Here is a 144,179-nt window from a genome sequence, read left to right on the forward strand (position 1 = left end):
ACCAAAGGCAACAATTGGTGCCACTTCAATCCTCTCTGTCCAAACCATTTAGTGTCCACATTTTGTAAACCTAGGTCTAAGTCAATACGTCTCTGTTCTGCATGCCTCTTGCACCAGAAAACATAGCTATGTCCTACGATCCACACTAGCATTTTGAAGGTATGGCTGGATGGTATGGAAAGATGTCTGTAGCTCATGCAGTCCCTTCGTAGAATAAGAGATATGTTTAAAGATGGGGAACTAGTTTCTTTTCGCATACAAAACGGTACCTGATTGGGAGATGAAAAGCATTGTTTTTTAAAAGTAGGGTGCACATTCGTTTTGTGGAAAAGTATGTTTGTGATTGGTTAAGAAAAAGCATTTTGCACATACATATTATAGTACATATTATAGGATAACATTTGCTCAACTCAACCACACCTGCTACTTGCATTTGGAAGGCACTGTTCGAACATAAAACAATCGTGAACTTTTAACCTGCACGTGCCGTTAAATGTTCGAGAAAATGTTGCAAAAAAATGTCGTTAGGTTTAAAAAAAATTATGAACTTTTAACCTTCATGTGTTGTAGAATGTTCTAGAAAGTGTGTTGATAGAATACGTTGCATTTCTGACTTCGATGTGTACTTGAATATTAAAAAACTATTTATTTATATGGAAAAGTAGAAAGACAGTAATAGAGAGAATTTTTTAAAGCTAAAAGAATCAAGGAACTATTGTAATTTGTTCTGGATTACCTACTGGCGGTCGACAGTAGGTAGTTATCACTGTTAACGGTCTGAAAGTGCGGTGTTGCTCAGAGTGGCATGGTGGTGATATGATATGGTGCTACACTCGGGTATGAAACCGAGAGTCTAAACCCTGAGGTCATTGCTGTAAAGTGATGTGGTCTGGTGTTTGTAGCATACGTGTGTTAGTAGGCGTTTACACCATACAGGGAGTGGGAAGCGAACTACTGACCGCTACTGTGTGTTGATAGTATACGGGAAGCGGGAAGCGAAGTAGTTACGCCTACCGGTGTGAAGACTTGGGGATGAAACCGAGCTGATTGCTATAAAGTGATGGGCTCTGGGCGGTGTAGGATACTAGCCGCTGTAGTATAAGTGTGTAAGTAGTGTTAGTATGTGTTTATAGTATATAGGGAGTGGCAAGCGAACTACTCATCCCTACTGGTGTGAAGACTCGGGGATTAAACCATGAGCCTAAATTGTGAGCTCATTGCTGTAAAGTGATGTGCTCAGGGCGCTGTAGAATATTTGTGGAAGAAGTGTTAGTTTACGTTTATACAATATAGGGAGTGAGAAGCGAAAGTCTTACCCCTACCAGTGTCAAGACTCATGGATGAAACTATGAGCTCATTGCTGTAAAGTCATGTGCTCTGTGTAGTATTCCATTGTAAGTCATAGTAGAATGTTAGTATGTAATTCTACTAGAATCTAAGGGGCATATTATCAAGGAACGGCGTTAAAATTATCGCTGCTTTAGCGGCAGGAAACTGCCGCTAAAACGGCGATAATGGGCTTGATAATATGTCGTAGAGAATTCCAATAGAAGCCCATGTTAACACGAGAACATGGGCTTCTATTGGAATTCTCTACGGCATATTATCAAGCCCATTATCGCCGTTTTAGCGGCAGTTTCTTACCGCTAAAGCGGCGATCATTTTAATGCCGTTCCTTGATAATATGGCCCTCAGTATGTAATGTTAGTATGTAGGGCTGTCATGAGGGGAACCTTGCGGAGTTTGTACATGGTGCTGGATTAGACGGTTGCTTTGCTGTCTGCTCCTGTTGATGGTTGTTTCAGGTGTCTTGTTTTCTTGTAATAAATCTACTTATTGGATTCACTGCTGTCTGCCTCTTCACTACATAAATTTGGCGACGAGTGGGAGAAGGCAAAAAGAAGGCATCACTCAGCAATATTTCAAAATTGCTTGCGTTGTGCTGAAGACCCGTTTTGTTCGTTTAGCTGTTTCTACTCATGCCAGGGTCGTCGGCTCATTGAACTATGTCATCTGACTTCTGGTAGGATTTATATTTTTAGATTTTGCGCTTCCTCTGCTTCTTCACTACATTCTGGTCGCTGTACTACACGCGTGTAAGTAGTGCTAGTATGCGTTTATACTAACAAATGCATCATGGTAGTAGGGAGGGCGACCTCTCAGGCGCAGCTCATACTATGTCCCGGGGTGTGCATTCGCTGGACATTTGTGTTTGCTATTAGAGGGTGGTGCATGGCTTCCACCCTGTGATAGCAAATACTTGTTCGACTACATGAAGCGAGAGGAGGAAAACCTCGTATTGCTGTAATAGAGGGGATGCGGATGGTAAAAATGGAGAGAAAAGAACAACAAAAAAAGCGGGGTCTCACCCGTTCTTTTGCACGAGGCCCCTGGTGGGTGGGTACTGTTCCATGGCCAATCCAATTATTATATTGCGGGGTCTCTGTAGGACTGGGGATCTTAATGTCACATGTAAATTAGGCGCGGAAGGGCACAGAGACGTTTTGCAGCCTAGGGAAGCAGCACCTTCCCAGGTATTATTTACTAATTGTTCGGGCGGTTCGAGGCCAACTGAAGTCCGGAGATCGCCACAGTCCGGGTCTTTATTTAAATATGCAGGGTGGGCCTCGGCAGTCCCTGAAGCCTCGGTGGTCCTAGGCAGTGCCTTATTTGTTCTGTAATCACACGGACAGTACTTATGGTGTTATAGAACTCTTGCAGTTGTACAATTACCCAGGCTTCATTTGTCTAATAGTCAGTTTATGTTTGGTAGGTGCACTCTAATATTAAATAATGTTGTCCTTAAAATCTCCTATAAACAGATGATTTTCACAATAAACAATAGACAAGTGTCGTCAGAAAAAGAAGACCTATACACTCAGTTATTTATTTGAAAAAATAAGTAACCTTTATTAAAACAGAAATAAATAGAAATGTAACTTTAATAGAACAGTATAATAAAAAGAAACGTGGGTTGGACTCCAGTGGAAGCAGCGCAGGAAACCTGCAAGACAAAAATGAAACATAAGTATGTGTGCTATGTGGAAGAGGTAAAGAAAGGTAGTCCGAATGAAAGGACCATAGAGAGAATGGAAGGGAGGGGGAGTGGGTGGAAGGGGAGGGAGAGTCAAAAGAAGAGAGGGAGGAGGAGACAGAGCGTCGGCCTATTGCACCCAGCCCTTAGTGTTTACACCCCATCACCCGTTTGTCTAGGACGCTGGGGTCTGCGAGAAAGAGTGTGGTTCAGCAAGTCCTTAAAATTAAATACACGAGGCCAGAGATTATGGGCCATATTATGAAGGAAGGGAGATAACATTATCGCCGCTTTAGCTGCAGGAAACTGCCGCTAAAGCGGCAATAAGGGGTTGATAATATGCCCTAGTGAATTACCTTAGAAGCCCAGGTTCTGGTGTGAACCTGGGCTTCTATGGGAATTTACAAGGGCATATTATCAACCCCTTATCGTCCCTTTAGTGGAAGTTTCCTGTTGCTAAAGTGGTGATAATGTTATCGCCGTTGTTTGATAATATAGTCCTACATTATTAGCTACGGGAAAATCGCTTGCATGCACCTGTGCACCCAGGGTGCTGCACCCCAACCCCTTCCCCCGCACTGTGCTCAATTGTAGGTCTTGCACACCGAGGCTTCACTGCTCACCTGCCACCACTGGTGTGTCCCACGATGTGTTGGTGCAAGCTCCTAGTCTGGGGTATGTTTGTCCGATAGACCAGGTCTCCGGTCGGGGACGGTGTCTTGATACCACGATGGAAGGTGTCCGAATGCCAGGGCATCATTGCGGGGTCAGCTCCCGCTCCGCCCTTCTTGTGTCAATCAATGGAATGTCTGAAAAGTGAGAAATAATTTAATGGTGGAGGTAAATGGAGGTTTATTTCAAGCTTGATAGAACATTTTACAATGGGTGTATCAAAGTTCATATTAGAGTATCAGTATGTGCATCAGATTGTCACGTGGATGATGTCTTGCGTGATGTCATCAGTGATGTCATTTGAGATGTCATCAGTGATGTCATCAATGATGTCACTGACCATGTCATGAGTGATGTAATATGTGACATCATCAGCAGTGTATTGCGGGTGCGCGAGTTATAGTTAGCTCAACTAACTATAACAGGCAAATTTCTCTGGTTTTATATGAGCCAAATGTTCAACTAACTATAACGTCCCTGAAACCTATGGTTTCTTTAGTGAATTTCAAAGGTTTTTTAAATGCTAATTCCTTTATATTAACCTTAGTGGGGTCCGGAACATGGGGCATGTCCATTTAGAATATGGTTCACTGTGCTGATCAGGTATGGAATCGTTCCACTCCTCAGCCTCACATCCAATCGTGATGGTACTCCTTTTCACGAAAGGGTAGCCATGTAAAAAATATTCAAACAATCGCCCGAAAGCTTTTAAAAGAGGCACTCGAAAGTAGACCCACTCTTCGGTGCACCCTTGTGCTCGCCCCATTGTTCAGGTACGTATTTCCAATGCGACGCGTTTAGAGGCAAACTGCCTCTTCTTCATGGGCTGCTTACATTAAAACAATGGCACTGAAGGCTCGCTTTGCATTTATTTCCAACATGCTTGATTGCTTCATGCCCCCCAGGTGGGCCACGCTTAGTGCGTATATTGTCAGATGCATGATAGGACATGTAGTCCCTAAAGCGAACGTAGATATGCCTTTAGTAAGTTCAATGCACAGTGATGATTCTTTAGAAGCTTTATATTAACCTTATTAGGGTCCGCAACATGGGGAGGTTCCATTTAGCATATGGTTCACTGTGCTGATCAGGTATGAAATCGGTCCACTCCTCAGCCTCACATCCATTTGTGATGGTGCTCCTTTTCACGGATATATATATATATATATATATATATATATATATATATATATATATATATATATATATATATATATATATATATATATATATATATATATATATATATATATATATATATATATATTTGCTCCAGGGTTTCCCAGTGTTGACGCCGGCGCTCCTTTACAGGGCGGTGCAATCCTTCCACCAACAGGGAACAGTCGGTTAAATATGTGTCAAGAAGAACAAAGGCGCTGCCAGACGACAGCACCCTTCATAGTTTAGGAATGCACTCACTCGTGTGCTTTAAATTCAAAGGCGCTTTATTAACAAAATCGCTCCTTCACCCAACGTGTTTCACCTCCACCTGAGGCTTGATCACGGGATGTTGTTTGTTTCACCCAGCCTTCTTTTATTTCCACTCATTGTGCACACACCTTCTATTTGTCAAGTGGTGCATTGTGGTATTTGTAGTGTGTGCGTGAATACAGATATACATTTTTTCTTTTCTGTTTTATAGTTTTTAGTGCTCATATGCAGTGTTTTGAATAGTGTCCCAAAGAAGTGCTTTCTATCAATTGTGATTGATAAAGTTGATCAATTTACTGCAAAGCCATTGAATTGGAAATCAATATGTCCATTCATACTCTCTGGTGAGTTGTCCTTGTATTCACAGTTCCAGTTTTGATTGTCCTCATCTGTTCATCTCTCTGGTGAGTTGTTGTTGTTCTCCTAGGCTGCGATTACACTCTCTGGTGAGCTATATTAGCAGCTTTTTATCCTGTTGGTCGGTAATCTGTTATTTAGATATTGATGAGTTTATTGATGAGTTGTTATTTTCAAATGTGATTATAGATGTACATGTATTTCCTCATTTTGATTCAATCCTCTGGGGTCAAGGGTTCTGAAGGTTATGATGTGGCGGGATTCTTTCTGTCTTAAGATCTTCGTTCTGTCTCCGCCTCTTTCTGATTGTGGTATTTGTTCCAGAGCCCAGAATTTTAATGACTCCCATTTGCCATCATGATGTTGAGACATATGTTTTGCTATGGCATTTGTTGAATCTTTGTGAGTTGTGGCTCGGGTGTGCTCCAGGATTCTCTTTTTTGCTTCAAAGATTGTGCTCCCGATGTACCGTTTCTTGCAGGGGCATTCTATCATGTAAATCACATAAGTGCTTTTGCATGTTAGATGTTGCTTGATTTGCCAAGTTTTGTTTTTCCCCATGTCTACGTATTTTGTTGGTATTGCGATTTTACATACTTTGCATTGCTTGCAAGGCCAGAAGCCTATTCTTTGGAGCCAGGTTGTAATTGGGGTCTCTTGGAAGTGGCTATGTATGATTTTGTCACTTATGTTAGTTGCTCGTCGATAAGTGATATTCGGGTGGTTGCCGATGATTTTGGCTAATGTTTGGTCCAATTGGAGGATTCCCCAATGTTTCTTGATTATTGCTGATAACTTATTGTTTTCTGCACTTTGTGTAGTTATCAGTCTTATGATCGTTCCTTCTTTCTCTTTTGATATTGATTGTGGCTGTAAAGTATCTGTTCGATTCAAAGCCGATACTCTGTTCAGGCTTTTTGTCACCACATTTTTCGGGTATTTTCGTGGCATGGAATACGACTAATTATCAATTTCGACAAAAGATAGTACTATGGCTGCGCTTCATAGACGATCTTTTCATCATTTGGGATGGAACTGAACTAGAATTCGCAACCTACTTTGAGAGACTGAACAACAGTCCAATGAAGCTCAAATTCACATACAAATTCAGTGCTGAAAGAGTTGAATTCTTGGACACAGAAATCTACGTGACAAAAAACTCTCTCCAAACGACATTACATCGAAAGAAAACTGCGACAAACGCAGTCTTACATGGAGAAAGCTTCCACAGAGAAAATCTCAAATGGAGCATCCCATATGGGGAGTTTTTAAGAATGCGGAGAAACTGCTCAGAAGATTGTGAATTCCAGAAACACAGCAAACAGGCGGAAGAACGATTCCTCAAACGAAAATACCCGAAAATGCACACACTACAAATACCACAATGCACCACTTGACAAATAGAAGGTGTGTGCACAATGAGTGGAAATAAAAGAAGGCTGGGTGAAACAAACAACATCCCGTGATCAAGCCTCAGGTGGAGGTGAAACGCGTTGGATGAAGGAGCGATTTTGTTAATAAAGCGCCTTTGAATTTAAAGCACACGAGTGAGTGCATTCCTAAACTACGAAAGGTGCTGTCGTCTGGCAGCGCCTTTGTTCTTCTTGACACATATATATATATCTTCGTCTTCGTGATTCGCTGCCAAAGCAGTCTCCAGCCTGCGACGTTGGTGCCGTCGGTGGCAGCAGCAGCCACCATCTATATTTCACAATTCTTATTCCGGGTAGAAGCTTCCACAATAAGGAGACGGCACACCAGGAAACGGCACAAAAACTTTATTGTGCGCTAGCAGTTAAAGGACGAAGCGTTTCGGCGTTATTCCTTTGTCAAGTTACTTCCTGCAAGCCTACGAAACATAGAAATACCTTCCGAGGTTCATGGACATAAACAAAATACTTCGACCATTCGACAATAAATTTCATAGATATGACCCGAATCACTTACAATGAATTGCTGTGAATATAAAAAATATATATTACATGTGGAAAGCATCTAAATGCACAATATTACTTGCAATTGTATTGAAGGAAATGGTGGATTCAGGTGCATATCATTACTTGAACACTCGGACCTTGTTGGCAAATTCCAAGAGGGAACAATAAAGTTTGAAATAAACAGATAAAAACATCGACAAAATGTAAATTCCATACTGAGAATATGCCGTGTCTGTTATGAGTGCAGCATTAGTTGTAATCACGATTGCATGATATGTCACTATGTGTGAGTATTCAATCTAACTGGTGTTCACAGCCATACTACGCGTGCGGTGCTGCAGCGATATATAGAGGGGTAACATTCGTAGTCCTCATAGATAACAATCGCGCAGGATTACAATAAACTTTGTATGTCATGAATCAGGGCTAAAATAGCCAGTGAACCCTACGCAGTAGGTATATCCATTATAACTGCAAATCCCAGCACCATTGCAAGGTTTAGGCTGCATCAGAGTTAACCTTCATTAGAAAAATGATACAACGACATGATCAGCTTCATTGAATAATAACATCGATAGCAAATTTCTCAATTCTATTGTGGCTAAAATAGCCAAATAATTACACAGCATTCTATACAGTCATGAATTATGAATACATTCAAATTAATATAAACTTAAATGGTCAACATTATGTATTTCATGAGAAATCATTATATTAATATATGACTGATGAATCAACTAGGTGACTATTACAATCATCTGCCTGGATATATCTCATAAGATTATTCATACAGTGTCCCTCAAATAGTATAGTGTTTGCAGGTAGTATTCCTTATCAAGTGCTAGGTTTAAATGGGAGTGAGGGGAAAGTGCTATGCGTGAAGGAATAAAGACTAAAATTAATTCAGTGAGAAAAGAAGGGTATAGGAGAATACATGGGATGATGTACGGAAGCACCCATGATTCCAATGGGTGTTTCCGTTGATGAGGAAAATCCTACCATGATATCCCAATTGGGAAAAATCTTTCATCCAGTATGGCCCTATGTCCCTATCCTACTAAAAGTGATTTTGAAAAAATATATATATAGAACATAGATCATTAAAATCCTAATCAAGGTTAGGAATGAATATATATATATATATATATATATACACATACACATACCTAACCTGGTACCTCAGCACCAGAAAGACAGGAGTCACTCTCTGCAAGATTTCACTTTTTTATTTACGAGTACAAAACACCCAACACGTTTCGGTCTTGTCTCAGACCTTGATCCTGTGATCAAGGTCCGAGACAAGATTAAAACGCGCTGGGTGTTTGTACTCGTAAATAAATCAGCAAAGTGAACCCTTGCAGAGAGTATGTCCAATCTTTCTGGTTCTGAGGCGCCAGGTTTGGTAAATGTAAACCGGCAAGGTCCTGCTGGGGGAGACACGCACCTCCGACACGAAGAGCGCCATCCATCCAGCTGGGACTAAAACAGTTTGGAGATATATATATATATATATATATATATATATAGATATTAAAGGAATACGGAAATTAAAACTCCAAAAATTCCATCTGATTAATAAGAAACCTGACACACCACCACAAAGTGAGAGCATGACACATCATCAACCAACTTCACCTCCCTTTAACCTCACAGGATCTGACATGCCCATCCTTAGAGTTATGGAAGACCTGGCTCAAACGATCTCTCAACCAGACATGATTCCGATCATAAGTGACATTGCCAACTCTGCTGGGAATCAGCCCAAGGCAACAACACCATTCAAACCGAAATCTACTTTCACCCCAATAGCCATGAGAGATACAATTGACATCTTTAATGAACAGATTACGGTGGGCATTAAATCCCTGAATGTCAAAATACAGAAAACATCTAAATACAAAATGAGCAAATCTGATATTCAATATCATCAACTAATGAAAAAACTTAAATCTAAGTCGTATTTGATAATTCGAAATGCTGACAAAGGTGGTAACTTGGTAATTTGGGAGAAAACACATTACATCGAGGAGGCCATGAGACAACTCTCAGACCGCAGATGCTATGGTCGTAGTGACAATTTGAGTCTAAAAACAACATACAATCTGTACTACACGAAGCTCCTATCATGGAAAAGTGCGGGACTCATTTCAGCTGATAAATACAAATTCCTCAAAAATGACACACCTACGACACCAGTCATATACTTTCTACCCAAACTACACAAAGACCCAGTTCGACCTCCAGGAAGACCCATAATCTCCGCACGCAATGGTCTTATGGAAAAGACATCTCAGTACATAGACTATTTTTTGCAGGAATTTGTGCAGGGTCTACCTTCCTACCTCAGAGATACCAGTGACTTCCTCCTAAAAATCAATGACTTTGTTTGGCAAGAACAATTTTTACTCATGACAATGGACATTACGTCACTATATACCAGTATCAATCACCAAGATGGGTTAAGGGCTGTGCAATTTTACCTCAACAAAAGACCCCCAGAACAAGATCGACATAACAAGATGCTGGTTCAAATGATTGAATACTGTTTGCACAACAATATCTTTCTCTTTCAGAGTTCTTTTTTCCAACAGATTCGCGGAGTGGCTATGGGGGCCAGCTTTTCCCCCAGCTATGCCTGCTTACACATGGGCTGGTGGGAGGAGCTGGTCCTCAAGAGCCAACATGAGTCCATTTTCCGCAACAAGGTAAAACTCTGGCTGAGATATATAGATGATCTCTTTGTTGTGTGGGATGGCACAGTAACTGAAGCTGAGGAATTCATTAAGACTTTGAACATCAATGATCTTAATCTTGAATTTACGGCTGATATAAATTCTGACAAAGTCATTTTTCTTGATGTGGAAGTTTACATCAAAGAAGGGTCACTGGTAACTAAAATACACTGAAAACCGACAGTGGGAAATTCTGTACTACACGCGTCTAGTGCCCACCCCCAACACCTAATCCAAAGTATCCCTTATGGTGAGATGGTTAGGTTGCGGAGAATCTGTAGCAATCCAATTGACTTGTCAGCAGCACAGCAAGCAAGTAAAAACAGGTTCCTAGAGAGGGGTTACTCTCACAAATGCATTGAAAAAGCTATTCAGAAAAGCATGAAACACACTAGGGCACATTTGCTCCAGACCAAACCGCTATTTACTGAATCAGACCCCCTACCTCCCAACGCCACTCCCCCAAGGGGTAACTTCAGGATGATCTTGGGCTTTAGTAATCAGGAAAAAGAGATTTACCAGATTATTAGAAGGAATTGGCCTATCCTACTTAATGATCCAGTAATAGGCCACCTGTTGCCCATTAAACCATCTATTACATACAGCAAAGCTCCTTCAATGAAAGACACACTAGTTCAGAACAACCCAGTTGATAAACCAACATCTAACTGGCTCTCCAGCAGACTAGGTTTCACCAAATGCAAAACCTGTAAAGCATGTCAGAACGGTGTTAACACTACATCTTACACCACACCCTTTAAGACACAGGTAATCAAAATTGATAAAGCCCTCACATGTAAAACAGATCATGTGGTGTATGTTCTTCTGTGTCCCTGTGGTTTAAAATATGTGGGCAGCACAAAACTTCAGGGACACAAAAGAATCTTACAGCATATTCAGGCAATCAAACACGCTGATCAACCATATCCAGTGGCTTGCCACTTCAAGGATAAGCATCAATCAAACTCCAAGTTTTTAACTTTTTTTATTATTGATGCCATTCCTATTTCTAAAAGAGGTGGTGACAGGGAAAAATCTCTGCGCAGACTTGAAACCAGATACATTTTGGAACTAGATTCTAAACATCCGGGAGGTCTGAACATAACTGAAGACCTCCATACATTTCTCTAGTTCCAACAATGGCCTGTTTAACTCAATTACAAAAGTTATTATTTATTCATTTAACTATATAATTGACCATGTTAACAGGCCTTCTTGACAGCTGTTCTCCAGGATCTCAGGTTAATAAAACCATTATGGTAGTTATTTAATCATGACATGTTTTTAAATAAATCCATTTCTTTTAGCATACTATTTATTTATTTATAATAAATAGCTGCTTTGCACTCAACACATTTTTTTAAACACTCTTTTTGGGTGATCAGCAATGCCTTGGCAAGTCTACATCCACCTAAATTAACTACCAGAAGGATGACTAATCTAGACTAAATCCCGTAAAACATTCTCACGAAGCAAAAATTGTTTAGGCACAAAAAAACATCTCTTTTAATTATTTTTAAAAGCTTGTATATTAAATCTCCATTTTAACAATTTGACTATCCATTTGTGACATCCAACACCATACTAATCTGGGTTTCCATCTAGTTACTTTACATGGCATTTAAGCTATGATTGTAAGTAAAGAAACTATTTGCGGGCAATTTGTTTTTAATTTGCAATGTTTGCACAGTTCAACTTAATGTCATTTGCACTAGGATTTCATTCTGTTTGCACTGAATTGCGATTTTTGCACTGAATTGACATTTTCTGCCCCTGAAAAGGTATTCAAACCCTTGATGTTATCATGTGAGTCTTCTAAATACTGACATCTGGGGGATTGTCAGAAAGCTAACGCATTGTTGATATTGTATTAACGTGGTATAAAGCACTGTCACTTTGAAACACACTTGCACTTTAAATTACAAAAAAAAAAAAAAGGCAATAAGAAAAAAATGGTTTAAAAATCATGTGACTGATGACGAGCGCGTCATGTGATCAAGGCCCTCCGGGGCTGAAACGCGTAATGGCTGTTACATCGCTGTACTGAGGGGAAAATAAACGCATTTTATCGCCAATTTGATGTGGTCTACGCTCCTTTGTGTTCGAAGGACTGAGAAAACTTACGAGGAGTTTGTGGATATATATATATATATATACATTTTGGGGACCCGAGGACACACCGAGAAAATTACACACACAGGATATTGGCAATTGGGTATCACCTTTGCTTGCCCGGCATCCCGCGATTCCATTTGGACCCCCCTGCAGCACCTACCGGGAGTACAGAGGCATCCTGGGACCCGTAGTTCCTACGAAGGACGGATCGGTGAGCAAGCATTCGATGGGTGGAGCGGGTCACCACCAATGGTGAAGCTGCTGGACAATTATTTTCAGGTGTTCCCATGCCTCCTGGGATTTAGGCATCCGAAGAAGGCCGATCAAGGGCCGAAATGCATTATGCCGCATTTATTTCAATAAAAGGTGTTTCCGTACAGTCCCCCGTGAGGCCTCTGCTCCTTTCTTCCGGAGGAGATATTTGGGATATATATATACATATACATCCCTGCATACAGGGAGTATATGAAATCATACAAATCTTAGAATTAAGAAAATACAAATATTTATTTTTCATCAACATTCATTTTGTGCATTTGTTATGCATTCTCCACTACCAAGAACACACGCTAAACCTACCAAACTATTCCTGTCTACTGTGCGTACAGTACACTTCTGTTTGTTCCGTCAAAGGATATTGCGAAAATATATGGCTTTGTGTTTGGAACTATGCCCAGAGTCTGTGGTGAGTTTAAAAGGGTAAGTTAATCTCGGCTTGCATAACTAATTCAAGGGCAATGGAAGCTTTTATTTTATTAATAGCACAACTAATTTTAGATGGTATGAATTGTCACTATCTCATGATGCTCTCATGATGTTTTCAGCATGAGAGCAGCTCCAGGATTGGTGGGAGCAGGCTAACCCGGCACTCATTTTGAGGCTATGAGCCTGTGCCAGCAATCCCCTGGCTGTACCACAGCCCTGGTATTGCTGGGTCTACAGTGCACATGTCGGACTGGCCATAGCAAGACAGCCAGCTAACCCGACATGCGTACTGCAAGGGGCAGCAGTCATCCTGCAATCACAGGGTTCAGCTTGGTCCCCTGCTCTCATGCTCGCGCTGTACACAGCGCGAGCTGGTGGCAAAATAAAATGACATTATTATGTCATTTTATTTATTTGTGTTTACCAGTTGTGCTTGCAGAAGACTAGGTGACAGTCTCCCGCTCTTTAGGAGGAGCCACTCCTGCTATCATCATGTGGCAAGACAGTAGAAATATGAGATTGATATGTTCTCACTGTCAATATACAGTCACTGGCCAGTCCAGACTGCATTTTAGTACGTGCTGTGGTCATTCTGTCTAAAAGTCCCTGACCCTCTGCTGCTAAACCACAGGACAACTGAGCTAAAGCATGAAACTCCTGCAACAGAGAGAAAGTAAGAGAGTCAATAGAAGTGATATCTTCAGGCTGTATTTCAACCCAGTGCCTTGCGTCCTTGGCAGAGAGCTGCTCAGTGGGTTCCGTGCCTGTTTCCATTCCCACATCTTGTGGCACTACTTTAAAGTCCTGAGATCTACTTCATTGAATGACCAATCATGCTCTTTAATCATTGTTCTTATGACCTCCTTATATAAATCTGCAAACAATTTGTTCAACCCTTGTAAACTTAATTCCTCACTCGTCTCGTCTATAACCCCCTCAAATTGTTCTACTGATTTATCAGAAACATTAGAGGTGTGGGGAACTGTCTGGACAACCTGTCAGGGTGGCCTCCCACGGCATGTCCCTCGAGGGTGCAGAAGGGTGCAGATGTCACGCCAATGGCCTGGCTGGTTACAGTTGAAGCAAGTGGTCCCTGCTGGGACCTGGGGTGCTGTCTTTTGCCTCCAATTCCCCCTCTGCCCCGTCTCTTACTTTTGTACCCTGCTGGCCTTTAGTTTGGTCATTGTCAGACCACATTTTCTTTCTTTTCTTGCTATACTGGTCATATTCAATGTCCCTATTTTCCTTTCCTTATTACTCCTGTGATCTTGTGAGCAGCTTTGCGCCATGTGGACATAGCCCTTGAACAGAATATGGTCCCCTGCAAAAGAGATGCTACAGCATAGTTATTGAGACCCAAGAGGGGCGATGCCCCATCCATTGTTGAAGATACACTAGCTGTCCCTACAGCGTCAAGGACAATTTCACTCATACTGGACAAAGGATGCGGTAGGATGTCTCTGGGGCTAGTTCTTAGAGCTTATACCCATGGAGGAAGAGAGGAAACCACTTTCACAGACATATCATGTGCGTTCAGCCCAGCTTAGTGTTATTAGTAAAAAAAAAGCAAGAAAAGCTGCCAGTCAAACCACTCCCCAGGGACCGGGTCTTCACATACCTATTCACCATAAAGCGTGCATGCTTGACACAAGCGGGAAAATGTCTTTAGATGCATAGGGTGCAGTAGGTCACAGTCTCCTGGCGTCCTTGCCATCAAAGTAAATCAGACAGAAACGTGGAAAAAGTGGGGTGCCAAAACCCTATTGCATTCTGCTGTGAGGCGGGGGTGGCTGAGTTTCTTTGAAACCTCCTGAATTCAGTTGGTAAATGCATCCAAGAGCACAAGAAAATAGAGGTTAATCTCCTTTCAGTCAGATATGCATTCATGCACAGAGACGTGGGGAACTAACTATGGTCTCATAGGTGCATCGTACCCCCTCACCACAATTCCCAGGTCCCAAACCCTACCCCGGGGAGCATTAGTATGGGAAGAGGTAATAACGATAGTACCAAATATTTCAAAAACTGACCCGGTCACTGCGTGCTGACATAAAAATATACAAGCAAAGGAAAATAAGTACGCAATATATACTGTATAGTAATTCTAAAAATGCTAAAACATATGTGATATCTAAATTATGGTGAAGACAATATCAACTAATAGTAAAAATATAAATCACCCTAGTCAATCGGCTGGGATGGCCACAATGCAGACTCGAAAACACCCTCCTCTGAGGACCAGGGGCTCACACTTCTGACACAGTAATCATCCAGGCACCCAAGTGAAGGACATTCAACTATCAGGAATCATCTCAGTAGGAGATGCGTCATATAGTTTAGGCACCAAGTGACAACAAACAACCGTCAGGCACCATCTCGGTTCAAATTGTGCCATATGGTACATAGAGGTCAGTCCTTCATGGAGGTGACAAATACAACCAAAGAAACAGTATCTAAAATCTAACAAAAACAAAATCCACACAGCAAATAAATGGAACCAACAGACAACTAATGATGCATATTAGGCTCGGGACAACCATACCATATGATCCTGGCCCGTGACAACACAGGATCACTTAAAAACACTGGGACAACCCAATTAATTAATCTTCCTCCTCTTGTAGTGAAGCGAGGAGGACAGCCCCCTTGCTACAACCGGACATCCCTCAGGCGTCCGGGACCAAGGAAAGTGGCCAGTAGATAGTCACTAGGTCGACAGAGGAGAAAGGCAATGTAACAAATATCAGGAAAGAACAGAACCAAAGGATATCCTGTAAACGTTTTTTAAAACAACTGCCTATGAAATATGCAATGTCAAAATATAGTACGAGAACAAGACCAGGAAAACTGCTAGGGCGGATGGTATGCATGGGGAACATTGATGTTCACAGCCTGCAGTGGAGATGAGGAGGGACGCGACTGACAGCATATACCTCATGCCACATGGGAGTGAAAGGCAGAGTTGTTACAACAGTTCTCAGTGTTATTCGTTTACTGGCCCAAAGCGAACAGAGGGAAGCCAACCGTGACCAGTGCCCTAGCAGGGCATCACGCGTAGAATCACATCCCCCACCAAATGTAGAAGCTGAATAAAAGAGACACAGACAATTTGTCATATTTGATAGATACCTACTTTATACGTGATCATGGGGCTCCAAGCTAAAATAGCAGGATGCCCAATTTGCAGCACCTTTACAAGGGCTTTTAAACCCAAACATCACAAAAAGGCATATTAAACATGTCCAATATCCAATCATTTTACAGTAAAAGGTAATTTCTTCACTATTATGGACAAATACATGGCGTGTTGCTGTTCGGAAGATACAGTAATTACAGAAGCATTAAGAATCTAGCCAATCATAGTGAAATAACACCTCATGGTTCGTGCGTGATGCAGATGGCGACAGATAATGGTGTCTACATACCCTGGTGGCTGGGATCATCAAATGTCCAGACAGGGGTTTACACACTACCTGTGGAATCAACTTTCAACATTTGGCCTTTACTACATTTTAACAGATTTTACAGATCATTACTTTATTGAGGGCCCTATAGTTGATACATGCGCAAGGTTCCCCACTTTCCTTTGAAACAAAGAAAATAGGTGACAATAAAGAGGAAGTGGAATGTCGAATGAACCTGTAGGACAGAAGTTCGTCCAAATAATCCTTTAAATGCTGCATTTCTGGTTCTGATAAGGCATAAATGCTACTACATGGGAGAATAGCCCCCATACAACGTCAATTCTGCAGTCAAAACTGCGATGAGGTGGTAAGGTGGTAGCCTTAACTTTATCGAAGACGTCAGTAAATTGATGATGTTGGTCTGGAAGTCTCTGTGTTTTTTAAGTGATCAAGGACACGCACGTTAGAGGGGACACCCAATTTGAGGCCTCCTGGAAACAATATTGGAGACAGTGTTAAGTATCTAGGGTTACAGTTCTAGCCATCCTGTCTATCCTGGGATTCTGTTGTTGTAACCAAGGGACCCCTAGATTAGCTCCAAATGTGGGTGTATCGATTAGATCAAAGCTGACCCCCTTGGAGTGGCCATTGTCACAGATGGTTATAGGTTCCGAATGATAGGTAATCAAACCCGAAGACAATTCTGATCCGTGCACAGCACAAACTGGTTCTGGTTCTTTTTTTACAAAGGAAGGGAATCCTAGCCACCTCGCTAAGGTTATGGCCAGAAAACTTCCAGTGGCTCCTGAGTCTAAAAATCTTTGTTCCCATGTTAGAGGTTCAAAATCTCAGTATCACTGCCCTGCATGAAAGTGTGTTTCGCAAACAATTTTTTCATTTGTTCTTTGAAGGCTGCAAAATTATATAGAACACAGTCATCATTCTTGACTAGAGGTATAGACCAATTGTCTGAATTACCTGCCAAACAGAAAATTACAAATGTCGTCGTCTGGGAAAGTGGTGCGCCTACAAAGGTACTGTAGGTGACACTGATTCATAAATACCCCAAACTTACTGCTCTCTCTGTTAAACCTTTTGGGGGCAGCTAATGGCACAGGTACTGGAGTCAAAACTGAAAGATTCAACGGCTGTGTCTCACTGGAACAAGGCTTAGTATCGAGGAAACCGGCTTTCTAGGAAGAAAACATGGTTGGTCATAGGATAGGTGTCTGGGTTTTTGGGAATTGCCCTAGAAGTTCTTCCCTGGGGGTTACCTTTCGGTTTGTATCTAACTAGTTCATGTGGAAGAACAAGGAGGAGTGAGAAGCTAAATTGGGGCAACCCTCAGCCTCCCGTAAACATTGTAATCAGTACAAAAAGAGGGGAAGCCTTACAACTGATGAACTCCTAATGCTTTAAGAGGTCAAATTAACTGGTCTCAATATGTATCAAAGTGGAAAGAGATCTGCACCCAGGTGAATCGGGGCAAACCCTTGCATCCCATAGATATATTAGTAGGATCCTCACCCACTAGCGTCACCAGTGCATGCTTCATCATCGGATCCTCACCCACTGACATAGGTCAGTGCGTGGGTGGGTTCAATGCAGTTTGTAAGTGGAGCTCTTACTAAAACCTAAGTGCAAGATAAAAAAGCCTTCACAATCCTAATTCTTGTTTATTAATAAGGTTGTGTAGCTGGGTTAAAAACAGTGTGATGTTCTATGAGTGTAATGACCCCTAACATCTATAGCTCAGTAAGGTCGACATGTTTCAGCCTGTTACAAGTGCCCCTAAGGGTCAGCAGGCTTTCTTCAGGACCAACTAAATCCATATATTTTCTACAGATTGTGTTACATACCAACTCCTAATGCTAGTTTACACAGTACGCTAAACATCACAACAATTAGAAAAGGAGCGTCCACTATATTGTTTTGTTTCTGGCCCAAATTCAGGCAACCCAATGTTAACAAATATAACAATGATGAACAAAAACGTAATTCAGTTGTCAGGTGTCTTAGGAATGCGTCCAGTATCCAACTTTTATTGATTTTTCAATACATGACATTTTCCAAGACATGGCTTGGCAGTTCGGGCTGAGCTGGACTGTTCCCAAGAGGCACAGGGTCAAGACTGATTTGCATATAGCTGTGGCTGAACTGGGGTGGCGAAGTGTGCTAAAGAACGATGATGGATTCAACCCAGATCTGTGACTGGAGGTGAGTGTTTGAAAAGTTTCACAGCTCCAGATCTGTGACTGGGAGTGAGTGTTTGAAAAGTTTCAGAGCTCCGTCCATCATCTCCTTGTGTTTGCTTTGTTCGCCCTAAGTTGGCAGGGTATGCCCAGACGAGGGCCCCTTGCTCACTTTGCCACTGGATTCAAGCTAGTCTGGCTGATGAGGGCTGTTAGCCCAAAACTGGTCCCAGGATGCTTGTTACCGGTCCAGGGAAGACATGGCTTTGCAGTTCGGGCTGGACTGTTCCCATGAGGCAAAGGGTCAAGACTGATTTGCATATAGCTGTGTCTGAACTGAGGTGGCGAAGTGATCTAAAGAACGATGATGGATTCAAACCAGTTCAGTGACTGGGGGTGAGAGTTTGAAAAGTTTCAGCGCTCCGTCCATCATCTCCTTGTGTTTACTTTGTTCGCCCTAAGTTGGCAAGGTATGTCCAGACGTGGGTCCCTTGCTCACTTTGCCACTGGATTCAAGCTAGTCTGGCTGATGAGGGCTGTTAGCCCGAAACCGGTCCCAGGAAGCTTGTTTCTGGTCCAGGGAAGACATGGCTTAGCAGTTCAGGCTGGACTGTTCCCATGAGGCACAGGGTCAAGACTGATTTGCATATAGCTGTGTTTGAACTGGGGTGGCGAAGTGAGCTAAAGAACAATGATGGATTCAACCCAGATCTGTGACTGGGGGTGCGTGTTTGAAAAGTTTCAGCGCTCCGTCCATCATCTCCTTGTGTTTACTTTGTTCGCCCTAAGTTGGCAGGGTATGCCCAGACGTGGGTCCCTTGCACACTTTGCCACTGGATTCAAGCTAGTCTGGCTGATGAGGGCTGTTAGCCCGAAACCGGTCCCAGGATGCTTGTTTCTGGTCCAAGGAAGACATGGCTTAGCAGTACGGGCTGGACTGTTCCCATGAGGCACCGGGTCAAGACTGATTTGCATATAGCTGTGTGGCGAAGTGAGCTAAAGAACAATGATGGATTCAACCCAGATCTGTGACTGGGGATGTGTGTTTGAAAAGTTTCAACGCTCCATCCATCATCTCCATGTGTTTGCTTTGTTTGCCCCAAGTTGGCAGGGTATGCCCAGACAAGGGTCCCTTGCTCACTTTGCCACTGGATTCAAGCTAGTCTGGCTGATGAGGGCTGTTAGCCCGAAACCGGTCCCAGGATGCTTGTTTCTGGTCCAGTGAAGACATGGCTTAGCAGTTGGGGCTGGACTGTTCCTATGAGGCACAGGGTCAAGACTGATTTGCATATAGCTGTGTCTGAACTGGGGTGGCGAAGTGAGCTAAAGAACAATGATGGATTCAACCCAGATCTGTGACTGGGGGTGAGTGTTTGAAAAGTTTCAGTGCTCCGTCCATCATCTCCTTGTGTTTACTTTGTTCGCCCTAAGTTGGCAGGGTATGCCCAGACGTGGGTCCCTTGCTCACTTTGATATTTGATATTTGTGGGGTATTTATAGAGCGCGACGTTCGCTCCGAAGGGAGCATCTTGGCGCTAATGAGTGAGAGAAAGCTGGTCCAGGAGGGGTTTAGATAGGAGGAAATTAGATGGAAGCCTTAGAGTGTTCTTCCGGGAGTTTGAAAATCCATGTTTTCAGGAGTTTTCTGAAGGGTTTTTCCTGGGTTTGATGTCTGAGGGTATTGGGTAGTTTATTCCAAGCTTTGGTAGCAAGGAAGCTAAGGGTTTTTGCGCCTTTCGTTTTCAGGTTGTATTTAGGAAGAATGATAAGATTGTCATTGCTTGAACGAAGGTGACGGCTGGGCAAATAGTGGGGAAAGCGTCTTGTGAGGTATTTGGGGCCTGTTTTATTGTATGCACGAAAAGCCAAGATCAGGATTTTGAAAAGAATCCTTTTGTGGAGGGGGAGCCAATGAAGCGAACGGAGAGCTGCAGAAATAGAGGACCTGCGGGGGAGACCTAGGACTAGACGGGCGGCTGTGTGAAGTACGCTCTGCAGTTTAAGGATGGTGCTCTTCTTAGCTCCTGCGAGCAAGCCGTTGCAGTAATCCAGTCGCGAGATTATGAGTGCGACTGTCACCGTCTTTCTGGCATCGATGGGGAGAAGGGCGAAAAATTTCCTCAGGGATCTAATAGTTCCAAAGCATTTGCCAGCGACGATTCTGGCATGCTGATCAAAGGAAAGTTCGGAGTCAAAGATTACACCGAGATTCCTAGCTGACGACACCGTCTGGGGGGGAGCAGCAGAGTCGTCAGGCCACCAAAGTGCTGGACAGAAAGTATTATTGGTGCCGATCGGGAGGATCTCCGTTTTACTTGAGTTACATTTCAAGTGGTTATTTGTCATCCAGGAGAATACTTCGGTCAAGCAGAGTTTCAGGTTGAGTTCAGCTTTGGTAGATAGCTTGTCCAGGGGTACAATGAGTTGTGTATCATCGGCATACGAGGTGACAGGTATGCCGAATGATTCTATCAGATTAAGGAGAGGAATGAGATATATATTGAAGAGGAGAGGGCTTAGGATAGATCCCTGTGGGACACCCGAAAGGACGAGTTTGTCTTTGGAGTGGAAAGGACCAAGAGTGATGGATTGGGAACGGTCGGACAGGAAAGACGTAATCCAGGAAAGGGCGGAGTCGGAGATACCAATGTCCCTGAGTCTACCGATGAGGATGGTGTGGGAGACGGTGTCAAACGCCGCAGTGAGGTCGAGTAGGATTAGAATGGAATTTTTTCTCTGGTCTTGTAGAGTTTTTATGGTGTCCGAGAGTTCGATGAGAGCAGTTTCTGTCGAGTGTTTCGAGCGGAAACCTGATTGTTGAGGGTGAAGAAGGTTGTGATCATCCAAATAGCGTTTTAGCTCGCAGTGTACCAGGTGTTCCGTAATTTTTCCCAAAGCCGGGAGTAACGAAATGGGGCGGAGATTGGTAAGTTCCGTCGGGGGTTTGTTGGCCTTCTTCATAAGGGGCTTAACAATGCCCTTTTTCCAGTGGCTAGGTACAGTCCCTGACCTGAGCGAGGAGTTGATCAAGTGGTTAATGATAGGGTTAACCTCATCAATTAATTGGTGAAGAATCTTGGGGGGGCAGGGGTCTGAGGGGGCGCCAGATCTGCAGGCCAGGATCGCTTTTTTCGACTGCTCCAGAGTGATAAATGGAAAGCAACTGAGCGTGCAGTCTGGGGGGGCCAATGAAGGGGGCGCTGTAGAGATGGTGGGGGGAGGGAAAGTGCTTTGGATAGAGGTAATTTTTTCCTCGAAATAGTCAGAGATTTGATCACAGAGCTTCTGGGAGGGGGGGATTTCAGGCTGGAGTGCTTTAGGATGCGTAAATGATTTGACAATCGTGAACAGGGCCTTCTGTTTTTGGCCTGCATTGTTTATAGCATTGACGTAATAGTTTTTTTTTAGCAAGTTTGATTTTTGAAAGGTAGTTTTTCCTAATCGCGATGTAGGAGGTGCGGTTAATGACTTCATAGGTCGTCCGCCATTTTCTTTCTGCCTTTTTGCATAGCAGATGCGCATTTGTAAGATCTGGAGTGAACCAGGGGGCATTGATTTTGGTTTTGCCTCGGGAGGTGCGGGGGCGCGAGGGCGGGATTCTGAATTTGATTTCTTGGGTGATCCAGTTGTGAAAAAGATCAACGTCAGTCTCGACGTTGCCGGAAAGGATGGGGGCTTGAGTTTGCATTGTAGGGTTGAGGGTGATGTTGTCCTGGATCTTTTTCCAATTAATGTAATTGTCACGGTTTGAAACAGTTTTGTTGCGCCTGGATAAGTTTTCTCTTGGAATGTGAAATGGGATCAGGAAGTGGTCAGACCAGATCTGAGGTAAGGGGGGTAGGGTGATCAGAAGGGGGGAATTTGTGCAGACACCATCGAGGGTATGACCAAGGGAATGGGTAGGTGAGGAAACGAGTTGCCTAAAGTTGAACATCTCGAGAGTTTGTGTGAAGTTAATGGTGTGAGTGTCTGTTTTCGATTCTAAATGAAGGTTAAAATCGCCGAGGAGGGTGAAGAAAGGGTATCTAAGTGAGAATAGGCCTAAAGAGTCGTACAGTGAGTCAAGAAACTCAGAAGCGTTCCCAGGTGGGCGATAAATAAGTCCACCTGAGAATGAGGTGTGCTCACTCAGTTTAATAGAGAAACCTAGTCCTTCGGTCTTTTTTAGAGGCTCTAGGCTGAAAGTGTGACAAGGAAAGGAGTCTTTAATGATGATTGCCACACCTCCGCCTCGGCCCTTGGCTCTGTCAGCCCTGAAAAGGGAGTAGCCCGGGGGGAGAGCAACAGCAATATCAGGGTTGCTGTCTGTTGTTAGCCATGTCTCGGTAATCATGAGGCAGTCGACGTCGGACTCCAAGATCAGATCGTGTAGATCTTGGTTATGCCTGCACATAGAGCGTGCATTGATCAGACCACCTTTAAAAAGAGGTAAAGAAGCCAGTGGAGTGTAGGCCGCAGGGGCAGCAGAGTAGAGTTTAGTGGACCATTGGCAGAATTTGCAACTGACTGGGCCTAATATAGACGTTGGGTCAAATGAAGCAGGACAGTGCTTGGGGACTTGTAGCTGGCGGAGGTCGTTGGGGTGATAGGAGATGCGAGAGGTATGTTGGGCAGAGTGTCCTGCGCCTGTCGCGGTCTTGTCGCGGACGGGCGCAGACGGGCTTGCCTTAGGCGCGCCTTCGGCGCGCAGACGGCGCTCCCGCTGCGCTCGTCCGCTGCGCGTCCTCTGTACACACATTTATGTTGGAAGGCGGGGGCGTGGCCTGCAAAGGGGGGCGGAGCCTGCGCGCACGCCGGAGGCTATGGCGGCTGCAGGTAAATTAGCAAGAAGGGCGCGATACAGCCCAAGTGAACAACTAAGCGCTACGTTGTGCTTAGATTACATGCAGTCTTAAAGTGACATCCGACGAAGAAAAACAATGTAGGTTAAAAATACAATTTGGATTAAAAGTACAGCAGAGTACCACCAGTGCCCGGCTTCCGCCTCAGGCCTGGGACCAGTTTATCACGTTGCCGCTGTTTAACAGCGGTTTAAGTAGACGAGGATAAGGGGGCGTGGCCTGCAAAGGGGGGCGGAGCCTGCGCGCACGCCGGAGGCTATGGCGGCTGCAGGTAAATTAGCAAGAAGGGCGCGATACAGCCCAAGTGAACAACTAAGCGCTACGTTGTGCTTAGATTACATGCAGTCTTAAAGTGACATCCGACGAAGAAAAACAATGTAGGTTAAAAATACAATTTGGATTAAAAGTACAGCAGAGTACCACCAGTGCCCGGCTTCCGCCTCAGGCCTGGGACCAGTTTATCACGTTGCCGCTGTTTAACAGCGGTTTAAGTAGACGAGGATAAGGGGGCGTGGCCTGCAAAGGGGGGCGGAGCCTGCGCGCACGCCGGAGGCTATGGCGGCTGCAGGTAAATTAGCAAGAAGGGCGCGATACAGCCCAAGTGAACAACTAAGCGCTACGTTGTGCTTAGATTACATGCAGTCTTAAAGTGACATCCGACGAAGAAAAACAATGTAGGTTAAAAATACAATTTGGATTAAAAGTACAGCAGAGTACCACCAGTGCCCGGCTTCCGCCTCAGGCCTGGGACCAGTTTATCACGTTGCCGCTGTTTAACAGCGGTTTAAGTAGACGAGGATAAGGGGGCGTGGCCTGCAAAGGGGGGCGGAGCCTGCGCGCACGCCGGAGGCTATGGCGGCTGCAGGTAAATTAGCAAGAAGGGCGCGATACAGCCCAAGTGAACAACTGGATTCAAGCTAGTCTGGCTGATGAGGACTGTTAGCCCAAAACTGGTCCCAGGATGCTTGTTTCCGGTCCAGGGAAGACATGGCTTTGCAGTTCGGGCTGGACTGTTCCCATGAGGCACAGGGTCAAGACTGATGTGCATATAGCTGTGTCTGAACTGAGGTGGGGAAGTGAGCTAAAGAACGATGATGGATTCAAACCAGATCAGTGACTGGGGGTGAGTGTTTGAAAAGTTTCAGCGCTCCGTCCATCATCTCCTTGTGTTTACTTTGTTCGCCCTAAGTTGGCAGGGTATGCCCAGACGTGGGTCCCTTGCACACTTTGCCACTGGATTCAAGCTAGTCTGGCTGATGAGGGCTGTTAGCCCAAAACCGGTCCCAGGATGCTTGTTTCTGGTCCAGGGAAGACATGGCTTAGCAGTTCGGACTGGACTGCTCCCATGAGGCACAGGGTCAAGACTGATTTGCATATAGCTGTGTCTGAACTGGGGTTGCGAAGTGAGCTAAAGAACAATGATGGATTCAACCCAGATCTGTGACTGGGGGTGAGTGTTTGAAAAGTTTCAGTGCTCCGTCCATCATCTCCTTGTGTTTACTTTGTTTGCCCTAAGTTGGCAGGGTATGCCCAGACGTGGGTCCCTTGCACACTTTGCCACTGGATTCAAGCTAGTCTGGCTGATGAGGGCTGTTAGCCCGAAACCGGTCCCAGGATGCTTGTTTCTGGTCCAACGAAGACATGGCTTACCAGTGCGGGCTGGACTGTTCCCATGAGGCACCGGGTCAAGACTGATTTGCATATAGTTGTGTCTGAACTGGGGTGGCGGAGTGAGCTAAACAACAATGATGGATTCAACCCAGATCTGTGACTGGGGATGTGTGTTTGAAAGGTTTCAGCGCTCCATCCCTCATCTCCTTGTGTTTGCTTTGTTCGCCCCAAGTTGGCAGGGTATTCCCAGATGTAGGTCCCTTGCTCACTTTGCCACTGGATTCATGCTAGTCTGGCTGATGAGGGCTGTTAGCTCGAAACCGGTCCCAGGATGCTTGTTTCTGATCCAGGGAAGAAATGGCTTGGCAGTTCAGGCTGGACTGTTCTCATGAGGCACAGGGTCAATACTGATTTGCATATAGCTGTGTCTGAACTGGGGTGGCGAAGTGAGCTAAAGAGCGATGATGGATTCAACCCAGATCTTTGACTGGGGGTGAGTGTTTGAAATGTTTCAGAGCTCCGTCCTTCATCTCCTTGTGTTTGCTTCGTCAAAAAATAAACACCACTTGAAAGCAGGCATTAAAAAGGAGAAAAACTGTTTGCATGTGTACTGGACTGTACAGCAAAAATCCAAAGTAAGAAAAGTTTTAAAGTTAGACAAAGCATGGTGTCTTGTACTGGAATAGTATCCTTCCAGTACAAAACCTATGCTAAACTCATGCATACGCCATTGCACTATGGCGCAAAGGTAAGTGTGTGGTGCTCAGTAGCCTAATTGTGTGTCAGCGCTAGGGTGAGAACAAGATGGTGCCATGTCTTTGTAGATTTGGTGCTTTCCTGCTCTCTCCCTCTCACACAACACAGCAACTTTGGGTGATGTGCTGTGTAAAATCTTTGATAATCTGGGTCCTAGACTCTTTTGCCTCTATCACTCTTACTAACATTCTCTCAATTGCTCATTCTCACTCATACTCACTCCCACTAACTGTTACTCACACACAAATGTACTCATGCTCACTGATTTTCATTCTCTATTACTAACACACTTACACACACTCACTACCTATGGGCCCTGGTGCAACTGCACCTGCTGCACCGTTGATAAGCGCCATAATGTCATGCTTTAACCTTATATATTGTTAGTGAAAGGGCAGCATGGACCGCTTTTACAAAAAAAACATTGGCAACTTGACAAACAAATGCTTTTTCTTTGTAAAAGCACCCCATACCGCGCTTTCATTTTAATAGCAAAAAGAACAATTGATGGACGGAATGCAGAACAAAGTCATACATTCACCCCAGTACAGAGATCAGGTTCTAAATCCATTGTTTTTTTGCTCACCATGCCATTCCAGTTTGGACCCAGCCATATGCAAATCAGTCTTGACCCTGCGCCCAATGGGAACAGTCCAGCCCGAACAGCCAGGCCAGGTCCTCCCCTGATTTATTCAGCATTCCGTCCGTCATTTGTTTGCGTAGCACTTCATTTTAGTAGCAGCCCCACACTTTTCTTTAGATGACCCGCACCTAAAGAAAGGGGTGTGGCTGCCATTAAAGTGAAAGCACGGCATGGGGAGATTTTACAAAACAAAGCATTTGTTTGTCAACTTAACAAACAAATGCTTTTTTTTTAAAAAGTGCCCAATACCGCACTTTTACTTAAATGGCGGTTGTACACCTTCCTTTAGACACGGGTCGTCTAAAGAAAGGGGAGTGGCCACCATTAAAGTGAAATTGTGGCATGGGGCACTTTTACAAACGATTGCAATGCAATAGGTCTCGCATTCGCGAGATTTTAAGCTATTGGCATTGTAAATGACAATGCCTTTTATTTATGTTTTAAAAACCAACACATAAATAAAAGGCATTGCCAATAGCTCAAACTCTTGCAAATGCGAGACCTAATGCATTGCAAAAGCTTGTTACACTTGTTAACACTTTTTTTTGGGCATAGGTTGCACCACATTGGTACCAATTTAACACCTAAATATAGCAATAAATAGCAGAAAGGTGACCAGTCCAGCATTGCAAAGGGACTTCCGCTATGCACCAACACATGTTGCTGGATCTATAGTAACTTTTGAACCGTTTGAGCTAGAAACCAACATTTTTTTGTTAAAATCTGAAGATTATGCACCAGATGATGGATTATGTGGCAAACGTGGAAACACCATAACTATGCGAAAACGCTGCAGCCGCACAATCGCATATTTCCATTGTCCTTGTTGATAGGACTGGAAGCAAAGGCCTATTAGAAGCTGGGATAGAACTGGGGTTCCTCCCCTGCTGCACTTTGTGGCTTTTCATTGCCTGCAGGGATGTACTGATGTACGTCTTAACAGCCCCATTTTAGCAGATATACTGTGCTGCCTGAGGCATGTGCAGTATGTCTGCTGAATAAAATGGATTGTGCCTGTATTAGGGGATCATAGTTGAACTACGCCCCTTAGACATCTCACAGTCCACCTTCCAGGAGGTCATTGTGCTCCTTTTGCCCTTTTTCGTTGGTGGGCAGACATATAATAGACTAAAGAGGCGGATCAGAATGATACTGTGCATAGACAGCACCTTGCACTTCTCGCACCAAAGCTTTCTGCCACAGCAGCATGGTTTTCCCTAGATTGCTCTGCCTCGTGTGTTCTACCTCTTGATCATCCTTACCATCTCTGCAAGTGGCAGTTGGTGGTTGGAAAACCTTACGCCAAAGGGAGAACAGTGCGTGCTCCAAATCCAAGACACATTCACATCTCAAACGATCCAAACCGGTAAGTGTAGTCCCATGGGTTAACACCCCTACTTCATAGACATGGTCCACCTCACTCCCCTCTTTTCAGAATCCACCTGTTTTAAACCTCAAACTAGGTGCTCAGGGACAAGAGTTCAAATGTTATGCGTTTTCTTTAACTTTGCTTTTCTGCTCAGGCCCACTTTTTCCATCCCTTGTGTTACAGTGCAATTTAACTTCTATTGTCACCTGAACCTCAGCACTGTTCATTCTGCCTTGTGTCACTCCCTCCACATGTTGCTGCCTTCTCTACTGTTCCCTGTCATCCTCCCTTTTCTTTTTTCTCAACCTGCCCCTTTCCTCCCCAGACATTTCACCTTTGTCTAGTTTCATAATTAACATTGTCTCCTAGTCTCAGTTTGATCTTTGTTCTTTCAAAATTTCCACACTACAAATGTAGATCAAAAGAACATACCAAAATGACATAATAGCAATGAACATCAAGAAGACGTTCACAACTAAGTGCACTCTAGGAGGAAGAGGGTGTGAAATTGAGAGGGGATAAGAAAACAGGGTAAATAGAGATCAGCACCATGTATCCAAACTCTTGCAGCGCAAAGTCAATTAAAAAATCACCATTCAAAAGGGTGAAGAAGCTCATTTTGGTGCCTATTTTATTAAGGAGAGGAAGTTGGTTGTTCTTCTGTAAATAGGCTGAACACTTAGATGACATACATTTCCACAGAGAAAAGTAGATTCTTGTACATACAGAGAGGGTGGAGCTCTGCTACAAACATACCTTATAATTGTGTATAGATGAACTCACTTCTCTGTAGATAGAGCTGAGCTCGAGCACAGATGAAGCCAAGTCCCTGCATACATAGTGCTGAACCCGTGCACAGATAGAGCAGAGACCGTATAACCATAGGTCATTTATTTAATTGAACTGGAGCTGAGTTCCTGCATGCAGGATACTATTATGTAAAACCCGAGGTTCTGTGGTAACTGAGAAACCAGGACCAGCTAGTATTCTGTGAAAGTATCACACATCTCTCACCCAGGTTAATCTTCTTGATAGGAAGTGAGGTTGGAGAGAGGATAACAGTGAGAGAGAAAAGATTGAGAGAAACCATTGACGAGAGAGAGAGAGCAATAAAGACAAGGTAGAGATAGTAGTGAAAGAGAATAATACATGTGTGCGCATATGGACAGAAAGGTGAGAAAGAAAGGAGGAGAGTGTGACTGAGATGGAAAAGAACAGAGACAGAGTGTGAAACAGGAGACATCAGAATGATAGATTTATGAACACCACCACAACAATAATCCTAAGGCAAACTTTAGTTTATGTTAAGGGTGTTTGTGAAGTCCATAGCTCACCCCGGAGAGTATCCTGGTGCTGAGGAAGCACGGGTTATGTTGGCTGGGACTTGTCCAGGTGAAGAGCCATGTTTTAAGTTTCATGCAGAGCTCAAGTACTGAGAAGGCAGCTCAAGTTAGTAGGGGTATGTCATTTCAGCCCTTGAGCACGAGGTAGGGGAAAGCACGACTGCCGTCTCTGATTCTCTGTATGTAAGGAATGTGTGTGAGCAGGATTCTGGCTGAGCAGAAGTGTCTGGTGAGTGTGTTGTGTGTTGGTTAGTTAATAGGGAGACAGATGAGGTCTTTGTCAGGCAGGGTGATGTGAGCACGGGGTAAAAGCTGCAGTGTGAGTCTGTCTGCTGGGTTTTGTATGGTCTGAAGCCTTCTAGTTGTTAGATAGTGTGATTCCGACAGAGTGCGTTGCCATAGTCCAGCTTGCTGGTGATGAGGGCCTGGGTGACCCTTCTGCATGTGCTGACTAGGAGTCATTTGAAGAATACACTGAGCGTTTTGAGGGTTTGAGGGTGTAGAAGCTGGAGACAGTGACTACGTTGACAAAAGCAAACTTTACAGCATATTTCACTCATTCCTTTTGCTCTCTTCCTAAGACGTCTGCCTTTCACTGTGCCACTGGACTGTGCTGTTTGTGGATGGTGCTGATACCCATCTCCAAAGAAATATATTGGTCACCGGCACACATTGTTTTTAGCCAGTTAAGCACTGGGTTGGAGTGAAGGTGGTGCACATGTGACAGATTCACTTGGCAGCTATGTTTTGGAATTTTATAAAGTGGTCTAGTCAATTTCAACATTTTGTTTCATGTTGAACATCAAACGTAAACCCTTCACAAAGTGAAGGATTTCAGCATTTTATATGTTCACTTCCCTGGCTTGGTTGAAGCAGGCAAATCCCAAAGTGAGTGGTTGGAGGAGTAAAGCATAAAGCTTGTGATGGCAGTTCCGTTTCAAGGGTGCAATAAGAGGGATTTCTTACACGAGCCTCTGTTAGTGCATGTGCCCTAATCGTTAATGTAGTATTTGTGGCACCACAAACAAAGGCAATGACTCCAATCATGGTGCCCCCTCAGTGAAGAAAAGCTCCTCGTACTCCCCTATACTGCTAGCTGTACCTTCCATCTTCCTGCGAGAGACCACCAGGCATCTGTTCAGGTGAAGGAACATGAGCGCTGCACTGGCTGAGGGTGCAGGCATTGTACACTGGCTGGAGCAATAGGAACCATTTGAGAGTGGTGCAGCAGGGTTATGGGCAAGCACACACTTTCCCCCACACATGGGGCTACTCACAGGTCTCGTTCTAGCTACATCATTCGAATCCTGCAGAAGTCTCTTATGCTGTTGATGCTCACCATAACAAGAATAAAAGTCATTTTTCATGGCTTCAGCTCCTTCAGTAATATGGCTGCCAACACTATTTCTCATGATGAATTTCTGTTGCAGAATGCACACACTTAAATGTGTTCATCTTTGTGTAACCTTCTTTCATTTGTAGAGAAGAAAACAGTGATTGAGTGAAAGTTTGGCTTAGGTGTAAGTGTGTATTTTTATTAAATGAATTTAGAGCTAACAAATTGGGAACTGGCTGTATAGTTGTAATTTACAATGTAGCCTCATATCTCTCACAGCTGTTTCGCCATTTTAAAGAAGAATTACAGGGCCAAAAACTGAATAAAGATTCATCAACCGTTTGAACACTAACTTAGATGACAGAAAATATCACTTTAAAAATATACTGATTCCCACCACGATCTCTGATCCACACTGATGGGTACAATGGAGATTACTGAGAAGTCATTACATCTTTGAGTAAAAATGCACGTATTACATGTTTTGGTGCTTTTATGGCACCAAAAGCAGTGCTATTAAACCCACATATTTTTAAGGAGCTCTGAAATATGGAAAATATTTTATGGTTACATGTGACATACAGATTTTGTCACCACTGTGCAAAGGTTTTACATTGTCAAGGCAACTGGGATTATGCAGCTTGGAAGACCATTGTTATCATAATTATGCAACAAAAAAAAGCAACTTATGTGGCACTTTGTCTGATGGTATTATTTTCATCTGTTTGAGCTGGAATCAAACATTTTGGGGAAATCTGCATATTATGGAAATTATGTGACAAATTCAGAAAATCCATAATTAAGCTGTAAACTCTGCAGCCACAGAGGCGCACAAATCTACTGATTTCACCATTGGCTATTGTTTTATCAAGAATGTATTAATGACAGGTAAAAAAAAACTCAACATTTTAATTCCAGTCAATACCCATTGTTAGCTGCACTTTGAATAAAACAGCTTGTAATGTTAAAAATTCAGAACGGGTGCCTTGTCATTGTTATCTCAGACTTCTGGTGACATTTATAAACTGCAAGGCCAAAGATATCACCAGAACCCCTCAACGGTAATATTGGAAAAGATTACACAGTATTCCTTTATGCATGCTCTGTATGTAATTAACTTTAAACCATTGTGTATATGCAAATAGATAAACCTCAACCTTAAACAAGAGACAACTTAATTAGGTGCTACCCATGTATATAACATAAATACCAAAGTAATTTGCATGTGTTCCACTCACTATGAGTAATGCGGCCTAATGGCTATGTCAAAACATCAACAGAACATGAGTGCTCACAAGGAGTGGTGAAATTGAATGTTTGAAGCTTTTGTTTACATTTCTAGTCATCTACGAAGGAAGGAGACATGTCTAGAGGCTAAGCTGTCGATCTGAGGACCTTGATTTGACTCCAGCTTGGCATTGACTGAAAATTGAGCTATTCTGGGAAATCACGTAATCATCATGTGCCTAAGATGTGAAGTTGTGAGATACCACTGTAAGTGTGTGTGTAACAAAAAGATATAAACCACAACTTAATAAATACAATCCTGCATAATTTCCCATCACCGTCCATAATGGGCAATGCTCTGTTGCTCTCGGGTTGGGTCCATGCTATAGAAATACCAACATGTGCATGCTTTTACATTGTGAACAGGTATCTGGCTTATTATTCTTTGTGGATATCCCTTCCTTTTGAGCCGTTGGTGAGCCCACCTCATTTTGTGACAGCTATATAGAAGCTCTTATGATTTTGTTTTTCCCAGTGTATTCTTTACACCTCTAGTCCACTTCTCAGATTGGGAGATTCCACATCATCTGTTTCCCTGGAAGCATGTTACCATTAGGCAGTCCATGCTACTTTCGAGTTCGCGCTATATAAATCTGCAAAGAAAAAAAACAATTATAGTAAATCTTCAGTGCTTTCATTTCTGACATGCCCAGGATTCGCTTGGTTCCAACCATCTTGATGACCTCCGCTGCTCACAGGTCTTCTGGACACACTCTGAGGGCCCCTCCGGTACAGGCAGGTCCCTGGCCTCAGAACTGTAAACTGGGTCTGGAGCTTGCCACCCCCCGCCCCCCCCCCCCCATGTAATTTGGGGGCCCCCTCTAGTTAAATTATGCCATTTGCTCCAAGTGTGTAAAATGTTAGCCTCACCAACACTATTTAGTACTAGCCCCCCCTGATGTTTGGGAGTAGTTGCCCTCTGCTAACTTCTATTAGCATTAGGTGAGAGAGAAATACTCCTTTAGGCTGAGCCAGGATGTGGTTGACAAAGTCTCAGGCTGATGGCTGAAGGAAGCTTGTCAACAAATGCTTGTAAAAAAGGCTGAAAGGGCCAAACCCAAAGTCCACTCAAAGTATACTGTATGCAAAAGGTCAGTTTGGCAGCTCTGCAGGAAACCCAGACCTCAGAAACGTGGTACTGGGTGAACTGCTACTCCTGCCTTCCTGCTGCAATGTCTGAAACAGACCTATTAACTGGGGGTAGAACATGCCCACCTGACAGGGCAAGTATGCACATAGTCTACTCCTTAAAGGTGAATGCTGGGGCAAGCCTAGATCGTGCCCCCTTCACTAAAAGGGCCCCTGAGCTTTTGTTTGAAAAAATCATTGTAATTTAGAGATGAGGTTGTATGTCCTTCCCAGTGCTTAATTAAGTGTCAGGGCTCTCGTCAGGAGGCCACTGCAGCTTGTCCCACACACTGCCCCCATGCTACCAATGGTAGTAAAAACATAGATACTAACCATCACACTCCTACAAGTGTGATAATTCAGACTGTTCCAGGCCCCCAAAGCTATCAGAATGGCTTGAGCGGCAGGTAATAGTAATTTTTAGTGTATGTTGAATGAATAATTAACTGTTGTTGTGGTCTTCTTCTTTAAAATAGCCAGACTGTCACAAGCACCCGTGTTGGCAATAAAGTTCCGGTGCCGAGCACCAGAAATCACCGGCTCAAATTAAGTACTGGTCCTTCAAGTCAAGTAGTTGGACTACCATGCCTGATACTGAATTGTAAAAGAATTACCTAGCACTGGATGCATAGCTGTGAGTTTGACACGGTTGTGATTCTTTGAGGAACCAAAAGGCAATCCGTTTATTCTACGCCGGTGTATCTTGGCTTAAAGAAGCCCCGTGCTCTGTCCCAGAAGGGCCGCCTTTCCTCAGAATGTGCGTGGGGAGCTGTCATGCTCCCCCGGCCCCTCCCATTCCCGCAGCTGAAGACTGCATGATCTGCAGCAATGAAACCAGCCACAGAATAAACCGGACTAACATTCGAAAGTAACGCCCCTTGGAAAAATGCCTCTTTTAAAATCATTACATAATAACTGCAATTGAAGGGGCCTTAAATGAGCTATTTACGAAACAGTTAGTGCAGCGTTTTTAAACATGTCGGTTTTCAGAGCAGGAGCGCTGCCTCTGTACGTCTGAAACAAAAGGCCCGCTGTTCCAAGAAGGTTGTGTTCGTGTAACACATTTTCCGCTGCAGTATTTTCTTTGCCACACCCACCATCTTGAGTTTTTTGGAACACAGCTATTAATAGACACGTTGTAATAAGAAGAGGTGGAGTCCAGGGAGAGGCCGAACTGACGTCAGCAGTCCACTCATAGTATGAGTTCAGGGCTGGACCTGGGAGCTGTTATCCACATACATTGGCCACGTAATGCAATTTTGCAGTCAAACCACTATACCTTCTGTTATTATTAGCCTTAGTACATTCCTCCTCCATGGTAAATTCCTCCACCCCTCCTGTCCGGTCCCTTTGGAACTTACCAGGCTAATTATAACACCTTCTTACAAGGCTGCATTCACATTTTTGATTCAGGCTACTATTACAGAATGTTTTGTGGATTTCACAGCTCTGTATGGTTACATATGAACCCACATCTACGTAGCCTATGCATCTAAACTGGTACAACTGTAATTTATTTACTTCTGGAATTATTTCTATAGGTAGGATCAAGCCCAAAACAAGTACTGACAAAGCCACTATGTCTCGCATTTGGAACCTATTGCTGTGTCAATGGGTGTAGCCATGTGAAACAGCATCCCTGAGAGGTGTGGTGCAGCGGCCAGGGCAGCTGACCTCTGAGCACAGGGCTCACGGTTTGATCCCCGGCTCCGGCGGCAGATCAGCTCAGCACCATGCAACTCTGGGCATTAGCTCACTTAATTTCCACAATGGCCCCCAGCGCCTTGAGACCCGTAAGGGTGAGTAGTTTGCGCTTTACAAATACCGGATTTTTTTTTTTTGCTGCATGGTAAAAAAAAGAAAAAAGAACCTTTGACACGGTTGGCCGCGTCATTTTATAGGTGCGTTTGCACCAGGCACGCCTACAAAACACGATGGCCACTTTCGTTTTTCTCTTTTAGTTACCGATCCAAGTTACTAAAAAGAAAACAAAATGTTCTTTTTTTTTTTAAAGCAGATGGAGGGGATGCGACATGGGGATCCCGTATGTGGATAGGGGGCAGAAACAACACAGGGGATGAGGGACAGAAGCAACCTGAGGGGCACGGGTGGGAGTAGGTTTTTAAAACAGGTGCTGTGAAGTAACACAGGGGCACTGTTGGGGACGGAAGCAACACGGGCAGATGCAACACAGGGCACAGGTGGGGAATTAAACAGAATAAAGACAGCAATGTGAAGGAGAGGGTGAGAAAGCAAATGGATGGGAAGGCAGCACGGGGATTAGGGGGGAAGCTCCAAGGTGAGAGGGAGGAACCAAGAGTGTGGTGAGGGAGAGAAGTATACTATGGAGCCTTGTGTGGAGTGCATACAAACAAAAAGAAAAAGTAGCACCTGAAAAAGGAGGAGTGGTAGGACCCAGTAATGTGTCCATACTCCGAAGGCGGGCCAATCAGAAGACGAGGCGGAAAAGCCCCCACAGATAATGAACAAGAAGGAAGCAGATGAAAGTGACAATGAAGCCAACCAATGGTAAACTAAGGACGGGCTCTAAGCAAACTGTAGGATAACAACATGACTGGCAATCAACAGCGCATGCGCTGCCTTAGGCAAAACCTACAAAGGTCAGTCTAAGGGCTGGCTGATGAGGGGTGACACCAAAACACTAGTCCTAGAATGCTTGTCTCCGTTGCAGGGAGGACCTGGCCTGGCAGATCAGGCTGGGTCCAAACTAGAGTGGTGTGGTGAGCAAAGAAACAATGGATTTAGGCCCGGATCTCTGTGCTGAGGGTAAATGTATGACATTGTTCTGCATTCCATCCATCAATTGTCCTTTTTGCATTTATCACCTCAAATGGGAAAGGGATGCCCAGACATGGGTCCCATGCTCTCCATGCCACTCAATTCAGTCAATCCTGAATGATGAGTGGTGATACCCGGAAACCGGTCCTAGGATGCTTGTTTCCGGTCCAGTGAGGACCTGGCCTGGCAGTTCGGGCTGTACTGGTCCCACGGGGAGCAAGGTCGAGACTGATTTGCATATGGCTGGGTCCAAACTAGGGTGGCATGTTGAACAAACAAATTATGGATTTCAGCTCAGATCTCTGTATTGGGGTGAGTGTTTGATGTTGTTCAGCATTGCATCCATCAATTGTTCTTTTTGCATTTGTCACCCCAAGTGGGCCTGGGATGGCCAGACATGGGTTCCGTGCACCCTATGCCCCTGGATTCAGGCTATCTTGGCTGATGACGGGTGATACCCAGAAACCGGTCCTAGAATGCTTGTTTCTGGTCCAGGGAGAACCTGTCCTGGCAGTTCGGTCTGGACTTTTCCCATGGGGAGCAGGGTCAAGACTGATTTGTATATCGCTCGGTCCAAACTGGGGTGGCGTGGTAAGCAAAAAAACTGATTGACTTAGGCCCAGATCCGGAACTGGGGGTGAGTGTTTGACATTCTTCAACATTGCGTCTATCAGTTTTTTTTTCTTTTTTTACATGTGTCACCGCAAGTGGGACAGGGATACTCATACGTGGGTCCTGTGTTCACCATGCCACTGGATTCAGGCTCTCCTGGCTGATAAGAGGGTGATACCTCGAAACCGGTCCTAGGATGCTTGTTTCCGGTCTAGGGAGGACCTGGCTTGGCAGTTCAGGCAGGACTGTTCCCATGGGGCGCAGGGTCAAGACTGGTTTGCAAACGACAGGGTCCAAAATGGGGTGGTGTGGTTATGCAAAACCATGATGGATTAAGGCCAGATCTCTGTCCCTCAATTGTTCTTTTTGCATTTGTCACCCCAAGTGGGAAGGGGATGGACAGACATGGGTCCTGTGCTCACCGTGTAACTGGATTCAGGCTATCATGACTGATGAGGGGTCACACCCACGAAATCAGTCATAGTATGCTGGTTTCTGGTCCAGGGAGGACTTGGTCTGGCAGTTTGGCCGGGACTGTTCCCTAGGGAGCATGGTTGAGACCGATTTGAAAATGGCTGGGTCCAAACTGTGGTGGTGAACTGAGCAAAAAAAAACATGGATTTATGCCCTGATCTCTATAATGTGGGTGAGTGGGATGGGGATGCCTAGGAGTGTGTCCCATGTCACTGGATTCAGGATATCCTGGGTGATGAGGGGTGATACAGGGGTGATACCCTGAAACCAGTCCTAGGATGCTTGTTTCCAGTCAAGGGAAGACCTGGCTTGGCAGTTTGGAATGGACTGTTCCCATGGGGAGCAGGATTGACACTGATTTGCATATGGCTGGGGCCATACTGAATTGTGTGGTGAGCAAAAATATGATGGATTTAGGCCCAGATCTCTGTACTCGGGGTGAGTGTTTGACTTTGTTCAGCATTCTGTTTATCAATTGTTCTTTTTGCATTTGTCACCTCAAGTCGGACAAGGATGGCCAGACGTAGGTCTTGTGCTGGCCATGCCACTGGATTCAGATTATCCTGGCTGATGAGGGGTGATACCCCAAAACCAGTCCTAGGATGTTTGTATCTGGTCCAGGGAGGCCCTGGCCTGGCAGTTCGGGGCAGTTCGGGCTGGACTGTTCCCAGGGGGAGCAGGGTCAAGACTAATTTGGATTTGGCTGTGTCCAAAGTGGGGTGGGGTGGTGAGCAAACAATCAATGGATTTAGGCCCAGGTCTCTGTACTGGGGGTGAGTGTTTGACTTTGTTCAGCATTCCGTCCATCAGTTGTTCTTTTTGCTTTTGGAATTACACCATGATGTTCTCATAACATGGGTAGGGGAGAGAATTTACATTTTAGATCTGTAAAGCATTGAATGATTATCGGCTGCGAGGGCAGCCGTAACCATTCAAAATGTGTAAGCTGCCAAAGCTCGACAGTTTATACTCTGAACGTGCAGGCTGCAGACATTGGGATAGGCCAACGCACTCAGAGCCACCATGTGTCACCTCATTTCAGTTATTTTTACACGGTTTCTCAGGGAAGAGCCTATATGATGCAGCGAAAGACAAGCACAGATTTGACATTCCGTTCCTGTATGGATGCTTTGGAGAGCCAAAGCCCAGCAAGGGTTTTGCAACCACCCTGGGACATAGACAGCAGCATCAGATGATTTTGTTAAAGCTTTTGGGGAGGGGAAAAGGCTTTAGGTGTCCCAATTACCTCCAGGTTTCAGAACTGGTAGCAATTAAAAACTTCCTCTGGGCCCTATGTTCAGGGAAACTACTGATCGGTTTCTCAATTATCAAAACAATGACTGTAAAAAAGATTCTGATAATCCATTTTGCATATTTTAATTCGTTTATGCCCCTAAGATTATTTCCTTTTTTCCTGGATACTGTTTTTTATATAGTTTTATTTCATACTGTACATTAATCTTGTATTGTGCGTACTGACAACTGGCTAATCTGTAGATGTCTGTGGGGGCTCAGGTTGTGAGTGGGTGTTTATAATGGACCACGATCGAGAACTCTCGATTTGAGGCTGAAGCTAGTGGAAGGTTCTCACAGTGCCTGCCAGTAGGTCAAGAAGGTGTTCTGAATGCATGCTCATCCAAATCCTGGCCTCTCTGCAGAGCACAAACAGCAATGGTGATGTGCCATATGTACTTGTGGCTTTTTGCAACAGTGTGTAAAAGCTTCTGAAATACTGACGGTGAAAGTAAAAGAAATGAAGTGCTTACCAGTGAATGTGTGTGGGGGTAGTGACGTAAGGGATGCAGGGAATCATGTGTAGAAGGAAGAAGGGAAAAGAGGGTGCAGAAGACGAAAGAGGTCAGATGTGAAATATGCAGATGGAGTATTTCAGAAAGATGTGGAGAGAAAAAGAGTGTGAGTGCCTCACCGAAATGCTGCCGAGGAAAGAGATATGAAGGGCAGAACAGGAGTGGTTGCAACACTCTAACATCCACTAAATTTTCGACAGACCTTAATCTTTAATTCACAGTGTTACATTTTCAGAATTAAAACGCTTTCAATTCTAATTTTTCACAATAACATCGTTACTCCTTTATTTGATGAGGCTAAAAAGGATTGGCAAAGCCAATAAGTGGGGCTTGTTTTAGGCGCAGGTCCGTTACCGTGCCATGTGTCTGGAGGCAATAACAGAAAGCTGACAGAGGCACTAGGTGGTACGCTGTGTGAAGAGCGGGTTTTTGCTTTACATGATTTAAGCCACATCCTTAATTACAAAGGACACGACTTTTGCAAAAGAGTCATTATGCCTCTCTGGAGAACCCCCCACTCCACTTTTTCCATCCTCTTTAAAGCCCTGGGAGGGGTGGAGTGTCTGCTTGGGTAGTGCTGGAATCTAAGCACTGCTCCCTCTCATTGGTCCCTCTCCCTACAAAACCCCAGCCAATTTCCATGGCTGGTGAGACAGGGATGGGCTCAAAGTTCTGAACCTCTCCTGTCCAAGGCCCCTCCTCTCACACAGTGAAAACCTTTTATAGGTTGGCAGGTGTGCCACCGAATGTACTCCCAATGTCACATTCACAATGTGCCGCTGTATATGGCACTGTGACTACTATCCATATATGGGAGCAGCTGGCAATGTGGGCATTGTGTGAATGGGAATGTTAGGATGGAGGTTTCCTGTCAAATGCAGGCCATCCAAGCATTTACTGCTTTTCACAAGTTGTCACAATCTATTTCCTGTCCCCTTAATATTCATGTAGCATAAGGGTTGCAAACGCATGTGAAAAGGTAAAATGTGTGGGCTTCCTTGGCACAGCAAAGGGAAATGCTTTTTCAAGCGCAATGTGAAAATTGAATGGCAGGAAGTCACTTTTGAGTATCAGGCTACATGTTCATGACTTGCTGTTACTTGTGCCCTTAAAAGTGGCACACGTCATAAAATGTTATTGTTATAACCTGTGGTGTTGTGTGCATCTTCCTCATTGCTATTCTGTTCCTTGCTGCTCAGCCATGAGTGATGTCACTTAGAATGTTGGGTGTGAGGGACTGGAGGAGTGGGCAGTTGGAGAGATGGGGCTGAGCAGCAGGGAGGCTGCTCCTGGTGGGGCTTTACAGGGGCTTTCCTGGGGCCTAGCTGTGGCCTTACATGTGATCCGCATGGACTTTATGGCTAACCAATAAACCTTTAACCTGTTCTAAGCCACCTGTCTACGAGACATCTTTGATTATTACACTGGCGACGATTGGAAAAGAATCTACGTGTGTACTACTTCTATGGGAGGTATTTTTCCCCTATAGGGTGTAGTTGTTGCCCTATTTCTGTAATTTGTATCATAGGGAAGTTTATTTTCCCTATTTCTGTGTCTATGGGAGGTATTTTTCCCCTATAGGGTGTAGTTGTTGCCCTATTTCTGTAATTTGTATCATAGGGAAGTTTATTTTCCCTATTTCCGAGTTTATGGGAGGTGTTTTCCCCTATGGGGTGGTGTGTTTACCCCATTGCTGTTCGTTTGTTGGTGGTGTTTGCCATCTAATTTTTTTTCCCTAGGGAGGGGGATGGGGTTTGTTATGGATTTTCTTGCAAGTATTTTCTGATCTGTTGTATGTTTACTTGCATAATGAATTTTCTGTTTATGTATGCAATGGTATTTTGGTTATATCTTGATTTTATGCATTTGTATCTTTATGCTTTGTTTTCGTAAGGAAGGGAGATGTGTTATAACCTGTGGTGTTGTGTGCATCTTCCTCATTGCTATTCTGTTCCTTGCTGCTCAGCCATGAGTGATGTCACTTAGAATGTTGGGTGTGAGGGACTGGAGGAGTGGGCAGTTGGAGAGATGGGGCTGAGCAGCAGGGAGGCTGCTCCTGGTGGGGCTTTACAGGGGCTTTCCTGGGGCCTAGCTGTGGCCTTACATGTGATCCGCATGGACTTTATGGCTAACCAATAAACCTTTAACCTGTTCTAAGCCACCTGTCTACGAGACATCTTTGATTATTACAGTTATTCAACCCCAATTATACTAGAAGGGATCTTTTAAAAATCGGCCCCTCAAGTGCATAACGCCCTAATAGCCTTCCCTCAGACAGCTTTAAAAAGGATCCACTGTTTTCCATTGTGTTCACAGAATGAGATTATACAGCCAGTTGCAGAGGCTGCCTTCTACGCTCAATAATTAAATCAGCATTGGCAAACACAATAGGTTTTGCCATTGGAAGGCATAAGATGACTTTTTAGCTTTGATAATTCTAGGTGGAAAAAATAGCCAAAATCAAAGCCCAGCATAATGATCTATGCATGTCCATGCGTCATCAATAATTTGCTGGCACAGGTCGTAAATGTGGCAGCTATTCTGGCTTTCGTCCTGATTGTAATCAGATATATGGACATGCATCATGACACGGTAGCCATTTTTGCTTTTTTATTTAACTTACTGTTCCCGCTTAGTCATCGCCTAAAAAATAGAAGGTGCAAAGGCGCATGTATAAGAAGTAACTGCCCAGTAAGCAAATTGGAGCCGATGAGCCATTCTAAAAAGTAAAAACAAATTAAATTTAAAAAAAACAATGACATAAGGAAGGGGAGAGGAGAAACAGAGGAGGCAGAGTGGAAAATCAAGTTAACACCGCCAATAGGAAGCACAGAGTAGTGAGGGACGGGAGAGAAACGGAGGCGCCCTGTGGGTGGGGGGGGGTATTAAAAAAGCCAAGCAGGACAGGGAATGGTGGGCAGGAATTAATGAATTAGTGGCAATACAAACAGCCAGGGAAAGGGATGCGAAGGGGACGTAGCACACAAGGGAGAGGGCCTGAGGCTGAAAGCAAAAGAAAAAAATAGTCCCCTGAAAGTTATCCTTTTAAAAGAATGGTCAAGAAGTTGTGCTCCATTGGAGGGATACAAACAAGATGTCAATCCAATAGGAATCAAGCAAATTAGATTGATAAGGAAGCCAAACAAATGATAAGGAACTGGCTGACCCAAAGCCCACTGTAAGCATGGCATTCCATACAATAATATGTCAGTAGGTAAGACCTAAATAAATACAATAGCCCAATGGTACCTTTAGTTGAAGAAATAATAGAAGTAAGATATCAGAAAGGCTGTCCCCTGGATAATGGCATCTTTGATAACCCTTTGGTCCTCTCTGTTATGACGTATTCCTCCATATATGCCCAGATTGAGCTCTTCCATGCTTGCTGCATCAACTGATTTGTGGAAAACAATCTTGCTGGATGGGGTATATACAAACTGCTGATGCATGCTCTTCAGGCCCTAGATGTGAAAACACAAAGCCAAGTTAAACTGGGCTTGAATCGGGGCATTTCTGAAAAGATATTCACACATTGGGCGGAAAAGCAGGGGGTGTGCTGTCCCCTTTAAAGTGTTGCCTATCAACTGAACACCTGGAGCTAGGACTTAAAAAGGCTAGATGTTTCTGTTTCTACTGAGTTCTTGACACCGAAGGTCCTTCAGTAGATCAATGATACTACCCTTTTAGAACATACTGCAGTGGAATGGCAGAGGCTGTTAGAGTTGTACTGCTATAACCAGCAAAATAATCTTGTGGTTGATATAGCAAAAACAAAAGTTTTGATTTTTGGACGTCGATGGATTAAGGCTGGAAAATAGTGTGGTGGGTGGAGAGCTGCTCATTTTACAATAGCCTGGGCGTTTGGCTACATGAGATAACAAGACCGAAATGGCATTCCCTAAAACTTAAAAGCAAGACAGCAACAGTAATCTACCTCCTAAAAAATGTCACATTCACGTGCTAAGCCGATACTTAGGAGTCTCCTATTGGAAGAACTCAAATGGTTACGTCTAGTACAATGTTACGAGTTTAGAGGTTTACTTCCATCAACTTTGCTCCTCCAAACAATCCCTGATTTATCTGGAGTTTAGTTTTGTGTGTCAATCACTGGAGCTGAAGGCCCAGTTTTTAATGCATTGTTTCAGAATGTGTTGAATAAGCAAAGCTGGCCGATTGAAATCTTTGCTATGAATGAAATCTTGCAAAGAGGAGGCGGGCAAGCAGCTACATGGTATACTAATGCAATTTGTTTTAACAATAAAGAACACAGGTATAACCCATGAGTTTGAGAGAGAGACGCACACGTCATGGACAGCTGTACCTAGGCAGAAGCTTGTGGTGCCTTTAGACTTTTGATTTGCTAGCGTTTAATAAAAGGAATATTAGTACAATTTGGATGTGTATGTTGCATTGTCCCTCCTCGCTAACTAACTTTAACAAAATGTTCCCTAACAAAGTACCACCAGAAATACGTTTCTGTGTTTAACATGTATTCGTCTCCCAAAAGAAGAGTTTAGGAAATCATCGGATGGCGCTGCCATTTTCAATTTAGGGGCGTCGAACCACGTCTGCAGGCACTAGAAACTCTGTCCCACATCTCTGGATATGTTGGAGCCCAAGTCCACAGCTGTGTGATTGGTTTAAGATTTTATGCAAAGAATTTGGGGTGCAAACTGCCAGAAGTAGACATGGAGTAGCAAACATAACCACATAAGGGGTTCGCGAGTACCAATAATAGAAATGTGAGAGCATAAGGTGGCAGGGGATGAGAAACCAGTCTTCAAACACTGGGTGCTGATAAGCTTGCCTTAGCAGATATCTTTTCAGGAATACACAATGAGTGGTGTCGAGTGAAATGATAGTTCTGCCATAGCTAGGGGAGTCACTTACTGTCTGTAAAATGTGACTAGAGCCCTAAACATGCAGGTGTTGTATTTTACAGCTATTAGCGTAGCCCGGGGTGCAAGCCTACAGTTAATATGAGCACGTAGGTCAGCGTGGGGGTAGGGGTCACTCAGTCCAGGGCTTTGTATGCCTAACTCTGAACCAATGTCCGGTTCTCTGGCCTTCAATGGAGGGAGGCACACAATAGCTTTATTACTGGTAAGCGTGCCTTGATTTCCCGTAGTAAAACAAAGGCACGTTCGCACGTCTTTTGTTTTCAGCGCGGCCGCGCCCTCAGTGAAAGAAATAAGTCTGGGCATGCCTCACCATACTGCGTTACGTCACAGCTGTGCGGGCGTGGCTTGGGGGGGCGGGGGAGCTGTAGCAATAAAAACACGTTTCTGTCTCGAGGACGTACATGGGGCACTGATGAAGGCGCTGACAGTGTGACAGTCTAGACTTCGGAAGCGCTGCACCTCGCGCACACGCCTTAATATCACAGACGCTGCCGCCCTCTTCTGCCGAGATAGAGACCTCAGGGGAAGCGGCTACATTTCATACACCCACCCTAGTGTCACCTTAGGATTCTGGCCTGGGGGCCTATGGCAGGGTATACTTTAGGGGTCCCTGTCCGGAACAGATTTGCATTTTACTACAATTCTTCTGCTAATTTAGGCCACATGGTGCCAAACAATATTGAATGCATCTAAGGTTGAAACGGTGAAATAGACAGATGTGTGATTAATAGAAAGTGCACTTTCCAGCGAGCCCACTGGAGGGTGGGGTCTCGGGGCAATTTCCCACTTTGCCCATGCCTTGTCTCTGACCTGTGGCGCCCACTGCGCCCGCGGCTAGCCACGGAGGCGCTGCTGTGTGCTGGCAGCTTCGAACACTCGTTCAAGTGCGAACTATGTTCCCCTGACCAGTGAGGCATGTCTTCGGTCTCACAGGGCATGTACCGTGCACACGCGAATGACACAGGAATTGGGCGGGGCGCTGACGTGGGTGCTCATGTATGTCGATGAGACGCGTTTGACCTGCCCCTTAAAAACAGTAAAGACGCACAATAATAGAGATATTTTTTTAGATCGTTCAGTCTGTTTACAGATTAGCTAACAAAGGATCGTTTCGAGGGATGCCTTGACATGTTTTAACCTTTCACCCATCACAGTCACCTATGTTTTATCTCGCTCTTAAGGGTTCTTTTTTATTCCTTTCTCTACCCTTTTGACCTTTGTCACTATTTTCCTATTTTAGTTTTCTTAATTTTCTGCCTTTATTCTTCTTGCACTGGATCAAAGTCTGATTCCGATGATGTAAAATAAATCACAGTGCCCAAAACTAAGTGCCGGTACACACCACTAGCAAACACCGGCACAAATTAAATACTGATAGCCTAACATGACATATTTAACGGCACTATAAATATAAGCTTTACCATACAACAAAGGACACGTTTTCTGGCATGACGGTTGGCATATAATCTATAGCACTTTATTGGGAGTATATTTACTATCACAACAACGGGCATGCATTTCTTGGTGCAATGCTGGGCTCAAAGGATGGTCAGGTATTCCCTGAGTGAATCCTGGATATTTTAGGGGAGTGTGGTGCCACGCATGGGGATTCCTCCTATTTGATTCTGCCCATGGGGGTTTTCACGGTGTAAGGGATCAGTTCATGCTGATTGTGAGGCAGCGCCATAGCTGATGTGAGGATGTTTCACTTATGAAGTGTGGGTTTTTATCTTAACATATCGTACTATCGTACTAGTACAAAAGAGATTTAAGGAATGCACTTTCATGTTCTTATTTGTTAACAACTATGGGAAAAATAGTAAACTCCTTTACCAGTTAAAAAACACACACACAGATTGTCAGCTGTGGCATTTCAGCAAAATCACAGGAGTAACGAACATTACTTTGCTTTCCCTTTGACCCCTCGGATTATCAGAGGGAATAACACCGCCAAACCATGATGAATGACCATTGTGCCCTTTCTTCATAAATAACGTTTATTTAAAAAAAAAGCTGAAGTCTGCAATGTTTTAATGATAATTCAACGATAGCTGGCACAAACAAGTTATTTAAACTAGCAAATGCTTTAACGGCACCTATTAAAATCATGGGTCATTGAGAAGGTGCCACAACTCTGGAGCATTCATGTTCTGCCCTGAAAACATCAGTGCTCCGGTGTCATGGGGATTGTAGAGAGGAAGCAGTAGAAACCATTAGCCACCCCTAAATGGCATGACACCCATGAGGGTCTAACTAAATGATTTAAACCAATCTGGGCGAAGTGTTATTTTGCTATTTGCCCTCCTGTAGCAAGGGAACTATCTTTCTTGTTCCAGAGACAACCCAGTCACTCCTTTTTAGGTCTCGCCTGGCGTTAGCAGCGCGCATGGGTTGCCCTCGCCCTGCGAGGCTTTTGTAATCAATACGATTCCAGAAGTTTACTTGGAGCACCGCCTCTCTTTTCCATTGGCTCGCGTCATCGTTTATGTTAAACGATGGCGCGTGATTGGAAAGCGGGCTTTTGGGTTACCTCCTTGTCTACTTTTCGGGCGGTCCATGTTGACAGCCCGACGCCATCTTTGTTTACTTTAATGAGCTTGCGCGCTCTCGCTTCTGATAACGCAGCATTTATTGCTTTGACTGACGGCTGTTTGCCAGCAACGCTAAATCTCTTCAGTACGACCTGCCCGGCTTGGCGTGGTGAGGCTTGCCGGTGCTCTTGGAACAGCTGCCGCTGCTGCTGCTCTTCTTTACGGCAGGCTTGAGGCTGTTACTCCCGCCGGCACTGCACAGCTTCTTCCCCGGCTTGGCTGAATTCCACAGACTAAAAGTACCGTCCCCAGATTGGCGGCTGGGTTGGCTGCCTTGACCTTCTTCTGGGGACGGTACTTTTAGTCTGGGTAGTCAGCCATGTGCTTGAGACGCAGCCGCTCGGCCTCGCGTTGTGCATGTCCAGGGATTGCTCCATGATCTTACGTCTCTCGATCTGCGACCAGACCATGAAAGCGTTCATGGGCTGCTTGATGTGCCCATTGGGGGTCTTGCACCATGCCGGGTTGTCAGCTTTACCCCCGGCCGAGGCGATGTCAGGATTGTGACGACCGGCGTCTGATGATGCATTGGTGGCAGTTGCAGGCTCCCGCGCCCTCCTCGAAATACCCAAGTTAGTAGACAGGTTGTGCAGAGATCCCTGCAGCCCAGGCCTGGACAGTCTCTGTGCCTGAGCGATTTGTAACGTGTAGTCAAAAAAGAAGAAACAAGCATTAAAAATGCAGTAGGTCTCGCCTTTCATTAAGTTAAAGCCATTTGCTTTGCTATAGAATACCATTAGCAAAGCAAATGGCTTTAACTTAATCAAAGGCAAGACCTATTGCATTTTCAATGCTTGTTCCTTTCTGCTAGTGCACTGGACAGCTGTTTTAGTAGAATGGCTGCTGCCTTTTGCTTAGATATGCAGCCAGGCAAGGATTTCTGACAGCTATGTATTGCAATTATCAAAGTCAGGTCGAGGGGCCCTTACTGTGTCCATACATCTCTCTTTTTAGCACCATCATCACTTGAAACTAAGTGATTATTACACAAACATCAGTGGAAATCAGACTTTCTATCTATTCAGTACACTTTTAATGGTTGTACCAAGTTTACAAGATGTCTATTGAGACCATTCCTATGACCCTTAGTGGAACATTCAGGCCCGCTGCATGCATACCAGGGTGCCTTGGCTCAAGAAATCAAACACCCCCTAAGACCCATGACTTCCCATTGGATACTGTACTAGAGGACTTTAGTTGATCTTGTTTACAACGTCCCTTCAATCCAAATACGCATTTTCTTACTAAATTCTCAATATTACAATATGTCTAGGGCTGGGTCTCAGTAAAGTCAATCCAAGGAAGCTGTGTGGAAAGCTACCAGAGGGCTGTATTATACAAAGTGCCCTGGGGTAGGCAATGGGCGTTTTCACCTGCTTTGTGCTCCGTTGGACACTTTGGTATTACAGAAGGGGCCGCAGATACTGGTTTGGCCCCTTGTTTAATACAGATAGCGCTGGCACACATATAGAGCCAGCACTATCATCAGAGGGTGTCCCAGCATTTGCGTGGGGGAGTGGCCCCATACAAACGAGGGCCTCTCTTGGCCTCTGCACTGGTGCCGAATTATAGACGGGGACAGAAAGGGAAAGAAGCTCTCAGGAGGTGCACTGACAGTGCGCCCCAAAAAGATGGCCCACTGTCAGTGGGCCCCCTGATGGCAGCCCTCTGGAGGGGGTGAAGGGGGTCCTGTGGACACCCCAGACATCCCCCTGCACTTGGGTGCCGTCACTCACTGCGCCAGCCTTCAAGGGGATCTCTTTCCCTTCTTAAAAGTGCAGGCGGTGTGCCGCATGTACAGTGAATCACAGAGTGGCTGCTTCAAACCCACTCTGTTTTTCTCTTGAAAGCGCTATCCTGGGGACAGCTCAAGTTCACGACTGCCCTAGGGGCAGCACATTCATTCTAATATTGCGCTTTCTTCTTGTTTGACTAGGGCGCACCTCTTGAAAGATGCACCTGGCGCGAACAAGGAAAATACGCAGTATGTGTAACAGCCCCAGAATGAAGCACCCGGCCCCGTATTACAGATAGGGCGCACCATTAAGCAGATGCATCCTATCAGGAAGATTGCGCTGCCCTCGGGGCAGCCGCAAACTTGCACTGCCCCCAGGGCAGCGCATTCAAGAGAAATACGGAGCAACTGTTTTAAAGCTGCTCTGTGCTTCTCTGTGCAGGTGGCAACCCACATGCACTTTTAAAAGGGATTAGAGATTCCCTTGCAGGCAGATGGAGGGAGTGGCTTCACCAGCCTCCAAAGGTATGTCTGGGTGGTCCCTGGGACTCCCTTTCATCCCTTTAGAGGGCTGCACTTAGAAGAGGCACTTTCAGTGCACCCCCTTTTGTGGCGCACTTTAAGTGCGCCTTCTGAAAGCATGTGTGCTTCTGCACCCACATGGGTAATACAGCGTGAGCCCAGAGGCAAAGTGATTCCCTCATCTGCATGGGGCCACGCCCCCATGCAAGTGAGCGAATGCCCTCTAATGATGGCACTGGCGCTATATGTGTGCCAGTGCTATATCTATATTATATAAGAGGTTGCACAAGTATTTGCGGCCCCTTCTGTAATTCCACAGTGCCCCGGGGTCACAGAAAGCAGGCTCAAACGCCTGTTGCGCACCCGGGGCACTTGTGTAATATGGCCCTTGATTGGTCTTAGAAGTATCAACTATGGCATCCACTACCAAGAAGCTTGAAAAATGCCACTTGACTACAGGTAACAGAAAGGTCTGCATTTGGCCTGTAGGTTAGGTTGCGCCAATACTGATTAAGAACAGGCATGCATTTAACAAACAGCACAGATTGACACATTAACCAGAACTATAATAATGATTTATATTCTCCATGCCCTAACCTGCAATCGGTGAGTTCTGGGAAATCTCAGAATTAAAATATGCACACTGTATGCAACACATGATGTCAGGGTAACTGCACCACTATGGCCATCACACATGATCCCAAAACACTTCACCTACAGTCCACACTACAACCCAACATTGTGCCAACAATGGTGTAGCATGCCATTTATCTGATAATGTGCTTTGGCACCTTTTCAGTGGTACAAAGCGCTATATGAATGCAACTGCATTACAATATTGGCTTAGAAAGCCCAGTAATTTTTTATGAAAAGCATAGTAGCCCCCATAGCATAATATTTTACTTGGGTATGACAAATAATTTGATTAGGCAGTGTCGACTTGCTGCAGAGGTACAAGATCGTGTTAACAGTAAGTTCTATTTTTTTCTTTGAAGAACTATGATCTCTACTGGTTCCGTATTGTATAAAGTGCCGCGGGGACGCAACCAGCATTGCGCCTCCTTTGTGCACCCCTCACACTTTGGGAGTACAGAAGGGGCCGCAGCCGATTATCCGCACCCTTGTGTAATACAGATAGCGCTGGTGCACAGATAGCGTCAGTGCTATCATTAGAAGGCGTTCCCTCATGAGGGAAATTCTTTGCCTCTGTGCCCACGCCATATTATAGACGTGGGCGCAAAGGGAAAGAAGCTCTCAGATGTCAGCCCTCTGCAGGTGGTTAACGGGGTCTTATGGACCCCGCAGATATCCTCCTGCGGGTGTGGGAAGACACTCACTGCTCCCACCTGCAAGGGGATCTCTCGCCCCTCTTAAAATTGCAGGTGGTTTGCTGCCCGCACACTGAAACACGGAGCAGCTGCTTCAAAGCTGCTCCGTCTTTTAATTGAATTTACAGCCCCCCGGGCAGCGCACGTTCACGTCTTCCCTGGGGGCGGAACATTCTTTCTGATACAGCACATTCTCCTTGTTTGCACAGGTCACACTTCTTGAAAGGTGCACCCGGCGCAAACAAGAAAAATGCTTCATATGTGTAACATATGCAGCCACTGGGGCGTTAGAGCATGCATTAGCCTAGGGCCAGTTACAGGCTGCATTTCAAAGGGTGCATCAGAAACTGAACATGGGCACCTGGGCCTGTATTAAAACATGGCAGCGCCGGCGCAAGCTGTGGCTGTGCACCAAAGTGTCCACCTGTTGGCATTGTGGAGGCTTACCTTCTAATGCACCATGAAGTTGGTGCAGACTTTGAGCTCAGTCTTCATCTGTGTTTGCGACCATGCGCACATTGTATTTGCACTGGTGACAATACATTTTTGGCTGGAGCATCCAGATGTGTGTGGGCACAGAAAAACCTTGATATTATGAATAGTTTTTGTGGCACCCTAAACATGGGCACAGGTGGGGTAGCTTCGCCAGTAAGATTGGGCAGTGTGTGAGCTTCAGATTTTCCAACAATCACACTGGCATATAATGTTAAAATATATTATACGACAAGCAGGGCTCATGAGAGGGGCTTACGAGGCAGTGGAAAGGGAGACAAATGCAGATTGAGAGGGGTATTAAGTGAGAGAAAATACAACATTTTGGAAAATAACCAAAAAATTTTAAGTCATTCAAAGCAGAGGGGGAGAAAGTGTGTGTGTGTCTTTGTCTGTGTTTATATCAAAATTCCTAGTGAAATTTGACAGACACCTCACCATACCCAACTGAAAGCACCTGCACCTAACTATTTACCAGAAAATACATTTATTGAGGAGGGGTGTAAAACCCCAAACACCCCTCGTGAAGCACAGCCCCTGCACCTGCACTGTTCCGGATTGCTTGCGCCGCCTTTCCTGTGCCGCATAAAAATGTGCGCTTTTAAAAAAATCTATACTTCACTAGTTACCCTCTGGGCAGTTACATTTCAACGTTTTAATAAAGGAGGGCGGTCCTACTGTCAATCTAAATGCAATTACGCGTCCCTTTGTATCTCGTGCTAGCTACATTTTGGTTTTGAAAAATGTCCCGGGGGCAGCATGACTCAAGTGAGGACATAGTGGGACTAATGGAGAGAAAGTGAGAGAGTGCTGTAGAGGGTCACAGAGACCCCTAAAAGGACTTGCCAAGAGAGTAGAGATGGTTAAACCACTGAGCGGCTCAAGCCATACTCGAGCTAGATGCCTGGATGTGGCTCAGCTCAAGGTTGTCTTGGATCCTTGAGCCAAAACAAGAAGAGCTTTCATCTGCTAAGAATGAGAGATAAAGCATTAATCATTGAAGTAAAATAAGAAATACCCATCTTTTGAGCACAATGTGAAAAAACACCCGGGATCAATTCCAGCTTCCCACATGCCCAATTTGTGTGATTCTCGGCCAATGTTTCAACTCACTGTTCCTCCTTTTTTAGGTCTCGCCTACGCAGCGCGCATGCGCTGCATAGGAGACCTTTAGCCGTCGTGCAGCTCTTTTTCAAAGCACATACACGTGCTTGTGGCGGCATACGCCTTGCGGGAGTGTGCAGCGGCGCGCCACAAGCACGAGTATGTGCTTTGAAAAAGAGCAGGCTGCGCGCGCACTCATGCACCTTCGCCATGCCTTTTTTTTAAAATTCCTTTTAGAGCGCGCGCACACGCACCACTCTAGGGCTTGTTAGCTATGTCATATAGCACAAACTTTCCCACGGAAATAGGAGTGCTTCGCCACATTCACAGACTACTTGACACTTTTTATTTTTTAAACATGAAACGGGGAGCAGTGCTGATTGACAGGATGCTGAGTCCAGGCCGGGTTCGGACCGTGCTCACCATGTTACATGGGCAGCATTTGTAGTCACTAAGCCTTACGGCCACCCCTGCAAGCTCTGCTCGTTTTGGGCTTGAGCTGCTCCAGAGCCAAGGGTCAGGCTCGGCCCGGCTCGAGCATTCAATGACTCGCTCATCTCTATCCCTATCTCGCCTTTCTTATTCTTCCTCACGGTTTCCCTACATCACCTCCACCCTCATCCTCTCTCTCACTCTACGTCACTCCTCTCTCTACCGCATCTCTTTTTTTCCCCACGAAATATTTGTGTGCCTCATCTTTCTTTCTATCCTCTATGTACCTCACCACCTCTTTCCTCCCTGTGTATAGCACTGCCATGCCTCTGTATCGGGCCTCTTTTTAACTCTACCTCTCCCTCTCATCCTCTCTATTCCGGGTTGTTTCCTTTCTACCTCTAATGATCTCTCCTTTTGACTTTTACTGTACATCGCCTCTCAGCTACCAGCTTCTCCCCACCCCTTCCCACCCACTCTCCTGTTCTCCAATACAACGCACTTCAAAACATCTGTCTCTTTACCCTTCCCCCTCTCTACCTTCTCTCGTTTTCTCAGCTCTCTTACTTCCTGTTTTAGACTACCCTCTTTCTCTCCACCTCCCAACCCTCTACCTCTCTCTTTACACCTTTTGTCTCTCCCTTCGAGTCACCCCTCTTTCTAGAACCTTTCCTCTGTGCCTTTCAGGCTCCTTCCTCCCCTCTCTCTTCATCACCAGAGGCGGAGGGCACAGATGAGTGAGGTGTAGAGCAAGGGAGAGGAGGCTTATGCACTCTTGTGCCCACAGCCAATCAGCTGCGAGCATGGCTTGGCGGCATGGAATGTTTCATAAAGAAGGCTGCGATTATAATGACACATGCCACTGGCGCCCACAGCCTATAGCACATGTGGGGCCTGGGGAAGATTTCCTGCTTCCCTACTGACGCTAGTAAACATGTTTTAAGAACAAGGGACTCTTTCACAATATTTAATGTGAGGTGGCCACCACATCCACCACCACCACATCCACCACCACCACCATGTCCACCACCACATCCACCACCACCTCCACCACCACCACATCCACCACCACCACCACCACGTCCACCACCATGCCCACCACATCCACCACCACGTCCACCACCACCACGTCCAATACCACCACCACGTCCACCACCACCATGTCCACCCCCACCACCACATCCACCACCACCACGTCCACCACCACCACCATGTCCACCACCACCACCACGTCCACCACCACCACCACGTCCACCACCACCATGTCCACCACCACCAAGTCCACCACCACCACGTCCACCACCACCACATCCACCACCACCATGTCCACCCCCACTACGTCCACCACCACGTCCACCACCACCACGCCCACCACCACCACGTCCACCACGTCCACCACCACCTCGTCCACCACCACCACATACACCACCACCACGTCCACCACATCCACCACCACTTCCACCACGTCCACACCACCGCCACCACATCCACCGCCACCACGTCCATGTCCACCACCACCACGTCCACCACCACCACCTGTGATGGGTAAAGTGTCACTGGAGGGCAGGGGTAATAGGAGTGTCAAACCCGGCTGTACATGGGACATTTAAGGATGCATTGGGTGCGAGAAGACGGGAATAGGGGCTAGAAGTATTACACCAGACCCAAGATACATTTTGAAGAGGCGCAATGTCACAGGGCTCCTGTAAAAGCACTCGCAGCATCTCTACCTCTCAGTGGCATACCTGCACGAGCCACTCACTCAAAACAAGCATTAGCATAGCCAATAGGTCTCGCCTTTGGGACCTTATAAGTGTTTAGCAATGTAACACTTGGTGTTGTTGCACCAAGGATATTGTGCTGGATAACTAAACACTTATAAGGTCCCAAAGGCAAGACCTATTGGCTACGCAAATGCTTGTTATTCATTATTGCCTTGTACCTCCTTTTTAGATTTCGCCTGCTCAGCGACTGCGCTGTGCTTGAGAAATCTATTGTTTTTAATATAAACTTAAAAGGGACCTACATCCCACCTTCTCTCTTTCCAAGATTCTCATTGGTTCCTGTGCGTGCCAATTACCTTTTGTCCATTTTTATTCGCTGTAGCATATTTTCCTGCATTTACCAATGGTTGTTCCTCATCTGCTTCTCTTATCAGCTTGCCGCCGCCAAAATACTTTTAACATCCGCTTTGGTGGAACTATATTTTAGTAAAGTTTTGCCTTTTACTCTTGCAGCATATTTATATAACAACCTTTCACCTGGAGAGATTAAGTGCTTTGCAAAGAATCACAGGATGTTGCGTGGCCCACTGAGACTCGAACTGATATCCCCAGCTCTCAAATCAGCAGCTCGGGCCCCTGCACCACACCCTCTCCACTCCTGTGTTATCTGTTAGGGAGCTCTTTTCTTCTCCCTGACAATGGTTGATGAAAACAGCTCTTAATTCATTACACGGCGAAACAGCTGGTTATTCATTATTGCCTCTGGGAACATCTCAAAATGTGTGACTTAATGATGAGCACAGTATAAAAATCTCTTGTGTGTTGACATAATAGACTATTATCTTGCTCCACCTATAAGAGGTAGAGGAATCTAGGACACATATAGGGTGCACATGACAATTGACTTGTAAATTAGTAAGCAACGGGTGAGGGGTGGTAATATCTTTCCAGGTAGTGTTTAAAAACTCACTATTAAATGCTCCTTAATGCAGTGATATAATTATGTAGTAAGGTGAAATGTGTCAGCGATAGACACAGAGGGATGGGGGAGACAGAGAGAGAGAGAGATAGATAGAGAGAGAGAAACAGAGAGAGAGAGAAACAGAGAGAGGAGATATTTTACTTTTGCATTTGCTGAATGTCCAGTGACAGCGTGACCATGTGATAGAATTGTGTTGATATGTTGGGCTTCTAATCTCTCGAGGAAAGTTTATATGAATAATCACACAGTGAATTGCAGGTTTTTAAAAAATGTTCTATGAAACCTGTGTAGTTTATATTGTTTTTCATTTAGAAATTGTTTCCCCTTTTTTTCTCAGTTCTTTTTTATAGGTGGGGGCCAGGGTTGTGTGTGTATGGCTTTCTTGATTTGTGTATCAGTGCACATTAATTTAGCATGCAGCCACTTATGTTTAGAAGAAAACAATTGCGTGCAAGGCACACTTTAACTTCTAAAACAAAGCAGTGAAAACAATGCCTCCGCTCACTTCCCAAAAACATTTACACATATGTGTGTGTTTCTGCATTATCGCCGAGTACTCTACGCCAGCGCAGAATTCTGTGAAGAAAGAAATCATCCAGGTTTTGCGCCTCACCAACATAATGTGGCGCAAAAACAGACTTTCAAAAGGGCTCAGCGCAGATGAAACAGGGCACATTTGCATACGCAGGCGCAACACATTCCATAATACGGCCCCTGGTGGCCAGTTACTGTTTTCTTGTGACTTGGCCAGTCAGTTTCATGAGTTGGACGGTTCGTGGAACCCTGACAAATACTTTCTTAGGAAGTTTCATGCCCTGACCCTTCTTGCCAGTAGTGCAGCAAGGATGCCCTGGGCAATAGTGCAAGCAAGAAAAATGGCCCCTTTGACTGCTGGTGCGATAGTAAAATACAGGAATTATCAGGGTACAATGGACCCCTCATGACTCTGGGCCCTACTGCATCAATGGTAGCTACGCCCATGCTTTTCGCCACAGTTGATCAGCGTTGGGGCTGTTGGGCTTGTGGTCTCCGATGTCTCTGGGACACCATGTGGCAGGTGCCAGTGGTTTGTGTCACCAAATGCTGTTGAATGGCAAGAGAAGGAGGCAGTATACTCAGGCAGTGTGGGAGACCTTAGCTCAGTCTCTTTTACGGAAGGCGTTGAGGTGGAGCAGACTCTAACCTTAGGAGAGTCATGAAGCCAAAGGAAGAAAGTGGTAGGTGCACAGGAATCCTCCTAGGTGCATGGCTCAGTTTGTGCAGGCATCACAGACAGAAGGCTGGAAAATCCATGGGACACACCCCCAGTGATTAGAGGACCGCTAATGGACGCAGAGAGAGGTCGAATGACAAGAATGGCGCCAAGTGAGATGGAAATGGAGGGATTTTTTTTTTCCTCATCACCAAACTAAACTCGAGCCTCTCAGAGCAAAAGATTTGGAACTGCCTAAAATGCTGGCTTTTTCTCCTTGTTTTCTTTCTTTGACAAAAAACAATCCCACTCCTGGAGTGGGGGTCCCATTCTGCAGCTCAGTCAGTCAGCACAGGGGTGATGACAGAGGATGCAGTATGAATATATTTTGATGGCAACTCTTGACAGCCGAGCGTAGTAGGTTACCACATCCAGGTAATCTAGGCGCGAGCCAGGCCTGTGATGTCCTCCTGGCCCTTTTCTTTCCCGTTGTCTTGTACATCACTCGAGCGTTTATCACTGGAGCCGATGGGGAGTGGCAGGGGCCAGCGCGCGCTCGGACAGCGGGCTAGAGTGAAGTCAGACGGCTTCGCAGTGCTGACACTAGCATCGGAGGTCTACAAGCATCCGCAGCCCCTTGGCTCTGCGAGTGACTGTTGGGATGTCGTTACAGGTTTATTGCTCCTTTCAAATGTCTTTTATTTCGGCGTGCATCTTACAGGTGCATGGTCGGGGTCCACGTGTGTGCATGAGTGTTCAGCGGGATTATAGGAGCGCGAACTCGGCCTTGTCGAGTTCTGCCGAGCATCGAAGTCTGGTTATAACTTTCCGTTTGATCCTGTGTCCTTGATGCCAGGCACGTGTGTTTTGAAGCTAAGACCCAAGAAGCGGGCACCTGGGAGTGCACTGCGAATTATAGTTACTGATATTTTGTCAAAACGACCGCCCTAGGTTTTATCTTATATATGGCAAAAGCAGGCTTGCTTTAAATCATATGCGTAGGGACCCTGCAGTATGCCATTTAGAACCGTGGCAGTGTGCTGTACCCTCAGCAGTGTGCTTAGACTCACTGGGCTCCAGTGTGCTACGAGAGCCGGCCTCGGCACTGCGTTGTGCAGCCCCAAACGAGGCAAGGTGGAGGCTGGAGGGTCGAGGTGACCTCAGACACATCATCCATTCTGCACATGGAGGGCAGCAACTTCTGAAGCCGGTAGTGAGTTGGTCAAATAAACATGCGCTGAATCTTGATTCCTGTAATGTGTTTATCAGCTGTCTTGTTATATTTTACGTTGTTGGGTGTTATACATAACGTTTATATTATATATGTTATTTCTGTATGGTGTAAAATTATTTGCATAAACTGTAACAATACGTTATGGTGTTGAATACTGCTGTAATAGGTACACACAACATAGAGGTCTTTCTGGGTTCAAAAGCATTGTTTGCATTGCATAAAGTGGGGCGACGGTGGTGGTGTCAAATTGTAATAGTAGGTCCTGGGATGTGCGTAAATGTCGCACTGCTTCACAGTTGCTGGTAAAGGGGTCTCCTCAGTGAGTATTGGACTGGCTCTTTGTATTGAGGTGTCTGCCACGTGTTTACAAAGTCACTTTCCTTTAAGCGGAATTCAAAACAGTTTCTTTCTACAGGTTTACGTCCACAGATTGCATGCAGTCGCATAAATCCTCCACCTGCTATATTCCTTAAAAAGCTGCATGTAAAAATGACCTTGAATTGCTGTTCCCTTCCTTTATTTTGAATGCCCTCCTTCTCTTCTATCTGCCTCTTCTGTATACAAACCACTCTAAAGCCCATGCCTGTCTGCTTTGATGGTCTTCTTGAAATCATTTGGTTCTCACATAGCCCCCTCCATGGAATGGTTTCCCTTTGCACGTAAGACTAACTCCAATGGGCCGACCACTTACTTTGGGCTCCGGGGTAGCGTGCTACTCACTGTAAAGTGCTTCAATGCCTCGAATGGAGTAGTAAGTGCTATATAAATGCAACTTCAATTGCAATATGTGTTTAACGTGCCTTCCAGCGAGGCAGTTGGATTTTAAGATTGAGTGTGGCAGTCAGGGCGTCAGCTATAGAAGCAAGTACACGCGTGTGATTTTAATAAAAAAGGCAAGTTACTTTAAGTTGTGAACAGAAACATCGTGTTTAGAAGTTAATACTATTCAAGTGGTTGTTTGATGAAAGCGAAAATGTTACGCAGAAAAAGCGAATTGCTACCAGCCATCCAATCAGAAGAGCAGGAACAGATTTAAACCTTTAGTTGGTTTATTTTTGAACGAGACAGAAGAGAGTGCCAAAAACCTTTGAGTGCAAATACAGCAAAGTTTGTGCACAGCTCTTTAAAGGATCACCTGCTTAATCACGCTGTGGTGAACGCTGTTGGTAGGAGGCCATGTTGTGGCAACCAAAGGTTGCCTCGGGCTCAGTGCTTCTCTCGGCATGCAGGAACCATCCACATGTTCTCACTTTAAAATTATATAATCAGCTGCTGAGGTTTAAAAGGCCTTTTGCAAAAAACCTGTTTTTAAACAAACAAAGTGCACCATTGCTCAACAAGGTCTCTAGTCAATTACTATGTTCAATGAACTAGCTGTGGAGACAATTCAGGCAACATTGTTTATAGTTCTTTGCGATATTATCAGTAACAAAGCTCCTAGGCGACCTTCGGTTTAATTATGAGACCAGAGAAATAAAGCTATATTTATTCATCTAATTATTTAAGCATTTTAAACATCCATTCTGCTCAATTCATTCCAGTGATGAATTGTCAATGAACCTTCTGAGGCCAAAATCTGGTTTAAACCCTGAAATGTTTGGTACTGTGGTGTACCGCAGGTGGGTATGCATGTCGGAGTTGCAAATCAATCAATCAATCTATCAATCTATCTATCTATCTATCTATCTATCTATCTATCTATCTATCTATCTATCTATCTATCTATCTATCTATCTATCTATCTATCTATCTATCTATCTATCTATCTATCTATCTACACACACACATACATACATGTATAGATGTGTATACATGGAAACATGTATGAGTGTATATATGTATATATATCCCAAAAAGTTGCCACAATGAAGAACAACAGGGAACAACAGCGGTCTGCATGCAGTTAGGTAGCTTTATTTAGTCCTTGGCATGACGCGTTTCAGCTTTGTGCCTTCATCAGATGCCAAACAACCATTACTGGCACTGATTGACAGTTCCTCTTTTGAATGCTGCCTGCATTCCCCCCATTGGTGGAGGCCCGATGGCCCGTAGAAACTGCAAGTCCCAGCATCCCCCATCTTGGGACACTGAAAATAGCTGCCATACAATGGAGTCAGGTAGCCTGAGACTCCGCATTCCCCACCTGCTGCGACCAACGTTTTCTGCAGCCTGCCGATGCGGACCAGTTTGTGAGGCGCCGGTAAATACTCAGCGGCTTGCCATGTAATCATGGCCCCATGCTGGTCAAACACAGTCCTCTCGTGGCCGCAGCGTTTCCAGAAAGATTCGATCCCTCGAAAAAATTGCACTGATGCCACTAACTTCTGGAAACGTTAGGACGGGTTCCCTCAGCGTGCAGTGGCCGCACGCAACATATCCAAAAATGTGTATATATATATATATACGTTTATATATATATACATGTATGTATATATATATATATGGTTGCATGATTAAGGCAGGTGATGCCGAAACGCGTAGCAATGGAGTGAGAGCATTAAACTTGTGAATTCAGTGAAGTCGTTGGTGTCGGTGTCCTTTCTTTTGGCGAAGATCGGAGTTGGTGGTTGATATATATATATATATATATATATATATATATATATATTACCTACTGGCGGTCGCCAGTAGGTAGTTATAGTTAGGACCACGTTTCCATAGGAAATCCGCAACATTCTATTTTGAATAACTTTGGCGCCGGTCGACGAATCCTCGCGAATTTTTCAAAATAGGTGGGGCGCTACGCTCCGCTCCTTCCCTGAAAGTCTCGGGGGGATTCGTCAAGCGGGGGCTGAGATAAAAGGGGGGTCCCAAAACGCGTTTTTCCCATGCATTTTTCCATAGGACCTTTAGACAGGGCTACAGCCCGAACGGCTGAACAGAATTACTAGAAATTTGGCAGAGAGGTAGTCCTCAGGTCAAGAAAGTGCCTTTTGTAGGTTTGGTGTAAATCTGTTCAGTAGATTCTGAGAAAATAGCCTTTAAATCAATATATATATCTGAGCCAGCTTACGGTGCGCTTACGGTACGCTTACCGTACGCGTACGGTGGCGTGCGCGAGCGCGATTCTGATTGGCTCTTAGATCTTAGTAAACATTCGAATCAGCCGAAACCAGGAAGCGGCGGCCGCCATTTTCTCTCTCGCACTCTGACAGGGGGTTGAAAAACCAAGTGCAAAAACATGTAAAGGGGCTGTTTACACAGCTCCCAAGCACCTAGCCATGTTGAGGGAGTCCCCAACGATCCCCCAAGTGAAAAAAGGCAATTTTAATTTTTTCGAAAATTTCGCCGATTACGCTTACGCGTACGGTAAGAAATAATAAAAAAAAAATATATATCCACATTCTCCCCACACCGTGTGCAAAAGGTGCCCGAAGGGCACCTTTTGTGCATGGCTTATTAGATGTAAACAAAACATATATTTTACCTGTCACAACGATGCTCATCATATGTCCTCCATGTTCATGGCCCATCTAGCGTAACGTGGGCACGCGGTGCGCGAAGCGCACCGTGTGCTCACTGTGCGCGCACGGTGCGCGAAGCGCACCGTGCGCGCACGGAACGAACTGCGTTAAGGTGGCGCGCACGCCACAAATGGCGTAAAGTAACTTAGCATTTAAAAAACCGTACAAATTCACTGAAAAAACCATAGGTTTCACACACGTTATAGTTAGGAATTAGCATTTAAAAAACCTTGCAAATTCACTGAAAAAACCATAGGTTTCACACATGTTATAGTTAGCTGGACATTTTACTGATAAAAAACCAATGAAATTCCCCCGTTATAGTTACTGTAGGCAACTATAACTCACGCGACCGTAATCCTCTGCTGATGACATATGTTTCTTTATGAAAAAAATATTTGTAATATATGTATAGCTAAAATTTAATGGAAGAAGACATGGGCAAATAAGTGTCTAAATACAGTATTAGCATCAGCAGAGGATTACGGTCGCGTGAGTTATAGTTGCCTACAGTAACTATAACGGGGGAATTTCATTGGTTTTTTATCAGTAAAATGTCCAGCTAACTATAACATGTGTGAAACCTATGGTTTTTTCAGTGAATATATATATATATATATATAAAGATATATATATATATCTATATATCTATATATCTATTACAGAATTGTATTTATAAGTGATTGTTGTACCAAGGTGTATCACATAAGTACCCTAACCAGCTGCAGCTGATAGAGAAAAGGATTTGAGGAAGAGGGGTCAGGTTAGTAGTGGCCGAAGTGACCATGAAGTGAATGGTGAGGGGCAACCATTAAGCCTGTTACCTTAACTGTCATTTTAACCTGGCACCAGAAAAGCTCTGACTGTTCTATTAGAAGCTGCTGGTGATCGGGTTGAAATTCTCACACCTAGGGAGATTGGATTGAAATTCTCACACCTAGGGATTAGCAGTTACTTGGGGAATTGGTAATTACATGTTGCAATAATTCTTCCCAATTAAAAATTGTGGTGCCTGGAATGAGGAGTAACCTATGGAATCTGCACTGATTCCTGCATGTTGTACTCAAATTCTGGCTTACCTTACTTGCACAGATCTTGCCATGTTTTACCTGCTGAAATGTACAAGGGGAAACTATTGGGAGTGTGATATTCCCTCACAACATGGTATTCCCGATGCTGCTGGTAACTTCAGTTCCTGGCAACATCGGAGTGAGAAAGTGGAATATTAGTTGGGGTGGTAGCGAGACCTCACCAAGTAATAATTTCACTATTCCATATCAGGTCCAGTTAGGTTTCTTTAAATCTAACCTCAGCTCAGTCCGAGATATCGGTGGGATGGAGCAGTAAGGCTTAACTCAAAAGAAAACAAGTATAATGCATTTATCAGTAACAAATCAGTCAATAAGCAAGAAACACAATACAATTAAAATCCCACACCAATTTATAAAAATAGTATATATATTTTTTAAATCGACACCAAAATGAAAAAAATCAGACGAAAGGAACTGGAGTTATGTTTTTGAAACATTTTCATAAATCGCTGGTTTTCACTGCAAAAAGGTTTAAGAAGTTTGTGAATCACTGCTTTCACTCTAAGAAGTAGCCAATTAGCCTTGAATGCGAAGGTCCAGGGCAAATCAAAATTTCAGGCCGACTACAATGGAAGTCTGGGTTGGATGTGGTTGCTGGGTTAGGCCCGGGCAAGATTTTACCTTCACACTTTGAAACTTTTCTGATCCTTTTTCTAGTCGGCGAGGTCTTCTGCAGCTTGAACCAGCACTGGGCTCAACAACATTGGACAAGCGGAGTCCAGCTGTCCGATGAAGTCTTGGTCCTCGACGGCATTGGAGGCTACCCATGAACTGGCAAGTCTCTGGTAGTCTATGAGTCTCAGACTGTGTGGCCAAAAGCGTTATCTTTTGCCTTTGGCTTGCAAAATGCAGTTCTGTTGAGAAAAAGAAAACACTCTAGCACCAGCCAAGGGTTCAGGACCTGGGAGTCACCTCTTGGGGGCTAAGATTCGATCTCAAAGCTCCACCAGTGGAGTCCCGGGCAATTCCAGTGGCTACTGGTCAGCTGGGCACTCGGCAGATGCAGATATCTTGAGATTTTATGTCCCTGAAGCTTAACAGGAGTATAGCCAACTAACCCTTGGAATCCATTCACTGGCCCATGACACACGTGGGAACAAGTACTGTCTTTGTCCAGCAGGTGCAGCAAACACAATCTTCCCTGGTGCAGCTTTTTATTCTGAGGTCCAGTGGTTCAGCAGGTGCAGTCCTTCTTCTAGCCTTTCTGAATCCAGCAGTGTCCAGAGGCTGGAAGCCAGGGTTGTCACTTTTAGGCCAATTTCATTTTGTGGGTGTGGAGGGCTCCCAATCTAATGGAACTACAATTCCCTCAGGGCAACCCTACCTTTTCTGACATACATTTATGTGGAGTTGCCACTAAAAAATCACACAGTGCATCTCTTTGCTCAAATCCAAAATGTCAAGACCCTTCGTCCCTTGGTCAGAACTATGGACATCCCCCTGAGTTGTGTCCAGTAGAATTAATCACCTCCCCTGGAAAACGAGTCCTGCAATGGGTTTTCCCCCTCTGGTGGAGATGCCGGCCTGTCTATTTACACAAAGGAGTGGGCAAGCTAAGGTGTGACTCACATTTTCCTCTCTGAGACGGTATCCCCTTTGAAGCTGGATCATCTGTGGCCACCACCCTTGGGCCATTGTGTCACGAGGAGGTCACCCCCTCCTCCTTCCAGGAGACCCTTTGTTCTCCTTCCTAGGAGTGCTTCACACCTCTTAGCAGGAGGGCAGCAAGCTGTCTCAGGCGACCGGGTCATTGAATGTTGGTCACTGTGTCGTTTTTCTCCCCTACCTGGGTGAATTTGTATTAATCCCTTGGCAGTATTCCAGTTGCTTGGGATGCCAAGCGCTTATGGTGTACAAGTTATTTAAATGGATCATGCTCTCTCAGGCATGGGTTCAGGGAAGGCAAAAAAAACGAAACATCGGGCCTTCTATATCTAACTGTGTATTTTTTTAATGTAAAATAATCTCTCATGCATTGCACGGCATTCAATACATAAGAGGTGAAATGATACAGCCAACAGCCAATAGATAAGATGACATTGCAATACCCCTGTGGGGCAGAGCCAAAGCTCAATCTGTGTTTGTATGTTAATGAACTGGTAACAATAGATATTCAGACAGTGGTGCTGTCATGCCATCCTTAATAAATAGACCATCCGGTGGCAGGATAAACGCCCTGTAAGACAGTTATTAAATGGGGGCTACTTAAAACCCCCACTTCCATCTCAGTTTAGTTCAGGCAAGTAGGCAATCACAAGCTTGGGGCAACAGAGGCCCTGCCACTTGAGTTGTTGTTTTAAGTGCCATCTTGCTCAGGTATGCCATGCTGAGCTGAGTCTTGACTTCAGAGTGCACCAATCTTTGCCCATCTGCTCTCTCGCACTCCTATACCTGACCGACTTGTGGCCAAGTTAGGTAACTTTGGCTCACACCGCCTCATAGTTTGTAATATCTTTATGCTAGAGATGGCTTTCTGGTAATTCTTTTAGAGTTCTCTGTAACAAAAAATAATGATTTTCAGTAGACAATGGTGTTAAGGAACTTGCACAAAAAAGAACATTAAGGTTTGGATACGGAGGTACGCTCTGGTATTTTTGTTATTTTAGCCAACATCTGCGAGGTCGTAAAATGAATCAATATTCACTGATTTATGGCCAAATGCAATGTTGTATGTTCAAAGTATAAGTGGTACATATGCTTCAAAGAATACACGTTTGTTAGGATCTTAATAGGGGCAGTGGGTAGTCCTGTTTTCCACAAGTAATATACTGGGTTGAAAGCACTGTGTGGCCATTAGAAAATAAATGACAGTTGCACAACTCAAGTTGCAGGTCCGCTTCTGTCCAAAGGAAAGTTGGAAAAAGGTTTTCAATTGCCTCCAACGTCAAAGAAAACACCCAGTGAATAGTTAGTCTATAAAACTATTGCTTGCTCCAGAACTAATGAAGGCGACTAACTCCTTAAATCGAAGACAGTCCAGTTCAATACCCTCTTTGGGGCACTATCCAATAGTGTAACTAGACTCTGCATCGCAGGCCCCGCCTTTACTGCGTGGACATTATCCATATTTCTGCTTGTCGGTGTTCTCCTCCATGTTTATCTTAGTGTTCCTCTGCAAAACATAGGGACGGTATGACCTGCACACCCAAATCACTTTACTCCTGCTCCTACCCGTACCATTCTGTCCACCCTACTTGGCTTACAGTTTACATATTTAAGAGGGTCCAACTTGGCGTTCTTAACTCATATTCCGCTCCCAAGAGGACTTGAAAATAGGGATCCTGCTGTAAGATGTGCTATTTGACCACTCCATGTCTCTTACGCAAGATAACCAGCCGCTCTATGTACTCCCTGACCTTCAGGTCACCAGGGTGATCAGTAAAGTTGCCACTCCATCAAACGCAGTGAGTAGATAGCCCAGAACTCCTACTCATCCATTGTCGAGCAGTAGCCTTCCCCTCAAGATTTAACATTTTGGCAAAGAACTACAAGTTGTGCCAGTGTCTCCATTAGATTGTGCATACAGTGCCCCTTTGTAAAAGCTATTGACAGTGCGGTTGAGTTTCGGTGACTACTAGAATATTGCCATGTCTACAAAGAAATTTAGCTGATATTTTACGTATGTCTGGCAATTGTGTACTTTCTAAATTGCTCCACCTTCATTGCATGCGGGGCCTGAATGTGTAGCAGATAGGTTTTTCTATTGGGGAACAAATTGCTCCTTTAGTTCATTGCCCTCTGAAAGTCTAAAGGATTCAGGTCCAGTCCAGTTCAATCAGGCAAACCCCTTCCAGGCATATCTATTTCAGCCACCTGTTTAAATGAGGGCATTACTTTTTACCAGCCCGAACTTCACTTGGAGAGACATTCTGCTAACACTCTTCGCCAAATAGTTTTTTTTTTGAAGGCAAGGGCTCCAGACTTATTCTGCAGCAAAAAAACTACTTGGGTCTCTTCTGCGCTGACGAACCATGTCTTTTCAGCATCATTATTTACAGGGTACTTATTTACCGATTACCCAGGGCATTATTACCTGAGAGCTAGAGAAGCCACTAAGACAGAGGTCTTTAAACTGTGGGGCGCCGCGCGCCACCCTGGGGGTCCGTGACGGCATTCCCAGGGGGGCGCAAATGCCTCAGCAAAGAATTGGAAATGAAGATCACCTGGAAGTGTGGCCTTCTTTATTTTCTTGCATTTCCATGCCGTTTAATTTTACAAACAGACTTGAAGTGTAAAGTATAGAAACCCCTCAATATGGGGGCTGGGGTCATTGAGTGTGGTGGCAGGGTCAAAGAGGTGGCTAAGAACAAACGATTCTGTAAGGATTTTGTTATTTTATACGCAGTTACAAAGGCAACAAAGTAACCCACACACTGAAATAAAAAATAAATGCAAGGTAAAGGTCCTGTTTTTCTGGGCAAATCACTTAATCTCCCATGCCTACAAACGAACGTGACCTTGTGTACTGTAATTTGTGCTCATGTAAAGTGCTGCAACATCTCAGGTCAAATTTGCGCTATATAAAATTACCACAAAAAAAAGTAATCTTATTATGCCAAATGTGACCTCTCAGTTGGTTAATGTGATCACTGTTGATGTTTGTGTGTGAGACCAGACAGGCACAGAATTGTATCCTAGTTGGCGCAGTGTGTAATACTGACTTATGTATTTATAGTGCTATGAAGTCCCAGCCTGCGACAGAAAGCACTGTGAATATGTATCATTATTAATTAGTAACGACAGAGGAGAAACACAAAAGGAACAAGATCCATAGGTAGTGACAAAGACAAGGCTCAGAACAAGGGGCACTATGTGGGGGCTAATTTTTTCATTTATACATGAACAGAGGCGACTTCCTCAGAGAGATGCCCCCTCGGAAGGGTGCGGTATATAGGGTTTTTAAAAAGTGTTTTAATAAAAAGGCCATCACAATCATTAGTGTAACAGGTACTGAGGCAAGGGTGTAAGTGACCACTGTCCCACAATTATGTCTTCCTTACTATGAAAAAGGTGCTGTAGGGGCCCATTGTCCTCGCTAGCATTAGAGCCCGGTTCACACTTACTGCTTTTTTCCCCACACTCCAGGCCAGAAAGTATGACGCTACACTTACTTGCACTCATGACTCGGGCATAGGCGTACCCGCTGACGCTGACTTCAGGGATCACAATTCTTTGGGGCAACACGCTGGTAGGTAGAGCAGTGTGCGACCAATTGGACTTTTGTTAATATTCTGGCTCCTTGAGCCGGTGGAGCTGACGAGCTCATGGTTACGCACCTGCGCGCTACGAGAGGTACTTTACCTGAGAACACTTATTTTAGCAGCCTACACAGCAACCCTACACACTCACCTACTCCCTGCTGACGAGAGGCAACTACCTCGAAACACGTGTCCAGGGATGGCTAACGCTACACTTACTTGCACTCATGACTCGGGCATAGGCGTACCCGCCGACGCGGACTTCAGGGATCACAATTCTTTGGGGCAACACGCTGGTAGGTAGAGCAGTGTGCGACCAATTGGACTTTTGTTAATATTCAGGCTCCTTGAGCCGGTGGAGCTGACGAGCTCATGGTTACGCACCTGCTCGCTATGAGAGGTACTTTATCTGAGAACACTTATTTTAGCAGCCTACACAGCAACCCTACACACTCACCTACTCCCTGCTGACGAGAGGCAACTACCTCGAAACACGTGTCCAGGGATGGCTAACGCTACACTTACTTGCACTCATGACTCGGGCATAGCTGTACCCGCCGACACTGACTTCAGGGATCACAATTCTTTGGGGCAACACGCTGGTAGGTAGAGCAGTGTGCGACCAATTGGACTTTTGTTAATATTCAGGCTCCTTGAGCCGGTGGAGCTGACGAGCTCATGGATACGCACCTGCGCGCTACGAGAGGTACTTTACCTGAGAACACTTATTTTAGCAGCCTACACAGCAACCCTACACACTCACCTACTCCCTGCTGACGAGAGGCAACTACCTCGAAACACGTGTCCAGGGATGACTAACGCTACACTTACTTGCACTCATGACTCGGGCATAGGCGTACCCGCCGACGCTGACTTCAGGGATCACAATTCTTTGGAGCAACACGCTGGTAGGTAGAGCAGTGTGCGACCAGTTGGACTTTTCAGAAAGTATGATTGGTGCTGCAGGTAGAGGGGCACCAGGGCTCCATGGCATGAGGAGGCGAGTAAACCGCAATCATGGCAGTTTTTCCACCCTCCTTGGCTTGCATTAGGGCCCAATGCACACTTGTATGTCAGTGTTGCTTTCAGCCTCGGAGCAATGGCTCAAGGGAGGGGAAAATTGAAGCATAGAAGGCTCCTTAGTTTAGCCTCACAGAGATGGCAGGGAGGAGGTGTGGCAAAATGGGAGCCCTGTTTTTAACTAATTGCAGAGGAGATAGCTTCTGCCATGCTTATCGGGCTATCATTAGTGAAGTAGGTGCAGCAGTCTAGGGTTCTGAGGGGCACACTGCAACACAATTATCACTTTCACTTTAAAAAGGGGTCAAGAGGACTTGTCATATGTAACTTTAGGGCAGCCTTGCAGAAAAAAAGAGGGATATCATGTGGGAGCTTCTGTTTGTTCTTGAAAGGGACAGAGAGCCTGCTGCATGGTTGGCATGATGGTTAAGCAAGGTGGGGAAGAGGTGAAAGCAGCAGAGGTGATAGCCTCCTATGCAGGGCCTCAGTTATCATTGGTGCTGCAGGCGAAGTTGCATTGGGGCCCAGTAGTGTGAGGGGTTCACAACACCCCAAATATGGGGAGCAGTATTTTTGGGTCAATTAGTGGTTTTGTTCGATGTATTTGCGGTTTTAGAAGTCTCACATTCAGTGTGGACTGTGAACTACAGTACCACTGAAATGATCTCATAAGTCTTGTCCACTGTGCTCAGCCCGTTTCTACCGCTCCCCCAATCCTTCGCATAAAGTTTTGGAGGGCGGCCTGAATTCAAACTAACTTGCTTAGGGGGGCTCAAAGCAAAAAAGTTTGAAGACCTCTGCACTAAGAGTTCCATACATACCTGTCGCATCTCACTAGTAGCACCAAAATGTGACACAGCAAATGTGTCCAGAGGAAAGGCTTCTGCTGCTTCACGCTGCTCTCTCCGAGCCCTGGGCCAATCGCAGAGGGTAGATGATGACTGGGGTCTCCCCCTGGTTGCCTCAACAGCCCATCCTGCTCTTCGCCCTTTCTGCTGCAAGCTGCAGGACCTTAGGCTTATATCGGGGCTGCAGAGGCAGCATGTCACATGAGGTAGGGCCTCTCTGCTTCCTGGTATTACTTCTGCTGCTCTTGGCCTCGGACCCAGAGCATGTTTCATTGCCTCGGCAGCAGTTTTCTGACTTTTGACCTCGTCTTGTGCTATGGAAAGGTCTTTTTTTTTCATTTAAATCTTTTTTATTGAAAGAAACAACAAAAAAGATTACAAAAATAAAACATACATACAGAAAGGAGCAGTGGTCAAGATGAACAAGTCACACGGTATAAACACAATTTACATACAGTCAATCAGATGGATAAGGGACTGCATTGATGGTATATTACATCACAGGGTAGTTCAAAAATCTTTAGAGTGTCTCCGTGTCGACATTGAAGTGGGAATCCTCACCAAAGGGGGTGCACAGAAAACCTCTACTTTCGTTCCAGGGGCCACATATTTTAGTCCATTTACCTGGGCATCCTCTGCCCTTATACACCACTCCTTCAGCCCGCATGCACCAGTCCATGTCGGCCGCCCAGTCCGTGTGTTGGGGTGTGACCCCCCCTTCCATGTTCTAGCTATATTGCGCTTAGCTACTATATAGCCCAGCAAAACCCACTTTGTTCAGTTCGAGATAGGTCAGTGGCGTCCCAGATGTTTAGAAGACAGAGTCGATGGGAAGTTCCTATAGATTTATGGCATATTCGGGACATGGTGGATAAAACCCTACTCCAGTACTGTTGAAGGACAGGACAGTCCCACCACTAGTATGGGAAGGTGCCTGTGGATCCGCAGCCTCGGGGGCAGAGCGGGGAATTTTAAAGTCCCATCTTAACAAGTGCTGAGCTAGTATAGTAGGCCCTGTGTAGTATTTTAAGTTGGATGAGCCAGAAGCGGGAACAGATGGCCACCTCCCGGGGAGAAGCCAGGGCCTCCCTCCAATCCTCGTCAGGTAAGTCCCCCACGTCATCGCCCCATTTTGCCCGTAGTTTGTCGAGAGTTTCCGGTGAGTTATTAAGTATCTTGCGATAGGTCAGAGAGATGACCTTGTCCGGGAGATAGTAGTCTAAGAGTCTGTCTTCCAGGGGCAAGGAGATGGGTAGATCAGTGCCCTTGGGAATTGCTTTACATAATGCACTTCGTGCCTGCAGATATCGAAACGTTTCCCCCTCCTGCAGTTGATATTGTGCTTGTAACTCACTGAATAGAACCACCACACCTTTCGTCCGTAGGTCTCCTACTATGGAGAGGCCAATCAAATCCCACTTGTCGAACCCCGGTTGTCCAGAGAGCATGCCTAGTTGGCACGATTCCAGCAGCGGAGTAAACCGCGTAATTTTGCCCTTCCAACCCAGTGCGGCAGTCGCCGTGTGCTAGATGGAAACTGTGGTAGAAGTCGGAGTGAAGATGGGTAAGTGCCGGGGCCCTCCATACAATGCCCGTAGATAATTGCTCGCAGACATATTAAACCTGTCCATCCTGTATGCTGGGTCCGTGAGCGGACGGTGAGCCCAGTGATTGAGGACCACTAACTGTGAGGCCCAATAATACGCTTGAATCGCAGGAAGAGCAATACCCCTGTCGTACCAACTTTGCGTAAGTTTGGACAGGGCAATTCGGGGCGTGCCGCCATTCCATAACAGAGTGCGGACCTCGGAGTCAACCGTTTGGAAGTAGTGGGCCAGGACGGGATACGGTGTGTTTTGTAGGGCATACAGGAAGTGGGGGAGTGCCATAATTTTGAAGAGGGCATCTCTTCCCAGAAGAGTAAGGGGGAAGCGTCTTCCAGTGCTGCACATCGTCCCAAAGGCGATGTTAGGGAGGAAGGAGATTGCTCTGATGGAAGACGTCCGTGTCCCTTGTGACATAAATGCCCAAATAGCGGAAGCCCACCGTGACTATATTGGCACTGCAGCCCGCGGGAAGGCCCGGGGGCTCTCCGCTCAGGACATATATCAATGAATTGTCCCAGTTAATGGTGTAACTGGAGTACTTCCGAAAAAGGGTGAAAATATGTAGTTTGTGAATCGAGGATCGGGGATTGGCCAGATACAAGAGAATTTCGTCGGCATATAGAGAAATTCTGTCAGACCACTCCGGAGACCAGGTCAGACCACGAATAAGGATTAATTTGTGGAGGTGGGGTGAGAGGCGGAGTTTGGGCCAGGATCTTGGCCTCCGGGTCGAGGAGGGAGATTGGTCTGTATGAACTGCAATGTTCCGGTGGTTTCCCCTTTTTATGTATGACCACAATATGAGCTAGTCTCTGCGTTTCGGGCAGGAGTCCTCGGTCCGCACTCTCTTCATACATTCTCGTGAGGAACAGGGCAAGCACAGGGGAGACGGCTTTATAGAGCTCAATGGGGAGGCCACTAGGACCCATGGCTTTCCCGGATTGTAGCGCTCCAATCGCCTTAGAGACCTCTTCGGGGTTCAAAGCAGTGTCAAGGTCAGTGACATCTTGGGGATCCAACCTTGGTAAGGGCAGGGTGGAGAGTAACTCGGCGGCCGCCTCCTGTGTGGAGGTGGATGTGGGGACATAGATTCACTCAAAATGGCTGGCAAAGCACTCAGCGATCCCATCTCGGTCGTAGCGCTTCATGCCATCTGGAGCCACGATTTCAGCCACCCACCTAGAGGCCAATTCCTGCTTGTCCAGCCATGCCAACAATTTACTGGCCTTGTCCCCAATATCATACACGTGATGTTGAGTGGCATCCTTAGCTATATCACTGTACTCTTTTTGCTTTACCGCAAGTTTGTGGGAGGTGTCTGGAGAAGTAGACTTGAGTAGTTCACGTTCGAGACAGGCCACCTCACGTTCTATGTCCTCCAACTGCTTATGTTTCTCTCTCCTGTGACCAGTCACCGCCGCCACCCTGCACCCCCGGATAACTGTTTTGTATGCCTCACAAAGCGTCACATCCGATTCAACAGAACCTTTATTTTCTACAAAATAGTCCTTAGTGGCCTTTATCAACGTGTCCCGGATTTCCGGCATGTTAAGATACCACGGATTGAGAGCCATCTTGTGACGAGAGCGAGAGGGCACACCGCTGTAATGAGCCAGGACGGGGGAGTGGTCACAAATGCCCCTTGGCAAAAAGGAAATTTCACTGAACATGTGGAGTTGAGTGGCTTCAAAAATCAAAAGGAGGGAGAAAGAAGAGGCTTAGGTCCACTCAGCTTGCTTATCTCAATATATCAAAAATCAATAGGAGAGTGGATCACTGGTCCTGGGAGAACCAGGGTATTGCACGGTCAGTACTAAGTACTGTTTTAAGAAACCCTCATTCACGTTTGGTAAAGGATCGATTTTAGCGGTATATCTTGATTCTCCGCTAGATTGTCATTAACGTGATCGCATAATCATTGGGTTAATCCAATGCTTCCTCCACCCGGAGGCTTTTACCACTGGTGGTCTCAGTAGTGATTGTGAATAGAAAAAGGGGTGAAGTGACTTGTGGTGAAAAGGGTGTTATTTTAAAAATCTCGTAAAGCCAGTAGATATATTTATTGGTACTGGATTCGGGATAGTTTGTAAAAATATTGTAAATGTGCACACGTCAGACTTATTATGGTCTAGTGCACTTTTAAAATTAGTGTCCAAATAAAGGTCGACATGTTTCAGCCCTCATCAGCCCGAGGGGTCAAGCGGGCTTTCTTCAGGACCTAGTGCAGAGTTGAGTGACCTAATATTTAAGGTACCCTTGTGAAAGTGCGGGAAGATAGTTATTCCTCTCTTGTTCGCACATTCAGCTTAAAACTGTTGTTTCAATGTTTGTGGGGGAGGGGGGAAAAAAAGGGATAAAACAACACAGAGATCATTATAAATCAGTTGAACTGGTTGTATATATGCACTTACAAAATGACAATACTCTTCAAGAGTGGATCTCACTGTTGTTTGAGAAACGCTTGGTATGGCAAAATTCGTCCCTCCTTTATGTAAGAAAAAGACCATTCTACAATCCATTTTGTCATATTCACACTCACGTTAAGAACAGGTCTACATACACCTCCTCATTGCCATAAATACTAGACACGTGTGTAGCACGCCTTAGTGAACGGTTCATAAGGGGATAATGTTTTGTATTCCAAATCGTGTACAGCTCCCGGTGACCATCGGAAGCATGCAGCGCCAAACTTGGTGCAGTGTCGAACTCGGCAACCCGCTTTTTGTGGCGTGTATGGTTTTTGTAGGGGAAGAGCCGTGTACAGGGCTCACATAATCGTAGGTTTTAGAGACTATTAGTATAAATACATTATTTCACAGTCATTCATATACAAGTACCAAAATCCATGAATTACCTTATATGGCGTATCTACGCTGATGAATAGTTAATGGGCGGGGTAATCATGAATAAATACAGCAGGTTTGTTGCGTGATAAGTGATGTTATTTCTATTTCTAAAGGAGGGACGAATTTTGCTATACCGAGCATTTCTCAAACAACAGTGAGATCCACTCTTGAAGAGTATTGTCATTTTGTAATTGCATATATACAACCAGTTCAACTGATTTATAATGATCTCTGTGTTGTTTTATCCCTTTTTCCCCCCTCCCCCCACAAACACTGAAACAACAGTTTTAAGCTGAATGTGCAAACAAGAGAGGAATAACTATCTTCCCGCACTTCCACAAGGGTACCTTAAATATTAGGTCACTCAACTCTGCACTAGGTCCTGAAGAAAGCCCGCTTGACCCCTCGGGGCTGATGAGGGCTGAAACATGTCGACCTTTATTTGGACACTAATTTTAAAAGTGCACTAGACCATAATAAGTCTGACGTGTGCACATTTACAATATTTTTACAAACTATCCCGAATCCAGTACCAATAAATATATCTACTAGCTTTACGAGATTTTTAAAATAACACCCTTTTCACCACAAGTCACTTCACCCCTTTTTCTATTCACGATCACTACTGAGACCACCAGTGGTAAAAGCCTCCGGGTGGAGGAAGCATTGGATTAACCCAATGATTATGCGATCACGTTAATGACAATCTAGCGGAGAATCAAGATATACCTCTAAAATCGATCCTTTACCAAACGTGAATGAGGGTTTCTTAAAACAGTACTTAGTACTGACCGTGCAATACCCTGGTTCTCCCAGGACCAGTGATCCACTCTCCTATTGATTTTTGATGAGTTGAGTGGCTTGGCAGAAAAGGTAGTCTATACGGGACATACTCCCATGGACCCCAGAGTGGAAAGTGTATTGTTTGTCGGCGGGGTGAAGCGTTCGCCATACATCTTCTAGTCCCATGGCTGCTAGAAAGTCAGTCAAGAGTTTCCCTTGTGGTTCTCCTGGTCGGGGCGGAAGGCGATCTGGGTCGCCAGCCAAGGCAGCATTGCAATCACCCCCTAGCAAAATGTCCCTCTCAGGTAGATTCAACATGTGAGGGCCTAAGTCCGTCAGGGTAGAGGAGTGAAGCCTGGGAGGTATGTACAGTGAGGTCACATTGAGGGATTGGCCCTCCCACCGCCCGGATACCGTGACAAAGTGACCAGAAGGGTCGTGCGTAATTTTATGGATTTGAAAGGGCAGGGAGGTGCGTACCAGAATGCCCACCCCTCTGGACCCCTGTGTATAACCCGCGTGGGCAATCAGTTTATATCCCCATCTATTAAGTGGACAGTTGGTGGTACCGGGGATGTGCGTTTCCTGGAGTAATACAAGGTTAGGGGTGCGGCGATTGAGATATTGTAATACTACCCCCCTCTTGATTCGGTCACCCAACCCATTTACATTCCAAGAAAGGAGTTTGAGTCGACCCATCGGTGAAGAAGCAGTAGGGATGTCACTCATCTGGAACCCCGCTTCCCACAGGGGCAAAAGGACAACAGTACATAATAAGATACCTAACCCCGTTGTGAAAGAAGCATAAGCGGATCACAGTTCCACCCATGCGGAATTGAACAGCTCTATCAGGAGTAGCCCGTGGGACCACAAGGGGAGCATTGTAAGTGGGACTGCACCAGAAATACAGCAGCGGCATGCAGGATATAACAACCTATGTGACTGTACCCTCAGCAAATTTACATGTGACAGTAGAAAACACACTGCTCAAAAAACACAATAAGAAATTTTAAATATACCCTTGAAAACACCCTTGGACCCCCCCCCCACCCCGCCTCCCTGCAACGTGGACTCAGAACTGCCCACCACCCCGATTTGCAGAGCGCTTGTGTACCCATAACTAAAACCGTGTAGAGGGGAACGCTACACAACCAAATTATCCCAGAACCCAACCGTTCCCCCCCTACAAAACAATTGCATTTGCCCAGGATGAATCCCTCATGGCTCTGTAGCCCCGGGCGTATAAATATGTAGGTCCGATTACCCAGAGCGAAGTGTCTCTCCAATCCCTCCTTCAAGATCGGGCCTCAGATAAGCATTTAACCTAACCTCATGGCCCAAGTGGGGAACACAAGATAAGTAGCAGATAACGTTTGGAAAGAAATACGACCCCCCCTCCCATGGAGTCAGGAACTGTGAGGAGGGCCGCCTTAGTGCCGGTGCTGTGATCAAACACTAAAGATGGGATAGGACCCCAGTTCATGGCAACGACCAATGATACCTTTAACAAGTTCTCTCAGTCAACCTTTTCCAGGTGGTGGTCGGATCTGTGGGGGCGATCTTGGGATGAGCAGCCATGTCCCTCGGAGGAACCGAGGGACACCTTTCCAACCAGTACCAGGCGTCCTCCGGGGACTGGATGAACAGCGACTTACCGTCGGAGTGCACACGCAGTTTTACTGGGAAAAGCATGGCGTATTTCAGGTTGTGGCCCCTGAGCACCCGTTTGGCTTCCAGGAAGGAGCGGCGTTCCTGTTGCACCTTATAGGTAAAGTCCGGGAAAAAGGTGATGCTTGAGTTTTCAAATTTGAGAGGCGGGCCGACTCTTGCAGCTTGAAGGATAATGTCCTGATCTCGAAAGTTGAAGATTTGCGCCAGGATGGGCCGCGGCGTAGCACCCAGCTTCGCAGGGCCACCAGGCACTCTGTGGGCACGCTCAACAGAGAAATAGTTGGAGAGGGAGCGAGGCTGCAGATGATTTTGAATAAGGTCTTCAACGAACAGGTCTGTGGCCTGCCCCTCTGCCTGCTCGGGAACCCCAAGGATGCGCAAGTTATTTCTCCTGGCGTGCCCTTCGTAGTCCTTTAGCCGGGCTTCCAGGTCCGACGTCTGGGCCAGCAGTTGTTGCACCGTCGTTTCCAGCTGCGTCGTGGAGTGTTTGAGCATTGCGACAGAGTCTTCGTTCGCCTTGACCCTTTACCCCATGTTCCGTAGATCAGCACGTATGAGGTTGATGTCTATGGAGACAGTGTCAATCTTATGTTCCAGTGCCGTACGGACTCCCTGAATAGCCTCCATGATGTCGAGCAGCGTGGGAGCCCCGTCTTCAGTTTGTTGCTTCGCCTCCGCGCCATCTTGCATCCCTTCTGCACCATCTGACTTAGAGTGGGCAAATTTCGCCAGATTTTGCAAGGAGGACTGCCTGGAACCCTTTGCGGTAGCCATTGCGTCCCGTTCCCTCCCTCCGGCGGGGATTCACTGGACCAAGGGAGCAGCGGGGTTAGGATATGCGAGAATTCAGACAACAGGGGCTGGATCAGCAGGTTCGAGACCCCAGCTTGAAGAGTGAGGCGGGAATCAAATATCACTGTTTTGGGGCCAGATCTGTGCTCATCTTTGGTCGTTGTAAGTCCCCTGAGGTCCAAAATGGCGGCAGCTGGCTCCCGGTGAGCTTTGGAACAGTCACGGGGGCCCCCAGGCCCTAGAGAAGACACTGGGCCCAAATTGGGCGCTGAGCAGCGTGGTGCTGAGAGGGATGCAAGGATGTTGGCCAGGCGGCTGTGACCGCTGTGACGGAGGTCACTCAGTTGCACGTTGTAGACAGAGGAAAAAAAGGGGGGGAAAGTGTCTTCAGGGATAAAATCCCAATAGTGAGCTACAGCTCCACGTGGAGGCCCAGTGAGAAGAGTCAGTATACCTCAGGGGGGCAGCCGCTGGAAATGCACCTCGGGCTGCTGCACGCCGGCGGCGCTCCGGGTGCGCTGGATCGGGTGCCTCGGGACTCAAGGGGTTGCCTGCGGGTTCACGGAGGCTCGTATAGACCTCCGGTCTCTGAGAGTTCAGGGCAGAGATAATCACTTACAGGGCATGGATTTAGCTGTTGCAAAGGGTTTGACCAAGTAGGAGAAGTTGGGCAGATGCCTTTCGTTTAGCTAGACAGTGACTTTAGGTTACACCCTTTACTTTGGTTAGTCATTGTTTTTAATTAGATTCGGCAAGGGGATATTCAAAGCCTCCTAACACCTGCGTGCACATATGGCTGCTAAAATAAGCTGTCCCTGTTTTCAAGAAGTTTCTATTTAAATGAATAATTAATTAATTAAGAAAGACCTACATTGTGGCATGAATGACTGCTCCCTTAAAATTACACTCTAGCTGCACGAAGGTCTGCAGTTCTAGCACGAGTGTCCTAGAGAATATAGTAGAAGGGTGATCTGCAGAAGACTATTATAGAGTACTTGGGTTTAAATGTAATTCCCCAGCTGGAGCTGGGGACATGAGCCTGTTGGTAAAAGGTGGGGCTATATTGGGGAGGCCCTGAAGTTAGTTTGAGCTACTGGAGGATGGCTAACGAACACCCATCCTCCATAAAGTGTCTTGTTCTCAACATCAACTTCACTTGAGCTACGTTATTGCGCTACAGTTTGCTCATCTATAACTGGACCTATTCGAGGTATGGCTGAAGGGGGGAGTCTTCGATCCTTAAAGGCCTTCTTAACTAGAATCACCTCTATAGAGGGCGAGGCGAAGGAGTGCAAGTTGTACTCCCACAGGGTAACATGAATAATACCACCATTAGGAAAAGGTGGCCGTCTAGGAGCCTAGACTGTGTGCGTTGTATTCGGGTATTCGGCCCTTGAGCAATAAAGTCCTATTCTGGTGAGCACAATTATTCAAGAATGATGAGAATGAGCTAAAAGTTATCCAAGAGCATGAGAGCCAGCATTCCATTCAACCTCAACCATTACCTCCTGTCTCCCCATCTTCACACTGGCCCTGCCGTCGTATCTGATAGGCAAAGCCCTTGAAGGAACATTTTTAGACTGTGAGGCAGGTAAAACTGAACTTGAATCAGCAGATATGACTGTTTATGGCCCTAGTGTTGAAAGATATTAATAAACAACGTGGACGGACCCGATAGGGGATCCAAATGCAAGGATGACACACTGTCATACACAGGAGTGAGCAAAAAAACTGTAGGTTTTTCAGAAGAACCCTCGCCCACCAACCTAGTTGGTGGCATGCTTCATCATTGGGTTCCCAGCTGGGTTGCAAAATGCAACCCAGCTGTGCTGCAACGCCTGAATTACCGCGGAGCTTTTTTGGGGGTTTTTGAGTCAGAAGAGGGAACTGGATGTGATATTTAAAAGTACCTCTAGGATGCTCAATAACTACCTTTTTTCTCGAGGTTCTAGGGCACGGTTAAAAACAGAGCGGGGAAACTGTGAAGATATAGTTGGTCTTCCTTTTCCCACTGTAAGTGGTCAACATCTTTCAGCCTCGAAAGGGGTGCTGAGGCTTTCTTCAGGACCAGAACAAGTAAATTATGTATATTTCAGCACAAGCGCTAAGGTGTGCTGTGGTGCAGTGAAGTTACCGTACTTACGGTTCCCACAATCAGGAATAATATAAGAGCTACAGGGAATATGCAGCTGATAGTGAAGCCGGAGGGGGCGGACTCCTGTAGACACACATTCGTCAAGGACGTACGTCCACCTTCGATACCTGCTGTGGTCTTTCGAAGGGTCCCGAGTGTTAAAAGGCCTTCCTCCTAGAGCTAGGGAATCAAGTGAGTCACATCAAAACAAAGCTATACATAGGATTGGGCAAAAGAAAGACTGTGAATCGATCACTGTGCCAGGTATTTGTGAAGTTATTTGATTTTGAGAACACCTCCTCAGTCCATTGGGGCATGATCAAGATACCTTCAGTGACCCATGTATTGGCCAAAGGATTGCTGTTACGGGGGACACATATCCATGGTGGGAGAAGTAAATATCCAGTGGAGACATTCCAAATCCTCTGCAGAGACAAAGTTCTTTTCAAGAAAGAACTGGATGGAGGCCCTTAGAAGATAACAACGATCAATTGCAATCTCTGGACAATAGAGGTTCAGGGGTCTTGTTTATACCATCAGAACTCTGTCCCAGGCCAGTTAGGCCAATTTTTCAGCTGTCTGTTACATCCAAAGTGTACACCATTCTCTATCAGTAAAGAAGAATTGAGAGGTTGCTTACGGATGGTTTGGATTGCTGTGAATACCTAACAACCCATCCCATCTGCTGCCTACTGTAAAAGTGGGCAATTAAGGGTGTCCACAAGCAGGGGTGTGTAAGTTATCTCAATACTGCTAAATCTTTTTCAATAGGCATACTTTTAGATGTCTTGTTCACCAGGTGCGAGTGCATGGTTATGTCAGCTGACATTGTCTCGTTAAACAACCTATATTTAATTCTGATTACACTGAGAAGGATAGCTGGGGCCCCACTTACTAAATATAACTCAGGGATTGAAAGACAGATTCACCTCTGCTATGCCAACTAAATTCTCTCTTGGCAAATGTAAACTCTGAGAAACCAGTGGTACTGTTTGTGTGACTTTAATGGTGCCATCTCAGGACAGCATATAAATAACATAGGTTGGAAGTCTGAATACAAAATACTGGATATCCCGAAGGTAGTTTTAACTCAATGCAAAATGTAAAAAGCAGGAATGTTCTTTGAGATAAACATGCAATCTAACATCTTTAAACAGCTTTATGAGAAGTCGAGAGGGACATTCTAGCTCAATTTACATTTAGCATAGAAGAATAAATTCACTCATTGATAGTGGGGTGGCTACTAACCAACACTAGGGGAAAGGATGTGGCCTAACGGCTAGAGCGGTCGACTTCAGAGCTGAGGAACAGGGTTCAAGTCTCAGTAGGAACAATCAACATCCTGTGAGTCTGGGCAAATCATTTAATCTCCCCATGCTTAAAACATTTGAATGTGTCTCTGTCTGTAATGCAACTGGTGCTCATGTAAAGCACTCTGATACCTTTGGGCCTAGTTCCTCTTTATAAAACTCCGCCCACCCAAAAAAAAACTCTGGCCCAAAGTAATTGAATTTCAGGTTATCCCTAGAATAAAGGAGACCAGCAAATCCTCTGTTACCCTACTGGAGATTACTTACCTTAATCAGAATAAGTCCGCCAGTGACAGGGTGTTGACATCAAAGTGACAGAAAGTGGCAATATGTCTTATAATTCAATAGAATGTATTCAAGAATTTGTTAGCAAAATAATTAGCTCATCAGAAATTGTTCTAAGATCAGAACCACCTTATGCTAAATTTGTCACAGCCTACGTTAACTGGAAACAGGAGACCAACGAAGATTTCAGAACCTAATGATACTTGATCTGATACAAGATGCACAATAGCGAATGACAGTTTAATCAGAGCCCAAAAACTGGAGGACCAATATTCCACCCATAGGTGTATCAAGGACATGTAAGAACTACAAGACATGGACATGGACATTTGACCTCAGCGGATAAGTCCCCCTCAGAGACGTGGGGAGAGGCCTGGCAAATGACCACATGGCAATCTGGTTTAGGCTCTTGATGCGTTGAGTCTGATCCTAAGCTTAGGTATTAAGCCCCACATAGAGTTGATAGAGCAAGGTCGTGGGCTGTGAAGTGTAGTGGATGGCAAAGGGTGGGACTCCTCGGATTTGTCTAGGATTTATATAGAACGGAATGAAAGATAATGGGAGTAAGCTACTAACCTGAAGGAATAACCAACCATCTCCCCATGCAAAACCCCCCTTGTCCATCAGCTGACCCCCAGCTTTGTAGCAATATTTACAGTGTGATCCAGGGGAGGAGGAGGAACCTTGGTGGGGTGGATGCCTATATATGCAGCATTTACATATAGGCACAGCTTTATCAGCTGAAAATCCACACCTGCCATTCTCAACAGGACCAACAAAGGTGTCTGGGGTCGCTGTTCATGTCACAGGAAGGTTGCAAAACTCATAAGGAATTAAAACAATGGAGAGTCTCTAAACAAGAGCTCAAAATCTACTCTGAGTAGGGTTTCTAGTGCACCTTTGTGCTCACATTGTGAGAAAGTCTCTTCACTGACTGCCTGTGTCAAGTATGACATCACCATGTGACAAACATCGATGCCATTATATGTGGGCAGGTCTTTGCCACACCGATCTACTCAGTGGGACCAAGTCCACATACGAGGTAGCAATCCCCAGCAATTTATTTTTACTTTCTGAAAGACAGTCCAATCTTTTCTCTCTTAGTATGGATTATTCAATGAGCTAAATTCTGAGTTCTGTAACCAACTAAGGGGCATATTATCAAGGACGGCGTTAAAATTATCGCCGGTTTAGTGGCAGAAAACTGCCACTTAAGCGGCGATAATGGGCTTGATAATATGCCCTGGAGCATTCCAATAGAAGTCCATGTTGACAAAACATGGGCTTCTATTGGAATTCTCCAGGGCATATTATCAAGCCCATCATCGCCGCTTTAGCTGCAGTTTTCTGCCCCTAAACCAGCGATAATTTTTAACGCAGTCCTTGATAATATGCCCCTAACTTTTAAATGTCGGTGCCACAAATAAAAGCATTGCCTCTTCTTGTGGCACCTCACTGCTCCACTGTTTAACACGTAGGAAAGCATCCTTTTTTCCCCGATAATGTAGTGTCCTCCAACCCCTAAAAAGCTTTAGGACCACAGGTTGCACCTCCAGGCGTGTATCTGGGATCACACATGAAGAATGAAACTGGGCTTCATCAGTGGTGGCTGCAGCACCCAGGCCTCTCCATTGCCACATGGCTTTAGGCAGTAGCCCTCAGCATACTATTAGAGAGCATAATCCAGACCTACCTTGCACCTTTTAAGCTGCCATTCAATGAACACTCTTGATCTTTTTCTGACTTTACGAACGGCAATCTTTAACTCTACTGCTCATGTTTGTCTTATGAAGTTTTCGATTTCATCCTATAAAAAAACACTTGGTTGTGGAATTTTCCTACTAAAAGGGGGCGTTCGCCAGCTCTGATCCTGTAAAACACCTAGTGAGCACAAAGGCTTCCAAATAGCCATGACTACCACTAAAAATAGGTGTGGCCAAGCTTTTAAAGGGCAACATGGACGCTTTTTCTCCGTAATGGTTGTATGGTATCTACTGTAACAAATACCATTGTCACAGGCCAGGTGTTGTGTATCCACCATCCAATTGGCCACACCTCTCGCGGCCATCCAGTTGTCCAACCTGGAGTACGAATCAGATGTAGAGGTATAGCACGTCCATCTCCTCTCCATCAGATGTCACAGCCTCCATATGTCTATGAGGTCATGCTGTTGTGATCTCATGTAATGCTGTGCAGGGTCTGGGGTGCATTTGTGCTCTATCCTCCGTACTATCTAGTGTTGAGTATATTGTTACAATATGGTTGCCATCCCATAGTAAAATATTAGGGTCAAGCTGCTGTACAGTGGCTATAATGTTCAAAAAGAAATCTGTGTCGTCAGATTTAGGACCATAGGAGTTTGTCAAAACTATATTGGTAGTGTAAAGTCCCCCCCCACCCGTATGAACACATCGACTCTCTGGATCGGTGATGTCCTGGATGTCTGTGTATGCTAGCCCTTTACGGATTAGTATTGCCAGTCCTCTTACATATGTTGAGAATGAGGCGAAATATCTATGGGAGCTCTGTTGGCGTGAAATGTTCAGCTGCCATTCTCAGACCAATTGTTTTCCTGCAAACACAGTATATCCACTGCATTATGTGTGGCATATGCCAGTATGTGTCTTTTTTTGGGTTTATTAAGTCTCCAGACGTTCTATGTCAGTAATTTAATGGTCTTCCTGTCACTGTCTGCATTGTTCGCTAAGTCAGATTAAAACTCTTGAAGGACCTGTCACTCCGCCACAGTTTATTCAGACAAAGCCCCCACCCCACTGAGGTACTGTATGTTTTGACCCTGCAATCTCTATCCCAACCCCACCTATCTGAACCCATAGCCTCCAGTGGCAATCCTTCCCCCCTTCAACGTACGTAAAGAAAATTCACATAACTCACAAACCAAGAACATAAATGGCGGCATAACAAACCAAAGCAGGCGAGAGGCAACCAGAATGTGTCCATTGTAGTGAATGCAGCATCCAAAATGTTCATGAGGTGTGTGGTATGCAAATTAGCCCAGTGTCTCCTGCAATGAGTCGGCCTCCCTTCTGGTCAGTCAGACAGTCCATATTCCATTCTGAGCAGGCAGTGATGTCTTAGTCGTCTGACTGGGTATTGCCAAGCTGCTCAGTTCTCAATCTCTCACTCTCATGTATACACACTCCATTGTAGTCCTGTGCATCAATCATATAGCAGCCCAGCAAGATTCCCCCTTTGTGCAAGGGGGAATCTCCTGTAGGAGCATGGTCTGGTAAATAGTTGGCTAACAGTTGTGCCTATGCTCCGTTTGTATCAATTCTCATCACTCTTGATCCAGCAGAAGCGGCTAGAAATATTTTTACTCATCTGCTATATCTCTATAGTATGACATAAAACCTAATCTTTGGGCCCATGGATATTTCAGTATTCACTTACAATTACGAGGTCCTCCGATAGATCTTGGGTAGAGTTAATAGGGACTCGGCAATAAGAGATGAATGCTACTTCCTTCATGAGGACCTATAATGAAGAAAATGCCTAGCTAATAATCATAGTCACAAAATAAAACATGTCCAATAATCTCATCAATTAAAGACAAACTCTGAATACTTATCAAGTTACTTTTATCGATTTTTCAAAATATGAGTGGTCAATACACAAATACATAAAGAATCAACAGTTTTCTTCTTTAGAATCTTGTTATTACAGAAATACAGGTAACTTCACAATAGTACAACACAGTTTCATGATAATACATCAAATCAATAAGTGTGAAGGAGGAAGGGAGGGAGGGAGAGAGAGAGAGAGAAGGCAAAATAGATAATTTGCAAATCAGCTATGCAATATAGAATTTTGTCATATGAACCTAGATCAAAGGCACTAATGCACATCATGCAAAAGTTAGAAATTGCTAACCCTTCGGCCGAAAAGGTATAGCTTGTGCAACATCACCAGCCGATGAAGTGTATATAATCAGGTCTCGATCAGGAATTTGCAAGGATAATAGCTAGCCAGAGTAGCATAGAGAATAAAGCAGCAAGGCTCTCTTCTCAAAGAAACAGCTACTGCCTAGTCCTTTTCTCACTGTAATTGTTATACTTTTTCAATGTTTCAACTTTCTAGATCCACACAATTTCATTGGACAGGCTTATGAGGTGACCATCGTCTTAATAAGCTCATCCAGATTTATCTGTTAGAATTCTTTGTTAAAACGAACATCATCATCGCTCTTCGGAAGTGCTCCAGCGGAAAGGGCAAATTTACATATTCTCCCTGCGTCACAGACCCGTCATCACGCTTATTCATTCATACACTCATTCATTGGTGGGGCCCATAACACCAACACTCATACGTCTCACTCTGAATCTGCACACAGGAGGACAGAAGCGCTGGACATGTGGGGGGTACCTTATTACCTATAGGAAAAGAAATTCATTACAGTATATACATATTTACATCAGTACCTATAGAATCCTAACCTTAACATCAAGGCACTCCACCACTTGGTCGACGGACCAATTAGTTGGACTGGTTGATGGTGATTTAGAACCAGCTAAAACACATTTAAAGCTTCGGAACCTTTAATCAATACCTTATTTAAAGAAACACAAACTCATTTTCTGTTAATCAATGTATAGTTTATCTAATTAATTCGTGTTTACTAAGGTGTAATGTTGGTTAGTTATACCACTGCAAACAATTAATACAGGTTAATATGTAAATTGATTACGTAATTAGTATTTTCATGCAAAATAGAGAAGGTATACACATTTTTCGTTGTACCTGCTCCACCAGAAGCAATATACATTCTTCTGTGGCCTACGTTAGAAAAAGAGAATAGCTTTAGCAGGATTCGAGGCCTTCTTGGAGAAACTATAATCATCATTTTCTGAAGAAATAGAAAACACATTTTATTTAATAGACAGAGAAATATATATGCGATAGTTTCTTTAGGGGAATCATTTTTTATATTAAACTCATAAGCATAATCTAGTAACTATATGCAAACTAATTTATTTTTAATTAACTTTTCTCACTATAGGAGAAATAAAATATCCACAAAACATTTTTTGCAACCCTGTCATATTTCCACTTTATGAGTTTTAATGTATATTAGTCAAGTCTCTCCCATATCATATTTTCATATAAGCTCTATGATTTAAATGCTTTCTGCACAATGATCAGTTTAACTTTGATCATTAAACAAGTCTCTTGCTCAATTTTTTCACGAACATCTTTAAAAGAACCCATGTTAATCATTGTTTCACACTGTTAGCCATTTATTTTGTTAATAACACACCTATGAGTAGATAAGATCGAGCAAGATTTTATTTTCACAAACATCATGCTCCATCACTCTCATTTCATGTTGCTCAGTGCTTGGCTCGTGGATGGTTCCAAGGTTTGGTTCCGGGTCTGGTGGCTTAGTGGACTAATGCATCCACTGTAGGGGCTTGTGTTCAACCTCATGGCCACTGGTTCAAATCCCAGCGGGTCCATTCAGCCTTTCATCCTTCTGAGGTTGATAAAAGGACTACCCTTTGAGTTGGGGAACGATTCAGCGCCAAGATGCCCACCGGTGATTGTGCGCTTTACAAATACACGTTATGTTATGGGTTCTGCTTTTGCTGCTCTTCTTTGGCACAACTTTGTTCAGGAATTCTGCTGTTGCTTTAGGGTCAGTGAACTAGTGCAGCTTGTAAGCCTAAATCGTGCTGACATTGGCAACCTGTAGTTTCTATTTTACCTGCAGGAATTTTTGTCTTGCCTCCTGCACTGCTGTTGTGAAGTCTGGGTAGATTGAGACTTTGAACCCAGAACATTCCTAGTTATATATTTGGTAGCAAAAATGCTTATACCCTTTTTTATTATAACTTTTTAACATGCTGCACAGCAGTCACACTGCTCTCCAGCTTAAAAACATTGTCAAAGCCAAAAGCTCTGGTTAAACACTAAGGTCCCAAAGGCGAGACCTATTGTCTATGCCAATGCTTTTTTCAAGAACATGGACAGGATGCAGAGGTGGATGCCAGCTTGCTTCATAAAAACACCCACCACCCTACTCACACCCAACCACGGCACACAACAGCCAGTGTGAATCTGTACTACCTCTGTCACACTTCCACCCAACAATCCTCATGTCCAGCCAAATACAGGCATTCATAAAGAACAGCAACTAATGTTCAGCTATTTGGCACTTCCTTACTAAACTCAAATTGTCCTGAACACTTCCCAGTTCCTGCTCGTTCACCATCCTGGACTCAAAAAATGGAATACTCTCCCACTGACCGTGAACCAACACTTTACTAAACATTTAAAACCCAGCACATGAAACTTGAAGGCCGTTAAAGCTAACATTTTCCACAAAATGACCTAACATTATAAATCTATTAATGTTATCTCAAGTTAGGAGATGTTTGCCAATTATATTGGTATGTGGTATGTATATTACAATGTAATGCATTTAGATGTCTGTTTTTTTTGTGTTTCCACACAATGGTTGATCTTGTCATTTATAGCCACATACGTTTTTGTAATGCTGCTCTTATCAATCTACTTCCTATGTGCTGAAATGAAAACCTTTTAATAATGAGCAACATTTCTGATTGAAATACTACTTGCTACTTCTTACTAAATGAAAAAAATAAGTTCACACATTTTTCTACATAAACCAGACCCCAAAAAGCACCTCAGGATCATTCTTTCCCTCCCAGGATAAACACAATGCAGCCAGTCTTGTGTGGCATCTTGCAGCTTCTTCCCTCGCTTGAATGTGGCCCCATCTGGCTGTAGACCCTCTTCCTTTCATAATGACCCATCCAAAATAGTCTTTATATATGTGATGGAAAATCACTCTGTACAATCAAAGGCCTAAATCAGGTGACCTTGACACAAGATGAACAGCACTTCTTACTGGATTGTGGTATGCAGGAAAATGTGAATTAAGGCTTAAGAGTGTTGCATCAACTTCAAGACAAATTGCTGGGGGATGGGGTGGTGGCAGGGAGTAAAACAAGTTAACATTAGGAATTATCAGGATGGTGTGGAAGGTGGAGATGAAGTGCATGTTGGAAAAGAGCCACTTTCTTCTGAGACGGCCGACATCCTTCACACTTCCATTTGATATTCCTATCTCAAAACGACTGTCATATGGCAAAATCCAAACACCTTCCATCGCCTTTCCAGTTGAGGATGTACAACCCAACTATGATTTCACCTCACCATGTTATTGCCTGATGTCCAAAAATGGTATTGTAAGAGCAAATATTTCAAAACCACATTACATGACACTTTATCGATTTAGACACAAAAACCTGAATGTGCACATTCCACAAAATACACACAGTAATACAACAATAGAGACCAGTGAAGTAACAGCACCATAAAAGTGTGAGTGAAAGAGTTACAAAAATAGAGATTACATTGCTAAATAGTTATAACGTTAATTAATAGATTTTCATAACAAGATTAATCATGAAATGATGTTTTATTATTCACATACTGATAAAAACAAATTCATCTAATAGTTCTATTGCCTTTCATTGCAAATGCCTTAAAATTAGATTGTGGTGCAATTATGCAATAAAATTAGCAAGAAAGATGAAACTTACAGAGGTGATAGTAGAGACCTTAATGATTTGAAAAATGTAGAAATGATTTTGGTAAAATGGGTTTTAAGAATAATTTGGATGTTGAAAAATTGTGGCAGTAGACCAGGGCTAATGCTAATCAATTTCATGTAATAATACATTGGTGAAACATTTATTATTATTCTTTTTTATGAAATATTGATTTGATGCATTATATTTGATTCCAATTAAGTTTAATTAATTTAGAGCTGATGTATGCATGTTAAGCTTTTAACATGCTCCTTCATGAGCTGAAAATTTCCCATAGCAAGCATAATAATTAATTGACATTTTTGTAAATGTTGCTTTATTTGTTCTGTGCATGTTTCAGTATACATACAAAGGACATTATTTTGAAGTGTGTGGTGGAATGACTCGGTGGGAAAATCAACTCTCACCCAAAGCCACAGTCTATTACATTGTACATTTTCTACCGTTGACTGACCTGTGAGGCCCAGAAAGCCCAGTCATTCACATGAAGTGCTTGGGAAAGAATACAGGAGTAACTAAATGTATTTTGTGACTGCATACATACACTAATCGTACAATGGATTGGCTAGTAGAGTGGCACCACATCATTAAGGTATAATAAGGGCTATAAAAGAAGAAACCCCAAAGGAAGAGCAACGCCATACCTTTTTTCTCTTCTGACAAGCCACCGCTATTCATTTTCTTTGTGACAACGCATTGTTTTATTTCCTTTCGTTGAGAGAGAACTAAACTCTTTCCTATGATTTTATATCATCCTTTAAATCCTATCTTGGACTGCCTTCTTGCTAATGCTGCTTCATTCATGCAGTTGACCTGGAATTCTTCTTTGCCAAGCTAATTGACTTTTCCTTCAGATTTTCTTTTGCCAATGCTAATTGACTTGCCTTTAGAGGACTTTAAAATAGATTTTCGTACCCCTTTGCTTTGAATCTTAGACAGGCCTGAACTATTCCTCTGCCTCAAATGGTGGTAGAAGCCTATAATGTCTTATCTGATGTGTGTTTAAAACCATCCCTTTTGGATTTGAACGTTTGACTAAATGTGTGGTCTAGTTCTACATGCTTAAATATTCTTGACTGAGATGCTTAAGAAATTTCTGATTTGCATCAATTTTGGAATATTAATACAATAACTAACAATCTAAAGTGGCTGCGTCTATTATGGTGTCCTGATGTTCTTTATTAGAAACTGTATTGAATTATTATCTTAATCTAAATGTGTTGTAAGGAAAATCAGCAAATCTTTTCAGAATATAAAGTTTTGCTTCTTTTATTCTATGTCACAGTAGCAGAGCTTTTACTTTGTATTATTCTGGTTAGACTTAATTTAGGCTCAACATATTTCATCGATTGGTTTCTTTTCCAGAGCCAAATGACTGGTCAAAAGAACTACCTGTTTGTCCTTGTGATGACCAGTCCAACCAGACAACCTTGCATACTGTACTCTTCTGTAAATTTTACAATGAGCCCCGAAAACGCTGGATTATTTCAATTCTAAAATCACTGGGTTTTCGTACTTGTCGCCCTGCCTTCCTGTTTTTACAACTACTAGAAGAAGAGTATATTGCGATAGCCTTGGCCAGATTTTTAAAGTTTACCGTAAAACATAGATCTAATCTGGGCTGAATCTCTGTATGACAAACTTGATGGCCTTCATAACCAGCTCTTTTTAAAGCTCAAATTGTCGGATTTTTAAATGTTTTACTCAAATAATCTATTACTTTGAAATACTGATAATGTTTAATTCCTTTTTAGATTGCTGTTATTTTAACTCAACGAAATGTAAAACCTTTAAGTTGTTTCTTAATATTTACTTTTATGGTTATTTTTTATTTGGTAACCGGAGAAAGGATTATTTGATTTGATTTGACTTAATTTCTTTAGAAGATTGGGTCTCCCCATTACAATACTTGTATAGTATGGCTCTGAATGTGGTGTATTTGAACCTTATTTCAAACTTGTGAGTTAGTCACCAATTAATGGTCCTCATAGGGTTGCTAACTTTGTGTTTTGGACATCCAAATTCATACCCCTGCTATTGGTGGAGAAAGATCCATCAGAATACCATTCTCCTCTGTGGTGAGGGTAATGCTGTAATCTAACTGTAGGGGGCCTAGTGGAGTTAGAGGAATAGATGAGTAAGTAGTGAGTTGATATATTAAACTTGAAATATTTATACTGCTTATGCTGGATCAGTATCATACTCAAAAACTGGCTAGTCGCTCTGAACCTATTCACACCGTCATGGTATGCTCGGTGCTTAATGTTTCGACACACAGAGGTTTAATGCACTGTGGTCAGAATTTTTAATAGCCAACCCTACTAAACGGCCTACAATGAACTTCATTTTGCACCATCGACAGTGATGTGGATTTATTCTGCTTTTGGTGTCTCCAAGAACACACATCAAAACAGGACTTCTAACTTCTAACAGGACTTCTAATCAATCTAACATTAAACGGTTGACACTTAAGAATGTGCATGTTTGTGCATGTGTGTGTGTATATATATATATATATTCACTGAAAAAACCATAGGTTTCACACATGTTATAGTTAGCTCGACATTTTACTGATAAAAAACCAATGAAATTCCCCCGTTATAGTTAGTGCAGGCAACTATAACTCACGTGACCGCAATCCTCTGCTGATGACATATGTGTCTTTATGAAAAAAAAATATTTGTAATATATGTATAGCTAAAATTTAATGGAAGAAGACATGGGCAAATAAGTGTCTAAATACAGTATTAGCATCAGCAGAGGATTGCGGTCACGTGAGTTATAGTTGCCTGCACTAACTATAACGGGGGAATTTCATTGGTTTTTTATCAGTAAAATGTCGAGCTAACTATAACATGTGTGAAACCTATGGTTTTTTCAGTGAATTTGCAAGGTTTTTTAAATGCTAATTCCTAACTATAACGTGTGTGAAACCTATGGTTTTTTTCAGTGAATTTGTACGGTTTTTTAAATGCTAAGTTACTTTACGCCATTCGTGGCGTGCGCGCCCACTTAACGCAGTTCGTTCCGTGCGTGCACGGTGCGCTTCGCGCACCGTGCGCGCCCACTTTACGCAGTTAGTGCCGTGCACGCAGGGTGGGCACGCGGTGCGCTACGCGCACCCCGTGCCCACGTTACGCTGGATGGGCCATGTGCGCACGATGCGCTTCGCGCACCGTGCGCACATGGAGGACATATTATGTGCTTCGTTGTGAAGGGTAATGTTTGATTTTTTGAAGTGCAGGTCGGAGAAATATGCCATTTGTTCTGTGGGAGAAGAGGGACCTGTCGATGAAGAAGAGTCAGTTGAAGGAGAGCTCTTCGAGGGCACAAAGACAAACTTAGGGTTGCGTAGCTTGCCCATAGAATCTGGAGCTTGCCAATGACTGGACGAACAGTAAGCAATCCGCCAATGTGCCTCGTGCGTGAAGAGCAAAAAATTTACTATGCTTAAATGGAGAACACAGAGGTCAGCAGGAACAGCAAAGAACCACAGCAAAAACCATGGAAAAATCAAAAATCAGAATCAGTTCCAACCAGTAGTTAGAGTCACCTTCCAATGGGAACGAAGAAAACACCAGCCGGTGCGGATGACTTGTGCACAGAGGAACAGTAAAAACAGCTGCGGAGAGATCCCAGGATGTGGCGAGATTTCACCCTAAACATGAAATCCTCAAGGAAGACAAAGGACGTATTCCTGAAGAAATCCTCAGAGAGAGCATCTCAAGAAACATTTGGTGAGAAGAGTATACAGGCAGGGGTCCTCCGTGAGGCGATAATCATGAGAGGAAAGGAAGCGTTCCAGTTTTTAAACTAACATGAGGTGATCATTCTTTCCAGGCACAGCAGCGCTGAATAGAGAAATGTGGGAGACTGAAGGATTGGTGAAGCAGGAGCATGATAAGAGCGTGAAGAGCATAAGGATAAAGCCATTAAGCCATAGTATCAAAGTCCAGGCGCTGAAGAGGTAATATGAGGAACATACCAGCGCCCTCCTCAGCTTCGCGCTGATGACAAAATGGCGGTCGCGCTGAGGGAGTTGCATGAAGGAGCGAGAGCGGGGCAAAAACTGCATAAAAAGGAAATCTGGCGCTCACATCTTAAGCGCGAAGCTATCCGCTCCAAGGTGACACAAGAAGCAGACGAAAACGGCCGCAGATACCGGATCGGGAAGGAAAAGTCCGCCGTGGTGCAGGAGAGCTCCGAGCTCAGGCGGCCATCTTGTTCGGCGTCCAAGCCACGCCCCCCTTAAGGTAGTTTTAACTCGATGCAAAATGTAAAAAGCAGGGATGTTCTTTGAGATAAACATGCAATCTAACATCTTTAAACAGCTTTATGAGAAGTCGAGAGGGACATTCTAGCTCAATTTCCCTTTAGCATAGAAGAATAAATTCACTCATTGATAGTGGGGTGGCTACTAACCAACACTAGGGGAAAGGATGTGGCCTAACGGCTAGAGCGGTCGACTTCAGAGCTGGGGAACAGGGTTCAAGTCTCAGTAGGAACAATCAACATCCTGTGAGTCTGGGCAAATCATTTAATCTCCCTATGCCTAAAACATTTGAATGTGTCTCTGTCTGTAATGAAACTGGTGCTCATGTAAAGCACTCTGATACCTTTGGGTCTAGTTCGTCTATATAAAACTCCGCCCACCCAAAAAAAAACTCTGGCCCAAAGTAATTGAATTTCAGGTTATCCCTAGAATAAAGGAGGCCCGCAAATCCTCTGTTACCCTACTGGAGATTATTTACCTTAATCAGAATAAGTCCGCCAGTGAGTGGGGTGTTGACATCAAAGTGACAGAAAGAGGCAATATGTCTTATAATTCAATACAATGTATTCAAGAATTTGGTAGAAAAATAATTAGCTCATCAGAAATTGTTCTAAGATCAGAACCACCTTATGCTAAGTTTGTCACAGCTTACGTTAACTGGAAACAGGAGACCAACGAAGATTTCAGAACCTAATGATACTTGATCTGATACAAGATGCACAATAGTGAATGACAGTTTAATCAGAGCCCAAAAACTGGAGGACCAATATTCCACCCATAGGTGTATCAAGGACATGTAAGAACTACAAGACATGGACATTTGACCTCAGCGGATAAGTCCACCTCAGAGACGTGGGGAGAGGCCTGGCAAATGACCACATGGCAATCTGGTTTAGGCTCTTGATGTGTTGAGTCTGATCCTAAGCTTAGGTATTAAGCCCCACATAGAGTTGATAGAGCAAAGTCGTGGGCTGTGAAGTGTAGTGGATGGCAAAGGGTGGGACTCCTCGGATTTGTCTAGGATTTATATAGAACAGAATGAAAGATAATGGGAGTAAGCTACTAACCTGAAGGAATAACCAACCATCTCCCCATGCAAAACCCCCCTTGTCCATCGGCTTACCCCCAGCTTTGTAGCAATATTTACAGTGTGATCCAGGGGAGGAGGAGGGACCTTGGTGGGGTGGATGCCTATATATGCAGCATTTACATATAGGCACAGCTTTATCAGCTGAAAATCCACACCTGCCATTCTCAACAGGACCAACAAAGGTGTCTGGGGTCGCTGTTCATGTCACAGGAAGGTTGAAAAACTCATAAGGAATTAAAACAATGGAGAGTCTCTAAACAAGAGCTCAAAATCTACTCTGAGTAGGGTTTCTAGAGCACCTTTGTGCTCACATTGTGAGAAAGTCTCTTCACTGACTGCCTGTGTCAAGTATGACATCACGATGTGACAAACATCGATGCCATTATATGTGGGCAGGTCTTTGCCACACCGATCTACTCAGTGGGACCAAGTCCACATACCAGGTAGCAATCCCCAGCAATTTAATTTTACTTTCTGAGAGACAGTCCAATCTTTTCTCTCTTAGTATGGATTATTCAATGAGCTAAATTCTGAGTTCTGTAACCAACTAAGGGGCATATTATCAAGGACGGCGTTAAAATTATCACCGGTTTAGCGGCAGAAAACTTCCACTTAAGCGGCGATAATGGGCTTGATAATATGCCCTGGAGCATTCCAATAGAAGTCCATGTTGACAAAACATGGGCTTCTATTGGAATTCTCCAGGGCATATTATCAAGCCCATCATCGCCGCTTTAGCTGCAGTTTTCTGCTGCTAAACCAGCGATAATTTTTAACGCAGTCCTTGATAATATGCCCCTAACTTTTAAATGTCGGTGCCACAAATAAAAGCATTGCCTCTTCTTGTGGCACCTCACTGCTCCACTGTTTAACACGTAGGAAAGCATCCTTTTTCCCCCGATAATGTAGTGTCCTCCAGCCCCTAAAAAGCTTTAGGACCACAGGTTGCACCTCCAGGCGTGTATCTGGGATCACACATGAAGAATGAAACTGGGCTTCATCAATGGGGGCTGCAGCACCCAGGCCTCTCCATTGCCACATGGCTTTAGGCAGTAGCCCTCAGCATACTATTAGAGAGCATAATCCAGACCTACCTTGCACCTTTTAAGCTGCCATTCAATGAACACTCTTGATCTTTTTCTGACTTTACGAACGGCAATCTTTAACTCTACTGCTCATGTTTGTCTTATGAAGTTTTCGATTTCATCCTATAAAGAAACACTTGGTTGTGGAATTTTCCTACTAAAAGGGGGCGTTCGCCAGCTCTGATCCTGTAAAACACCTAGTGAGCACAAAGGCTTCCAAATAGCCATGACTACCACTAAAAATAGGAGTGGCCAAGCTTTTAAAGGGCAACATGGGCGCTTTTTCTCCGTAATGGTTGTATGGTATCTACTGTAACAAATACCATTGTCACAGGCCAGGTGTTGTGTATCCACCATCCAATTGGCCACACCTCTCGCGGCCATCCAGTTGTCCAACCTGGAGTACGAATCAGATGTAGAGGTATAGCACGTCTATCTCCTCTCCATCAGATGTCACAGCCTCCATATGTCTATGAGGTCATGCTGTTGTGATCTCATGTAATGCTGTGCAGGGTCTGGGGTACATTTGTGCTCTACCCTCCGTACTATCTAGTGTTGAGTATATTGTTACAATATGGTTGCCATCCCATAGTAAAATATTAGGGTCAAGCTGCTGTACAGTGGCTATAATGTTCAAAAAGAAATCTGTCGTCGTCAGATTTTGGACTATAGGAGTTTGTCAAAACTATATTGGTAGTGTAAAGTCCCCCCACCCGTATGATCACATCGACTCTCTGGATCGGTGATGTCCTGGATGTCTGTGTATGCACGGATTAGTATTGCCAGTCCTCTTACATATGTTGAGAATGAGGCGAAATATCTATGGGAGCTCTGTTGGCGTGAAATGTTCAGCTGCCATTCTCAGACCAATTGTTTTCCTGCAAACACAGTATATCCACTGCATTGTGTGTGGCATATGCCAGTATTTGTCTTTTTTTGGGTTTATTAAGTCTCCAGACGTTCTATGTCAGTAATTTAATGGTCTTCATGTCACTGTCTGCATTGTTCGCTAAGTCAGATTAAAACTCTTGAAGGACCTGTCACTCCGCCACAGTTTATTCCGACAAAGCCTCCACCCCACTGAGGTACTGTATGTTTTGACCCTGCAATCTCTATCCCAACCCCACCTATCCTGAACCCCGAGGCTCCAGTGGCAATCCTTCCCCCCTTCAACTTACGTAAAGAAAATTCACATAACTCACAAACCAAGAACATAAATGACGGCATAACAAACCAAAGCAGGCGAGAGGCAACCAGAATGTGTCCATTGTAGTGAATGCAGCGTCCAAAATGTTCATGAGGTATGTGGTATGCCAATTAGCCCAGTGTCTCCTGCAATGAGTCGGTCTCCCTTCTGGTCAGTCAGACAGTCCATATTCCATTCTGAGCAGGCAATGATGTCTTAGTCGTCTGACTGGGTATTGCTAAGCTGCTCAGTTCTCAATATCTCACTCTCATGTATACACACTCCATTGTAGTCCTGTGCATCAATCATATAGCAGCCCAGCAAGATTCCCCCTTTGTGCAAGGGGGAATCTCCTGTAGGAGCATGGTCTGGTAAATAGTTGGGTAACAGTTGTGCCTATACTCCGTTTGTATCAATTCTCATCACTCTTGATCCAGCAGAAGCGGCTAGAAATATTTTTACTCATCTGCTATATCTCTATAGTATGACATAAAACCTAATCTTTGGGCCCATGGATATTTCAGTATTCACTTACAATTACCCGGTCCTCCGATAGAGCTTGGGTAGAGTTAATAGGGACTCAGCAAAGAGACGAATGCTATTTCCTTCATGAGGACCTATAATGAAGAAAATGCCTAGCTAATAATCATAGTCGCACAATATAACATGTCCAATAATCTCATCAATTAAAGACAAACTCTGAATACTTATCAAGTTACTTTTATCTAGATTTCAAAATATGAATGGTCAATACACAAATACATAAAGAATCAACAGTTTTCTTCTTTAGAATCTTGTTATTACAGAAATACAGGTAACTTCACAATAGTACAACACAGTTTAATGATAATACATCAAATCAATAAGTGTGAAGGAGGAAGGGAGGGAGGGAGAGAGAGAGAGAGAGAGAGAGAAAGGAAAATAGATCATTTGCAAATCAGTTATGCAATATAGAATTTCTCATATGAACCTAGATCAAAGGCACTAATGCACAGCGTGCAAAAGTTAGAAATTGCTAAACCTTCGTTCGAAAAGGTATACCTTGTGCAACATCACCAGCCGATGAAGTGTATATAATCAGGACTGTCTCGATCAGGAATTTGCAAGAATAATAGCTAGCCAGAGTAGCATAGAGAATACAGCAGCAAGGCTCTCTTCTCAAAGAAACAGCTACTGCCTAGTTCTTTTCTCACTGTAATAGTTATACTTTTTCAATGTTTCAACTTTCTAGATCCACACAATTTCATTGGACAGGCTTATGAGGTGACCATCGTCCTAATCAGCTCATCTGGATTTCTCTGGTAGAGTTCTTTGTTAAAACGAACATCATCATTGCTCTTCGGAAGCAATATACATTCTTCTGTGGCCTACGTTAGAAAAAGAGAATAGCTTTAGCAGGATTCGAGGCCTTCTTGGAGAAACTATGATCATCATTTTCTGAAGATATAGAAAATACATTTTATTTAAGAGACAGAGAAATATATATGCGATAGTACAACACAGTTTAATGATAATACATCAAATCAATAAGTGTGAAGGAGGAAGGGAGGGAGGGAGAGAGAGAGAGAGAGAGAGAGAAAGGAAAATAGATCATTTGCAAATCAGTTATGCAATATAGAATTTCTCATATGAACCTAGATCAAAGGCACTAATGCACAGCGTGCAAAAGTTAGAAATTGCTAAACCTTCGTTCGAAAAGGTATACCTTGTGCAACATCACCAGCCGATGAAGTGTATATAATCAGGACTGTCTCGATCAGGAATTTGCAAGAATAATAGCTAGCCAGAGTAGCATAGAGAATACAGCAGCAAGGCTCTCTTCTCAAAGAAACAGCTACTGCCTAGTTCTTTTCTCACTGTAATAGTTATACTTTTTCAATGTTTCAACTTTCTAGATCCACACAATTTCATTGGACAGGCTTATGAGGTGACCATCGTCCTAATCAGCTCATCTGGATTTCTCTGGTAGAGTTCTTTGTTAAAACGAACATCATCATCGCTCTTCGGAAGCAATATACATTCTTCTGTGGCCTACGTTAGAAAAAGAGAATAGCTTTAGCAGGATTCGAGGCCTTCTTGGAGAAACTATGATCATCATTTTCTGAAGATATAGAAAATACATTTTATTTAAGAGACAGAGAAATATATATGCGATAGTTTCTTTAGGGAAATCATTTTTTATATTAAACTCATAAGCATAATCTAATAACTATATACAAACTAATTTATTTTTAAATATCTTTTCTCACTATAGGAGAAATAAAATATCCATGAAATTTCTTTTGCAAGCCTGTCATAATTCCACTTTATAAGTTTTAATGTATATTAGTCAAGTCTCTCCCATATCATATTTTCATATAAACTCTATGATTTAAATGCTTTCTGCACAATGATCAGTTTAAAACTTTGATCAATTTTTTCACGAACATCTTTTAAAGAACCCATGTTAATCATTGTTTCACACTGTTAGCCATTTATTTTGTCAATAACATACCTATGAGTAGATTAGATCGAGCAAGATTTTATTTTCACAAACATCATGCTCCATCACTCTCATTTCATGTTGCTCAGTGCTTGGCTCGTGGATGGTTTCAAGGTTTGGTTCCGGGTCTGGTGGCTTAGTGGACTAATGCATCCACTGTAGGGGCTTGTGTTCAACATCATGGCCACAGGTTCAAATCCCAGCGGGTCCATTCAGCCTTTCATTCTTCTGAGGTCGATAAAATGACTACCCTTTCAGTTGGGTAACAATAAACATCTGTTATTCAGCGCCAAGATGCCCACCGGTGATTGTGCGCTTTACAAATACACGTTCTGTTATGGGTTCTGCTTTTGCTGCTCTTCTTTGGCACAACTATGTTCAGGAATTCTGCTGCTGCTTGAGGGTCAGTGAAATAGTGCAGCTTGTAATCCCAGGTAAGCCTCAATCGTGCTAACATTGGCAACCCGTAGTTTCTTTTTTACCTGCAGGAATTTTCGTCTTGCCTCCTGCACTGCTGTTAAGAAGTTTGGGTAGATTGAGACTTTGAAACCAGAACATTCCAAGTTATATATTTGGTAGCAAAAATGCTTATACCCCTTTTTTAGGTCTCGGGACCATCCGGTCGGCAGACCGGAAGTCCGGAGATTTAATGTCATTGAGAAGAGGGGCTTGCACCCGCCCCTCTTCTATCCTGTTCTCCATTGGCTGGCCTCTTAAATGCTGGCCAGCCACTGGAGAAGAGGTCCAGTCACTCCGTTGAAGCCCCGTCTTTTTCGGATCGGGGGGCGTGTTTTTTGCGAGAAGTCTCAGGGAGGAGACAACAGCAAAACACGCCCCCCAATCCGAAAAGGACGCTGCGTTTCTCCGAGGCAGTTCTTCTCAGCCTCGGAGAAAGGCGGTGGTGTCTTCCGGTGCCCTCTGCTTCTTTATGTTACTTGGGAGTTCCGCCCGTCCGGAGTAGGAAAAGTAGCGCATCCAAGCCAGGGAAACCGAGGAAGTCACATCCAGGTACCGGTCGCGTAACGCGCCGCCCGAACATTTGGTCACTAGAATCTCCCCGACAACTTCATCACAATGCAACGCAGCAACTCTGGAACCCCTTAAAGAGAACTTCCCGGCTCGGGTTTCACTGGGCGACGTGCCCTGGCGGAGGGAGCGCTGCACGTCGAAACTCGAGAACTGAGGCCCCCCACTCACTCTTCACACCGAGCTGTCTCCGAAGACAGACGCACGTGGGTCCTGGAGACACTCCCGGCTTGCAAGGCGGAGAGCGGAAACCTGCTGTTAACCAGTCTGTCTTCCGGATTGACCGCCGCCGGCTGCCGTAGCGAGGGGACGTTCAGGACGAGTGGGTTTCCGTCCTGTCAACAGGCGCTGCTGCGGTTCATGAACTGCAGTCCCTTTACAATCAGCTCAGCGGGAGGATCGTTGCAGATGTGTGTTGAAATAAATCGATTTTCGTCTCCCCTCCCCCCCCGCAATCAACAGTTAATAGGATTATAGGTAGTGCTGCAGAAATTGTTGCATAGGTAATAATTGCAGCCGCTTCTGTTTTGGAGACACAAGTTACATGAAACAAGTTTGGATTGATATTTTTAGGCGGTCAGTCCCTAAGAAACGGAGGTCTGGCTGGTTAATGCACCTGCTGCTCGTGACAGGTGTGTAGCCAGTGCCTCAACTTGGCCCGTTAAGGGAATGATTATTATTGACTTAAGGAATCATAGCTTTTGTTCTGTGTGCCACGTTAGCCGTGGGCTTGTTTATAAATTCACTTAAAGTTCTGTTAATTTTTTAATTTTTGCTTTTCAAACTTCCCCTTTAACTGACTTCTAATTCTAGTGTCTATCTAGTGGACTATACTCGGGCCACCTTTTTCCTGCACAAACATGATTTTTCCTCAGTTTCTGCATATTCAGCCACCCGCGGCGTAATTTGCAGATGTTAACAAAAGTAATTGTAGTTCAAAGTCATCAAAGTGCTGCACAAGGGGTGCAGCGCCACACCTGACCCATAACACATTTTAACTGGTCACCTCTCCGTTGGTGTACACCTTATTCAGGCATTTAAGGAGTTAACAATGCTGTTCAGATTCCTCAAATATCCACACTTTTCTGGGCTGAAGTGAGGAATTTAACATGCAGCAGGAATACAAAACATATGGTAGTTCAATATAGTTCAAAGAGAATGGAAAGAAATTATTTTTCATGAACATGTTTTTTGCACAATTTGCACATTCATGTTGAGATCACAAGCTTTGCACTGGAAGCAGCACATCTTCCAGGAGGGCAATCCGTATTTAGAAGAATTCCAGACATATTGTATTGTATTGTAATTGCATTTATATAGCGCTTACTACCCCTGACAATGCGTCAAAGCGCTTTTTCGGCGAGTAGCGCGCTACTCAGGGACCCATAAAGGATTAGTGTTGAATTAGTATTGTGAAATAAGAAGTCATTTTAAGTGGTGGATAAGTTAGTCAGTTATTTGGATTCGGAAGGACAGAAGAGGAAACAAGCATTTACAATGCAACGGTCTCGGCATTGTTAAAGTTAGAGCTATTGGCATTGCTCATGACAATGCCGTTTCTTTAAATGTTTTAAAAACAAAAACATAAACAAAAATAATGTCATGAGCAATGCCAATAGCTCTAACTTTACCAATGCAGAGACCATTGCATTGTAAATGCTTGTTATTATAACTTTTTAACATGTTGCACAGCAGCCACACTGCTCCCCAGCTTAAAAACATTGTCAAAGCCAATAGCTCTGGTTAAACACTAAGGTCCCAAAGGCAGGACCTATTGCCTATCCCAATGCTTGTTTCAAGAACATGGACAGGATGCAGAGGTGAATGCCAGCTTGCTTCATAAAAACACCCACGACCCTACTCACACCCAACCACAGCACACAACAGCCAGGGTGAATCTGTACTACCTCTGTCACACTTCCACCCAACAATCCTCATGTCCAGCCAAATACAGGCATTCACAAAGAACAGCAACTAATGTTCAACCATTTGGCTTTTCCTTACTAAACTCAAATTGTCTTGAACACTGCTCAGTTTCTGCTCCTTCACCATCCTGGACTCAAACAATGGAATGCTCTCCCACTGAGCGTGAACCAACACTTTACTAAACATTTAAAACCCAGCACATGAAACTTGAAGGTCGTTGAAGCTAACATTTCCCACAAAATGACCTAACATTATAAATATACTAATGTTATCTCAAGGTAGGAAATGTTTATCAATTATATTGGTATGTGGTATATATATTACAATGTAATGCATTCAGATGTCTGTTTTGTGTTTTTGTGTTTCCACACAATGGCTGATCTTGTCATTTACAGCCACATACGTTTTTGAAGTCAATCTACTTCCTATGTGCTGAAATGAAAACCTTTTAATAATTAGCAACATTTCTGATTGAAATACTACTTGCTACTTCTCTCTAAATGAAACAGATAAGTTCACAACTTGTGTACATAAATCAGACTCCAAAAAACGAAGCCTTGTGCGGTTACTTGGTTTTTTATTCAGCCGCGTGTCAAGCGGCTGAATAAAAAACCAAGTAACCGCACAAGGCTTCGTTTTTCTTCTAAGATACAAGAGGAACTTGAAAGAATTTAAACAGGACCCGCTTTTGTGGGGTCCTCCTGCAACGAAGCGACTTTCGGAAAAAAACAAGTAACCGCACAAGCCTTCGTTTTTCTTCTAAGATACAAGAGGAACTTGAAAGAATATATATATATATATCAGGTGAGGGGAAAGCTGCCGATTCACCAGCTTCGTTGATGATGCCATACTTAAAATAAAGGCTGGTAACCTGGTCGTTGGTCTCGAGTGCTGCTTTAGTGGGCTACCAACGTGTTTGAAGATTACGAGGCGGACGCCCTTCCGCCAAGCCTGCACCACCCCAGGATCCCAAGGGGGCCACGAGAACGGATACACCACTCTCGGTGTGGAGCAACGACCGAAGATTGAGGCATTACACCAAAGCTGGGGCCCACTTGCAGGGCCGTATTTGCAGTCATTAGTGCACCGTATAATGGAGGCTATAATTGGGCACTACATCTCCCATAAAGACATGCGTGAATAAGGGGCGTGACATTGTTAAATGAGGGAGTGTACTGCCCGCCTGAGCACGAACTTTCCAGCCTCTGCCTCTGATGAAGAGAACTACTCGAAACGCGTCAGGTGAGGGGAAAGCTGCCGATTCACCAGCTTCGTTGATGATGCCATACTTAAAATAAAGGCTGGTAACCTGGTCGTTGGTCTCGAGTGCTGCTTTAGTGGGCTACCAACGTGTTTGAAGATTACGAGGCGGACGCCCTTCCGCCAAGCCTGCACCACCCCAGGATCCCAAGGGGGCCACGAGAACGGATACACCACTCTCGGTGTGGAGCAACGACCGAAGATTGAGGCATTACACCAAAGCTGGGGCCCACTTGCAGGGCCGTATTTGCAGTCATTAGTGCACCGTATAATGGAGGCTATAATTGGGCACTACATCTCCCATAAAGACATGAGTGAATAAGGGGCGTGACATTGTTAAATGAGGGAGTGTACTGCCCGCCTGAGCACGAACTTTCCAGCCTCTGCCTCTGATGAAGAGAACTACTCGAAACGCGTCAGGTGAGGGGAAAGCTGCCGATTCACCAGCTTCGTTGATGATGCCATACTTAAAATAAAGGCTGGTAACCTGGTCGTTGGTCTCGAGTGCTGCTTTAGTGGGCTACCAACGTGTTTGAAGATTACGAGGCGGACGCCCTTCCGCCAAGCCTGCACCACCCCAGGATCCCAAGGGGGCCACGAGAACGGATACACCACTCTCGGTGTGGAGCAACGACCGAAGATTGAGGCATTACACCAAAGCTGGGGCCCACTTGCAGGGCCGTATTTGCAGTCATTAGTGCACCGTATAATGGAGGCTATAATTGGGCACTACATCTCCCATAAAGACATGCGTGAATAAGGGGCGTGACATTGTTAAATGAGGGAGTGTACTGCCCGCCTGAGCACGAACTTTCCAGCCTCTGCCTCTGATGAAGAGAACTACTCGAAACGCGTCAGGTGAGGGGAAAGCTGCCGATTCACCAGCTTCGTTGATGATGCCATACTTAAAATAAAGGCTGGTAACCTGGTCGTTGGTCTCGAGTGCTGCTTTAGTGGGCTACCAACGTGTTTGAAGATTACGAGGCGGACGCCCTTCCGCCAAGCCTGCACCACCCCAGGATCCCAAGGGGGCCACGAGAACGGATACACCACTCTCGGTGTGGAGCAACGACCGAAGATTGAGGCATTACACCAAAGCTGGGGCCCACTTGCAGGGCCGTATTTGCAGTCATTAGTGCACCGTATAATGGAGGCTATAATTGGGCACTACATCTCCCATAAAGACATGCGTGAATAAGGGGCGTGACATTGTTAAATGAGGGAGTGTACTGCCCGCCTGAGCACGAACTTTCCAGCCTCTGCCTCTGATGAAGAGAACTACTCGAAACGCGTCAGGTGAGGGGAAAGCTGCCGATTCACCAGCTTCGTTGATGATGCCATACTTAAAATAAAGGCTGGTAACCTGGTCGTTGGTCTCGAGTGCTGCTTTAGTGGGCTACCAACGTGTTTGAAGATTACGAGGCGGACGCCCTTCCGCCAAGCCTGCACCACCCCAGGATCCCAAGGGGGCCACGAGAACGGATACACCACTCTCGGTGTGGAGCAACGACCGAAGATTGAGGCATTACACCAAAGCTGGGGCCCACTTGCAGGGCCGTATTTGCAGTCATTAGTGCACCGTATAATGGAGGCTATAATTGGGCACTACATCTCCCATAAAGACATGCGTGAATAAGGGGCGTGACATTGTTAAATGAGGGAGTGTACTGCCCGCCTGAGCACGAACTTTCCAGCCTCTGCCTCTGATGAAGAGAACTACTCGAAACGCGTCAGGTGAGGGGAAAGCTGCCGATTCACCAGCTTCGTTGATGATGCCATACTTAAAATAAAGGCTGGTAACCTGGTCGTTGGTCTCGAGTGCTGCTTTAGTGGGCTACCAACGTGTTTGAAGATTACGAGGCGGACGCCCTTCCGCCAAGCCTGCACCACCCCAGGATCCCAAGGGGGCCACGAGAACGGATACACCACTCTCGGTGTGGAGCAACGACCGAAGATTGAGGCATTACACCAAAGCTGGGGCCCACTTGCAGGGCCGTATTTGCAGTCATTAGTGCACCGTATAATGGAGGCTATAATTGGGCACTACATCTCCCATAAAGACATGCGTGAATAAGGGGCGTGACATTGTTAAATGAGGGAGTGTACTGCCCGCCTGAGCACGAACTTTCCAGCCTCTGCCTCTGATGAAGAGAACTACTCGAAACGCGTCAGGTGAGGGGAAAGCTGCCGATTCACCAGCTTCGTTGATGATGCCATACTTAAAATAAAGGCTGGTAACCTGGTCGTTGGTCTCGAGTGCTGCTTTAGTGGGCTACCAACGTGTTTGAAGATTACGAGGCGGACGCCCTTCCGCCAAGCCTGCACCACCCCAGGATCCCAAGGGGGCCACGAGAACGGATACACCACTCTCGGTGTGGAGCAACGACCGAAGATTGAGGCATTACACCAAAGCTGGGGCCCACTTGCAGGGCCGTATTTGCAGTCATTAGTGCACCGTATAATGGAGGCTATAATTGGGCACTACATCTCCCATAAAGACATGCGTGAATAAGGGGCGTGACATTGTTAAATGAGGGAGTGTACTGCCCGCCTGAGCACGAACTTTCCAGCCTCTGCCTCTGATGAAGAGAACTACTCGAAACGCGTCAGGTGAGGGGAAAGCTGCCGATTCACCAGCTTCGTTGATGATGCCATACTTAAAATAAAGGCTGGTAACCTGGTCGTTGGTCTCGAGTGCTGCTTTAGTGGGCTACCAACGTGTTTGAATATATATATATATATATATATATATATATTTATTCCATTAGAAACACACGCTCCTTCCAACAGCGTAGTTCAGGCCACACCAACAGCGCTGGTTAAAATTGCTTTAATTCATGACAACACAGGCATTACGCGTTTCGACTGCACTAGTCTTAATCATATGCCACTCATTGTCTCTCATCGGCGGGTTCGTTTAGCTCTTTAGAAAACGTAACTTTATAGACATTGAAGGCGGACAACTGTCCAATTAGAGCTTTTAAAGAGGCAGTCCAATTTACAAACATCATACAAGTTGTCACAAATCTTTTTTCTTTCTTCTTTTTACTGAAACGAAGGTAGTACTAATCTTTCACATGAGGTTCAACATTAACCCCCAAGTGGTTTCCAATAAACGTTTTCTTTCGTTCAGAATATCACACAACTCTTTATGAACATTTCGGGACTGCATTTCCCATAATTCTGCATGACTGCCTCCTCATTAAATTTATGATGTTTAATGTCGATCTTGGCAACACCTCCACTTGCTTCACTGTGTACCTGGTGCAATTATTTGCTTTACAGGAAAAGTTCCATACCTCGGTCAAAGTGCATCAGGTGAGTCTCGCTACCACCGAGTTCTTTGTATGCTCGTAATCAGCCTTTCAAGCAAATTCCGTTGAACGCGAAGTGCTCAGGAAAAGTTCTTGACGCAAACCCTGGCTGTTTCAAAAGATCATTCTTTTAGTTACGGTGGGCCTCTCAGCGCGGCCCTTCCATTGAACCTTCAATCATGTTCGATATCACAGCCGGAGGGCCCTCCTAATAAGCGTTAGCTTGAACCAAAAACCTGACAAGGGAGGGCCACTACCTCTCGGGTCGGGGCCTGTTTAAGGTGTGTCAGACGCCTTTCTGTATTCCATTAGAAACACACGCTCCTTCCAACAGCGTAGTTCAGGCCACACCAACAGCGCTGGTTAAAATTGCTTTAATTCATGACAACACAGGCATTACGCGTTTCGACTGCACTAGTCTTAATCATATGCCACTCATTGTCTCTCATCGGCGGGTACGTTTAGCTCTTTAGAAAACGTAACTTTATAGACATTGAAGGCGGACAACTGTCCAATTAGAGCTTTTAAAGAGGCAGTCCAATTTACAAACATCATACAAGTTGTCACAAATCTTTTTTCTTTCTTCTTTTTACTGAAACGAAGGTAGTACTAATCTTTCACATGAGGTTCAACATTAACCCCCAAGTGGTTTCCAATAAACGTTTTCTTTCGTTCAGAATATCACACAACTCTTTATGAACATTTCGGGACTGCATTTCCCATAATTCTGCATGACTGCCTCCTCATTAAATTTATGATGTTCAATGTCGATCTTGGCAACACCTCCACTTGCTTCACTGTGTACCTAGTGCAATTATTTGCTTTATAGGAAAAGTTCCATACCTCGGTCACAGTGCATCAGGTGAGTCTCGCTACCACCGAGTTCTTTGTATGCTCGTAATCAGCCTTTCAAGCAAATTCCGTTGAACGCGAAGTGCTCAGGAAAAGTTCTTGACGCAAACCCTGGCTGTTTCAAAAGATCATTCTTTCAGTTACGGTGGGCCTCTCAGCGCGGCCCTTCCATTGAACCTTCAATCATGTTCGATATCACAGCCGGAGGGCCCTCCTAATAAGCGTTAGCTTGAACCAAAAACCTGACAAGGGAGGGCCACTACCTCTCGGGTCGGGGCCTGTTTAAGGTGTGTCAGACGCCTTTCTGTATTCCATTAGAAACACACGCTCCTTCCAACAGCGTAGTTCAGGCCACACCAACAGTGCTGGTTAAAATTGCTTTAATTCATGACAACACAGGCATTACGCGTTTCGACTGCACTAGTCTTAATCATATGCCACTCATTGTCTCTCATCGGCGGGTTCGTTTAGCTCTTTAGAAAACGTAACTTTATAGACATTGAAGGCGTATATATATATATATATATATATATATATATATATATAACATCCAAGGTTGCCCCAAGGAAAGAGCCTCAAGCAGGTAGGTGATATTCCATCAATTTAATCACAAAGGCTGCAGTTGAATAAAACAAGAACAGGCAGCAAACTTTCTCTATTGCCAGACACGTTTCGAGTGTCCTTACTCTTAATCATTGGCTTGAATCCGCAACATGAGACAGAAACGTGCAACTTATTTAAAAAACACCGCCCCAGTGGGTGGGGTCACTTCCTTGGCCTCTCGGTATTTGTAGTTGCACGTGAATAAACTGCAATGAGTCTGTCTTCAATGGTTTGGAAATTAAAAGTGCAATAAAACCACAGTGGGGTGCTGCACAAGCTCGTTTCAAACAGATGCATGCTTGTTCCTTCACGACTGGACCACCTCCCGTGACTCTGGTGATATTGAATAACATCGCTGAAGGACCCCGGGGGGTGAAAAAACCTTTTTTTTTTTTTTTTAAATCGCGGGGTGCCGTCGAAGAGCACCACCCCGAGAACCTGGGGGCCCCAAGGGGTTGACATTTGCCAGCCTCTATCCTGGGACCAGCATCAAGGAATTGAGGATGACGTCTATCTGCCGGGGCTCATTTGGGGGCTCTGTTCAGCAGGACATTGCATGCTTATTCAAGCCGGCACTACATTGCCCAAAATGCTTTGCTTATTGCACACGTGACAGCCAATCAAGTGGCGTGCCGCGTTGTGCTTTTAAGTGGGGAGTGACCGGAGGTGCATTTTTCCGCCACCAGGCCTGAAGAAGAGGATTGCCTTGAAACGCGTCGGCGTATGTGGTGGGAACTGTGAAAGCAGTAGGCAGACGTTATCCTTTCCGTGTAATAAAGGTGCTATGCTTGGAGCACTTTGGTGTTTGTCGAGTGCTTTTCAAAACGAACGATCCCAAGCAGGAGCATGATTTATTGGCGGCGGTCGTGCCGTCGAAGAGCACCACCCCGAGAACCTGGGGGCCCCAAGGGGTTGACATTTGCCAGCCTCTATCCTGGGACCAGCATCAAGGAATTGAGGATGACGTCTATCTGCCGGGGCTCATTTGGGGGCTCTGTTCAGCAGGACATTGCATGCTTATTCAAGCCGGCACTACATTGCCCAAAATGCTTTGCTTATTGCACACGTGACAGCCAATCAAGTGGCGTGCCGCGTTGTGCTTTTAAGTGGGGAGTGACCAGAGGTGCATTTTTCCGCCACCAGCCCTGAAGAGGATTGCCTTGAAACGCGTCGGCATATGTGGTGGGAACTGTGAAAGCAGTAGGCAGACGTTATCCTTTCCGTGTAATAAAGGTGCTATGCTTGGAGCAATTTGGTGTTTGTCGAGTGCTTTTCAAAACGAACGATCCCAAGCCGGAGCATGATTTATTGGCGGCGGTCGTGCCGTCGAAGAGCACCACCCGAGAACCTGGGGGCCCCAAGGGGTTGACATTTGCCAGCCTCTATCCTGGGACCAGCATCAAGGAATTGAGGATGACGTCTATCTGCCGGGGCTCATTTGGGGGCTCTGTTCAGCAGGACATTGCATGTTTATTCAAGCCGGCACTACATTGCCCAAAATGCTTTGCTTATTGCACACGTGACAGCCAATCAAGTGGCGTGCCACGTTGTGCTTTTAAGTGGGGAGTGACCGGAGGTGCATTTTTCCGCCACCAGCCCTGAAGAAGAGGATTGCCTTGAAACGCGTCGGCGTATGTGGTGGGAACTGTGAAAGCATTAGGCAGACGTTATCATTTCCGTGTAATAAAGGTGCTATGCTTGGAGCACTTTGGTGTTTGTCGAGTGCTTTTCAAAACGAACGATCCCAAGCCGGAGCATGATTTATTGGCGGCGGTCGTGCCGTCGAAGAGCACCACCCCGAGAACCTGGGGGCCCCAAGGGGTTGACATTTGCCAGCCTCTATCCTGGGACCAGTATCAAGGAATTGACGATGACGTCTATCTGCCGGGGCTCATTTGGGGGCTCTGTTCAGCAGGACATTGCATGCTTATTCAAGCCGGCACTACATTGCCCAAAATGCTTTGCTTATTGCACACGTGACAGCCAATCAAGTGGCGTGCCGCGTTGTGCTTTTAAGTGGGGAGTGACCGGAGGTGCATTTTTCCGCCACCAACCCTGAAGAAGAGGATTGCCTTGAAACGCGTCGGCGTATGTGGTGGGAACTGTGAAAGCAGTAGGCAGACATTATCATTTCCGTGTAATAAAGGTGCTATGCTTGGAGCACTTTGGTGTTTGTCGAGTGCTTTTCAAAACGAACGATCCCAAGCCGGAGCATGATTTATTGGCGGCGGTCGTGCCGTCGAAGAGCACCACCCCGAGAACCTGGGGGCCCCAAGGGGTTGACATTTGCCAGCCTCTATCCTGGGACCAGCATCAAGGAATTGAGGATGACGTCTATCTGCCGGGGCTCATTTGGGGGCTCTGTTCAGCAGGACATTTCATGCTTATTCAAGCCGGCACTACATTGCCCAAAATGCTTTGCTTCTTGCACACGTGACAGCCAATCAAGTGGCGTGCCGCACGAACGATCCCAAGCCGGAGCATGATATATTACCTACTGGCGGTCGCCAGTAGGTAGTTATAGTTAGGACCACGTTTCCATAGGAAATCCACAACATTCTATTTTGAATAACTTTTGCGCCGGTCGACGAATCCTCGCGAATTTTTCAAAATAGGTGGGGCGCTACGCTCCGCTCCTACCCTGAAAGTCTCGGGGGGATTCGTCAAGCGGGGGCTGAGATAAAAGGGGGGTCCCAAAACGCGTTTTTCCCATGCATTTTTCCATAGGACCTTTAGACACAGCTACAGCCCGAACGGCTGAACAGAATTACTTGAAATTTGGCAGAGAGGTAGTCCTCAGGTCAAGGAAGTGCCTTTTGTAGGTTTGGTGTAAATCTGTTCAGTAGATTCTGAGAAAATAGCCTTTAAATCAATATATATATCTGAGCCAGCTTACGGTGCGCTTACGGTGCGCTTACCGTACGCGTACGGTGGCGTGCGCGAGCGCGATTCTCATTGGCCCTTAGATCTTAGTAAACATTCGAATCGGTCGAAACCAGGAAGCGGCGGCCGCCATTTTCTCTCTCGCACTCTGAGGGGGGAGCTGATAAACAAATGCCAAAAACATATAAAGGGGCTGTTTAGACAGCGCCCATGCACATAACCATGTTAGTTGAGTCTTCAAAGATCCCCCAAGGCAAAAAACGGTAATTTTTTATTTTTCGAAAATTTCGCCGATTACGCTTACCGTACGCTTACCGTACGCGTACGGTAAAAAAATTAAAAAAAAAAAATCCACACTCTCTCCACCCCGTGTGCAAATGGTGGCCGAAGGCCACCATTTGTGCATGGCATATAAGAGCACAGCATTTCCCCAAAAAATTTCAACAGATTACCTACCACAAGGAAGCGCATAATATGTCCCCCATGTGCGCACGGTGCGCGAAGCGCATCGTGCGTACATGGCCCATCTAGCGTAACGTGGGCACTAACTGCGTAAAGTGGGCGCGCGGTGCGCGAAGCGCACCGCGTGCTCACTGTGCGCGCACGGTGCGCGAAGCGCACCGTGCACGCACGGAACGAACTGCGTTAAGTGGGCGCACACGCCACGAATGGCGTAAAGTAACTTAGCATTTAAAAAACCGTACAAATTCACTGAAAAAACCATAGGTTTCACACACGTTATAGTTAGGAATTAGCATTTAAAAAACCTTGCAAATTCACTGAAAAAACCATAGGTTTCACACATGTTATAGTTAGCGGAAATTTTACTGATAAAAAACCAATGAAATTCCCCCGTTATAGTTAGTGCAGGAAACTATAACTCACGCGACCGCAATCTTCTGCTGATGACATATGTGTCTTTATGAAAAAAAAATATTTGTAATATATGTATAGCTAAAAATTTATGGAAGAAGACATGGGCAAATAAGTGTCTAAATACAGTATTAGCATCAGCAGAGGATTGCGGTCGCGTGAGTTATAGTTTCCTGCACTAACTATAACGGGGGAATTTCATTGGTTTTTTATCAGTAAAATTTCCGCTAACTATAACATGTGTGAAACCTATGGTTTTTTCAGTGAATATATATATATATATATATTTGGAATATACATATGATAATGATTTGCTTTGTCCCTCAAGGAATGCACTGTCCTCTATTTATAGAATTGACAGCTATTGAACTGATTGCCTCGCTGGTTCCCTGAATGAAGACGTATTCCTACTGGCAGAAGTGAGAGCTTTATAAGCTGAGAGTGATTCTTTGAAAGGTAAGTGACTGATAATATGTTAGGACCAGGTAAATGACAGCAGTGTTTTGCATGGCCATACAACCAACAGAACGTGATCCATTGACACTTTTTCCTCATTATGCTTCATGTTGGATGTTTACTAAAGGGGCCATCTTAAAAAAACATGTATTTTGTATTTCATTATAGCATGGTTACGTGGTGCATAAGGAAATTTCAAGGTAGCACTGTCTACCATAAACAGTTCAAGACAGGTAACGTGTGAAACATCCTCAACGATGGAATGGATTTCTAAAGGTACAAAAGATGACTTGCTCTATTTTCAATTTTTTGTTGTATTTTCTTCTGTTAGAATCTGAATGTATTCATGGCCAGTATAGTTTTAGAATACAGTCACCAGTTTTTAATATCATTACTTGTGCTGTTTATAGCTGTCATCACTAATCACAAACCACCACTTGTTTTTTACAGTATGTGTAAAGTAACACAATTGTGTGTTTGAAGATGTCAAGGCTGTTCAACAAGATGAAGGCTTTCTTGTGGTAAATTCCCTTTCCACCAAGAGCCTGGTTCTATGAAGAGAGGTAACTAAGATTTGGCCTCGGAATGACTTCTCTTGATGTACACTGGATTGATGCTTTAATTGCTAAAACATTCCAAATGCTTCCGGTGAAACTGTTTTAGACCGAACATGTATATTGTTGGTTAAACACAATAACATACATAAATGACCAAAGCGGCTCTGGTCTCACACAAAAAGCTCAAACCAGAAATCTGTGTGACATAAACCTCTTTAAGAGCACACACCTCTCCTCTGTTTTTACCAGGTCCTTGTATTCTCTAAACAGGGAACCTCTTCCTAGCACTTGGATGTAGCCCACTGGAAAGAATTGACTACTGTCAACTGACTACTGATTGAGGTACCTATCATACATGTGCTTGCCATTAACTTCTGGTCATACAAGGGGTCGTCAGATTTATAGCAACATTTTTTCTTTTCATTTTTTTAGAGCCCAAACCAACCCAAGTCCGAGTCCTGAAGAGAATCCCAGAATTGTTGGAGATTCAAAACGCGTTGGCTGTTGAGTGTGGGGGACGGTAGAACAGGGTGTGCCACGAGGGGACTGAATAGAAATTATTTCCCACTTGTTCTAGGTTGCCAATACACTCAAGTAGGATATGCATCCCCATCCTCCCACAGGCAGGACAGTAGACATGTGTCTTTGAATGAGCAATTGTCTGCCTTGTGTTTTCAGTGCAAATGCTGGACTGGTTTAATTTCAGGCTGGCACACATAATTTATCGATGTTTGTCTTGTGATCATTGGTTTGTTGTATATATTTTTGTCAGAAATAACATTTGGTATTATGTATGTGTTGTATATATTGTCTCACAAAAGAAATGTCCAATTGATTTATGAATGTCTTTTTGAATTATCAAAACTAAGCAGAATAAATGGTCAAAAACCTCAGAATTAGTGGTCTCAGGTTTATCGAGAATATTTCAAATAAACCTCCCTCGACACCTTTCTGTGATTTCAATATTTGGGTGGTCCAGTCTGGGGAGTACAGGACCCAAGCCTTCCTTGTTTTCACTTTGTGTCTTCGGGGCACTTTAATAATACAGCCCATGATGACCCATCGTACTTTGTAACACTGGGAACCTAATGAGTTGCTTTATTCCTCAGTTTCCCATCTTCTCTTCATCTGTAATTTAGGACCACATGTCATCCTTCCTCCCTTGACCTCAACATTTTAAAATTCAAACTAGTGGTCCATATTTGGCAAAGCTCGAAACCTCTCCTTTCTTGTTTTTTTAAGAAGAAAAGCAGTTTGAAACATAAAAAGGAACACTTATGTAGATTGTACCATAACCATATTATTGCATGCTGCACACTGTACAGTATAGGTGGTTCCTTTGCTCTTTTTGAAAGTGGACTGCTTATATAAAACTGTAAAATAAAGTGTTTGAAACAAGCTACTAATGTATGCTTGTTATTTTTTCATATATGAGAAATCTTTGTGCAAGGCCAACGGCTCGTCCTTCTTGGACAACATGAGGAGGAAGCATGTCTAAAAAATCTGCCATGTGAAAGGAGGTCTAAAGAAATCTCAGATTGTGGAACTATACATTGCAGTTTTTTTCTTCAATTATTCTTTACACTTGTTAATGGTATTGTTTTGTGTAGGGACATGGGTCCTTTTAGGGTCAAGTGCCTATTTACTTAAATAAATCTAATGTTCACATATCATGTATGATCTATTTTATTTTAATCCGTTTTTTCAGTAATTTTCCAGAGAAAGTCACAATATTTGAAATCAAAATCCTTCAGTTAATAGCTTGCACCTTCAATGAAGGAAAGATCCAAGGAGCATGGTATGGTGACGCAAGCTGCAAGGTGTCTTTTGAAAGCAGAATATTTGACTGTTTTGCCTGCAACCTAATTTTATTGCAGATGCATTTTATAACAGTGTCTGACGTGTTGCATCCCACCACAATTCCCTTTCTGTCATGGAGTCAGTAATCTCCCTAATACTTGCTTACCAGCAAATGTGGGTTCCTGCATTTTGTTTGAGGAACCATGAATAGAAAGTGACATTTGCAGAGTGTGTTCTTGTATAACACAAACTTCAAAAAGTAAATCAACCCTACGCTGAGATTTAATTTTTCATGTGTAATCCCCAGAAATTCCTGGAGTGATCCGCACTAACTGTGCAGTTGACATAAAATCATCCTAAGTAATTTAAGCTCGTCCTGAAGTTGTCCTGAAATCATACTAAAGTAATCTACACTCATTTTAAAGACCTAAATAACACTCATCCTAAAGTTATCATGAAATTATTCTACAATAATCCTCGCTCATCCTAAAGATGTCCTGGAATCATCCGGAAGTAATCAACTCTCGTCCTGAAGTTGTCACTTAGTATTCTTGGGGTGGTAGGAGATCATCACACACTTTCAATTGAACTCATCAGAGTATCATCCTGGGGTAATTTTAGTGATGACTCTAGAGTCAACTCATTTAAATATTTCACCCTATACACATACTTCAGGGTGGCTTTGGGTGACTTTACCAGATCATTACATGAATAGCCCAGCTGAAGTCATTGGATGACTTCATAATGACTCCAGGATGAACTTCCTTTTTGACTTGGGAGAACTCACGACCATGAAGCGTTCCAACAGAGTGTCCATACATCATGCCTTTCCAGAATTGATCATGAGCCCTTGCTCACTGGCACTCCTAAGGTGGAAAGATTGTGATATAGAGAGAACTATTACCCACGCCATTAAGGCGCAAAAGGAATTAGCCAAGAAGAAACCACTAGCAGGCCAAGGGATGGTTGGACTCTTGGTGCTTTCCTACAGAGGGCTGAATCAGTCCTTATTCACGAGATTGTCCTCACAGAGCGCAGACTCTCTCTTGAACCCCTACAACCCCAACCCCCACTTTCGCAACCTGTTACTTCCGGCTGCATAACCATGGGTGCTCAACTCAACCCTGGCCCCTCCGCCCAGCCCCCCTCACCCCTAACAACTCTTATTCCGCCCCTCCAGGTTCCTGTGTCAAGTGCCGCCCCGCCTATAGGTGAAATGGTAGTTAGTTATTTGGCTTCTGGTATGGAAAAGGGACAGGTCCTACTAAACAATCATACCCACTATCTAAAAGAGGGCACAAAGGTGCAGCAAGGGAGGTTGCTGAGGAGACGGGGGATATAATTGGAGCGGCTAATACTCCCTTTTCTCCGTCACTCATACCCTCGTTGTCACCATTGCCACCCGTTGATGGTGAAGGGTTCTGGGCCAAATTGGGTGACGTTATATCAGTTCGATTGAATCCCCTGATACAAAAGCTGTCTAAACTGGAAAAGGAAATCGACAAATTAACTAGTACCATTACCTTAGACATGCAGAAGCAGTCTAACCCCAAGAACATCCATTCTTTACAGCTAACCCAGGACGCACCTATCTGCCCTAAGCCTGTTCAGCACTCTGGGTCCAACCGTAGTTCCAAAACTTACTCCATTATTGGTGGGACAGGCCCAGGTACGGCTCTTCCAGTGATCTCTCCCAAGAGCAAAGATATCATTAGCGCGGGGGCAACACAATCGAAGGCGACAGATCTAACCAAGAGTTTAAGCACACAAGATCAGTGCTAAAATACTCTAAAAACAACTCTCCCCAACACGTACAAACATGCCCGCACTGAGGAACCACAGTCTCAAAGGAACCCAGGTGTTCATAAAAAACTAGGAAGAGAATGCACAGGAAGTGATGTACTTGATCTGCCCCCGGAAGCTACTCCATATACGATAGTATTAGCCAACGTTCCTAAACTGTCCCCGGGAGCATCGGAACACTGGTTAACTTGAAAAATAAATCCTTATTTGAGCTGAACAGGAGGACAGGGTTAGGTAATCCACTTTATTACAAATTTTAAATGGTGAGACGGGTTTGCTGGGTGGGGAACTCTAACAAGTCGAGAGAAGGTGACGGAGTTGTAGTCTCCTTCGGTTCACCTGACATAGTCCATGAGATTTTAGAAAGGGCAGGTAATTGGTCATTGGCACATTCAGGGATTAGTGTTTTACCCCTTGGACATTTTTACAAACATCATTGTATGATACAGGCACCATTTAGGGAGTCTCTAATGGGCGGGCGGAGACAAGTTAGATACAGAATCCCAGTCAATCAGTTTGACATTTTCAACCCTTTAGACGAGAATGATTGACTGACCCCCCTGATTCCATCGGATAGCGGAAGATCGGAGAATGTAGTCACGGCAAGGGACAACTTGCCCGTAGCCCATCCTAATACCAGTGTGGAATACCCAAGTATCATTGATCCTGGGGAGTTAACAGGGGCCCAAAAAGCAAAATCTATAGCTAGTAGCCCACATCTGGAGCCTGTACTTATTCCTGACCTATACACTGTTGTGTCGGTTGTAGTCTCTCCAAGCACTGACAGTGTTGTACCTCATGAGTTACAGGATGGTAATCCCTATATTGGACAAGGAGTCAGAAATGTTTCAGATACGGCCGCCGAGGACAGAATTGTAAACTCAGCCGATGGTGCAGCAGATGTTCCTGAGGGTGTTCATGTTGGTGGAAATAGGGCAAACAATAGTTTGACGTTATTATCATGGAACCTAGCAGGGATACACTCTAAGCTCCTAGACCCCGAATGGTTTATCGGTCTTGGAAATAATTGATATTTGTGCTTTCCAAGAAACGTGGCCCGTTGACAAGGTGCATATCAATGGCTACACCTCATACTGTGTGGATACCCCCCCCCCCCCCAAATAAGTCAGGTAGGGCTAGTGGTGGTCTGTTAAATTTGGTTAGAAATACCTTAGCCTGTAGATACAAGCAACTTTTAATAAATTCACTTGACATTATGGGTATCCAGCTTACATTTCCTTCTGGCCTAGTCCTGACCGTGCTAAATGTTTATGCTAGGACAGAACCTTCTAATAACGAATCCACTGCAATCTCTTTATTAGATGACCTAGTAGAGGGTTTTCAAGTGAACTCCAAAATTATAGTTGCTGGGGACTTAAACGCTGAGTGTTAGCCTTCCGCTCTATTAAGTGCTTCTCTTGAAGAGGAGGATGAGTTATGGGGCATCCCTAATGTGGTAGCTGGTAAACACTGTAAATGCTACTCAAATGTTTCATTACAGATAGCTTCCCTAACTGCTGGTAGGAATTTGAGGGCTTGTAATGGAAGAACTCAATCAGACATAGGACGGAAGGCTACCTTCAAGAGGGGTGTCTATACAAGCACAATAGAATATATTTTTATCGATGTCAGAATCTGGCCTCTAGTTGAGGATATGATCATTGAATCAAGGTCAGATAGAGATCATAACTCTTTGTTTCTAAAATTAAAGGGCAAGGTCCTTGATAGGGATGCTCATCGCCATATTTCCAAATCAATAGAGCCAAGCCCAACCAATAATTGTAGAAGAGTCACATGCCCGAAAATCCAAGCTGACCAGGACCGCTATGCTAGAATATATGAGTTCCTAGTGGCCTCTTTAGTTAACTTGTGTGGACACAAGGATAGCTTTGATTTAATCAAGCTTCATATGTTATTTCAGTAATAAAGAACTCTTTAGGGCCCTAGAATCAGTTTTCCTAAAACAGAGTCGAACTGGAAGACCTGCTAGCGTAAGGGACTGTAACTGGTTTAATAATGATTGTAAGGAAGCCAAAAAGGCGTTACAAAAAGCAGTTAGCGAATGTTCTAGAATGGATATAATCTCAGCACGTAACACTTAAAGCAAAGCGCAAACATGCTGACATAAACTGGAATAATCTGGTTCTAGCAGCCCAAGCCAGAGAAAGCCGTATGTTCTGGCTCATTGTATCTAAGGGCAACACGGAAAACCCTATTTCTAATAACCATCATATACAACAGAAAGTTTGGGTGAAACATTTCTCACGCTTATATTCCGATGATGTGGCCACTACGGACTTACACATCGATGAGGTTGCCTCAATTACAGCTAATACTGTTTCTAACAAGACCGTAAATAATCCTTCACTAGTATTCAGCCTAGAGGATACTATGTCTGCAATCAGTAAACTAAAAGCAGGCAAAGCCCCAGGACCCGACCTGATACCGGGGGATCTGTACAAATCTGAACCAATTATATGGGGACCATGCATAAATCTTCTGTCCAACAGTATACTGGCTGGTGGGGATATTCCTGAAACTTGGAGGGGAGCAGAGGTAATAACTATCTTTAAAAAGGGCAATCCTGCTACCCCCTCCAATTACAGACCTATTAGTCTAATCGATAATCTTCAGAAGATTTGCACCAGGCAAGTTCTAGATAAACTGCAAGAATGGATGGATGCTAATAAGATATGGTCCTCTGCCCAAGCGGGCTTCCGTGCCAAAATTAGCACTTGCGATCAAGCCGTCAGGTTTTCCCTGCTGGTATGGAAGTACGTGCTACTTAGGAAACAGCGGCTCTGCGTAGCATTTGTGGACCTGCGAGCTGCATTCGATTTGGTACCACATAATTTATTGTGGAAGACCATGCTTGATCAAGGAGCCCCGGAATACCTGGTGTCCATAATAGCCAGATTGCACAAGGACAATTATGCCCAGATTAGGTGGGGGGAAAACAGGGAATTGACAGAGAGGATTCCGATTCTTCGGGGGGTGCGCCAAGGGTGTGTTCTCGCCCCCACACTGTTCTCCCTGTTCATCAATGATGTGGTTAGTTGTTTAATAGGCGGTAAGAATTATATCCCTTTGATGAACGATGCAAAAGTCCCCATCCTACTCTTTGCAGATGACTCTCTATTAATATCTACAACTCCCATGGGTTTACAGGCACTATTAGATAAATTCCTGTGCTTTTGCAAAGAGAGGAAACTGGAATTGAACACCTCCAAAACAAAATTTATGGTGTTCGGAAAAGTACGGGGCGGCATACGAGAGATCAAGATTTCACATGAAGCATTGGAGAGGGTAAAAAGTTTTGACTATTTAGGCATAGGCTTAAATGAGACACTCAGGGGCCGATTCCGATTTCGACCGAATCGGAACGTCTCAGCCGGATTCCTTTCCGACCGAGCCATTCCGATGGGCTCAGTCGGAAAGGAATCCGACTCGGATTTCCGGATGGCTGACGACAGGCTCGGAGAGCCCGTCCACCCTCCGGAAATCCCTCAGTACTCCCATGGCCGCCTCTTTACTACCGAGGGAGTACGATGGCAGTTTTTAACTGCCTTTTCGTGCCGGTCTTCCCGGCACGAAAAGGCAGTTGGAAACTCTTTGGGGGCCCCCAGTAGGGCCCCCATGGGTGCGAGGCTGCCGAATGGCGGCGGTCTGGGGGCACCCATGGTGACCCTCTGTGGATCCCTGCACCCGGTGGCAGGCACCTTGGGGTGCCTGCCGCAGGGTACAGGGATGAACTGCACCCCTGCTTTTCACAATGCAAGCATGCATTCCGCTCGGAATGCAAGCTTGCATTGTGTAGTATACGAATGCGACCGAACCCTGTTCGGTCGCATCGTACTTGCAGGGCCGTAACCAACGACAGCAGGTCGGTCGGTTAAGCCTCCTGACCGATGTCAGACGGACCTGAGTCCGTCCAACATCGGAATCGGCCCCTCAGTTGGGAATATCAGCTGAGGAAGAGCTCTCTAATACTAAGCCAAAGATCCAAATCATTGTTAAGATTTTTAAAACAATCATACACCCAACCCCTTGCACCAGCCCTTGAAATTTATCGCGCAAAAGCCCAAAGTGGTGCCCTCTACGGAGCAGAGATATGGGGATTTATCTCTGTAAATAAATTAACGATTTGCGAGAATAAATTTGCAAGGGCTCTTATCTTCCTATTACAACACCACTCACCTCACTTTTTTGTGATCTTGGGATAAAAAGAATAGGCGACTTAGCTGCCATGAGACCACTAACTTATTGGCTGTGCCTTTGGACCACCCCGCAATTAATTGACTACCGTAATTCTTTACGGGAGGTCCTAGCACTTAACCGGGCAAAACAACTACCTTGGTTCAGACATATTGCTAAATGGTGCAAACTACTAAACTTGACGGGCGTATGGGAGAATCCAGACAGGGCTATTAAACGTGACATTCTGACCCTCAAAGCTACGTACTGGAGTGCAGTAGGGAAACATTATACCAGTAATCAAAGAAGTGGTCAGCTGACATCTAATTTTTTAAATGTTAAATCTAGTTTTCTGTTTGAACCCTTTCTTGACCTGATTTCACCCCCTTTTGCCAAGAGTTTGTTTTGTAGGTTTAGATATGGTAACTTGCTACTGAAATTTCCGGGGAAAGAGGCGACTGGCCTGGTTTTAGATTTTTGCCCTGCCTGCCGTGAAGTTTACGAAACTGAAGAACATGTCTTGTTTTTTTGTATAAAGTATCAGCAGTTGCGCAGGAAATGGATTAGACCTTTATGTCTCAATCTGGGAGCTAGACAGCACCAGATTGCGTTCAGGATTTTAAAATCAGACACATCAGGGCTAATAGTTTTTGCTCTTAGTCGTTTTTAGGTCTCGCCTAAGCGTAGGCAAAAGACCTTTAGCAATCGCTTTGGCTTTTCAGCCAAAAATGTGCACGCATTCTATTACCTTCAATGGCAACGCATACACGTGTGGCGATTCACTTGCGGGAGCGAGCGGTGCCATATGGTAGCAATTATCGCTCCCACAAGTGAATCGCGCAGGCCCCCCGCCTCCCCACTGCTGCAGTGCGAGGCATGCGCATGCTTGTTATAGGACTTGTGCCCTGGGTGGAGTGTTAGGGTTGAGAGTTGGGGCAGCTGGTGAAGTGTGTCCTGGCGGCCGGTTGTTCGAGACACTTACGTGAATAAACATGAAGTAGAGAGCCAGCTTGTCTCTGCTCTGCCCCGTGTTTTCATTTGGCCTTGAGAACTTTTCACCTTTCTATTCCTTTGCTGAGAGCTCCTGTAAGCAGAAGCGGTTGATGTTTATCTTTTAATTTGAAACGTGCTTGTGGGAGGTTACATCCCCAAGGCATGATCCGGTGTATGTTGTTCCCTTTATTTTCTTTACTCGCAGAATCGTTCGGATGTATCTTAATGAAAGCTCCCAAAACCCTGTCAGTCAAGGGTCCAGAGTTGCCAGTCCCGCTGCCACGGGGCGGTGGGGTTCGCTGACCCTTTCATCTTTGTTAGATGACTGGATCGAGCACTGATTGTTATGTGGTATTTCTGGTGCAGTGTTCACCAGTTGCTTGTCCTCTTGGCGCTTATGCAGAGCTTGGCCTGCTTGCCTTTAAAAGGCTCATGGCTACAGCTCACGTCACCAACTTCCACTCGCCCACTTTGGCATCATTTTAAGCATTCAGAAGCGTCTCTGCCTTATGCAAGTTCTTCTGATATGAATTGCTGAGCCTTCTCGATTCCCCTCGTTCTTGAGGTGTCTGCCGGCTCCGCACCGCGCTGCCCCTCTGTGTTGGTGATGAGAAGCCGCCTTAATGATTTAGCCCAGCAGCCCCCGGCCCCAACAGGGCCACCTATTGCACACCACCACGGTTGATCCTGGCCTCTTCCTTCTGCTGCTAGCAAAATAGAAACCATGAAACATAGCACAGGAGCTGCAGAGGAGATTAGAACCAGCAGCTAATTACAGTTGTAGCTTGTGCTTTTATATCCAACGCGTCCTCCTCCGTCCCACTGCTAGGCAGGGACCCCAAGACAACATAAAAGCATCCTTCCCCGCATCACTTACACACAACACCGAAAAACACCCAACAAAGGATCGCGACAAATACAGTTCTCTTTGCCAACCAAGCTATCCCACCATGTGGTGATACCCGTCAAAGACTGTGCCTTTGCATCCCACAATTTTTTTTGAACCATCTGTTTATTGGGTTTAATTTTACTGCAATACAAGTACAGTACCATACATATTGCGTAATGCAAAGGAGAACAGTATAAACAGTATTATTTCGGTGCAATTACTGGCCAGCGAGCAGTCACACCGATTAGATGCCATGTCCGGCGTATGTCACTATCCCTTTCAATGCAATGGCTGAGTTACAATTGATTATAAAAAACGATTAAGTCTTATAGTACAAAAACAAAGGGGGGAAGAAAAAGAACAACTTCTGAGCATTTTAATATGATGACATCTCTAGCTAATGCAGAGCTTCTCTGCTACGCTGTCACCCTTAAGTCACCCATGGCATTACGCCAAAAGTGTGGCGGTCGTGGAAAGTGCTCCTTATGGCCTGTAGAGTTTCCAGGTTGTACCCCTATGTTTTGTGTGCAGTGCAGGAAATAGTTCAGAATGTTTGTGGATAGAGGGGCGCGCTGCAATTGGCGTATGCAGATCGAAAACTGGGAGCGCATTCACGTGAGCGGGAGAAGTGTGTTTGAACTAACCCTACTGGTTCCCTCCTACCACAGCTCTGTTTAGTCCCTACCACCTGTAGTGAAGCCCCAGCTCTTGTGACTGAGAAGCCAGGGCTATTCCCCAGACTCATTGTTCCCCACGAGGGCCTTCTGGCTGCATACTCCCCCCGGCAGAAGATCTCCATCAGGGGGATGAGCTGCAACGTCCGCATCTCCCTCCAGTGTCCCGTGTATTTCCTGCAGCATGGTGTCCCAGTGTGGTGTTAATGGGATTCTGCAGAGCCCCCGAATATCTTCTATGTGGAGCGCAGAGGCTTCTGCTCTAGCCCAAACCATTAGAGAGTGACTCAATGCCACTATTGATGGCAGCTCTGGCCTTTTCCACCGCTTTATCATGCGTTTTGCGGTTATCATGCCCATATCTAGGAAGCGAGATGTTGCCCTTAAATTCTTGCTCCTAGCCAAGGCTTTAAGTGGGATGAAAAAACTGTGGGGTCTCTCAAAGGGGCATAATTAAGGGCGTGGCTTAAAAGCACATACGCTAAAAATCTGTGCTCAGCATAGTTTGCCGTCCGACTTGTATTTTGCGGTTTCTGTCATTGCAACCAGATATATGATACACAAGTAACATCATACCTACAACAAGGCAGGACTATTGGCTTTGCCAATGGTTGTTAGTTGCATAAGACAAATAAGCAGCAACTATGGCTTGTTGTACATAATATTGAAAAAGCTTCCACTTAACGCCCTGCTGACACCACCACGATGTTGCTGGTCCTGAGTTTCAAAAAGAGAAGGGAAATCCAGAGAGAAAATGACTCTCTTTAAAGGATTTCCCTTCTCCTACAACGTTAACCTGGCATGACCTCATGCCGTAACTTCTCCACTAGTGAGAAGTGAACAGTGTGAGCACGCTCACATCGGTGTGCAACCCTCACCTGGCATGACGTCATGCCGTAACTTCTCCACTAGTGAGAAGTAAGCAGTGTGAGCAGGCGCATAGCGATGTGCCTGCGGTCACTGCAGTCCGAAAACAAGCATTGACATAGCCAATAGGTCTCGCCTTTGGGACCTTGTAAGTAAAAAAAAAAAATGAAGTATAAGACTTCACGTTTGCATTTACTTCATATTTAGGATGCAGTACATGTAAACGTGAAGTCTTACACTTCAGTTTTGTTTTTAATAACAAGGCCCCAAAGGCGAGACCTATTGGCTATGCCAATGCTTGTTTATTTTCCTTTTGGCTGATTCGCAAAAACTTTTTATTACAATAATGAAGTCACTCGTTAACTCTTTCCCTTCTTATGTTGTAAATGTATCTTAAAATATTAAGTTGGTACATATGGTCCAGTACCATAAATGTCTGGAAGACTGTTTAGCACTCCCTCTTTTAGCTTGACTAGGTCGAAGGAATTTTTATATGTTGTTTTATAACCTGCTTCGGGATGTCATTTGTACTTGTGCTCAAAATGGTTTAATATTATAATTGTATACATCTCAGTGTTTTATCTTTTACATACTTTGATGGTGTTTTGTACAAATGACCGAATAAAGTAAATTGATGAAATTGATGATGAGAGAACATCCTTCTGTGATGTTCAAGAGTAGTGATATGCTCACTGGAAACGTTGGCATTTAATTATTGATTTATTGGTGGGTGCTTGCAGTGTGCATACCTCTCTATTCAGATTCAGGAAGGCCTTAAAAACCTGGCTTTTTAGCCAAGACGATTCATCCATACCCACGGGCTGCCTTCTCTTTCCAAAATGTCAACAGCTGAACAGAAGATCACCCCATCCCAGTCCTATGACTTTGGAGTTAATTTACAGTTGATTACCAGCAGGGAGTTCACCTGAGTGTAGCTAGAGTATCAATCATGGTTCCACCACCCAGTGCTTGTGGAGTCAGGATACAAGGGCCCCACATAAATTGTGGAAAAAGCAAAGACAGGGGAACTTTCAAGGACAAGGGAAAAAGATAAGGACGTCAAAGCTGCACAGGTTGTTGGGGATCAAAAGTAGGTACATTGCTTCAGGGAACAAAACGTGTTGAACTTGAGGCAGTTATCAGAATTACTCTGAATCCTGCCTCCTGTAGAAACATATAATCTGAAAATCCCGAATTCTAATGTTGACCAGGCCAACTCCGCATCTAAATGTTCTAAAGTTGCCTAAAGAAGCACAGAGTTCCTTAAACGTGGCTTGCTCTTTGCAAATGTCAATAAAAAGCATCCCATTGACTTCTATTGCAGGGCCACGTGGGTTGCTATGAAACGGCAATACCTGACGTAAGTACGATAGATAATTAAAAAGTTATTTGTAATATGGGCCGGTTATGTTTAAGTCGAAGCCACCTGATAAAGTGAGATATTTAGCTAAACGTCATTAACAAATGAAATGGTGGAGAATGTCTCTACTTAGTGTGATAACGAAGGAGATAAGTAAGCTTTTCAAAAACTAAACAACTCGACGCGAGTTGACCTCTGTACCTTACAAAGGTTGCAGTCTAGTTTTGGACGAAAGAGACTTGGCTCTTATGACCTCATTCCGAGTGTGGGATAATCCTGGGCGGTGATACTATTAAGGCAAGCAGAGATACTGCGGTGTTGTTTATCCCGGTGTACCCTCAATTACACGAGTTCTGCAGGTCAAAAGGTGGGCAGCATGGTAATACTGGATGTTTGCCCCCAGGTCCGAGCTACAAACCTCAGAACCAAGCATATATTTTGCAGGTATATATTGCGATTGAGTTACCTGTCATATGGTATGCCGAGAAAGACTCATCATTGGAAATCCTGCGCATGACCTATGATACCGATTCAGGCGCAAAAAGGGTTTCTGGCCAAAATGCGTGTTTTGGGGGGAATGTGCAAAAGTGCTTTAGCACTCCAGGCCCCTCTGGGTGCACTGTAAGGGACTGAGAGTTATTGTGTAGGGCAAGGGTGTGCATTTCAGCCAGTAGGCAGTGCACAGTGAACGTCTTTGAATACTCGGCTATTCCAATAGATTCGCTTATTCCTTCCTACCCGTGAAATTCTAATGGTAGGAAGCGAAAGGTCTGTGGATATTAAATGAGGACAAAGGTCATGGACGCAGTACAAACACATAAAGAGATGTACGTGAATGTCTCTGTGCCATCATACCCGTGAACGTCAATGAGAACACACTTAAAATTAAATCGCACTCATTCCACCGACCCCTGACAAATGAAAGGTTGAGTCAGTCGACTCAACCTTGGAAGGACATGAAGTTCGGATACAGCAGGCGTGTTAGCCTCCCGAGATACCTCGCCGACGCCTTGGTGATGCAATAGGTATGAAGCAAGCTATGCTGCTAAATATATCCTACTTAACCAGTGTTCACTTCAAGCACGTACGGCAAATGTTCGCACCACTCGGGGGAACAGGTCTAAGTTTTCAGGGAATTTCTTTGCCTTCATTTTTAAACTGTCATATTAAAAAATGACAATGAACTGGTCTTTAAAAGTTCTTAGGTGACGAGTAGAACGTTAACCATCTATACTTCCTAGAAGAATTAAGGAACAATTCCTTTGAATAAAAAAAGTAACTTTTTCCATATGAGCAACCTGAATGCGAGCGGTCTCTTTGCAAAGGAGGAGATAGCGGGGAGCAATAGCACCCAGGGAGCTCAACTAAAGTAAATATTGCATGCCCACTATCTAATCCCACTTTGGTATGGCTGACTAATTAATATGTTAACAAGTGATAAACAAGCATTCCAGCAGGTGACAGCAATTCAGCACCGCGAACACCTTCTGAACTCTAATGAAGCATTCTGGGCGAGCAGTGGTTCTTTAAAGATGGATCACTCCCTCTAAACAATTCTGATGCAGATTAAACGCACTACATAAATGCATTGCTTGGACTGTTTTGGGAAGTTTAACGAGAAATTAATGTCTTTTTTTCACTGTTGGTCCGATGTTATTTTTTTTACAAGATGACAAGTGCATTAATAACATGCGAAATCATAAGAGTGTGTGCCGAGTGCTTTAATATTGCCAAAATTAATACAGAAGCATGTCGGAAACAATACGAACGTGAAATTGCAAAATCCAGGGTGCTTCAGTTCGGGTTAGCAGACTGTCTATGGTGTCTCAGAGAAATCAGAGCAGTTTCCCAAATGTTTTTGTAGTATGTTAACAAGCTGCCAAACTATGTAAAAATGAGAGACTAGCAATGTCCAAGTTTACAAGCTTACGACTCCACATCTAAAGTTATGCAAGAAGAGGGGGCTCAATCTCCTACCTCTAAAACGGGTCGGGTCTTGGAAAGAGACTAGTATAGGCCCGATTTCGATATCGAAGTATGGATTTTACTCCGTCGGGTCAACGAGATAACCACACTCCGAATTTAGAGATGTCTGCCAGCTCACAGGGCATCTCCAACCATTGGGAAGCACTGTCGGCACAGCAGTTCCTGTCAACATATTGGAAATGTGTCCTACTGCTCTGTCAACAGGACAGTGACGCTCATCACAGTTTCAATACATTTTTTTATTTTGAAAAAAAATCCCAAAGAAGGATTATAAAAAAAAAAAGAAATAATGACCCAATGCACAATAGAAGTTTTCTCTTTCTCCTTTCACCTTTAAAAGTTTTTACTTTCACTTACTGCCACATTTTTGACGGAAATATCTTAAAGTAACAAGCATTTACAATGCAATAGTTCTCGCATTTACGCGAGTTTGAGCTATTCACATTGCAAATAACAATGCCTTTTATTTGTGTTTTCGTTTTTCAAACAAAAATAAAAGGCATTGTCATTTACAATGCCAATAGCTTAAACTCGCGTAAATGCGAGACCTATTGCATTGCAAATGCTTGTTAACTCCTGTTGACCCCCGCAAAGCTCATCAGCATGTGCCCATCATACAAAGGAATATCTGACAATCGCATGTTAAACATTTTGCAGCAATTCTATAGTTTCACCGCGGTTGTAAATTAAATTGTAAAATAAAGTTTATTTTCTGATTGACGCAACCTTAAAACTGGGGCCCTGCAAACGGTGTGCAAGGTCTTATCTGAATGTCTTTTAAACGTTAGGTATCGTATGGTACTATATATTAAATAAATCAATTTGTCACAGTGGCTGTTGTCATGAGCAGGCATTCCAACCCTGACTGATCATTTCCATTGCGGCATACATAATGTGCGGAGGTGTTGGTTCGGGGTCTGGCACAATGGTGGTTAGAGGATTTGCAGGTTAGTGGCATGCCGGGATCCAGGGCGGACGAGGTGACAGGAGGTCTATGTGGGGAAGAGGGTCGGTTTATGGGCAGGTCATAATAAAATGGTGTGAAAAGAACGCAAGGTTTAGGGCCGTAAACAATAGCGGTGGCCAGTGGTAGAAGCCGCGCGAGTGGGGCAGCACGCCGGGAGCGCTGGGAGGGCCGCATCTCTGGATCAGGGGGCAGGATAGAGGATACTGATTAGGGCAAAAGCGCACCAAGGGGAGCGGTGGGCAGTAATTTAGGCAGCTAAGGAAGAGGTAGCGAGGGGTCTGGTTACAGGGTGAGTGGGGGGGGGGCGAGGCCATCCAAATGAAGGAATTTATCACAAATAAGGAAAACAGGGTGGGTGATGACTATAATCCAGCAGGTGGTCCCTCACATGGGGTTTGTGCGGTATGGGGTTGGCGCCATTCCCACAATACACAGACTCATTGAATGTTACAAACATAAGGAGAATACAGTTTAGGAAACGGACATAGCGGCCAAGGTTTTGGTTTGCTAAGTGTGACATTTTCCGGTGGGGTTGTGAGCGACGTGTTAGCCGCTGTGAGTGCGCTGTCCGGCGGGCAGGGGTCGGGCAGTGAAGTGGGTTTGTGAAGCGCTCTGACACCTTCGGGTAAAGTCCGCGCTATATAAAAAAAAAAAAAGCATAAATAAATAAACACAAAGAAGGTATAGGTTGCACAGATTGCACCCATTTGGCCGGCGGGAGGCTCGGACTGCTGCAGGTCGCCAGAGATGGAGGGGCACTGGCCCGGTGGTTTGTGGACGGATTGTGGTTTTGGGAGTGTGCAGTGCACCATTGGACAGTTGGGTGCTTTCTACAGAAGTGTTTAGCCCCCTCCTCAGCGATGATTTGGTGGTACCTTGTCTCTGGTGAAGTCGCAGCGCGACGGGAGTAAGGTTGGATGGAGAAAAAGCCCGCCAGGGGGAGCGGCGGAGTGGGGGGTAGGGGGGCACTAACTTAGGCAGCTAGTGAAAGGAGGGAAGGGGCCGTCCGAGGAAAGGAATTTCTCAGATAAGGAGAACAGGGAGGGCCGGCTATGGCCTATGGGGGCGGGCTGGCAAATTTGGTCGGCAGGGGTGGGCGGGGGCTGCTCCACCAGGCACCAAATAGCACCAAATACAAGTGTTTTGGTGGGGTGGGACTGCGGGAGGAGTTGGAACAGTTGGGCAGATGTGACATTGTAGTTAAGAAGTTCAATTGTGGAATGGTTAATTACCGAAGTATGCCTCTCGACTGTGTGAATGATCCAGTCCTCACGTCGGCAGCCAGAGCTTAAAGAGAGGACAAAGTCATACACAAACATACATGCTACGTTTTTTGAAAATATCGGAGCCTTCACAGTCATCGCCATGAAACTTTACCAAATGTTTCCAGCCTCTTCCGGTTCTGCCGGCCTCCAGGGGTCCTCTTTAGAAGTATTTGCTTCAGCCCTGTACCTTTGTGACCGGATGGAAGGAAAAGGCGCCAGTGCTGCACTTGGAACAGCGAGACTACAGCGTGTCTTGCTCACGCTGCCTGCACGCGCCAGTAGGCTCTCTGATTGGTTGACAAGGTCTACCAATCTGAAAGCTTATTTGGTAGTTGCCAACCAATCAGGGAGCCGACTGGCAGAGAGCAGGCAGCGTGAGCAAGACACTCCGAAGAGATCAAAGACTCGGACTGTGTTTGCGGAGTGTGGCGCGCGCACGCGCTTGGGGGAGCGGACCCTTTGAAGTGCTCCCAAAAGGCGGATTGCATGGCGGCACGATGCGCGTGATTGTGCGCGTGCTAGCAAGGCAATCCGCTTTTTGGGAGCACTTTTCAAACCCGCTCTCTATAGTCTCGCTTTGCTATCGCTTACGCGATAGCAAGGCGAGACCTAAAAACTTGCCATTTGACTGGCAAAAGCGGGCAGAGGGTCAAACATCCGATGGCCCTTAGTCAGTTGGGCCATCGGAGGATTATGTGAGTGAGGAAGACTGATTAGTCTCCATCGCGGAAACACTGAAGGCCCCTCTTACTCTAAATGAGGCGGGTAGGCCTTCAGTTTGACGGAGAAGGTACTCCGGTGCCTTGCCGATGGAGTGCCCTTCATGCCAAACTCTAAACCAGGCTACGTTTTTATGACAATCTACTCTACTCTCAATCTTCTTGCAAGCCTACCTTTAACTGAACAGACTTCAAAAGACAAACTTGCTGTCCTGGCCTAAACGACGAATCGGAGATTGGTCTGAATAAATTCTAAAACATAGGGCGACGAGGCATCAAAAAATAGAAGAATGAATTTATGGGATCACCTGTTGCCGACTTTAATGTTACTAATATTTCATTAAGGAAGAGCTACTGAGGCCTCACTTTAAAGTAAATGGAAAAAAGGATTGTAGTTGCTTTCTACTTAAAACGACCATTGAACTCCATAAGCTGACTTCCCCAATTCAGAAACCTTCAGTCAACATACTGCACGCAAAATTGTTTTTCATTGTAATCAGAATCATCAAGAGCGCAAAAGTCAGTAAGTCACAGTTCCCATCATTTCATGAATAAAACAATGTTTAGAGAGTGACAGCATTCCCAACGGAAACATTTTTCCCCTTCAAAGATAGATTTTGCTTTTTGCTCTAACTCTCATTATCTTTGATAAAGAGGCATCTGAATCATGTCAATCTCCACGATTTAGCCAAGGGACCAAGCGATCGCACCAACGAACCAACAATCCAGCAAATCGACTCTCCACACCAACAGCCTAACAGCAATAAGGAAGGAAGGGTGAACCCTCTTCTACCCCCCCCCCCCTTTATACTCTTTTTCTCCTTAACTTCTAGGACAATGTGCAACAATTTAGGGGTAGAAAGTGTTCTGATTGGCTAAGCCCTTCGAAAATTGTAAGTCTATTCAATATTCCCAGGTTTGCCTGTTTCCCATGAGACCGGGCATGACATCTTCCCAATTGTATTCTTTTCGTAGTTTCACAGGCGAAAGTTCCGAAGTAACAACATGTAAACCTTCTTGTACAGGTCGTTCATTGTCCCCTCAGTCATTCACACTAGTCTGGGTTTTGGCAGTCCTCCACGTTCCTATCCTTGACAAGGAACATTTCGTTTCTCATCGGAGGTCGCTTGGAGATCTTCAGAGCCATCCGAGTCTGCGCAGTCGACATCGCGCTCACATGACGGTGGCCACTTCCGAACTCTATTTAATGTACTGCGGCCTAGTAGGCCCGAATGCCAACCTAAGCAAAAACAAACATAACAGTAATTAATACATAGAAATGAAGATTCTAATGTTTAAACCCACACTAATCCCAATATATATTAGTATTTTCCTAGCGTGGAGCAACATTTAAAGCAATAATACTCACCATTCTGCAGCACTGGATGCACAAACCATCACAAAAGCAACATGAATCATGCAATTCTCTATTTCAACACATCCTAAAGTTAGTTTGCGTACCACAGTTAATCATTTAATTATTAGCCATGCAATTAGCATTTTAGTCCCACGTGTATCTCGTGTTTATTAAGGTGCAATTGTTGGTTAATCATACCACTCTACACAAATGAGTACAAGTTAATATTTAGAATGATTACATAATTAAATTTCATGCAAACTAGAGAAGGTATACACATTTTTTTTTTTTGCTTTACCTGCTCCATCAGATCCAATAAGGAACACCCACAATCCTGATCTTAGGACAGACTTTGAGAATGCAAAACTCAACCAGAATGACAAAGTCTCCATACAATTATCTCCAGAGTCTGCTATTCATGTTTCTGGAAATATAATCCCAGATACTTCACACTTCTAAATGTTTTATGCACACCCAAGTTGAACGTACGTGAACTAAAATCTTCGAAAATCAAGACACTGCTGAACACAAAGCAGTGCACACATTAATAAACTCACTACAAAGTTTCAACCGTTTCTTTACATGCCACATATGAAAAATTCCATAGTGTTGCAATATGTAGAAATAAAGCCTGCTAAATTATAGTAGAGTAAAGTCAACTGAAAGAACAAATGAAGTTGATTTATCCAACATAAAGGCTCCGGGAGGTATGTTATTACACATAGCATCAGAACAAGGGTCAAGTTCTAATGTGCACAACGAATATTAAAAAAAACCCTTGGTGTAAAATACCGACTAGATTTAACATGGACAAAAACATAGGGATATATCATTAATTTATAGTCCATCAATGTGTGCCTGTTACACATGTTAAATACATGTAATATTTCAAAGGTGTTCTCATGTTAGTATCTTAAATTGGTAAATTACAATGCCTAGTAAGTTACTTGCCTTGCATAAGAAGCTTATCAACATACAAGCGTCTGGTGCCATCCAAAATAGATATAGCGACTAATAAATGTATGTTGAAGTATTTATTATTTCAACAATCAGATGGCGACCAAGATATAAAATCTAGCGGACTGCAACATTATCTGGTGTCTCACTCCCAACACCCAACACCCCCCCCCCGATCCAGACCACATTTTTGATTATTATTTGGGGAAGTTTGAAATTAAATCTTTGCAGACCAAGTGAGACCTGCTTCCTGGACGCGCTGCTCTCCTTTTCTTACTGCTGGCCCTGCTGGTGCTCCCTCGGCCCCCTACGCAGTATCCAAGCCTGCCGCCGCCGCTACTTCACCGTGCGGCCTGGAAGCGGCCAGAACTACAGTTCCCAGGTGCCCCGGCGCTCTTTGACGCAACCTACGCGCCCGGAGGCGCATTTAAGATCGGCGCTCCCTCGGTGGAGTGGGAAGTTTGAAATTAAATCTTTGCAGACCAAGTGAGACCTGCTTCCTGGACGCGCTGCTCTCCTCTTCTTACTGCTGGCCCTGCTGGTGCTCCCTCGGCCCCCTACGCAGTATCCAAGCCTGCCGCCGCCGCTACTTCACCGTGCGGCCTGGAAGCGGCCAGAACTACAGTTCCCAGGTGCCCCGGCGCTCTTTGACGCAACCTACGCGCCCGGAGGCGCATTTAAGATCGGCGCTCCCTCGGTGGAGCGGGAAGTTTGAAATTAAATCTTTGCAGACCAAGTGAGACCTGTTTCCTGGACGCGCTGCTCTCCTCTTCTTACTGCTGGCCCTGCTGGTGCTCCCTCGGCCCCCTACGTAGTATCCAAGCCTGCCGCCGCCACTACTTCACCGTGCGGCCTGGAAGCGGCCAGAACTACAGTTCCCAGGTGCCCCGGCGCTCTTTGACGCAACCTACGCGCCCGGAGGCGCATTTAAGATCGGCGCTCCGTCGGTGGAGCGGGAAGTTTGAAATTAAATCTTTGCAGACCAAGTGAGACCTGATTCCTGGACGCGCTGCTCTCCTCTTCTTACTGCTGGCCCTGCTGGTGCTCCCTCGGCCCCCTACGCAGTATCCAAGCCTGCCGCCGCCGCTACTTCACCGTGCGGCCTGGAAGCGGCCAGAACTACAGTTCCCAGGTGTCCCAGCGCTCTTTGACGCAACCTACGCGCCCGGAGGCGCATTTAAGATCGGCGCTCCCTCGGTGGAGCGGGAAGTTTGAAATTAAATCTTTGCAGACCAAGTGAGACCTGCTTCCTGGACGCGCTGCTCTCCTCTTCTTACTGCTGGCTCTGCTGGTGCTCCCTCGGCCCCCTACGCAGTATCCAAGCCTGCCGCCGCCGCTACTTCACCGTGCGGCCTGGAAGCGGCCAGAACTACAGTTCCCAGGTGCCCCGGCGCTCTTTGACGCAACCTACGCGCCCGGAGGTGCATTTAAGATCGGCGCTCCCTCGGTGGAGCAGGAAGTTTGAAATTAAATCTTTGCAGACCAAGTGAGACCTGTTTCCTGGACGCGCTGCCCTCCTCTTCTTACTGCTGGCCCTGCTGGTGCTCCCTCGGCCCCCTACGCAGTATCCAAGCCTGCCGCCGCTACTACTTCACCGTGCGGCCTGGAAGCGGCCAGAACTACAGTTCCCAGGTGCCCCGGCGCTCTTTGACGCAACCTACGCGCCCGGAGGCGCATTTAAGATCGGCGCTCCCTCGGTGGAGCGGGAAGTTTGAAATTAAATCTTTGCAGACCAAGTGAGACCTGATTCCTGGACGCGCTACTCTCCTCTTCTTACTGCTGGCCCTGCTGGTGCTCCCTCGGCCCCCTACGCAGTATCCAAGCCTGCCGCCGCCGCTACTTCACCGTGCGGCCTGGAAGCGGCCAGAACTACAGTTCCCAGGTGTCCCAGCGCTCTTTGACGCAACCTACGTGCCCGGAGGCGCATTTAAGATCGGCGCTCCCTCGGTGGAGCGGGAAGTTTGAAATTAAATCTTTGCAGACCAAGTGAGACCTGCTTCCTGGATGCGCTGCTCTCCTCTTCTTACTGCTGGCCCTGCTGGTGCTCCCTCGGCCCCCTACGCAGTATCCAAGCCTGCCGCCGCCGCTACTTCACCGTGCGGCCTGGAAGCGGCCAAAACTACAGTTCCCAGGTGCCCCGGCGCTCTTTGACGCAACCTACGCGCCCGGAGGCGCATTTAAGATCGGCGCTCCCTCGGTGGAGCGGGAAGTTTGAAATTAAATCTTTGCAGACCAAGTGAGACCTGCTTCCTGGATGCGCTGCTCTCCTCTTCTTACTGCTGGCCCTGCTGGTGCTCCCTCGGCCCCCTACACAGTATCCAAGCCTGCCGCTACTTCACCGTGCGGCCTGGAAGCGGCCAGAACTACAGTTCCCAGGTGCCCCGGCGCTCTTTGACGCAACCTACGCACCCGGAGGCGCATTTAAGATCGGCGCTCCCTCCGCGTCGCGGGACGCGCGCGGGCGGGCGCCGGGCTAAGCCCGGGCAAAGGGCGGGCCGTCTGAGGCCGTCGGAGGACGAAGGAGGTCGGGTCGGGCCACCCCCCTTGTCGTGGACAGCCAACGCACAGTGAGAACTCAAAGTATCTTGGCAATCTTTGTGCATATTGTGAACTATATGACTGTGCTGTAATATAAGTATTTCTTAAGTATTTCAAAGGGTAAAGGAAGAACGCTGATCACATCATTAGTCATGGTTAGACGAGGAGGTAAAACATCAGCAGACTCTGCTTGTAACACTATTGATACCTACCTGGTAAAAGCAGTTAGTGCACTTACCCAGGAAATAGACCGTACAGAAAAGAGATTGTCTATGGGCTCAAGTGTACTACCTCCAATTAACCAAGGAAATCAAAGTAATCAATTTTATAGTGATTCTCCTACAGCGATAACCCCTACCAAAGGAGATGTCGCTCATGATAGCATTCCCTCGAATATTTCTAACTCCCCTAGACTGTTTGTTACAGATGCCAGTCCTGTTTTAATAACATCCCCAGTGGAAAATAAAAAAGGGGCACGTAGAAAAACCTTGGCGCCAGTTATCGGGCCCAAAAAGAGAGGGAAAAAACGAATATCTGCCGACAACAAGGTTGCCACACGTACAAGGGCTAATCAATGCTCCCCGGAAACCTTTAATCCAGAGGCGATTTGCGACAAACTTGTTGAACTCATCAGACCGCTTTGTGAAAAGGTGGATAATTTAGCCAGGGAGGTTGACAGACTAAGAGGAGCCATTAATAAAGTTAGGATGCGGGACAAACAAAAAATAGGTATAGAAGTTTCTACTACAACAATGGGTATGGATGAAAGGAATACAGACGCCCTAAATAGTATTAAAGAAAAGACCCTCATACGCCAGCCACATGGAGATTCAACTAATCCCCCTATTATACCGATGGCAGGGAACCCAATAGAAAAAGTCACTCAGAGAGGACAACCAAAAAGTAATATTGCACCGACTGTCTGATCTTAGTGCTTGGGTCGGGCTATATCTGACTGCAAGTAGTCAAATAAAGGAAGAGGAGGATGTCTTTAACACGGTTCAGCACACATTCTCCCCAAGAAGCAGTCTATAAATGGACATAGTGTGCTTTTCTGCCTTGCCATTAAATACAGATTCGACTGGTGGAATCAAGGTCACATTTTGGTCACGGAGAGTCCTATAAATAGGATGCAATAGCCCTCACCAACCTAGGTTTAATGCTTCATCATTGGGCTATTATGTCCTATTACTAGGGCTGTATATGACAAAAGTATGGCATTGATTCCACCAGTCGATTCTGAATTTGGTGGCAAGGCGGAACAGTACGCCAGCACCATTTATAGATTGATATATCTCGAACTTGTCATGTAACATGTTTTGCATGTAACTGGGATCAGTTCAGTAAACACATTTGAAAACCAGGCAGGTCAATGTGAAACTTTTTCTCCATCTGCAGTTAGAGGATAAACTTTAGATTCATCTTAGTTCTATTGGCTTTTCCCGCCCCATGGACAAACCTAGCAGTCGTAATTTGTTTTAACACATTGTAGTCCTATCTGCTTCTTTGGTAGTCCTCTCAAGTAGGGCATTTACATGGTCATGTCTGGTATTTTTGAGTGACCCTACTACATTCTTACCCACTTGCTCTTTGCCTCTGTGTCACACGATATTGGCTTTTTTTTATTCATGCTGTCATTCGGTGAAATGCTGATATGACACAATGAGCACTTGGTGAGGTGGAAACACCTACTTAAAGTGAACGTTTAGCTTAATCACGGAGGCTATTCGTTTTTGAAATCCATTACAGATTTCGTAATCACCCTGAGACACACTTCGGAAGTGGCTTCAAGAAACCTTTTGCGTTTATGGCCAGAGTAGGAATGGCCACACAATCTTTATTGGGATGAGCCCTGGCAAGGCATTATGGATGAGTTGCCTTCACTATATGGGAAAGTCATAGTGTAAACCATCTGATCAAAGTACCAAATACAAATAATAATCATTTCATTTTTCATTTCAAAAAGCTTTATTCGGTTGGAAGAATACAACCATATAAGCAAGCAAACAGTTAAAACAAAAATAAAAATTACATAGCATATAAGAAAGCCTTCATCGTAATATACACTGTATTTTTATGCATGGATGTGACCTATTTCCATGCAAAACAGAAAGACCTTCAGATATAAAGTGCAAAATTCACATAAAGTTACGGATGTACTAGAAAACCGTGCATGAGAAGTGCAAAAAAGACAAAAGGCATATTATTAAAGTGCAAATGCATCTCAAACAGAGCTCAGGTTTGTAATTCATAAAAAATTACTAACAGTACTAGATAAATGTGCAAAATACGCAGATCAACAAGAGCTATACAGGAACAATTATAGACTTCCTTATAGATATACATTTTAACACATAAGTTGCGGTAAAAAACAGGTATCAGTGCTTTCCAGGGTTGTTAATAACTTCAGTGCAGATTTAGTGGACCGAACGTTATATTTTAAAAAGATGGGTTTAAGATAAAACCTCCTAAAATGACTATAAAATTTACAAAACAATAAAAAGTGACAGCAACTTTGTTTTGAGACATGGTCACAGGGGCACATGTTGTCAGATCTGATTTTCATATGGGGGAATGAAACTAAGTGATGTACAATCCCCAACCTTGTACGCGTTAAAACGAAACGGTGAGAGTTACGGGTGACTAAGGAGAGGTAGGCCTGAAAACCTTTTCTAAGATTCAGATCATTATACAATGCAATAGTTGTTAAATTACTAGACTGCTTCTCTCTAGCCGCATTCTTATATGAGAGAAACTTCAATTTTAGGTCTTTCTTGAGTATCAGTCCTGATGCCTCAGGATTCGTACGAATATTGCAGTTGAATAAAAGGTTAAACCAATAACAAATATAGTTCAGCCAGGGTATACTTGATGAATTATCAAGCCTCATGCAGTCTTTGATAATTGATTGCATGAAAATCGTTTCGGTTTTAGACCAGATAGAGCGCCAGAGTAACAATGGGCGTAAAGCAGCAAATCTGCAACATGGTCTATGCCTACTTCCTTGTGAATTAGCAGGGTAGATGCTGATGGGGGAACACATAGTTTTAAAAAAAACTTATTTTCATCATTCTGTAGTGCATTCACACTATGGTGTCCCCATACGCCCGCCCCATATAGTGCAGATGAAATACACCTGGCATTATAAATTGTCATCATTTCTTTTATCCTTCTTTGACCCAATTTAGCAGCAAATCTAAAAATACTATTAGTATTTCTACTCATCTTTGATCTAACATTTTCATCCTCTTGAAGCCATTTCCCATCACCTGAGAATGTTATTCCTAGGTAGCAAAACCATTTGACCGTTTCAATCTTGGCTTTATCAATATAAAAAGTGGTGGTGGTTGATTTAACTTTCCTACCACATGCCATTGCGAAAGTCTTGGTCTTGTTAACTACCAATTTTCTATCTTTGATAAATGTCACAAATCTGTCTATAAGACGTTGTAACCCAACCTGTGTTCTTGACAAAAGTACGGCGTCATCAGCGTACAATAAAATTGGGGTTGCATTCCCATTTATAATAGGGGCATCCGAGGGTAGTTTACATAAAATTGAGTCAATCTGATTAATAAATAATGAGAATAAAAACGGTGCTAATACACAACCCTGTCGGATGCCTCTTGCAACTTTAAAAAAAGGTGTGCATTCACCCTGGGGGCCATAGCGAACCTTACAAGATAACTGTGAATAGAGCCGCGCCAAGAAGTAAACGCACTCCTTTGGGGCATTAAGTTCTAATAAAATGTCCCACAAAATTTCATGATCCACAAGGTCGAAGGCACTGCTCAGGTCAGCAAAACAAAGGAATAAATTTCCTTCCTTGGCAACAGTGTATTTATTGACCAAAAGGTCAAGATTAACGCACTGCTCCAAGGTACCCAGGCCCTTCCTGAAGCCATATTGTGCCTTTGATAAAATTGAATTGTCTGTTGCCCAATTTTCTAGTCTGTTTAACATTATTCTACTCAAAATTTTAATAGAGGAATCTAATAAAGAAATAGGGCGGTAATTACCCGCCTCAGACTTGGAGCCTTTTTTAAAAAGAGGAATTATTAAGGACTGGCCCCATGAGGTGGGCAATTGACCCTCTGCAGTTGCATTAAAAAATCTGGTTAAGAGAGGGGCCCACAAATGTTGTTCAGATTTATAGAGGTCCAACGGGACCCCATCTGGGCCTTGGGCTTTGCCTCCTTTGCTACTATTTAGTCCTTCATAAACCTCTTCCAGGCTAATATTCAATGGCAGCCTAGGCCAGGAAAGGTCCTTATCCGGTAATAAATCTAAAATAGTCCCACCTGGATAAAAAAATTTTTAAAAATGATCCATCCATGAATTACAATCTACATGTGAAGATAACTCAGGAACTCTGTCGTTCTTTAAAAAGGAGCTATTGATGGTCTCCCAATAAAGTTTGCTATTTTTTGTGTCTGCAGCTAAACTGAGGTTATCCCAGGCCTCTTCTTGAAGTTCTTTTTTCCTTTTGACAAGGGATAGTTTATAATTAACTCTGCAACTTTTCACATTTATGGGGTTTCGGGGTTTGGTACTCAGGGCTATTTTTAGCTCATGTAAAGCGCGAGTACAACTTTTATCAAACCAGCCTGAATTAGTTTCGATTCCCCCCTTAAATTTCCTAGTCAATAGGCTATCTATTGTTTCGTTAATCAAAAGTACGTAATTTAATATAGTATGTGATATGACTTCCTCACCAAGACAGTACTCTATTTCTTTGCTGCATTTGGCCAGCAAATCCTTTAATAGTTTATTTGGGACAATCCTTGTCCACCTGATCCTCATGCCATTTGGTCTTATAGCTTCAACTGAGTTAATGCAGTTACTATCGTTTCTCAATTTATTACCCCAACAATACAACGATATAGAAATGCTGTTATGATCGCTCAATACTTGTTCGTTGACCCATAAATTAGAATAAGCAATATTATTTGAAAGTAAAATATGGTCAATATAAGTATTAGCATCTCTACCCGTAAAAGTAGGGCAACTGACGTTTTCTCTATTTTTTGCACAACTTAACAAATCCAAATCATGTTTTGCTATCATCTTATTTAAGGCCATACCATACATACAATGTGGGAAATGTAAGTAGTCAGCATCCTGTTTATTTCCACTCTCCCTACTTAACCCGCATAAATCATTCATGGAAAACATACACAGGCTTATGTTGAAATCGCCCACCCATAAAATAACCGATTGATTGCCCATGAGCTCCAGTGCCCTCTCTAGTTCCATATCCAGTGGGGTCAAAATCTTATCTCTCCCTTTGGAAAAAATGTTATTATAGTAGTTAATCAAAACTAAATTTTTTCCTTTATCAAACTCAAGACATAACACTTGAGAGTGGACACCCACAGAGATACAGCTTCTTGTTTTACAGGAGTTAAGTTTAGTAGATATCAACACAAGAAGACCTCCCTTTGCTCTGCCAGTAGTAGAACTTACTGCGTTCAGACAATGTGGAGAATAACCTTCAATAAAAATAGGCTCCTCTCTCCAAGTTTCTTGAAGGCATATTATATCATATCCTATGTTAATAAAATCTTTCCAAAACGGGGTATCCAGTTTCTTATTTATGCCTGCTATATTCCAGGTGATTACTCTAAAACCAACATCCAAATCAGATTTGGCGATTGTATTGCCAGCTATTGTATCTTCATTGGTTGCCGGGTTAGGGGGAATAACATCCACATTTGCATTCCTTTTAGTACAGGTGGAAATGAAACTATCAATTCCACTACCAACTTCTGCAGAGATCAATTTAGAAGTAGTAGATAACTGTACGGCTTCAGCTGTTATAGGTGTATAAAAGGTGACCTGATTATCGCAACACTTCTCTCCATATTCATCTTTAAAAGTTTCATTTATTATGGAGGGAGGGGTCTTGCTATCATAAGCAGAGCCTTTAACTGGAATATGTCAATCAATGTCCTCCAAGGATTCTAGAGCATTAAATCTGTTATATGTGGGGATGGGAATATAGTAACCTGATCTCATCATATTTGTGAGATTAGGGTTCGTTGGGTAACTGGGTTCCAATAAATGCCTGTAGAAATAGCCTAATGGTAGTAAGGTGGTGTTACATTCCCATGCAGAGGGTACAGGAGCATTTTTAAGAGTGTTTCTGGCCCAAGAGCAGGTTTTCAAATTTATTACAACACAGTCTCCTTCAAAAACTTTTCTAAGGGGACCTATCCAACTTACTCTTTGTGCTAATAAAATCTGACTGGCCCCCTCCATAGGGAAATTACAATTTTTGGCCAACCAGTGGAGCGTTTTATTCTTGAGTGTATCATTATTCTCCACTTGCCCGTATCTAAGCTTGGGAATATTCACGAGTACTGCTACATATGGACTGCATTCTGGAGGCAAATTAATGCGGGGTGGCATTTTTCCATCGTCTTTTGAGGTCATATAGACTTCTTTCTCCAGACATGCTTGTTCCATAGGTGCAATATTACTTTTTGGTTGTCCTCTCGGAGTGACTTTTTCTATTGGGTTCCCTGCCATCGGTATAATAGGGGGATTAGTTGAATCTCCATGTGGCTGGCGTATGAGGGTCTTTTCTTTAATACTATTTAGGGCGTCTGTATTCCTTTCATCCATACCCATTGTTGTAGTAGAAACTTCTATACCTATTTTTTGTTTGTCCCGCATCCTAACTTTATTAATGGCTCCTCTTAGTCTGTCAACCTCCCTGGCTAAATTATCCACCTTTTCACAAAGCGGTCTGATGAGTTCAACAAGTTTGTCGCAAATCGCCTCTGGATTAAAGGTTTCCGGGGAGCATTGATTAGCCCTTGTACGTGTGGCAACCTTGTTGTCGGCAGATATTCGTTTTTTCCCACCTTTTATACACCTATAACAGCTGAAGCCGTACAGTTATCTACTACTTCTAAATTGATCTCTGCAGAAGTTGGTAGTGGAATTGATAGTTTCATTTCCACCTGTACTAAAAGGAATGCAAATGTGGATGTTATTCCCCCTAACCCGGCAACCAATGAAGATACAATAGCTGGCAATACAATCGCCAAATCTGATTTGGATGTTGGTTTTAGAGTAATCACCTGGAATATAGCAGGCATAAATAAGAAACTGGATACCCCGTTTTGGAAAGATTTTATTAACATAGGATATGATATAATATGCCTTCAAGAAACTTGGAGAGAGGAGCCTATTTTTATTGAAGGTTATTCTCCACATTGTCTGAACGCAGTAAGTTCTACTACTGGCAGAGCAAAGGGAGGTCTTCTTGTGTTGATATCTACTAAACTTAACTCCTGTAAAACAAGAAGCTGTATCTCTGTGGGTGTCCACTCTCAAGTGTTATGTCTTGAGTTTGATAAAGGAAAAAATTTAGTTTTGATTAACTACTATAATAACATTTTTTCCAAAGGGAGAGATAAGATTTTGACCCCACTGGATATGGAACTAGAGAGGGCACTGGAGCTCATGGGCAATCAATCGGTTATTTTATGGGTGGGCGATTTCAACATAAGCCTGTGTATGTTTTCCATGAATGATTTATGCGGGTTAAGTAGGGAGAGTGGAAATAAACAGGATGCTGACTACTTACATTTCCCACATTGTATGTATGGTATGGCCTTAAATAAGATGATAGCAAAACATGATTTGGATTTGTTAAGTTGTGCAAAAAATAGAGAAAACGTCAGTTGCCCTACTTTTACGGGTAGAGATGCTAATACTTATATTGACCATATTTTACTTTCAAATAATATTGCTTATTCTAATTTATGGGTCAACGAACAAGTATTGAGCGATCATAACAGCATTTCTATATCGTTGTATTGTTGGGGTAATAAATTGAGAAACGATAGTAACTGCATTAACTCAGTTGAAGCTATAAGACCAAATGGCATGAGGATCAGGTGGACAAGGATTGTCCCAAATAAACTATTAAAGGATTTGCTGGCCAAATGCAGCAAAGAAATAGAGTACTGTCTTGGTGAGGAAGTCATATCACATACTATATTAAATTACGTACTTTTGATTAACGAAACAATAGATAGCCTATTGACTAGGAAATTTAAGGGGGGAATCGAAACTAATTCAGGCTGGTTTGATAAAAGTTGTACTCGCGCTTTACATGAGCTAAAAATAGCCCTGAGTACCAAACCCCGAAACCCCATAAATGTGAAAAGTTGCAGAGTTAATTATAAACTATCCCTTGTCAAAAGGAAAAAAGAACTTCAAGAAGAGGCCTGGGATAACCTCAGTTTAGCTGCAGACACAAAAAATAGCAAACTTTATTGGGAGACCATCAATAGCTCCTTTTTAAAGAACGACAGAGTTCCTGAGTTATCTTCACATGTAGATTGTAATTCATGGATGGATCATTTTTAAAAAAAAATTTATCCAGGTGGGACTATTTTAGATTTATTACCGGATAAGGACCTTTCCTGGCCTAGGCTGCCATTGAATATTAGCCTGGAAGAGGTTTATGAAGGACTAAATAGTAGCAAAGGAGGCAAAGCCCAAGGCCCAGATGGGGTCCCGTTGGACCTCTATAAATCTGAACAACATTTGTGGGCCCCTCTCTTAACCAGATTTTTTAATGCAACTGCAGAGGGTCAATTGCCCACCTCATGGGGCCAGTCCTTAATAATTCCTCTTTTTAAAAAAGGCTCCAAGTCTGAGGCGGGTAATTACCGCCCTATTTCTTTATTAGATTCCTCTATTAAAATTTTGAGTAGAATAATGTTAAACAGACTAGAAAATTGGGCAACAGACAATTCAATTTTATCAAAGGCACAATATGGCTTCAGGAAGGGCCTGGGTACCTTGGAGCAGTGCGTTAATCTTGACCTTTTGGTCAATAAATACACTGTTGCCAAGGAAGGAAATTTATTCCTTTGTTTTGCTGACCTGAGCAGTGCCTTCGACCTTGTGGATCATGAAATTTTGTGGGACATTTTATTAGAACTTAATGCCCCAAAGGAGTGCGTTTACTTCTTGGCGCGGCTCTATTCACAGTTATCTTGTAAGGTTCGCTATGGCCCCCAGGGTGAATGCACACCTTTTTTTAAAGTTGCAAGAGGCATCCGACAGGGTTGTGTATTAGCACCGTTTTTATTCTCATTATTTATTAATTAGATTGACTCAATTTTATGTAAACTACCCTCGGATGCCCCTATTATAAATGGGAATGCAACCCCAATTTTATTGTACGCTGATGACGCCGTACTTTTGTCAAGAACACAGGTTGGGTTACAACGTCTTATAGACAGATTTGTGACATTTATCAAAGATAGAAAATTGGTAGTTAACAAGACCAAGACTTTCGCAATGGCATGTGGTAGGAAAGTTAAATCAACCACCACCACTTTTTATATTGATAAAGCCAAGATTGAAACGGTCAAATGGTTTTGCTACCTAGGAATAACATTCTCAGGTGATGGGAAATGGCTTCAAGAGGATGAAAATGTTAGATCAAAGATGAGTAGAAATACTAATAGTATTTTTAGATTTGCTGCTAAATTGGGTCAAAGAAGGATAAAAGAAATGATGACAATTTATAATGCCAGGTGTATTTCATCTGCACTATATGGGGCGGGCGTATGGGGACACCATAGTGTGAATGCACTACAGAATGATGAAAATAAGTTTTTTTTAAAACTATGTGTTCCCCCATCAGCATCTACCCTGCTAATTCACAAGGAAGTAGGCATAGACCATGTTGCAGATTTGCTGCTTTACGCCCATTGTTACTCTGGCGCTCTATCTGGTCTAAAACCGAAACGATTTTCACGCAATCAATTATCAAAGACTGCATGAGGCTTGATAATTCATCAAGTATACCCTGGCTGAACTATATTTGTTATTGGTTTAACCTTTTATTCAACTGCAATATTCGTACGAATCCTGAGGCATCAGGACTGATACTCAAGAAAGACCTAAAATTGAAGTTTCTCTCATATAAGAATGCGGCTAGAGAGAAGCAGTCTAGTAATTTAACAACTATTGCATTGTATAATGATCTGAATCTTAGAAAAGGTTTTCAGGCCTACCTCTCCTTAGTCACCCGTAACTCTCACCGTTTCGTTTTAACGCGTACAAGGTTGGGGATTGTACATCACTTAGTTTCATTCCCCCATATGAAAATCAGATCTGACAACATGTGCCCCTGTGACCATGTCTCAAAACAAAGTTGCTGTCACTTTTTATTGTTTTGTAAATTTTATAGTCATTTTAGGAGGTTTTATCTTAAACCCATCTTTTTAAAATATAACGTTCGGTCCACTAAATCTGCACTGAAGTTATTAACAACCCTGGAAAGCACTGATACCTGTTTTTTACCGCAACTTATGTGTTAAAATGTATATCTATAAGGAAGTCTATAATTGTTCCTGTATAGCTCTTGTTGATCTGCGTATTTTGCACATTTATCTAGTACTGTTAGTAATTTTTTATGAATTACAAACCTGAGCTCTGT

This window comes from Triturus cristatus, chromosome 3_2, assembly GCF_964204655.1.
Source record: "Triturus cristatus chromosome 3_2, aTriCri1.1, whole genome shotgun sequence".
Taxonomy (NCBI): Eukaryota; Metazoa; Chordata; class Amphibia; order Caudata; family Salamandridae; genus Triturus; species Triturus cristatus.